Below are 121,896 nucleotides of genomic sequence, written 5' to 3'. Positions count from 1 at the left end.
AGCAAGGTAAGCCAACATACAAAGACTTTCATTCTTATAGACTGAGCTTGTGAATCTTATCCGCAGTTAAAATGAAGGTTTGCCTGTCTGGATGGGTAACCCGGCACTGCGGACGGAATTCCGCATTGAAAAACACTAGATAAGTGACGATAACCTTGGCTTTGTTCACTTTTAAAACATTTTTAACATTTCTGCTCCCCTCTTGGGCATACTATGCGATTTATCCTGGCAGACTGTTCAGTAAAGTTCAGTATGAAAGCATTTACATTTTGTTTCTTCATTATAAAAAGATATTTACAATCCAGTGTCCCTTTCAGCTATAGTATATGAAGTCCCTCCAGTTTCAGTTGTAAAAACACACAGTCAGAGCAAGAAGAGAAAAGATAATGATCGATGTGTCATGCGTGGCTGCATGATGTCACTGGCACTGCATTAAAATGGTAAGTGCTAAGGAAAAGAACGGAAAATACATTTAATAATAAGCAAAGGAAAGAATCTTTATAAAAGAAAAGTGACCGGGGACCAGACCTGTGCCTCTGCCAGATTTCTTAAGGCAGGACTCACTGCGTAGTTTTTGTTGGGTAGTTGTGAGTGATTCCTTCAGTTCTGTATTTACTGATTTTTGGCGTATTGGTGAGCCCCTGTTGGCTGTGAGCATCATTGGTACTGGTCCCCATTAGGAATGTGATGTTATGGCACTTGGTGCAGATCGACAGGCAGCGTGACAGGACAGGAGTGTGTGTCCGTGCTGTGTTCAGTAGTATGGCACTGAGCGCGCTAGCGCACCCTCATCTAAACACCCACATGGCTCTTTATATACATCATTAATAGCTGCACACCAGCTGATTGGCTGACCTCTTGCCAGCTGAAAGTTTACTGGGGCAAGCAAGGTGCGACTCGAATTCAGAATGGCCTTCACAGAATGGAACGAAAAAGCAGAGATGACGATGATAGCGGTAATCTTAGAGTATGCTGAGTGTGCATATAGCGAGTTAGCTGCAAGTTTTATTCCTTCTGGTTTTCCCTCCAACTGCCCATATTTTCATTCCACTTTTTCTTCATTGCAGCAGCCCCTTCTCATGTGGTAACCTGAGGGAATGAAAAAGAGAAAGAGGTGTCAGTCTCTGGCTGTTCGTAGTTGTTGAATAAAATTTGGAGCAATAACATCCTAGTCTCTGGGTTCCCTACAGGATGTTTCATTTTAATTATTATAACTCAGTACCCAATGAGCCATCTGTCTGGTGCTGCTGGTGAGGTAAGCTACCCCCCCCCCCCCCCCACCCCCCCCCCCCACCCCCCCCCCACCCCCCCCCCACCCCCCCCCCACACACACACACACCCACACACTACAACCAGAGCTTCTTCTCAGCTCTGTAAGCTTCCCACAGCTACCCCACTGACACCCCAATATGTGTCTGTCACAATCCTGACAATTATTTTATTTAGTCTCAATTTATTGTGGTAGCATGAGGAAATGCAGAGAACAACAGAACTCTAAGATGATATTTGGCTGATGCAACGTAACAGCATTAAAAATTGTTAAATACTAGGGTATTATGCTTAGATAATCACATCACTGACGTTTACAGAGCATCCAGGGTCCTGCTCGGGATTTGTCTATCATTATGCCACAAATAATCTGGCCTAGAAGCTCCTCTACTATTAAACAAATCATTGTTTTCTTTATTGTGTGATAACGCGCTCTAATACACAGTGAAAATTCAGTAATTGTAGACTATAATTGCAGACGATTAAAGGGTAACTAAACCCTAAACCAACTTTTTTTAGTTAATGATCTGTAAGAATGGGGCTTTATTAGAGCTGTTCATTGATTCGAGTAACTTTTTTGACATTTAGGTATAAAGTGTTTTAATTCTACAATATATGGTGTAAAAACGTCTGAGTGCTGCCCTCTTAAGGTTGAACGGTGGCTACTGCAGTTGAATTTTCCTATTGGATGTTGCGGTACTGCGTGACGTAAGCGGTACTGCGTGACGTAGGCAGGTTCCAGCTCACCACGCCCTCCCTTGGTACGAGCTCACCACGCCCTTGGATGAGCTAGCGTAGATTTATCTGTATTTAGTACAGTGGTAGGTGTAGTGTTGCTGGGTGCAACAGCACTGCTGGACTGCACAGCTTTCCAGCAGACTTGGAAATTAGGCGCCAGTGTTTGCATGCACTTGGTCTGGAAGACCGTGAGTGTGAAACCTGCATTTTACGCGGAATTGCTTTTCCAACGCAATAGAGGTGGAAATTGGCTTTTCCACACAGCTCGCGCTGAACAGCGACGCAGTGCCAAACGCTGCTCCTCGATCCTGCATGGACTCCACCACCGCAGCGGCGTCTTGATGTGAGTGATCATATTTTAATCACATTTTATGGTTAGGCTAAAGTTAATCCTCTGGGGTCGACAAACGCGTCGGCGCATTTTGCTGGATTTTTTCACATAGCGGCAAAATATGAATATGCCTATAGAGAGCGCGCGCTATTGACATCAACTCGATAAAACTCATCAGATGCATATTTACGTCGTCTTGCGACCCTGTGAGCAAACTCTCCATTTTAGACAGTCTGACAGCAGGACTCTCAGGTGCACGCCCCCCCGCTCACGGTTCGTCCCCTCTATCTCCGCTGGGGTCTGCCCACTTTTCTAGCATTTTTCAAATATTGCCAGTGGGTGGAGTCAGGCTCTTACCAGGGGTTTAGTTACCCTGCTCTTTTAAACCAGGGGTTTTCAAGACCAAGACTATTTTAAAATACATTTAAATAATATCTCACAATATTACAGTTTTTACTGTATTATTCTTTAAAAAAATCAGACTAGGTGAGCATAAAAACAAAACAAAAAAACTTTTAAACAGTAATTGCACATAACTCTCAGTTCATTTTGAATAGATTATGTATTAAGGAAATCCAACCATGTTAAACTCTGCCTACAGGATGAATGGTTGAAAGACATATCTGGTAGTGTTATCATTGATTAGCAGATGTTCTCTAAAAGGAAAGACAAGCTTTTTATTGAAAAGTCACGCTAGTATCTGTCCACTAGATTTAAGCACTCACTATGCAAGATCTCTTAAGTGTTTAGCACATCCTCCATCTGCTATATAATCCAAGGGCAATGGTCCATTTCTTTCTCTTTTATCTCTCATTTGCTCTATACTATATTCTCTTTACATTGGTTGCAGGCCCTTCCTGTCTGAAATCTTCTGCCTTCATCAAGGCTAATGTCACAATAGTGATTTTTCCCGTACTCCCACTCCCGCTGTCACATCACCGTGCCTCCTCGTAATTCCTTTTCTAATAACGCGTATGTGGGTGTCCGTCTGTTATGTAACTCTACGGTTTCCTCTCTACTTTGTGCTTTGACCCCTATAGAGAACTTTTCCCATTTATATAAGTGACTGAAGCAATATGTCTTGTCATCACATGATCAATTATGCTAATGTGTGTGCCTCTGACAGGCTAACCCTCAAGGCCATGGTTTGCGCTTCGTCCAACCAGAGATATCTTATGGATTTCCTGTTAAACTTCAGCCTGTTTAAGCTGTTAACCTAATAAGGAGCAGTAGTTTTGCTAATTAGAATGTGGAGGGTGTAGTAGAAGAGTAGGACAGCTAACTTGGGACAGCCTGTCTGCATTACAAAAATACATTACCACATTTAACGGTCACAATCCGCCCTCTCAATCGAATATTTGGGGGACTAGTTATTTTTAGTGTACTGCTCCCACACACATTGTCCTCCACCTAAAAAACTGGCAACCAGAAAAACCTTTTTCCTGATGTTGTTTTCTTTCTCTTTCTTTTGATGCTTTGCCGTTCTTTTAGGGCATAAAACGTCATGGTAATTATACAAACAGGCTCATAACAGTGTGTGAGAGGCTGATAAGAGAAAGAGGGGAAGGGGGCAGGAACAGAGGTTTGAAGAGGAGCCAAATCTGAGATTATTAACTGATTAAAATAAACTGGTCACCCATTCTATTCTATTCTATTCTATTCTATTCTATTCTATTCTATTCTATTCTATTCTATTCTATTCTATTCTATTCTATTCTATTCACTGATATTATGATACTCAATTACTTTAATGTGTAAAACAAAGTTGGTATATCTCCTCTTACAGTACTGAATACCTTCTGATAAATAAGCTTGAACCATTGTATTCTGCATTTAAAATATCAACAGGATAACAGTTGTGTAACCTGGAGGCCTTTGTTGGAGGCTTGCAGGAATTTGAGGTCTTACCTTAACTGTGGACAGCGGTCGGGAAAGCTGGTTTACTCTGCTGGTTTGAAAAAAGAAACAGAATAATGAGGGAAAGATTGTGTAGATATTTGTGCAATGTTTTTGATAATTGTACACTCAAATGAGCAGGATCTCACATGAGCAAAATATCTTAATTTGTGTTCTGAAGATGAACAAAAGTCTTATGGGTTTGGAATGATATGAGTGTGAGTAATTTCATTTTTGGGTGAAATAACCACTTAATGTACTTTGTAGGGTTATCAAAGTTAGCATGGTAATTATGATTTGATATATTGATTTATTGGAAATACTTTTTTTTCAGTCCTATTAAAAGATATCCTAATCCTGCTTACTTGTAATTTCATTCACTCTATTGGAAATCTCAATGGGGACACTTCATGGAAGTGTGATTGTCTTCCCTACAGGCTGCATGTGCTTTAACACACAGTTCAGGGATGCTTATATCTTCAGTACATCCCCATGGACACTTTGCCAACTGATGCCAGGCAGCAAAAGATATGAGACAAATGCGTGTGTGAGTATTTTGCATGACTGCCTATGTGCACGGTGTTTTCTCCTGCGCTATAAATGTCTCCCCCTCAGCTCAAAACAGCTAACAACCTAGAAATAAAGTACTCTTCAAGCTCAATATATATATTCCTCCGCTCCAGTGAACGTCTTTCATTTTGTATGTTGCATCTATAAATAGAGGAAGACAAATGAGAATGCTACATTGAAGTAACAAGATATTTGTGAATAAAGAACTACTGAGCCTGAAACAGCACAGTTAAAATGCTATTTTTAGGCTCGATTGAACCTCGTGATGATACAATGCTTATGAAAAACTGTGAGAAGGGTGTTATGCAAGAGTATTGGTTGGAAATGTTTAATGAATAAATGCACAGGCTCATGATGGCTGGATATAAGCTTATAGTTTATGCTGCATCCACAAACATAACTGCTTTAATCTGTAGCTGCTGTTTTTAGCATGCACAATATTGCAGTTCATTACATGACATATATAGCTGCAAATGCAATTCAGTGGCTATTTCAAACCATGATGGCTACATAAGGTGTGGTAAAACTCCTGTATAATCTACAATCCACTGAGGGAGTCAACTGCTTTGAATGTCTTTAAGGATACACCTTCACTTGATATATTTAGTCTAGAATAAATATGATGTAAAAAAAAATTAAACTTAAAAGTTAAGTGTTTTTGTCATTTATTTTACATCTGAAGTGACGTTTTTAGTTTTTTGAATGTTAAAATACTTTCCTTTGTCCTATTTTAATATGCAGAGTATAAGTCATTCATAGGTTTATTTCCCTGAATAAATTCCCTTTCCATTGCTCTGTTTATTTGAGTGTCTGACCAGTGAAATTGGCTCAACCAATTGTGTGAGTTTTGGGCAGAGATATCTGTTTGACAGATATGTAGGAAGTAGGAAGTGTTCAGGGAAAGAACCTACTTAGAAAATGGTCAGTTATATATTATTCTGTTTGACACTACACTTTTGAACATGGTCACTGTATTTTTAGTTGATATTTATTCATTGTTAAGATTGATTTATTCAAGACCTGTATCTCTGGTTTCAAGTACACTATTTGTATTCCACTACTTATGGTATATACTGTAGCAGGAAAAAGAACATTAAATAATCTTGTTGAGTAGCTCCTTGTGAAAGATGACTATAATGATTAATCTGCCTGTTGTAATAGATGGCGAGACAAGAAGAAAAGTCAACCTCCTTAGCCGTCTCTAAGACCTATCGTGGGAAGATCTTCCGCAGAAAGCCCAACATACCACCCTGCCTAAAAATGTCCTCAAGCAGACAGGAAGGAAGTCATTTTTGAGTGGCAACACACACAGGAAATCCACTTGATAAAAGACGGCCACAGAAAGGAAAGTGAGTCGCAAAGTTTGAGTGTCATGTTTGTCTTTACCTTTTAAGGGAATGGGACTCGTCCATAACCAAACCAGCTAATGTTTATAATAAAGGTCTGTTTTAAAATGTCTATGTGTAAATATACATAGGGCATATATACTATAAACATATATAGTATCTCATAATGGCTTATGTATGACATGTTAAAATGAAATTACATGTCTGGGTAGCTTGAATGGCAGAAGACAACTTTGAGGTTTATTTGATGTTCAGTTCATGTCGCCATGACTGTTTTTACTGGACAAAGACTTGCAAACACTTTCTCTAAATCCTATATTCATAAACTTGCTTAACTTGTCTTGGCCCAGCGCTGGTGTACTGAAATAACATTTATTTTGAAATCTCTCTTATAACGGGTTAATGATTTGAGTAAGGGAAGCAATTGATCTACTAAAGGTCATCTGTAGTCCATGTGATGTGTCATTTCCCCCTTGGCAGATCACTTATGCAGAGTGTCTTCTAGATCTCTGTCCATCTATCCAGCTCGTTCATCCTCACGAATTAACTATCCACCTGAGGCTATTCAACCAGGCACACAAAAATGGCCAACGCTACCAAAATCACCATGGCAACCGCTATTCTCCGGATTGTCATTGTCAGTGGAGGAAATGAGAAATGATAGTCCCATTTAGGAATGTAAAGTGAGGACCCTTGAAACGGAAGCACCTCGATGTCATTAGAACAATGACTTAAAAGATTAGACTGAATTACTGTTAGCTATCAAGGTTATGAGGCTTAGACACTCACTGTTTCTCCGCTTTGTCACGATCGTCGAGGAAGAAAAGGGCGGTGGCGAGGAAGAAAATCCCCCCCAGAACGATGACAAAGGGACAGAGCATGAGGGCATATCCCAAGCTCAGGAACTGCCATAAAGCTGACGTGGCGTAGCTCTCCTGCAGGGAGTCTGATATCTGTAGGAACACATAGAGACACAAACAAAAGAGAACTCATTAGCAAACAAAGACAAAATCTGCTGTGAGCCATCAGCGACATTAATGCAATAATTAACTTCCTAATATTGTCTTCAAGTGCTGTCAATCAGTTACTGGGTGAACACTTAATCCTTGTGTTAACTTGTCTTAAGCTATTGGAATCTGTTCAATAGTAAGTCAATAAATCTATAAAAAGACAATTATAATTAATTAAACTATTGATTCAGTCAAGGAGGCATTTAGTTTATGTTTCAATTTATCATAATCTGATTACATTTTATGCTGTATGTTCCCTCAAGATTCACTCAGTCAGTAGTCAGCAACTGATTCTTAATGTTAAAGACCACATGACATATTTCCTATGTAAGATTAGAGAGGGATATTGTCATTGCATTTGATTGTACAAAAGTAGTACAAATAGTGTAGTGCAGGATGAATGAGTCAGCAATATTTTTGTTCCATTTTCCTGGAAGACCATTTTAAGGGGAGACACCCCAGGTGAATAGGATTTTTTTTTTTTTTTTACTAATAGATATCAGCATGAAACTTCCCCAGTTGATTACTGACATTAAGATAAATATCTTTTGTATTACAAGTTTTTAGAATATTTATGTTTAAATATGCAAATGAGGTATTATCTCATTAAAAATTCGCTAATTTACATATATTTCCAGAAGAGAAATCTGACCATTGGATAAAGCCAGATTCAAAATTCTTGTTTCATTTTGTTGACATATTAGAGTCAAAGGTTTTTACAGAGGAGATTTTGGATATCTCTTTTTATCACATTAATCAGAAAAGACTGTCAACAGCCAAAAAATCCAGTTTCGCCCCGTTTTTAGGTATAAAATGTTGTATAAATCAGAATCTGAACGATACATGAACAAACCCCTCTGTAAAAACCTTAAGAATATAGATAGGAATACAACTGGAAAGTTTGGTTTATGTAAGTGCTGCTGAAGTGGAGATTTCTGGCTCAGAGTATGAGAAAAAACCCACTATTTTATAACAGACCTGTGAACAACAACTAAAAAAGGGATGTTTCTAGTGTTAATGCTTTGTTCTAGCCATTCTAGTGTACTATATTATTACAAAATAAAGCAAAAGATGTACATTTTGACATAAAGACACTGACAACAGCATTAAAATGATGTTTAGCAGGGCTCCTCATCTGACTCACTTTAGCATGGCTAATCTGTTATCATCAGCACTAGCGTGCGAGTCTCATGGGTCGGGTAGGAATGCTGACACTAAAAGGTGTATGAGAGGGTGCTGACAGTGAGGTCTGTGCGTCTGTGTGTGTGTGAGACCACACTCCTGTATATGTGTATATCTCAGCTTTTATGATGCCAAACATTAATGTTGAACTATTTCTACTGCTAAAAATAGGGCTGAAATTGAACATTTGTGGTGCGTATCTAATGAGGTTTTTACACCACCCACTATGCCTAAGGGTATAGATTCACTCACAGGTACTATTAATGTTTTTACATCAGTTAGAGTGAAATGGAGCATTCCTAGGTATTTAGGAAATGTTATTCATTCACAGGTCTAGTGCACATATTGTTCACTTTTTAGAGGAAAGTGTTGTCTGCCTGCCACATGTATAATGTCTGGAAAAACTATAGTGTCACTGCCCAGTGTCAAAGTCCCTGTGGTTTTTCTCTAAAAACTGTTCTTATTTTTATTATTCAGAGCTGGCAGTTTTTTTTCAAAGTTTTTTTTTTATGACAGAAGTACGTCACAGCCACCATCACACTAGCTTGCCAGACCTCCGGAGTGAAATTATCAAGTAACTGTTGATGCATGACTCGGCCCTACATTGCTGGATTTGACAGGCCAGAATGCCCACACACTTCCTCTGAAGATGTACCCACTATCTTAGAGGTAACTGAGAAGATCATTGTATTCACAGAGAGCAACTGAGTCATGTGAACTAACCATACATGAAACGTTACAAAACATGTGGCAGCATTATAACCACACTGCCCAGCTGTCTGTCCACAGGTAGGGCATTTTGAGCAGATGGAATGTGGTGGGTTGCTAACACTGTGACTTGAGTGAACTTTTAGCATTCTTGTAGCTCAAACAGTACAGCACAGTGCTAGCAACAGCAATATCATGAAGTTAATTCCCCTTGAATTTACATTTATTCATGTAGCATAAACTTTTATCCAGTACAAAAGGGAACTTGTAGAATATACTTATTTAATAATACTTATATAATAAAATATACATGGCTATTCAATAGTTTTGGGTCAGTAAGAAGAATTTATATTTTTATTAAGCAAGGATGCATTAAATTAATCAAAAGTGACATGTAATGTTATAAAATATTTCTATTTCAAACAAATGCTGTTCTTTGAACTTTCTATGTCAAGCCATTAAATCAATAATGTGCAAGACGTGGCTCAAATACCAAATGATGGAGAGATACAAAAAAAAAACATATCTTATAAACAATATACAGGCAGATTAGACACACTTCTTACCTCCTGCTGTGTGCTTATGACACACTCTTGCAGAATATTGATGTGTATGTGGGAGATAGATAAAGAGCAAACACATTGCAAATGCACTTTTGTTGTAAGAGGTTGAAAGTGATAATGGAATAAGTGAACAATGGGTCTGAACCCTGAGCCCTACATGACATGGGGCTCTGAACCTGTCAAAAGCACGCACATGAGTTACTGTTTAGCTTGGATCAACTCCAGTGACTCCTGTTCAGAATGCCAGGAATGTCTACAGGAGTCGGAAGTCTAGGAACCACAGCGTGCTTTTTCCGGAGTTAAGAAGAATGATGAATTTATGCCGCACTGTGATCGGTTTGCCTTTGTTTTGTTAACATGAACAAGAGTGGAAATAGGAAAAGGAAGATGGAGCCAGGGTCAGGGTCAGCGTACAAAATCATAGAGCAAAATGTCACAAGGCGGCGTAGCTTATTGTTGCACACAAGTGTTTAAGAGACCGAAGGGAACACTTGTAGATGAACGTAGCCTTGAATGAGCTGATGACTGGCATATATACCAACATAATGTCTCCTGAGGAAAGGTATTACTGGAAAGAAACGCAGATCAGGAAGAATGGGAAACCTTCAGAGGGCTTTTGTGTAATTCTGCCATTGTGAACTCAAAAAAAGAGCCATGAAAAAAAGAAAAAGCAGTCCCTACACACCAAATAGTCAATACTGAACAGTATATACTTGTAGCAGAAAGCAGTATATACTTGTGAGACATTCTTACCAGGCCAATGAGGTACGGACTCCCAGCATCCCCTAGTAAATGTGACGTGAAGCCCTGGAAGGCAACAGCAGTGGCTCTTCTGGTCGGTATGACAACATACTGGAGAAAGAAAAGTGGTGATAGGAAAACAGCAGTGAAAATCACATGAAAACAAAACAGGAAAACAAAAGTACCATGAGTGCTCACTTAAACAGACACTGTCAGAGCGCTTTACACTGACCCAGGCTGACTGGAGTTTAAGTATGCAGTAAGACCTTAGCTGACTCAACTTCATGACAGCTTTTCTTGCTAAATCTTTAAATCAACCTTACATGTACTCTGTTTACAGCTTCTCTCTTCTCTAACTCACTTACTTCCTTCACACAAAAACATCCAAACTGAAAATGTTATTCCGTTTTATTTTCCATGAGTGGCATTTCCATTAAGTGCAATCAAAAGTAGCAATTTTGTCTTGGGTCCCACCCAGGCTATACCAAACCTCGTAGTCATGCATCCCACCATTCAAAATAAGAAACTAGCCTGAGAAGATGACCATTTTGTAACAGTTAAAGGCTTTAAAGTTTCCACTCGACCCAGCAGATAAATACAGGCTTTCAGTACAAACCATTAAAATGTCCGCTGTAATGGCCCAGTTCAAAAAGAGCAGCGTCTCTCCGATGAAAATGCAGATCTGAGGAGAAAAAGAGAGCGAGGGGGGGGGGGGGGGAAATAGAAGAGGAAAGATAAATTATATTTCATTCTTTCAAATTAAAAGTTACTCTACCATGTATGTATATGTATGTATATATATATATATATATAGAGAGAGAGAGAGAGATAGCGGGATATATATATATATATATATATAGATAGATACACACACACACACACACACACACCAGCGTTTGCATTTGGTCAAAGACTAAATTAACCCGGCTCATCTACTAAATAAAAACAAAAAAAAAACCACAATAAATGTTGTGGAATATGAAAACATGTCATTATACTGTGGTTATGTTATATGTAATTTTTTATTTGAGGGCAACAGGACCATGTTGTGCTCCAAACCGTAAAAAAGAGACAAGCGGTTAGCATTAAACTAGAGTGGAACTCAAAATGTCTGGCGGCTGAAACCGTGTCACATTTAACAAGTTATTACAACAGATTGGTGCAATCCCATGAGAACAGACGAACTGATTTAAGCATTCCCACATAAATTAACTGATATCCCACAGTGTCTAGTCTGGATTTTCAAGGTGCTTATGGCAGACTGAGACACAAGCATTGAATATCTCCACTAATCTTGACAGAACGTAGATGGTCTCTCCACAACTCTGAGGCCAGAATACGACTGACGGCAGCTGCTGGGGTCAAACCAGACAGGATTGTGAGGAGAACTGTAGGTTGCAAGGGAATTTGATCATTCAAGTGGCTGTTCTGACTTTGACAGGGTCTTGTGTTGGTCTCAGAGATTTGTTGAGCAGGGCTGACAGAGAGATGACCTCAGGGTGTCATTTTTTTTTTTTTTTGGGGTCTAGAACCTTCCATTTAGATGTCAGTGTGAGAGAATATCAGAATAGAAGGTGAGGAAATGAAAGCATGAAAGTGTGCGCGTGTTTGGACATGTATGAAACTCTGTCCCGAAGTGACTTGAGGCTCAGACAGCGTGACGGACAAACAGGCTAAAACTGTAATGCCCTGCAGGACTCTGGTTCAGGACTGAATTGTGATCAGCCAACGTGCTGACGAGACAGCAGCTGTCCCTGCTGGAACAGACCCTGACAGAGCTCCAGCGTGCTGTCACATTCTCAGACTGCACATCTGTCACTATCAAATTTTCTCACTCCAGATATTTCCCTCCTTAAAGTTTTGGATTCCTTGTTTTTCGTATGCTACATTTGGATGTAATTACAGAAGCCTTGTGGCAGGTGATTGAAGGGGTGCTCATGTCTTTAGTTGGGGGCTAGCTGCCACTGTCATGTTATCTTTTTGACAAGATGGCATGAGGGCCTGTGGTCTAAATGATGTGTCATTCACTTCTATAAATACCCTAAATTTGAAATTTACTGTAAAATCTGGACTGATTGTTGCTCTCAGTAAGACTGACAGAAATACACTTTTCCATTTTCACATTTTCCAATTACAGTGATATTCCATTTGAATTTTAAATAACAAAATGTTTCTGTTTTCTAAGAGTTTAGTGAGACAACTTATATATTTTTAAATTACAATATACACTACTGTTCAAAAGTTTGGGGTCGGTAAGTAAAAAAAAAGTTGCTCAACAAGTCTGTATTCATTTGATAAAAAAATACAGTAAAAACAGTAATATTGTGAAATATCACATTTAAAAAAAAAACTAGTTTCTGATTGAATATATTTAAAAATTTAATTGATAAATGTGATAACAAAGCTGATTTTTTCAGCATCATTACTCCAGTCTTCAGTGTCACATGATCCTTCAGATATCATTCTAATATGATGATTTGCTGCTCAATAAGCATTTCTTATTATTATCAATGTTGAAAACAGTTGTGCTGCACTAAATTAAAAACATTTTTTGAGGATTCTTTGATTAATAGAAAGTACAGGGATTATTTGAAATATAAATCTTTTTAAACATTATAAATGCCTTTACTGTCACTTTTGATCAATTTAATACATCATTGCTGAATAAAAGTATTCATTTCTTATGTACTGAACCAAAACTTTTGAATGTTGTTCTTGTCTTGTGCCATTTATAGATCAAGATCCAACTCAAGATTGGTATGAGTCCACGAGACCCTTTATAGTCCTTAAAGTCATCACAACTTTTAACAAAGGAACAAGAGGTTGCAAAACCAGGTTGGTTGAGGGTACAGTTAGTGAGTCTTTCATAGTTAAGATAAGGAGGCAAACGTTGAGCAAGCTTAGAGTTTCTCAAACATAACACCAGAGAGATGGCATGATCACGGTGTATAGGTTCTTTTGTCCATGGGAAAGACAAACAGTCCCTAAAAATACTTTCTCATTAGACTTCTCATAAACACTTCCAGTCTGGTTTGGCCCTTCAGGGAGCATCCAGCATTTTGTTCTGACCTGATTGTTTTTTGTTAGAAGAACGAGTATGACCTGGTAGAAATTTTGTCTTTGTTTTCTTATGCAGCATGACTTTTACTCCATTAGTGACTCACAAATGCCACAGTCTATTGTTTCTTAGCCGTAACTGTGAAAACTGCTCCCTCTTCCTGCTTTACATGCCAATTAAATAAGTACGCAGTGCCTGTTGCTCTTATTCTTTTAGTATCGGGTTTGGACCTAACAACCCTGCCAAGCAACTATGGCTGTTAAACCAACTAAATGCAACAGACTTTATATCGTTTAAAGCCTTATATTGAACTCTCAATAGATGTGACCTTATTTGACTTTGGAAGTACAAGGATAATCAGAAGGGAGCTGTCCTAGAGATATTCAGGCCACAGTGTTAAGAAGCAATTCAGGAGACAATCTCAGTCTTTACACTACAATTCTATGGCAACCAATATAATATGAGCTATTTACGTGAAGCGTCATAATATTGCAACAATATATCAAGTGTAATTCATCATGTAGGGGTGAATTCAGGTTGATTGAGACACTTTTTCCACGTCATCTCAATTGCAAAACGTGTCCCAATCACCCTGAATTCAACCTAGTTAATGTAATGAGTATTAATATTATTTTTAGTCTTCGTCTTAGTCTTAATCTTAATATCTTAGAATAATTGTATTATTTATTGACTGATTGATTGATTATGAGTGGAGAAGCCAAATATTTCTATTTCTAGTTTCTATTCTATTCTATTCTATTCTATTCTATTCTATTCTATTCTATTCTATTCTATTCTATTCTATTCTATTCTATTCTAGTCTAGTCTAGTCTATTCTAGTCTATTCTAGTCTAGTCTAGTCTAGTCTTGTCTGTTGTTTTTCAAGTACACACACACACACACACACACACACACACACACACACACACACACGTTTTACTGGAAAACAAATCCAAAAGACTAATTTATAACTAATTAAAAAGTACATTTTTACAGTGTAGACTTGTGAAGTAAGCTGAAACTGAACAAAGTAGAGTTACTTACATATGCTCCCACAATGCTTTTCTTGGCCACAACAAAGATGAGGCAGATGAAGATAGCAGAGCCCAACATGCTGACCGCACACACCAGCGGGTCGGCACGCTCCGTCTTCTGACGGCAGAGCCGTGTGGTCACAGCGCCGATGACCACTCCCAACAGCCCAGTCACGCAGGTGATGGCTCCAAATATCAAACTGGAGATGAGAAAGAAACATAGTAGTTGTCAAAACTGTAACGCTTGTGATTGACCGTTGGGTTTCAAGCGGAGTGTGTGTGTGTGTTCTGACCTGTCTTTACTGCTGCAGGGTTGATAGGTGCAGCTCACTGCTGTCTTCTGCACCACCTGAGCTCTGACTAGGTACTGCGGGATCCAGATCCCAAACGCCCCCGTGGCAAATGACACTGCGGCCGATGCCAGAGATGAAAATACATAACTACGGCTAGGGAACAGAAAGAAAAGGAATTAACATGCATAATTCTTGAGTTTTCATTCAGTGTTTTTTTTTTTTTTTTTTGCATTTCCTGTTTTTCTGTTATTTTTGCTCTTTATGTCTTTCTGACATAATGTATGTGATTGCTGTGATCTTGCCAAGTAAGACATGTTCCTGGATCAGCATCTATTGTTGATCCTGGAACAACATTGCTGTCCAAAAACATAGTCCTAACAATATCACAACTCCTAAACCTAACCCTACCCATAAGTTATTCCTAAAATCAGTAGAAAAATATAGGTGAATAAGAATAGTGTAGAAGCCCCTAACCCTTGTTATAAACTTGACATTAACTAAAAAACTATCCCTCAAATCCGATTGGTTGATTGAAATGTTGTTCCAGGATCAACAACGATGTTGATCGATGTAGATATTGTGTAAATATTTTATAAATGGAAAATCTCAGTGTTTAAAAATATAATCAATTCATATTATAGAATGTAATTAAAATGTAGTTGAATTAGTTGTCACACCACAGGAAAAGTAGAGACTACTTGAACTACTTGGCCCTTGAAATTCTATGCCAGCTACTCCAATAAACTGTCACCATGTTCAAGTGAAGGCAGGACTGTAAAAATAGACATTGAGGGTCCAATATTCACTCAATGGTTGATTAAGTGATTGCATCTGGTACGTCCCAATCCTAAACATTAAGTTCATTTCATTCTTGAGTGATGGATAGAAAAAAAAGTGGCATACTTTTTGGCAAGAGCTTTCATGTCACAGAGCCAGGAAGTGCGCGTCTTTATCCGTCCAGTGAGTTGGTCAGCACTCCCTCTCTTCGGCTCAGGGATAAAGATGAGGATGAGGAACCCAGCAGTCAAACCTAACATTGGAGAAACCTTGAGACAGAAGAAAAAAAAAAGATGATATTGCAGAGTTTAACACTGCCTTGTTGCCTTGTTTTCCAGAACAATATCTAAACATGCTTAAAATAATAGATATGTAATTGAGAAGCAAATTACTTGAGATTTTATGACATTTTCAGTTAATAACATACCTCAAATTATGTTTTTTTTTTAAATTTCTAATCCATTTGTAAAAAAAAATTAAAGAATAAATCTAACAAAATCAAGTCTTATTATCTTATATAGGTTTTCTTACACAATTTGCAGATGTTTTTACTCGGAAAAAGCAAATATGCTGCTTAATTTTTTTTCAGTGCAGTGCTCTTAACTAGACTAAACATTTGTTGCTTGTATTACTGTGAGTCTGTGCTGTCTGTTAAACAAAATATTGTGGGCTGAACAATAAAAAATGTCTCACATCCTGTTTGGTCTAGCAAGTTATTCGTTGAGTCGATAATGGTGGTGTTATGTATTTTGTGATAGTTTTATTTATATTCACATTAGGGTGTGTAGTGCCGGCAGGGTACTAGACTGCAGTGTGAAGTGGACTCTATTAGGTGATGTTTCTTTACTCCATCCTCTCGTTTTCTTTCTCAGTTTTCTCCCTTGTGTGGGAGCAGCTGCGGTCCACCAGGCCATGAGCTATTATCTCTTTTATCATCCTTCCTGATGGCTACAGCACAGCAGTGTGTATGTGTGTGTGTGTGTGTGTGTGTGTGTGTGCGTCCATGTGTTTGTTGGTTCGGTCGCCCACATGGAAGCAGCATAAGCGCCTCCGTCGCTTGTGAAAGCCAAAGCAATTCTGTCTGTCAGACGCAATCCTCCTGGAGATCATTTATAGCACATTAAAGCAAAGCTCTACTCAAAATTGTGTGTCTTATGGGTATGCATATGGGTTCTTGTAAAGATTTAGTCATCTGCACTGCAAAAAAGTTCCTGATCTGTATTTTTGTCTTATTTTCAGAAAAAAATGAGAAATTAAATTAAAACTATCTTAAGAATTATATACTACTGTTCAAAAGTTTGTAGTCTATAAGATTTTTTCAGAGCTTCAAATAAATGTTGTACTTTTCAACTTTCAGTTCATTAAAGAATCCTGAAAAAAAAGGATCATGGTTTCCACAAATATTTTAAGCAGCACAGTTGTTTTCAACATTATATGCAATATAACTTAATTCAAGAGACATTCTACAAATACAAGTTTGAGAATATATTGGAGAATAATTATTAGAATTATTTATTATTATCTATAAGCATTTATACAAATTTGTGAATGTTTTATTTTTATAGTGTTCAGCATTATAAATAGAATGATAGTGAAACAGATCACTGCATCCCATTGACATGCTGCTGTTTCCTGCACTATACTGTGATTCTGTGGACTGAATGTGTGTCTGTGTGCACTGCAGTTCTTTTGATACAGAGCTGCAGCGTCTCGCTAAAGCCTGGATTTGGTCTTGTTATCCCTCTGTAACTAGAAAACCCAGCAGCCGTAAAAAAGGTCTTTGCAGTGGACCTATTTTCTAACAGTCACACTGTGGAGATCCCTCCCTGCCTCTCTGGTTTAGTTTCATATCAAAGCCTGCGTTGATCAGTCATCTTGAACTCTGACTCTGTCTCGCACTTTGTCAGACGCTGCCCTTTCCTGCTAATCTCAAGCTAGTGCTGTAGCTTCTTTCGTGTTTGTTAAGGTTAGAGTTGGGACGAGTGTAATCAAAGAAAGAGAGATCAAGGTGCTATTTTTCCTGGCATTTCCCCTATTCGACCCGCAGTTGATTGATATGGCTCTCAATAATTATGATATAATCCTCCACTCCAAAAAAACACACTCCTTCTTCGAGAACGAAAGGCGATTGAGTTCTTTAGGGGCCTGCAAAACAAGCGGAAAGTGGCACGGAGTGTTTTTTCCCCTCTTAGAGCAGGATATGGCCGATATGAAGTCCCTTTTCATCTGTCTGTTGTTTTTAGTCATTTAAAGTGCTAGTGATGATTAATAGTCCCCCAAACCATGAGCTTTGTCCCGTCAAGGAATGTGTTACTGCATCCAAGAGCTCAAACAACGGAGCTCTGCTACTGTTTGCAAAAGCGTTCCGATAAACTAGCTACCAAATAAAGCCATTTATGTTCCTGAGGGTCATATAACTGTCATGTTCAGAGGTGTTTTTGTAAGAATGAGAGGGTTTAATGCTCCTCTTAAAGTCTCCTTTCAGGCCTAAGAGCTCGACAACAGAACCTTGCTGGAGTTTTAAGAGGCAGCCATACAACAAGCTTAATTCAAGTTCACGATAAAACCCTCGTTAGATTCTTTATGACCCCGAGAAAGGAACAAGTAATGAAGCCCACCTGCTAACTCGAGCATCCACCTGTTAAAGTTTGAATTGAATGAGAGAAGCAGTTGGTTATAAAACTGCGCTGAGCTAATGAAGGAAGAAAGACAGGAATCTAAAGCACTTCAGAGGCCTCTCACTTTCTCAGAAAAGTTGTTTTTGCTCTCTCTCTCTTTCGCTGCCCAAAAATTGCAGACCACTACCCTTCCTCTTACTCAATCATTTCATAAATTAGTCATTTGAGCTGCATTAAAATGTGCTCGATTTTGGGCTTTTGGTTAGCACTGCAATACATCAAGGCTACTGAGGAATATCCTACAACAAAAGGGTCTGTGTAAGTGAGCCCCCTCTTCTCCTGGGCCTATGCAGTACAAAGACCGCAGCGAGAACTGTGAAGACTGCATTACTCACGGATAGCGTGTATGAGCGGACCCGAGAGAGCTGGAGGTAATGCTATATTAATGCACTTGAGCTAGCTGGGTTGTCAGTGCCCATTGCACTGGCTTCAAGGGGGCAAGAATGTTATGTTGCTTTTTCAAGAGACGGGCTGAAGGTATTTCGGGATTCACCTGTCTGCAATGGGTTTTAGGGATATTTTTGACCAGGCCGAGAGGAAATGGTGTATATTTGTTGAGGTTGGGCGTGCTTCCTCTAAAATATTGATACAACACAAGGAAACATTTAAACTGCTCTTACCCTCAGTGCCCAGTACCAATCCCCTCCAGCATCTTTAGCAATGGATCCCAGGATGTATCCAAGACCGCTGCGGAGAGAGAGCAAAACATGTCATTATACACAAGCAAATGTATCATATTCTAGGCATAAACTTCCGCTCTCCAGCTGGTTTGCTGGTCTAAGCTGATTTAAGCTGGACTGAGCCAGGGTTACTTTAGTTTTGAATTTGAATATAGTTTGTATTGTAATAATTGTTAGTTATTTTTTATTTAGTTTGTTTAGTATATTAGGGCATCCAAAATGAATGTGCTAACTGGTGAAATTAAAAATGTTTATGTAGAAATGTATATTTCTCAGCCTAATCTTTTTCCCAGTTTAATAACACTGGTCTAAGGTACTCTAAGCTGGTCTTCCATTCTGCCCAAGCTAGTCTTAAACTGGACTAGCTGATCTAGCAGCAAGCCTAAACTGGTTTTCAATTAGTGTAGATGGTCAATGTCCAAAACCCCTCAAAAACCAGCAAACCAGACCAGCCTGACCAGCTTAGGGTGGTTTAAGAAGTTTTTCTATAAGCTATTTTGCCATGTGCCTGTCTCAATCACTTGGTCCCTCTCTCTTTCTTTGCAGTCTTTCTCTTCTCTCCCCGGCTGTTTTTCCCACCCAAAGCTGTGTCATGCACCCTAAAACTTTCATGCGCTGGGTAGGCTGCCTGAACTCAGAATGCATACTAATGCCGCTGATAATGGCTTTACACTGAACATCACCTCTGGCTAAGTAAGAGAGTCAACCACTTAGCATTACTCAGAGGCTTATGATGACAGATCAGCTCCGAGGGAAAGAGAAAGAGAGATGACTTCGGAGAAACACCAGCTTCCCACACTGTGTCGCTTTGGGTTTTGGATGGATTTGGGGACTGTGGTGAAATACTAACATCAAAGGTTCAGATGACCTAATTCTGAGAATCCCTGTCTGATGCTGTAGGATATGGCATGTGTCTCATGAACTTTGCTTTAAGTTCTTCTAAGGCAAGACTGCCTGACATGAGTGATATAAGGAAAGGAGGAAGACGAGCACTCAAGGTGGGATCATTTCAACCCTGTCGGTATCTGAGGAATCTGTGAGTCATATCTCTTCAGACGCAGACCAAACTCTCTTAGCTCTACATCCTGTTTACAGTCTGATAAAGTTCATAATTGCCCTGTTATGATCTCGGTGTGGCTGAAGCACATGTGAACTATTCTTGAGACTGTGCTGCCTGTCATCGGCCATTGTATGAATTTTCTCCTCTTGGTCATAGTCTGTAGATTAAAAAAAAAAAAATTTGATTGGGTGTCTCGCATTTTTTCTTTCCATCAGTTCTCAATTTCACGTCGAAAATATTCCTCCATATTTTCAGCATCAGATTCATTATTATTCTCATTCTCAGTCACTCTCTCTGTCTGTCTCCTTCCCAAGTTTTTACACCTGTTACCAACCCTCACTGGTTTGTAAGAGGCAACAGGGAGTGAAAAGAAAAGTTTTTACTTTTTTAAGGTACTATTACACCAATTTAAACACCAATTTTTAAGGTATTTATGGTATACTTACAATGTTGACAGTAGTGCACTAGTAAATGCATGTGGAAGCCACAGAAACAAGAAGTAAACTGAATTTATATTTCGTCTAAGTTTAGCATGAATAAAACATATAATTGATTTCACAACATTCTTTGATATCAGAACATTCACTTTTTTTTCTTTTTTTTTTTTACATTTTTCTAATTCAATACAAATTATTTTCAAAATATTACTATATTTTGATCAAATAAATGCAGCCTTGGTGACCATCAGCGACTTAAAAAAAAAACATTATTGAAAAAGATCTTGCCGACCCAATTTGGGGATTGTTCTTTTAAAAAAAAAAAAAGTGTACATCTGGCCCTGGCATAACTGCACCATTTTAATCCTTCAGTTTAAATTGGGAGCGTCCCTCCCACAATCTAAAGCCTCACGCACACTTCCTGTGTTCCCAGACACTAGCGCCAGGCTGTCGCACAGCAGGTAAACTACATTGTTTACCTTTAACTGCCCCTGGCATATCCGACTGATGGACCAACCTGACCTGACCCATCAAACAATAGGACCTTATCATCGAGAACATATGGCTCTCAACATGAGCCCACAGTGTCCTCTGGACCTCGTTCAATGTCAAGAACCCCTTAATTAAGCCTACGCATACCTGTGTATTCATGGAATATGGCCATTTGCTACCTTATTGATGTTCTTGATTGGATGAGAGTTTTTGGATATTAATTTCAAGCATTTGTGACGTGGTGCTGTACGTGATGTCTGTACGTATTTTGAACACAAGTTGTCGTTATTACTCTGTTTCTCTATGTTTATTAGCAACTGATATTTTCCATGCCCATAAGAAGACTAAAATTTCCAAACCTTTCTCTCATGGCTGAAGTCACTTCCTGGAAACAGTAACAACCTGACTGTAGATAAACAGGGCGCTAGACAGGAAGTGAGGCGGCACACTGCAGCGTTCCAGTCTTTCACCTCTTATTGTTCGTACTGTCGATCGCTTTGTTAGGGCCGAACCCAGTTAGCCCGCAAATACCCAAACTCTCCTGGGTCTGCGATTTTTCCATCCCGTCCTTTCCTCTAACTGCACTCAATCTCTCATCGATACTATTACTAGCCCTCAGAACAGGTCTGATGGCGACAGCTGCTGTTTTCAGATATTTATTTTCCTCAGTTCAATAGGGGTGTATACCACTCAGTGTTATACAACTGCATGGTCAAAACTCAGATTAGTTTGGCCACTAACATTTGATGTTGTTGTTTTTCTCCCCATCAGATTAACAATTGAATTCCAAGATGCTGTATGTGAACACAATGCAGCTAAAAATGCTATGCACATACATGCATGCATTTATCATCTTTCCTGTTGTTTTCCCCCTTTTCTCTCCAGTCTTTTTCCACCTCAGTGAACAAAAGAAAATGCCACAGCCTGGGTTAAGTGACCGAATGGTTGAGCTTAAAGTCTTTCACAGCAGCAAACAGATTTAGAAAATCATTGTCTATTTGGCCCATCTGAGGCGGTGACCACACAAAACGCTGAGCTCAATTCTCCACAACTGACCTTTACTGAGTTGAGATGGTATCTGAGATTACCTGGCTGTCAGAAGCTGTTCCCTTCAGCCACAGTTCACCTAACCTGACTTCAAATGTCTAAATATACTACATTACAATTATTTTTATGGCAATAATATCATCTGGTTGTACAGTATTATCTTAGTGCTAAAGTGCTATTGTAAAACCATCTCTAATGAACATCTGAACATCTGCAAATAAATTAAACAAAGTAAAAATGATATTTCTAGGACTTTACCCATTTTATAGACGTAATTGTACCTGATAATGGATTGAAAAGAAAATAGAGTGGTATTGCTCAAATTTGGGACTCACCTTCCCAGTGGGATGGCCAGGTAGAAGACAGAGAGCATCATGGTCCTTCTGTTGTTTGTGAACAGGTCTCCAATGATGGTTGGAGAGATGGATGAGTAGCTTGATTCACCAATTCCCACCAAACATCTGGACAGCACTAACAACCAATAATACTGCAAAAGAAAAGGTCATGTGATCAGAAAAGTTGAAGGAATCTCTTATATATACTATTCAGTTGGCGCATATCTAAAAACCAATATGGCTCTCATTTTCATTCCTTGACACTTAAATACTATAGATCATGATTTTCAGGGTCATTATGAAGCAATGCTTTTTTTTCTTTTAGCTATTTAAGTCACGTTAACTATCGGGAAGAAATGAATGGTATATCCTGCATCTAAGGATTGACAGATCATTGAGACCTGAAACGTTTTCATAAATCTGTTGATTGATATTGAGACTGTGTTCAGGTTTGTGTGGCTTTTTAGACGTTCAACATTCATTATCAAAAAGGAGCAAGTGTCCTACATTTCTGAAACAGTGGGAACATGTGGCCGTTGTCCTCTGACCTCTATCGGCTAGGAAGGAAGCCAGACTAAGAAACCACCCTTCCCTGAAATGGCCTAGACTCATTGTATATATAGTCGTTTATGTGAAGACATTAACTGTGGGTGTGTAATGGACAGCTATACTGCTGTGGAGAATTTGGGTCACCCTGGCAGTCGACCAACTGAGGAAGCTAGTTATAGATTTCTCTGTTGCTTGTGCTCACAGTCAATACCTCTTTATGGTTTGACCTCTTTTTCTGTGTGAGTCTCACTCTCCTTAATAATATTTCATTTTTATTGTGTCACCGGTGGTCTCAGTCTGGCAGCAGTGGGGAGTCTAGCCACACCCAACACTGATGGAGTGAAAGAAAATGAAAGCAGCAAATATGGACACTCTCTAGAGACAGCAGGTCATCCCATTATGTTATGATGTGCATATAAAGCACACACACATTTACAGATCTGTCATAGCAGACTTCCATCTCCTGAGGGGGCTCACAAAGCCACCTGACTGGCCAGATGCTGTTGTGGCAGACTTTTGTGTACTAACAAGCTTCCTGTAAATGTTAATGTGTGTGTGTGTCTGTGCGTGTGTGTGCGCTTGAACACATATTGCTGTAGTTATATATGTATCTATAGTCCTTTACACATTAAAAATATATAAAATACACATTCAAATTTATATATTTATACTAACATTCAATAATATTTTAAATATAATAGAACATTTAATTTGTAACTGCAGTCTTCAGTGTCACAAGATCCTTCAGAAATCATTCTAATATGCTGATTTGGTGCTCAAGAAACATTTCTAATTATCAATGTTGTAAATAGTTGTGCAGCTAAATATTTGTGTGGAAACTTTTTTTTTTAGGATTCCTCGATAAATAGAAGGTTCAAGGAACAGTCTAAATATATATATGTATGTATGTGTGTGTATATATATTTTATATATTTATATACACACACACACACACACTATATATATATATATATATATATATATATTGATTTATTTATATATTATTGAATGTTAGTATGAATATATAAATTGGAATGTGTATTTTACATATATATATATATATATATATATATATATATATATATATATATATATATATATATATATATAGTATACATACATATATATATGAAGTTAATATAAATTGCATTAGAACAAAAACATGTTTTAAATTTTTTTTATTGTTCTCCATTAGCAATTTATCTTTAGCTTGTTTTTATTCTCATTGGTAATTCATTTTGGATAAACATGTCTGATAATTCAAGACTGTAAGTATAATTCATCCCTTGCTCTCAAAACAGAGGCAGAAAACCTCATGTCCTTCGGTCATCCGATGGTCACTTTTCATTACTGGGAATCCCTCACTCCCTTTCCTGCTTTTCATCCTTTATTCTTTTCCACCTGACTGTCTTTGGTGTGACAGCAGCCCCACGACAAACAGCCAAAAGAAAAACAACTTTACTTGTTGTTGAATGTTACATAATTCTCAGCGGGGGAATTTCTTTAGTGTACGTGACAGGAATCCACAATGAGAGACTGCAGCAAGTTGGGTTATCCTCTGGCACTGAGAGGATTTCTCTATCCCTCCCTCCCCCTTTCTCTCTCAGCTCCTTTCCTGCTTTTCATGACTCTGCTCTAAAATGACAAAAGCTGTGTGCTAGTTGTTTATTGACAGAAGTGCTGTGAGGGAAAAAGAGAATAGAGGGATGGTGGAGAGGGAGATTGGACGACTTCTTGTTTGTTTGTTACACAACCTTTCCTCCTTTCACTCCAACACACTCTCACACACATACACACACACTTGAAAAATTAATGCTTGAGCTGTCATTTGCTGAACATACATACGTCTGGAGAGTGGTTATTTGAGGTGACGCGCACACTTATGTCATCCAGTGTGAGAAGATTTATAGTAAGGTTGAGGGGGGGACTTAAAGCTGGTGGTCTCTGAACCCCCCATTGCCCTGTCAATCACACACGCCTACATTGTCAGAGCAGCAGATGTGTGTGTGTGTGTGTGTGTGTGTGTGTGTGTGTACAGTTCGGTACAGCAGGAGGGAGAAAACTAAACATAAAATTGCTTTTTTGTCTTTTTTATTAAACAGTGGTTTACTGAACAAATTGTGTCTCTGTCTTAAATTCAGTTATAATTAAAAATTTCTTAAGGATTAAAAAAATCTATACCTGCAAATGCTGTTCTTACTTACACATTACTATGATATTATAGGTTCATGTTCATTCTGTAACTAGCATTAAAGAGGAAGAGATGATTGCGTTCTCTCGCTCTCCGTGCTGCCTCTTGAACTGACTACGTGGCCCGTTACACCCCTAATATATATATGTGTGTGTGTGTGTGTACATTAAGATACATTTATACCTATAATGTGATATTCTAAAGTATTATAAGTATTACAAATGCTGTTAAAACAAATAACTGTTGTCAAAGTACAGAAGCAAAAACACATTATTCACATTTCTAAATGTCTGGAAAATATTATTAATAATTCAAAATACTTTAAATTAAAATATAGAATGAGTAAATCTATAATAATGAGCATAATTTGCATAGAAGGCGGTGTCTGTCTGGTTCAACTTGATTGCTTGTCAAAGTTTAGTGAATTTGATCCTGAAACCTTTTTTAATCTTGACGTTTTTGCTTTTTGTGTTGACAGACTGGATGCAAATGTAATTGTACATGTTTAGGTAAGGACTTTCTTTGTAAGGATTTTTTTTTCCACACTCATACTTCCGTTTTTATTTGAGCTTTATGGTTGAGTGGTTAAAACCCCAAGGTTGAAAAGCAAAGTTGATGCATCTGCCTTGTTATTTTTGTTCCAGTCCACAACCAATTCATGAGTTTGCTGTACTGTAGGACTGACTGTCTGACTCCCCTCAATCCCTCAAAACCATATACATAAACATGAGCATTCAAATACATTATGTATGAATATGTGCATATCTAACTAAAAACCACCACCGCTGACACCCCCTGATGTTTTGTTTTCTTGTCATCAGACAAAACCGACACAATGATGTTAAATATGTTAAATATGGGAATTTGCATGGGAATCAGACATCTTAAAGTCTCTCTTTTAATTGCAACTTAAATTCCCTAATTCTGTTTTTTTACATCACGATTTTTATGTGCAACAAAAAACTGTCTTTCAGTCTTGTTGCAGCAACACAGTGTAGTGAATTGACCGTCTCTTCCCAAAGCCCCGAGAAATCTCGTTAAATGAAGCTGAACATCGAGTTACGAGGGATTTTGGATGTGGAACAGATCAGCAAGAGGTCTTGAGGTCAGTTTAAGCCATATACAGATTTAGTAGATATTTTCTTCCCAGTATCAGTGCTGGGTGTCTTTAAGACAAACTAATACATGAGAACGTGTTTACATTCTGATAAGATGATTTCTTGGTGTAATAGCATTTTTTCTAATTTCAGTCTATTCTTATAAAACACACCACTCAGCTCGTTATGAATAATGTAATGCAGACCTTGCGGCAATGTTGCGGTAACATTAACGTGATGGTGATGATGAGCCTGTGTGTAAATACGAGATGATCTGCTTACTTCTCTTGGTGGAGAGCATTATATAACAGCCCATCACTGTGGGTTGGATGATTTACTGATAAAGGGATATCTGCAGTCCTCACGCTCATGTATGCATATGATCATGTGACATTGATGCAGACTGGCTCGTCCTGTCCGTATCAACTCAGCATTGCAGATCGAGGGGATTAGCGCATTTATACCCCCCGTGGCATACACAAACACACACACACACACACACACACACACACACACACACACACACACACACACACACACACACACACACACACACACACACATACACACATCTTCTATATGTACACGCAGTCTCACTCCTCACACTGTCTGACTGGCTAAAGGGAACCAAACCTCACACGAACCATCACTAAGTCACTAGATATCACTAAAATCAGTTATTGTAGCCACAGGGAACATTCCTCTGTTGTCATTTCAGAGTCTTCCTCTTATTAACATGGCCTTTTAATTAGCAGCCACTATCTGTCTCTGTTGCAATTACCTCCCTGGAGACTGGCCACACACAAACATAATTTGATGGTCTATGAGAGATTATAAGACAATAAGCATCAATTAAATTGTCACGTTTTTTTGACTGCTGTTGTCAGTTTTGCTTTACTGTTGTCTCAGTTCCTCTCAACATGTTTATTGTGTACGAAGACTTTTATGTTTAACACAAGCACCAATACATGACTATATTTACAGTGAGAATTAGGTTACAGCCATAGAGTCAGGGTTTGACGACTGTACTTACTAACAGATGCAAAGCTTAAAGAAGCCGCTCAAATACTGTCTGTATAAATGAATGACCAAAGTCAAATCCCTTTTCTGGTCTTGTAATAAGTGACGGTCGGTGGCTAAAATAAAAGATAAACGAAGACAAATATGAAGACTTCAGTAACATTAGAGTCTTTTAGCAATTGACACTGTGTTATTTAATAAACAACTGTCATCATCTAATCTTAGCCATCAATGCAAAAGTTTTTTTTTTTTTTTTTTTTACACTTAGATCAGTGGTTCTCAGGTAGGGCCCAGGCCCACAAGGGGGCCTCAAGATGACTTAAAATTATATATATATATATATAAAAAAAAAACCTTTAAAGGGTTACTTCACCCAAAAATGAAAATTCTGTCAGTAATTACTCACCCTCATGTTGTTCCAACCATGTAAGTCTTTCGTTCATCTTCGGATCACAAATTAAGATATTTTTGATGAAATCTGACAGCTGTCTCACTCTTCCATAGGCTTTCAGAGTGACCGAAACTCGCCGGCCCAGAATAGTTATTAAAAACATCGTTAAAATAGTCCAAGTGACTACAGTGGCTATACATTAAGTTTATCATGCGACGACAATACTTTTTGTGCGGAAAACAACAAAAATAACGACTTTATCCAACTATTAGTGTTCTTCAATGTGGGCCTCTGACGAGAGTTCACGGGAGCGCCAGGACGCATGCGCGAGAACTGAGATTACGGCGTTCTTCTTCTACTACTAATTTACTTGTTACTGGCTGCTCACTCCTTGGGAGTATTACCGCCATCTACTGTACAAGATGACGTCCCGACATCATCGAGAACTAAATCACAATAAGTGTCGAATTCAATAGCTTACATACAGAGCGCGTCTTCCTCTGCTTATAAACAGACCGATTTGCGCTTCCGGCAATGTCGGGACCTCATCTTGTACAGTAGATGCCACTGTAGTCACTTGGACTATTTTAACGATGTTTTTAATAACTATTCTGGGCAGGCGAGTTTCGGTCCCTCTGAAAGCCTATGAAGGAGTGAGACAGCTGTCAGATTTAATCAAAAATATCTTAATTTGTGATCCGAAGATGAACGAAAGACTTACATGGTTGGAACAACATGAGGGTGAGTAATTACTGACAGAATTTTCATTTTTGGGTGAACTAACCCTTTAACAGAAGCTGAGATATTAGATATTTCTCATTTAAATTCACCCAAACAGCATGTTTTTCGTGTTTTCTATCTTTTGTCTAGTTATGCCAAGCTCTAAAATATGTTACTGAATATAAATTGTCTGTAAAAATATATATTTCTAAATCCTTATCCTTGATTCTTATCCTGTAAGAATTCTCATCACGATTGGATCTTAATGAGGATATTCAGATGGAGGACTGGATGAAACATGTAAAGAAGCTCAATCACAAACAATGAGCACATGTCTGAAGCTGCTACAATATAAGTGGTTGATGCGGATTCATATGACTCTAATTATATTGCATGAATATAATGAAAATGTCCCTGGCACTTGCTTTAGATGCAGTGAGTTTAAATGTGCACTATATCATTGCATTAGGGAGTGTGAAGAAGTCAAGAATTTTTGGAAAGCTGTGAAAGAAATGATAGAGAAGATCCTTGATGTTAACATTCCACGGTCACCTTTACTTTTTATTATTTTATTAGGCTGAATATCCTAAGGAGATCAAATTAAAAAAGAAAGAGTATATATTTATAAATATATGTATTATTCAAGCAAAACAGCTCTTTTTTTCTAAAATTGAAAAAGTATTTGTGCACCAAATATTAAGAAAATGGCTAAAAGAAATTGTAACAAATATGACAATGGACAAGATATTTTAAGGGATAAATATGTATACATGTATATAGTTAAAATATATATTAATAATTCTCACAAACAAATAGAAAAGAAGCTTCTGATTATTGTTGGACAATGAGTTTAGTGGTTTTTGTGACTCTCTAACATGATTGGCTAACAGCAGTGATCTCTTAATGACATGAGCGAGTGAGTGAGGGCTGGATGAAACATGGAGTAAGATACAGAAGACAAAGAGGATGACAAACAGTAGTAGAGTTATAACAAGAGGTCTTCTGAGACCGGCTTAGTGTTATGCTAAGTGAGCATGTCATCTAATCATTTAATCTTAGCAAAATGGAAAAGAAAAACAAAGAAAAAGGAGAGAAGGAGAGAGAGAGAGAGAGAGAGAGAGAGAGAGAGAGAGAGAGAGAGAGAGAGAGACGAGAAAGAGAGCGGAAGCAAAAGCGAGAGACATCTAAATAATAAAGTACATTGAGATGTTTTTTTCTATGTAAAATGAGTCCTGCTATGTTGAATGACTCGAGTGTCATTTCAAAGCGCTCTCAAATGAGCCAGAAACTGAATGAGCTTTAGAGATGCTACTGCTGGGCTGGGTTGCTAAAAATACCCAACTAGCTCTGCAAGAACCAAAACTTTCAAAACAAAAACACGCTACATTTATATTTGAAAGATTCTCCTAGAATGATAATCATGACAATATGATTCCCTTAAGAGGTTCTGGGCAGACATGGGTTTGAAGGTTTAGGCTGCTGTTTGTAGAGGAGGAAGAGAGTATGGCACTTACATCTTTGGGAATAAAGGAGCTTAGCAGTGTCACAAAGGACCAGAAGAAAATTCCACTGCTCAGAATGATCTTTCTGTTGAAACGGTCCCCCAGGTAACCGAAAATGGGTGCAGCCACCATGAAACTGCAGATGAAGACTGGAAAGAAAAACAGAAGCAGAGCAGTCATTTTTTAACATTCATTGTCACATTTATCTCATACACTCTCAGAAAATAAAGTACATAATTGTACCTTTAGGGGTACAATGGCTTGTCACTGGGGCTGTACCCTCAAGGGTACAATATTGTACCTTAAAGGTTGTATCAGTGATGTCAGGCCCAAACATAAATGATCACATTCATCTAATCTTTCCTAACGATCCGCTAGCTGCCCGCCCCATAAGCATGCCGTCAAAAAAACGCGTCTCTGTAGGCAGCCTCTGAGATCTGCACACAAAAACAATTGGTTTCAAACCACTCAAAACAAATAGTGTTCCAACCAATCACCGACAGGGGGAGGGTGTTGTGAGGTTTTGTGCTCGTGTACGGCTGCACGCGAAGTCGGAGCTGAAGAAGAAGCTGGCTCAAAACCTCACAACACCCTCCCCCTGTCGGTGATTGGTTGGAACACTATTTGTTTTGGTTTTGAGTGGTTGGTGAAACCAATTGTTTTTGTGTGCAGATCTCAGAGCCTAGGTTGCCTACAGAGACGCGTTTTTTTGACGGCATGCTTATGGGGCGGGCAGCTAGCGGATCGTTAGGAAAGATTAGATGAATGTGATCTTTGTACTTTGTAGGATTTCTGTGCCATCATGATGACAATAACGCTGTCAGTTCTAAAAAATACTTTCCACTTAAATGCAGAAAACTGAAAATCCACATCCTCATTCTTTAAAATGACGAGGAAGCTTTAAGATTCCCTTTCTATTTCCCTAATTCACTTCCTACCCACAATCCCCTTATGTGCTACTGCCCATTAAATCAATGGCAAGACAAAACCTACTCACAAGAGCATTCCTAACTCAAGATTGCTTTAACCAAGCAGTTTAACATGACTGTAGATTTGCTTAATGCTGGATTAGTATGCTACACACACCTTTTTTTTGTGACAGTTTCTATATTTTTTTCTATATTTTAATTTATAAAAAAAATTTGAACATTTATATTTTATATTTTCCATTTCATTTGTTTCATATTTAGATTATTTCAATTTTGAGTTTCTATATTTTTCATATTTTAATTTCACTTATTCCATTTTTTTATGATTTACGTTGTTTCATATTTTGATCATTTCTAGATTTTTCCATTTAATTTCTTCTTTTTCTTAGTTTCTATATTTTCTAGTTTCATTTCAGTTATTACATTTTTTCACTGTTTCTATGTTTTTTTCTCCATAATTTCTGTTACAAGTCAGATATGTGCAGCTGATAGACCCTTTACTTTCTCATGCCATGCAGATTGTACTCCTTTATATACTACACACCTGCATACTTCTAGAACGTACTTTATTAACAGTCTTCAACTGCAGTAAATAAAGTACACTTGAAAGTATCTAATGCAAATAATTCCTGTAAAAGTTCAAGATCCCATAATCGTTGTGTAAGATTTCTTAATCCTGCAGTTGCTGACGTGACTCCAGTTGGGTGCGCTGAAAAAGGCATCCAAAATGCTTTCGTAAGGAGTCTGCATAGATGGCATGAGGTAATAATGCTCATCTGGAAACTTCAGAGTTGCAGATTTTGAGGATTTTTGCCATCTCCATAAACATTGCAGTGGTTGTGTGTGCGTTATGCAAAGTAAGGATGTGTTTGCAAGCTTACAGAGAAAGAGAAATACAGTGCAGTCTAAAACCCGCACAAATACACTATATATAGTACAGTGTCATGATATTTAATAATAAATCTACATCCTCTTTTGTGCTGTGCTGAGGTTGAGAGACCTTGGTAACACCAAGTCTGAAGCTATAAAGTCTGGGCTGAATTTCTAGCCGTCTCCCACCCTTGATCAATGGCCATGTTTGGATTTTTAATAACTCCCCATTTTTGAGGAAGGCTGAATTTGCTGAAGCCACCGGAAACATTGCCCTGTGTTATCCTTGGCTGCTTGTTCAAGCCAAACTCGACCCGACTTGAGTATATCAACTCTAGGAACAGGCACGGAGCCTACACCGAGCCTGCTGGGAAATCAGCGCTCTCTCCACACACTCTAGCACTATATGCTAAATGATCTGCTATTTCATCCCTGACTTCACTCGCTTAGTGATCGTAATTAGGCTGCCTTTGAAATCCGTCCCAAAACTGAAAAAGACTTAAATAAATAAATACAAAACAACAGTGAGTAAACTATGTTTGTGAGGTTTAAATAAGTCAGAGCTGGATTTGTTTACAAAATCATACAGTAGGCTAGGTCTGATTTGATAAAGATGCTGTAAACGTGACAGGGAGGAGATGAGAGTGAAACTGGCGCTCTGTTGTGTAACTTGCAAAACTGAAGACACAGGATTCAAACATCACTTTTTTGTTTCACGACAAGCAAAAAGTCTCATAATGAAACTGTTTGCGTGTCATTGTTCTGTCAGTAAGTATCACACGTCACTTCCTATCAACTATTTTGCTGTTACCGCACACTGTGTATAAGAGCAGTGGTTTTCCAACTTTCCCCCCTACATATACTATAGTTAAGTTTGGGGTCAGTAAGATTTTTTTGTGTTTTAAAAAAAAATTCTCTTACACTCATCAAGGCTGCATTTATTTGATCAAAACACAATAAAAACAAAAATACAGCTTTCTATTTGAATATATTGTAAAATGTAATTTATTCCTGTGATCAAAGCTGAATTTTCAGCATCATTACTCCAGTCTTCAGTGTCACATGATCCTTCAGAAATCATTCCAATATGCTGATTTACTGCTCAAAAACATTTAAACATTTATTATTATTATCAATGCTGAAAACAGTTGTGCTGCTTAATATTTTTGAGTACAAGTTCAAAATAACAGCAGAATTATTTGACAGAAATCTTTTGTAACACTATACATTTTGATAAATTGAATGCCCTCGCTACATAAAACTATTACATATAATATAAATAATATAAATATTAACAATACTTACATTACATTATAACTTTATTTCATAAATTAACTGACATATTGTGAAATCTTTTTTATTGTATTCAAATATTTAGTGGACCTAAGCAGAATATCGCAGAGATGTTATATACAGTATGAACAGAAATCCCACAGGCTATGCGAGCACAGCTCAACTAAAGCAATTAACACCTCTCTCTCTTTCTGAGATGTTGATCTCCTCCCTTTTCCCTGAGCCATCTAAGCCATGTCCTTTGCTAATTCCTCAGTTAATGACCTCACTCCTTGTCCGTGTTTATCACATCATATAACTTTGCACATCAATTACACCTGTGTGTGTGTGTGTGTGTGTGTGTCTGTCTGACTGTGAGACAGAGAGAGACACAGTATCCAGAGAGAGACAGACCATATGGACCAACACCATACACACAACATGTGTGCAGTGAACGGCTCCTGAAATATTCATGCCTCATCTTTCCCTGATGAACAGTTCACTCTGAATTAGCATGTTAAACAGATCAAGATGTTCACTCTCACTTTCACATTAAGGACAGATTCTTGACAGAGGGACAAAGACTAGACATTTACATTTACATTTAGTCATGTATAGCAGATGACAATTCAAAGCGATTTACAAATGAGAAACAAAGTACATGCTTTTTTTCCCTATACACGCTTTAGCTTAGAAAAAAGGCAACATCCTGGTGACTAAGTCTGCACTATAATTCCATCCACAAATAAAGCAAACATTATCTCCATGCTCAAATAAATGACATTCAAAGATTGGAAACAGCTCTCTAGAATTCGGTCAACTCGGCCATTTTGCAAATATTTTTCTATAATGACCAATGAACTGTACTGTATATTGAACATTATTCCAGTCAACGGCTTTCTTTCATATAAAACCGCTTTCGTTCACACTTTAGATTAGGGTCCAATTCTCACTACTAACTAACTAATAACTATGACTTTTGCCTCAATAAACTCCTAATTACTGCTTATTGATAGTTAGTAAGGTAGTTGTTACGTTTAGGTATTGGGTAAGATTAGGAATGTATGGTCATGCAGAACAAGGCATTTATATGTGCTGTATAAGGACTAATAAACAGCCAATATCCAAGTAATATCCTATCAAGCTACTAATAGTGAGAATTGGACCATCAACTAACGTGTTACCCAGATTAATTATTATTATTATCAATTTGTATTACTTTGCTAATTTACCTACTATTAACTTTTTGTGTGTTAAACATTTTTAATAAGTAAAAAAAAAACATGGTGCGCTGAAGAGGTTTGCTGTGTTTATCCTCTGCAAGTTGTTATGACCTGAAGTTATTCCCCTGAAGCTCTTCAGCAGAAACATTCTTCCTCATAATGGTATTTCTGACATGGCTTAAGGCATGTCACATACCTCACCTGTCCTTCCAGGTGACTACTGTGGGAATTTTCTGCGTTATGTGACCTCCAATGGTGTTTTTCGGAGGGGATTTATTAAGAAAACACGTGTTATGTGTTTCAAGTGGCTGATTCATTGCCTGTAAATGTCATTCTGGATTCCCTCTCTTTTAGAGCGCAATGTTCCTCTGTCACTCATCGCTACTTGCTATTTAGAATTCATGCCGCCTTGAGACTGTCAGAAAAGCTCCCAGATAGATGAGTGTACACACTCACACTCCTCTGTCATCCTCCTCTTTTTTCCCTTAAGGGATGAAAGATGATATGAAGAAGGATTACATCCCGTCACCATTCTGACAGAGAATGACAAACACTGCACCTTCACCTCTTCCTTACTTGCTTTCTTTAACCCGTCTGTCAGAGCGTGGTGACCCTCCATATTCGGTCTTTGTCACGCAGGACCCCACTAGCTCTTCAATTTTAAATTCCATAACTATGATTAGCCTCACAACGTATTGCTGTTTGGCGTGCTGTGCTTTAGCAACAGGAACCAAAGAAAATAATGTGTTTTATTTTTTGTATATCCTACCCACAAATATTGAAAACCATCTTGGAGACCATGGAAAAGTCCTTTCCTGGAATATTTCTTTGGGTTTTACACAAACTTTGCATTATGTTTGCAGTGGTAGAAATGGTTTTAATGACAGTGGTGCAATGATTCATTGTAGAGAGTCAATGTAGCTATTTGTCTATGGCAAACAGACTTATAATATGAGACTCACACTATACTAATAATAGACACATGGAGGATATAGGTGAATGTTGCATGCAAATGGTAAACAAATGCTTCTTAAATAAGGGATTATTTAAGGATCGACTAAAAAGTCATTTGGATAGTTATTTTATTATTTTAAATAAATCTTACTGGTACCCTATATGATGAGATCAAACCATTCATGGATGTTCTATTGTACACCAGTGAATTGCTTTCCAATACATGAATTAATGACTCTAGTGAACCGGTTCCATGAAAAACATGCAGCATGAAAAGTGTAGTCCAATTCACAAATAAATTACTGGGTTACTGGGTTGAATCAGTCTGTAACTGAGTAACTGAAATTACAAGAGTGTTAATGTTGCAAATGCACTGTAAGTTATCATTGTTTTTTTTGTGTGTTTTTTTGGGAGAAACTGGAGTAATAGTTGCTGAAAATTCAAAATTCGTTGTCATCACAGGAATAAATTACAATTTAAAATAAAAGTTCTTCATGTGATACACTAACTTTAAGGTTGCATATCTGAAGAAACTGTCTGTACTTCCTCCCTGTATCTGTATGACACTGCATTCTAACCGTCTGCAACATACCAAAGCTCTGACCCAAATGCAAATTCTCTTTAAAAGTTTACCGACAAGGAACAACCAGATTTTTACCTCAGTATCTGACATGTCACATACCTGAAGCATCTCAGTTTTGAATTTGCGGCTGATGCTTAACAATAGAACTCCTTAATGAAATAGCAGAGATGCCAGCTCACATTCTGCTACCAGTAAATCGCTATGAACAGAGGAAACCCAACCTGTTTCTGTTGATGCAAATTACATAATGTAATCATCCGCTTTAAATCACATCGCATAAAAACATTAGGTGTGGTAGAGGGCCAGAGAGTCACTGTTGCATTTGAAACATTATGCTGGTGACGTGCTCTAATGTCAAGCTCTTCAAAAGGTTTGCGTCAGGCCACTTAATAGGCTCATTTGGCTATTTTGCACTTCTAAACAACACATATTTGGGCTGTGTCAAAATAAATGAAGCATCCAAAGCTCCTACACGGCCTTCCCCATACAGCCAATGGCGATTTGAGCCAGTGTGGGTGAATGTGATTTAACAGGCAGAAGTGGGTCATGTGTGGTGGGCTAGCTGTGGATGACTAAACTAATGACATCACGCCGCATTTAATTGCTTGGATATCTTTTATTTGCAGTGTTCAAATAACGCCTCAACTTCGTGACTCAGTCTTCAATCGTAGTTGAAGTAGGAGTGAGTGATGTAATAAGCGTAGGAGTAGCCTCAGAAAATAAGACACCTAGAACCATAATATACACCTCTGAAATCAATATCAATCAATGGTCAATTTCAAACCATTTGAATTTAACAGATCAATTAATTGTGTGTTTGAGTGGCTTCTAATGCTTCCTTTGATCAAAGACCAAAGCTTAACTTGAGACATGTTACTATGACAACAGGACTATACCTGTACTGCACTATGCAGTTCGTGACTCAGTCTACAGGAATCAACATCCCTTTAACCAGCATTGTTTCGCTGTCAAGGAGAAACACGCTCGGCCATGAAGCCTTCACCTGTGTGACAATAATGACTTCTGTTCTCCTCTAATCATTTCTTTTGGACGGCAGTCGGGCAGTGTGTGAGTGGGTGTTTGGGCACAGAAAAATCGTGACTAGCTAGTCTAAGCAGAAACGGTCAAGAGGACACGCATAGAAACGCACTACCTCAGGGTGGAAGTCAACACAACTTCCACTCCACGGCTGAATGCACGGCTGAATGCGCAGAAAAAGTTTGTGCTTTCTGAAGGCAAAACCGTCACGGCTCCAAGTTCATTTAGAAAGGGTTATGAAACCTTTCGCATACAAATTGCTGGCATTGAGATGGAAAGCATTATACAACAAGTTAATAAGGGGAAAGCTAAGCTCAGTGAGCATCGTAATTAGCCGGAAAGTGTCAGGTACAACCCTGATTTAAAAAGCTCTGTTCAGTGACAAAAAATATTGTCTTTGCATCATGAATGCAACATCACTTGAAGAGTGAATAATGTCAAACTGTCTCTGTAGAGACAAAGCTCTTGATCTTGATTATTTGCTGAAAAACTGAACTAACTTGTAAAAGTTAGTTTGTAGGAGAGCTGAACAGATTGTGACATGAACAAGATAGAAACATCTTATGCTCTGAGCCCTTTTTTTCTTTGTGTTATTTAATCTGTAAAATAATAAAGATAAAATGTTTTCTTTTTCTTGCTGGATTAAAACATATATATATATATATATATTTTCTTAGTCACTATCTTTGAATCAATAATATAATCAAACACATTATTTTCAATATATATTTTTGTTTCCCTGTAAAAAAACAACAACAAAAAAACAAAAAAAAACCAAACGTAAAACGCCTTAACAGTGTTAGAGACGGTGTTATTCCCTAAAAAAGTAACCAATTGCGTAACTTACTTTATATAGAAAAAATGTGTTACGTTATTTTTGCGTTACTTTTTCTCATCTGCGCTGGGCTTGGTTGTTTGCATTTTAATAACAAATATATATATATATTTGGCAAATGTAAAGTCCCTTTCACACCAAAAGTGAAATGAATAAGCCTCAGACTGAATGAAATGCAAAATCATGCCTGTACAGTAGAGGGCGCCGCTCAAACAAACCTTTCAGCTGTGCTGCCATTCTTGATCGCAGAAGAAGAAAGTACAACACTCTTACTTCAGCAATAAAAACAAAAAGATTAAACACAACTGTGATGTTTATCAAGTCATTGTTGATTATTAGTATGGTTGAATTGGATCATCGAAGGTCAGCAGCAAAGACATTGGTTAAAAAAGTTTGATTAAATACATTGTGTTATTTAACATATTTAATTATTGCAGGTTTGCGAAATATTCAGAGTTTGCATTTCACTGTTTTATTGAGGAATATTGAGGAATACTGAATCTGAGGAATCTGTTTTTGTGCAAGTGAGATGAGTAAATGCATGTTCACATTTAGTCTAGAACTACGATAACCATCATGTTCACACAGCGCACACAACGCTTCTAAACTTACTCACGATTTCTCACGACATAGGGACAGGAGAGCTGTCAGCCACTAAATGGGGAAACAAAGCAACTTTCATTACTTGTTTGAAAAAGTAACTCAGATATTTTGATGTATATTTAAAAATAATGCATTACTTTACTAGTTACTTGAGAAAAGTAATCTGATTACATAACTCGCGTAAGGCTTGTAATGCGTTACCCCCAACACTGCTCCTTAAAACAAGATACATTTTCAGTGGGTATCTTAAAGATCATTTTTCTTATATTTTTTCTTTTTAAAACATACACTTTTACTCAATGGTTTGTGCTAAAAAAAAAAAGTAAAGTAGTAAATGTATATTGTATTAAGTATGTTTAGATGTTTAGTGAAAAATATAGATTAAAATGATGTTTTTTGCAGTGTAGTTAAGTTTATGAATCCACTAAAAAATGTCATACTCGGAAGATTTTAAATACATCCATCAGTGTCAGTAAAATGCATGTCAAATGCGCATAGCTGTTCATGCGTGCCAGTCAAGTCCATGATCTGACCCTGATGGAGGACACCTGTTCTTCTGCTATAGGAATCTCTCCTCTGAGCATGAATCATCATGAGTCTCTTATCGGCTCGCTCCAGCCTTGCAAATGTTTTCATAACTTCTTAATCTTATAATTTTATAGCCAAGCGTTTAGGGTAATCTAATATACAGACCTTGTCCTTCACTTGTGATTTTCAAACAATATAAATAGACAGTGAGACCAGTGCCCAGCTGTTATGTTATACAAGTACTGAAGTGTTATGGGTCTTTATATGATATTTCAGCTGAGATGTTTATAATCTGTAGAACATTCAGGGTTTTTTTATATAAAACGGCACAATAAAGCATTAGGAGATATGTCACATCATCTTTACCTACTATTCAGTTTTCTAAATGAATGGCATATTTCTGCCATGATGATGTGCAGTATGTTGTGCTTTGATCTTCTACCTGCTAAAAAAACATTTAGTGGAATGCTTTCTCTTTCTCTTTCTTGATTCAACTGAAATGCTGATGTATTAACTGGTGCCAGGTAATGTTCATGGGAATATCAATGTAAAATATTTGAGCTGAAAAACAAGTCCTTAGATGGTTAAGAAGCTGTATGCTGGTAAAGAACAATTGCCTAAGAAAGCGTAGACAAGGAGTGTGTGTTCTCTCAATCATTGAACTAGAGTTTTGTTTTTGTTTCAGCAGAAACCACTGGACAATGACTGAGTCAGGTGCATGAAGCAGATACTGCATTTCTAAAGAAAAGGAGCCTGCATTACACATTTAAATTCCATAGTTTGAGTGACCCAATTCCAATCTTTTCCTCCCATGTGGCACAGATCGGATATGACTCAAGAACGTGTAAGCAGGATAAAAGCATGGATTCAAATATTCTCAGATCTTTTTCAGGCCTCATTCATATAGAAATAAATCGGATATGAATCGGATATGAAGTGCATTTGCGTCTACCACGTAAACGGACAGATCGGATATTCCCGTCAATGCAAGTCATATATCATTGAAAAAGCCACGGTGGCCAATGATGGCAACTCAGGTGAACACCAATCGCGATCACATGACTCTTTTCTATGGCGCAAAGGAGGACGAAGGCTCAAAAAAAAAGTTTTGCTGTCCATTGCAAACCGCACCATTTTTACTTCCTTTTCGGCCTAAGCTGTTCCGGTTTGTTTTGCCAAGTGAATAGTGTAAATACAGATGTCGGATATGGGTCACTTTTATAAGAAGATGTAAGCTGGTTCTCAAAAATATATAGTGGATATGGTCAACAAATCGGAATTGGGCATCAAGACCTGCAGTGTAAATGCGGCCTATATAAGCCACGTCACACTTATTCAGGAAGTTGCAGTTTGGTAGAATATTTATTGTTCCTCACCTTTGAATGACTGTTGAAGTTTATTAAGCCTGTCATGAAATGCTAAATTCATATTAATACCTGGAGATAAAATACCATGCATAAGTCATTACGAGTTTTTGAATGTATCTGATAGAAGTCTCTTTTGGTCACCAAGGCTGCATTTATTTGATCAAAAATACAGTAAGACTGTATATTGTGAAATATTATTACAATTTAAAATAACTACTTTCTATTTTAATATATTCTAAAAAGTCATTTATTCCTGTGATGGCAAAGATTGTTTTGGGAACCGTTATAACAGTTATACATAACCGTTATATATTTTTCAGATTCCTTTGATGAATAGAGAATTCAAAAGAATAGCATTTATTTGAAACAGAACATATTTGTAACTTTATAAATGTAATTACTGTTCATTTAAAAAAAAGTATTATTAATTATTTAAAATTATTATTAATAAAAAAAAAATCATACCGGATACCAATCTTATGAATGGTAGTGTACATAAATATTGTATGAAGCATTCTGGTTGTAATTTTACAACAAGTTTCATAGAAAATATTAGTGCTGTACTATTTACTGTAAAGCAGAGGTTTCCAAACAATTTTAGATGCAACCCTTTTTTTTATTATTTTTTTATTGACGTGACCCATTTATACAACCATTTACATGCAATCAGTCAAGCAGCGTGAAAGGCAAGAGGGGACCAGGCCTAAAACTGAACATTGTGGTTTTGTTTACGTTTATGCGGCAATTGGCCGTGAGTTTTGTTGTTTATGCTTATTTTGTCATTAAAGTTACGTTTGCCGTCGTAGTCTTGAACTTTGTAACATTTATAAATTTTCCTTAAATCATTCTGGCGACTAATTTTTTCAGTTTGAAACCCTGTGCTGTAAAGTATTTGCTGTACTAACACGTCTGAAACCACAGAATAAATGGATATACAGTGAATTATGAATGTCAGATCCATTCATTTCTCAGCGTGCTGAGACAAATGACAGTCTATGGAATTTGCAGGTGCAGAGCGACAGATGCTGAGGAAGTCACATTAAACAGGAAACTCTCTGACGCCTGTGTATATTTGTGAATGTGGATAGTTGAATACCTGCCTGTGTCTGTTCTCATTGTGAGTTTACAATCTATAGAGGCCTCAACAGAATAAGAGAGGATGTTGAGTTGTTTGAGAGTAAAAAGACCGCAATGAATCAAGCCAAAATAAACAGATGAAAGTATAGTAGAAGATGGGAATAAAGAGATTCAAAGCTCAGCTCTTCTTGAAGGATACTGTAAAACACAGTATACAGAGGTCACCTCATGTACACTGTGTGTTAATACAGTGAGATTAATGGTCCTAAAACTTACTGTATTGTTAAAACACTGAAATGCAATACATCAATTCAGGGAGAAAAGGATGGGTAGTTTATATTAGGTGCACTGCTCTAACAGTACTGAACAAACAGTCTGTAACTAACTAATATCTGACAAAACTAAGTAATTCCAATTTACAATCAATCTTTTAAAAGGAAACTAAACTGTGACGATGTCATTACTAGTAGATGATACTCCTAATCCTGCAATGGAATGGACACTAATTTACATAACAGTATAGCCGCTGGAAACATGCATGCAAAAATACACCATCCACTATCACTTCTCATCCACTTCTGTCAGTGTTTTGCGCTAGCAGCAAGGAAAATGGATGTGTCACAGCTGTGATGATGGAAAGCTTTTAAGTGACTATATCTGTTCAAAACTGTTCAAAAATCGGATAAAAAAATGCTTAGCCATAAACTCAGGGGCTTGAGCCCATGAATAATCCACCCATAATCCGTCCCTCCTCTTCCTCATATACAGAGAAAAAAAGGTTCCATAAAGATTTTTTTCACCCCTCATTATAAATGTGCTTGAGCGAAGTGGGTTTAATAGATATATCCTTAAACCATGGATAAATGTACTTATGTCAAACAGCTGAGGCAGTTATATCACGATAAAACCAAAGTTGTGACAATTTTTGATTTCAGTAATATCAGATTTTTTACTTTTACTTTGTGATGTTCGGAAAACTACACTTTTTAAACATAAACATACACTGTTTTTATAAGACAGAGGTTTGTAGAAAGAAAAAATAGGAATAATGTATTGAATACTGAATGAAAAGCACTTTCATGGGGTTTACGGCATAGAGTATCAGTTTGAGTTGGAGTATACGTTTTTCTGTATGCCCATGCTAACTGCCATTCTTTTCTTTTCTTTTTTTTTAAAGTGGTTAGAAACAAAAATGTGTGCGTTTGTTGGTTTGTAAGAGGGAGAGTGGGAACAGTTTGTGGATTAGTGCTTGTTAATGAGGCTGTCCCAGTCATTTTTAGACACAAAAATGGCAAATTAGTAATTAGCACAAACGCTACAATGTGAAATAAAAGCCCTCTGGGATCTAAAACTGGATACACTACACCCATTAGAGATATGATTGACTGTGCTCATGCTTTGTATAGGTCCTATATACAGTAGGACACAAATTACTAAGTTGATGTTAATGGTAGGTTCAAAATAGGTTTTCCGGTCTCCATAATAACACAGAGAATGCAGACAAAATGTATTTGTAAAGCAAAACCTAACTACTCAAACAATCTCAGAGGCCAAATGCCTAATGAATGATGTATCATAAAACTATGTAAGGCACTAATCTCTCTAAATATGCTTCAGAACAATTTATATTGTGAAAAGTGTTACTGCAACTGACAATTCCATTTTAAATAACACAATGACTAAGCTTAAATACACCCATAAACACATACACCTGCTGCATACCACTGCTGACGAGAACAGTCAAAAGTGTGAAAAATATTCCTGTTTTATGCCTGGATTCTCCTCTATGTAAATCTGTCAGGGAGGTTTAAGACGCTCTGTTCTCGGTGTAGAAATACCACAACAAATCCCCTTAAAATTATGTAACATTTTAAAGTAAAACCTGATGTTTCCTCTTTAAAGAGGATTTCAAGGAAATGTCCTGAAATAAGTGAAGTTTCCATCTAAGGAAGTTTTTGCGCAAATGTTTACAGATATATGCTAAATATCGATTTTCACAATTTTCAGTTTAAGTTCTATGAAATTCTGTGTTGACACTTCAAATGTCTTGAAAACTAGTTTGGAAACACTTATTGTGAACTGCTTAACATTTTTACAGGCCATTTCTGTAGTGCTTCTGTCAGATTTTGCAGTGGCGTTTGGCCTCCAGACAGAAGCCGCTGTAATAGCTATGAAGGATGTATCTGCGCATCCACCTTTGGCTTTTTCTCACCTGACCTTCACGCTCATGCATACCTCTGTCAGAATTCCCCCTCAATGAAGGGCTTAGCTGACGCTTTCACCACAACACAAAAACACAGTCCAGCCTACCCGCTGAACATCACCAGCATTCCTCTTTTTCTTCATTGCAGACCATTTCAGGCTTCAGTAGTCTTGGCTTACCGGTGTGGGTGTGTTTGATTTATGTGTGTGAGCGCACATATGTTTCTTGGCATATTATATCCTAGTTGTTGGGTAAAGCTTCCCTGAAATAGGCCACACTCTTTGTAGCTTACCAGAATGTTGCAATGACATTTTTTTTTTCATTTTTTTTTTCAAACACCACTATTAGCTCTGCCAAGGTTCTGGGGTGAACCCTTACGATTGTATGGCCCGCATGTGGAAGTGGTGGTAAATGGTGTTAGGTTGTTACTCTTTTCACCACTCACTATTAGCTCGCAGCTGCACTTGTGCCTTTCAACAGATCTGAGAGGCAGAAGAGGAGCGCCACTGATAAAAGGAAGATCAACTCAACACTTAACAGATGAATAGTGTTAGCAGAGAGAATGTGTTGGACATTTGCATGATGTGTAGGCACACGTCAGGCACAGAAACACACTTTTCTTTGAAGAAACACAGTTTGACTTTTTACAACCTTCTACACATAGAATAACAACACCACAGCCTAGTTTAAAATGTTCACCGGAGGTTTTAAATTGAATCCAGATGAAGATTTATATTCAAAATTCTCATCGGTTTAGTGCACAGGAACTGATCTGGAGAAGCTATTTTGAAGCTAGCTTCCCAAGCTACCAGATAATCATAATTTGAGGTACTGTAGTTCATTTTGAACAGATTTATTTTCTATTTCTGTTCAACCATCTTTTGATTCCTTATATTAAAACAAGTTTTCATTAAATGCAACAAATAAAACTAGAAACACTCCAATTTGTATAATGAAAACATAGTGGCGTACAGCAACATTTAAGTATTTCACCACAAAAAGACAAAATCTCACGCAAGGACTTGTAATGAAGCAGTCCGAATGGAATTCGTGTGAAGCAATGCATCGTTTCTTCTGAAAGGTTTTTTATTAACTCTCTGAACAAACTGTTTTACTAAAATGAATCGTGAAGCAGCGAAACACTTATTTGCACAAGCCATACTGTCGAAACAAAATGAATCAGAATTCTCAAAACTATTCGAGAGACAGGTCATTTCAGGACATCCTGTCTGACTTCACTCAGCTCTAAAGCTTCATGCAAAACATAATGTGACAAAAATATATTATAGAGCATCATACTTGTCACACTACACTGTTACTCTGGAAAAATTACTGGAAAAGCTACATTATTGTGAAAAGAGCTGAGCCATTGTCACCCTTTTGGAAAATGTACTGTAGCTAAATTGGTTGCATCATTACTCTTAATTAGTCAATTACCTCCCAATAGTCCAGAGGAAATTTGTCCTGACACTGAAATTCCTTCGATATGGACATTAAGGATAAAAAAGTAAACCACATGGGAAATGGAGCTTTAACTGTATTTTATAATGCCTTGGTTAGAAAGCAGAATTAAGACAAGAAAAGATAATATCCTGTAATTTCCTTGCTTACGGCTGGTTAGACTCCGTGTTATAGCTGGGAGCTGGTGTGTGAGAAGCGTGGGATATGGGCTTTTTCAGTGGGTGTGGAGTTTTCCTCTCCAGCCCAGAGCTGTACATCTAATGATAGGCCAGCATTCAAATGACAGAGTGTGTAAATGTGTGTGTGTGTGTCTATGCTGAGGTCCTTGCCAAAGCTGTTTAAACCAATGTGACAAATTTACTCACAATTGGTAAATCCAAATGTGCACAAACCCTCACGTACACACATATAATCTATCATAGGATCACACCCATGTTCTCTCTCTCTGAATGTACTGTAATAAATGATTTGACCTTGAGTGATGAAGCTATATTGTGTGTGGATGGGTGGTTCTGTCCACAGGGGACAGAGAATAGACCCTCGCCTTGTATTGATTTCTCCATGTCTTTGTAAGAAAATACACAAAGTTTGTGCAATGCCTAATCTAATTCTAATGTCTGTGGGATTTTGGGTCATTGTAAAAAATGCTTTGTTGTGTGTTGAACACTGAGAGAGCTTCAGAAGAGCTTTTGTCCTTTTATACGCTCTCTCCATTCCTGTCCTCCATTTTTAGAGGGAAACTGTTCAAGCAGACTCTTTACATGTAAGAGAGGATGCCTTTGTGAATCTAATATGAACGAGGTGGGCCACTCACTGGCTTTGTGGTTAATGCTTGCTGTGATTGGCAGCAGGTTTTTGATTGGCATGAAGCTCTGCGAGAGTGAGCTGAGGAACAGGGTGGGGTTTAAGGGGGATCAATGAAGCCCCGTCCCCTTTGAGACATGGCCTAAAAATTCCCAGCTTTTATCTTATTCACACACACATTTCATTACATACAAATAAGTATATATATATATATATATATATTGGGCTGAAATATGGCCCTGACATTTGTGAGATTCACCCATCCGGCTGATCTAAAGCAGATTCAAGCTGTAAGACCTACATATCTATTCATAGCATGTGCAGAGATGTGGATTTGATGCATTGATTGCTCATTACCCAGTGTCAGAGCCAAACTGATGGAGAGAGAAATTGGTTTTTATTTTTTCCCTCCGTTTTCACATTGACACGTCTGTAATCCATTACATTTCTGTGCCATTGACATTGGGAGTGATGAGCAGGTGCTGGGATCTTTCCTCTTTCATTTCCATTCCTCTCACTTACTCTCCAACCCTCTCCTTTAAGCACATCTCCTTCAAGCACATCTCCTACTGTCTCTTTCCTGCTGTGGAATCCATTTATTCATTTTTTAAATATTAGACGCCTGTTAGATTGACAGTGCAGCAAAAACAGCTCCAGAGCAATGTGTTTTGTGAGAAACCTAATGATACAGAGAGACGAAGAAAGGAGGGATATCATAGTACAGCTGTGGTCTGAGTGTGAACAGCTGATGATACACAGATACAGTAGCTCCTCACTGTCTAGGCCAAAGAAATCAGAAACTGTAAGATCCACCATTAAAATGAAAGCTGAGAAGGGGGCAATTGTGGCTGTGTAAACATACAGTGGAAGTGCTGTACTACAGGAGGCCTGTAGTAACATCTCACTTCTTAAATAATGTCTTTTAATGGCTCATGGCTATGTAAGCCAATATCCTGACAGTCACAATCCAGTCCACACAGAAATTTCTTCTCGATATAGCGCATTCTTTGTCTGGGTGGATGTAGTCGTGCACCTGGGCCGCAGTCATTCACTTACAGACTGACTGGCCACAGACTGCAGCTATATACAACACATGCCCCAGACGGAGCGGCTAGACGGAGACATGGACGCAGTGGAGTCATGTCAGGATTCAAAAGCAGTGTTCGCTCCTGCAGTGACAGATGGGATAGGAGACAACGGCAGACGTACACCTAGCATGCAGACAAGAGCTGCCATCTTTGACCAGAGGGCACTGACCTCTTGACCTTTAGAGCAATACAGTCTAATTAGAGTCTCTACGGTATAGTCAGAGATATGAAATATATCATATCATATATTTCTCCTGAAAATGATTATTAGTTACTATTGCTCATACTCATACTCAAAACCCATAACCTTGAATAATAAAGTTTGGACAAGATACCTCAATTCATGCATCTGGTTGAGATGTTTGCTATGACAGTCCTAAGAGACTGGACTTAAAAAAATAAAAAAACAGAATGAAAAAATATATATATGGATACATATCACTGATACTTGGGCTCTTTTGACCTGGGCCTGTAGCCAAACACTAACAATCACTCTGAACTAGGGCTGCACGATTAATTAAAATAAAGCAGAAATCGAAATATGACTTGTGCACAGCATGCGTCAACCATCTTTCCAAACTTGTTATGAGAAGCGCTCATAAACCTGCTACTGTCAACAAAAGAGAAGCTTTAATTACTCCCTGCTTTTTTTTCACCAACATTAAGCTTGATGGTAATTAAGTAATTATGACAGCCGTAAATATTGGAATTGTAGTTTTACAATTGTACTGTAAAAAGAGTATTATAATTTTTAGTTGTTTTTAGTATGTTTTTTATTTACTACTGCTATTACTACTACTACTACTACTACTACTAATTATTATTATTTTATAGTCATATTGATATATAATCACAAAATATTTGGCCAAAGCATGCAATTAAACCTACAAACAAGCAAAGCAAACCTGAAACTTTTGTTATCGCATTTTAAATCGCAATCTTTACAAACAGACAATTCACAATTACATTTCCCCCCCAAACTGTGCAATCATATTCTCTAAACCCCTTTAGTAACTGCATAGCAACCAGCCAGGGATGCAATTCCCGTACATAACGACGTAACTCTTAACTGCTTAACCACCATAGTACGAATCATCATTGTAGAAACTAACAACTCAAGACTGTTTTGGTCACACCTCTGTTGTCTGAACCACGATAGTTCAACAATATAGTCAACAACAGTATATATTGTTAATGATGACATGTGCATGTAAAGTAAGATCTTCAGCTAATTAATCTTTTTGATATTGCAATTAATGTATTTAATATTTTTATAGTTAATTTAAATAAACAACAGAAGGCATTTTTTTAAATCATGTTAGCATGCAGTATTTGCCGTATACTTTACTCCCGTATACATACGGTTAATTCAGTCAGTCAGTTCCAACTATGTAATAATGCGAGGTTGTTTGTGAATGTTCGAAGGAACTATGGTCTTGGGAAATGCTAAATCATTCAACTATGTTAATAATGAGGGAACTTGCGACAATAGATGGATAAAGATGCTTTTGGGAAATGCACCCCTAATCAAGTGATTAATGTGGTGGCACGTTTTCCACTGTCAAACAAGACTCAAAACATTTGTTTTATTATTATTTTGTTTCTTATTATTTCCCTCAAAACAAGTGCAAACCTTTCAAGCATTAAACATCAGTGCTGGTTTTAGACTGAAGACCACCCACCTCTGCGTCACTAACCCACAGGAAATTTTAACATTCACCTGTGTAAAGCTCATCTCCATTCATCCATCTTCAGCAAATATTTCTCTTTTGGACGCAGAGAGGCCATCCAGATTCCCCGCACCCACCCTTAAAATGCCAATGTCACCTACCAAACAAAAGAGCAGGAGGAGGCCCTCGGGACAGTAATAACATCCAAGTTAACCCTCTCTTCTTTCCTCATTCCATCTTCATTATTTCCTCTATCTTGCAGACATCCAGGACTGCCAGCAGGTATGTTGGCTAGCAAACAATCCATTATTTTTTGTGTCCACAATAATTGCTCTTTCCCACTAATCTGAAATTAATATCTCTTAGTCTGATAAAGGTTTTGGTTAAAATTCAGCAAGGCAAAATACATGAAGAGAGAGCACTGTGAGTGGGATCAGATCTAGAAGGTTTTTCTTTGCTGATATGGAGGTGATTGACAGGTATGAGAGCCATAGGTAAAAGCACATCGTGTAAAGCCCGGTAAGTCAATATTGCCCTGATAAGGTTACATGTCAGGGGCCTATGTGTCAATATGAAGTATAGACACACATTTGTCTGGAAATATGAAACAGGGCATCACTTGAAGGACACAAACCAGACATGTATCATATAACCAATATTTTACATCTGTGAAATATTTTTGCATGGAGTTTTCAGGAACTGAATCTTTCATCTACTCGATTTGTTAATAAGTGATTTGGTACTCACCACAATAGATCAATTGATACATGAGGCCTGAATCACCCTGTGTTGAGCTAAGGCTTGTGGTATATGACCTCATTTGGTACTGGATACTCCAGTCTTCCCACAGGCCATCATTCACTGATTTACTGTATATTTACTTCCTTTTGTTATGACAATGGCACAATGTCATGAAAGATCGACTCTCGTAGAATTGGCTTTTGAGTTTAATTATATTATGAAAAGTTTCCTCCTCCCAAACTGTCACTGTATTTCACCTCCTGTTTTATGGTAGACTGCCTTAGTCAGCTATTCTCAAGACATTCCTTAATACATTAATCTCTACATCTCTTCATGCTATGTGCACTTAGCTACATAGCACATGCTATGTAAGACATACTGCCATAGTCTAGATTTTGGGAAGGCTAGCTCCTCTGTCAAACTAATAGATGTGAGTATGTCTCTAAGAGAAGTGTACAAAAAAAAAAAAAAAATACCAACAGGCTTATTATCTTGTTTCACAGTAAATATATCTAAAAATCATATATCTAAAAAAGAAAAGCTTTCACTTTTTCATCAAGGTGAGATAAACACACACTGGTCACACCTATCACAATAGGTCACACTCCAGCTGATCTCACGCCATCCCTTCAACCAACTTTTCACACTGAGGTTCTCAGCCAGTGACCAGAGCATCTGAAATTTCGTTGCGTTGTGTGAAGAATGAGGTCAGACTGGGATCAGAGGCCAAACTAAACCTACCACAGACACTTTCTCTACAATCTAAACATTGGCCACATGCACTGCTTAACAAAGGGACTTTTCCCTGCTCATATTTTTCTGGGTGGCATAGGATATGGTTCAGGATGTGGTTTGCTTTGATATTTTGTTATATAATACAAAGCCAATCATATATTTGTATGTGCTTAACAAAAAAACCTGCTAAAGCAGTATAAGAAAACTCGACCAGTAATGGCTAGATGGCAACCCTTGTGCTGTGAAAAAATAACACATTTGCAGAAAAAAATAGTTCATCACTCCATTTTCTCAATGCTCCAGTCCTGATTTTGTTTGAGTTTTTTGGCCTCCCCACCCTTAAATGTACAAATTTAACCCCTAGTTAGAGAGAATCTTGAGACAGTGTCACAGCATGAGAGGTGCCATCCCTCTTGCAGCATATAGAACAATAATTGGCTGCCATGCTGTCAAAGCATGAAAAGAAGCACCAATTCCCTGTTGAGAATCAACCTATAGAAAGTTTCCAACCAGTCGTTTACTTCATGGTTAGCCTGAGCCAAGCAGAATTGTAATGTTTATTTGCAACCAATTACAGACTAATCAAAAACACATTTTCTTCAGTGAGTGACAGTACAGTCTAAATTGGTCAGCTAACCAAAAACAGAATTCTTTCTTACTACCTTTTAAATGAGGGTTTTCCATTGTACATCTCACTAATCTCTGCAGGCCGTTATATAATATAATTGAGCTGAATAGAGAAAAGAAATGAGGCCTAGTGACCATTATTTCAAAAACATGATAAATCTTAACAGCTCCAAACTTTTGAAAGGTAGTGTATATAAATAGTAATATAAATCAAAATATGTGACATTTATTATTCATTTGTTCTGTTAAAAAAAGCAAAACAAAAACCAGTAATCGTTCTTCTCAAGTAAATTTATCTTGTTTTAAGAGGTGTAGATTTTTAGAATGATTTTACCCAGAATCAAAACATCCCACTCTTAAATACAGAAAGATTTATGTTCTGAGGTCTGTATGCGCCAGTTATTCTAATATTTTTAAACCAAATGAATGGAGGCAATAGATAAACATTGAGCTGGATCTGGATCCCAGACATCCCGGACTATGCTACTGCTCAATGAGCCTCTGTAAATGTGTGTGCGTGTGTGTGTGTGTGAGCATTTGTGCTTGTTGTATATTCTTGCCACTGCATATGACGTGTCTGACAGTGTCTCTGTGTGCACACTCTGGTATGTGCGTGAATATGCACACGAGTATAGTTTGTGTGTTCTAGCGTTCAGACAGCCGCTAAGCACTCCAATAGGACCTCCACACAGTGACTCTCCTTCACAAAAGCCATTTGACGTGGACCCAGCCCAGTTCAGGAAGCCCAACCTAACAGCCTCCAAACCCCCCCCCCACCACCTGACCAAGCGCAAGCCTGCCGTTTGAACACTGAAACCTCTCATTCACCTCCCTCCGTATAAATCCACTGATTCCTCACCAACCACAAATAACCTTTAATGATGTCATAATTTGCTACACATCACTGTCTTCTGCATATAATGAGTGGACGATTATTAGTCATTTTTTAATTTTAGCTGTTATAAACGTTAGCAAAAACCGCATGCATCGCTGAGCTAACAACAGCTATGTGTGTTTTCCAGAACAAACTAGTATTTTCCTCCCATTAAAAGGAACCATAGAGTGGACTTGCACTGTTGGGCATCCACTGCAGTCCTATTACAGTTTCCTGTAACAACCAGGCTAAAAAAACACACACACATTTACAGCTTCCCCTGAACAGTTTGACTGAACCATATACTTGGTCTTTAACCTAAATAGAAATATTGGAAAATCTATGTAATGTCCTTGCACTGTTGAATAACGGGTGGGTCTCCATCTAATCCAAACAACTGTGGCACTCCTCTGCTTTGTTAAACCCAAACAAGTGCTTCAAGCTCAGTCAATTACACTGGCTTTGGTGAGGAAGGAGGTGTAGCTGGACCACCGCATCCATAGTGTTTTTTTTTTTTTTTTTACTCCTTTGTTATCCCTGTCACTCCGGCTGCAAGGAGCTTAATAGATTTTAGTCTTCTCTTACACCTCGTGTCAGTGATATAAGTCAGTGAGTCTTCATGTTCACGCTGCATGATTGCAAAACCACGTAATTATGGGATTATGAGAGACTAACCTGTTTGCAACAAGCCTGCTCCGCTGTCACCAACACCGAAGTGTTTCTGTATGTCAAGGAGGACACCTAAAAAACAGAGACAGAGAGAGATTAGAATTTGTGCTCTGATGTAAATTTGAGTTGAGTAGAGCATTTGAGTCTCTTTTCGGAGAAATAATCACTGAATGAACTTGCGGACATCTTTTGTGCTAAGCAATTAAAAAAATTAAAAATATTGACAGGTGTTTCTCAATACATTTCCTTGTGATCCTCAAAAACAGAACAATCATAGGCTTATGGATGAACACACGCACCTCTACTCTGGGCTGTTTGAGGTGTAATATTTCATCAAAATTAGGGATGCTCTGATATTACAGGCCATAACGATAAGCTGATAATTCTTTTCAAGTTAATAGTGGCAATAAATAGCCAAAATGAAACTTCTATGCTATTTTAAATAAATGAAAAATAAACCACTGAAAAAAAAAAAACACAGCTGAGATGCATCTAAACATTAATGTACAGTATGCAAAAATGGATATTAATTTTGACATTTGATAAAGATTATATTAAATATAAATCAAATAAATAATTGAATCTAATTTAATAAATCGAATAAAATAGAAATATATAAACGAACATATATTCTAATATCGACTAAAAAATAAATAAAATATGCTCTTATATAAAATAAAAATGAAATGTCCTGTTGAAGTGCAACAAAGGCATGTCCTCAGAATAAAAAATGTCAAAAGAACGAAAGAGTGTGAATGTTCCTTGAGTTGCAGACAGTAAGGCAAGAGACACTGGCTGCACTGGAATGCGAGCAGGTGCCGTGACTCGTGTGACAGGAATGTTACATATGTCACTATGTGCGGACAAGCCTGCACCTGCCAAAGTGTTCCTTCTCAGTACATCTTTGCCACAGCGTGCCAGTGACAAGTCAAAACGGGTGGCGACGGGAAACTGCGAAGTGATCGAGACGAAACTCGAGGATGACTAAAGCCACCGCAACAACAGAAACAAATAGCTATTTTTATTTCTCACAGCCACTCCTATGTTATGTGTCTGTGTTTGTAAGACCTTAAAAAGCATGACGTAATTAGCCAGGCAGCACTGAGAAGTTAATTAAGAGATGTTTCTACAGCATTAGGTGTTTGATCTGGGTGCGTGTGAATTGCGGATGTCTTTCTCTTTGCCTCTGTTTGTACAAGACTGTTCAGTGACTTAGAAAGATGTAACTTCAGAGATAACGTCAAGGATGTTGGATCTCTATCGCTCTTGTCTAATGTCATTGGCTGTCAGTCACAGACCCTGTTTACAGCCTACCCTGCATTTACAAGTGTCTGAATGCTGTGAGCTTTTCACAAATGGAAGATCAAAGCATATGTCTGAGTTAGACACTTAAAGAGCTCTTTTTTACTTTAAAGCGATCAGAAAGAAGGAATGTGGAGATGAGAGACTGATGATTTGAAGGCAGCAACACGAGAGCTGCAATTACACTAAAAAGGGATCTATGCCCTGATCAAGAGTCCTTTAGATTCCTGGCCAACACACACATAACTACAGCAACAAACCATAGAGCAACGTGATTAAACAAAAGACAATGAATCTTCTAAAACATTTTACTACTGAATTGATTGAAATTATTAGTTGTTGAGATTTAGATCACCTTTGTCATCATGTAACGCTCAGTCAAAGTTAATGTTTTAAAAAAATCTCATTTTAATTTTAATTTTAATAACAGGGGTTAATGGGTTTATGGACAGCTAATAATGAATGAAATCATAAAAATATAATATTAAAATGAAGAAATCATAAAAAAAATAAAAAAACACTGAATTAAATTAATAGACATAAGATAACCACGAACATGCAAATGTGTTGTTAAATGATTGAGATTCCTAAATCCATGACTTGCAGCATTTCTTTTTTTTATATCTATTATGAACAATAAATTCCTGTCTTGCTATATAAAAAGCTGCTAATGAACTTGGCACACTTTGAAACATGATGGATCTTTCTTTTCATTTCCTAGCAAAACATCTTGATTTAGCAGATATGGGAAGCCTGGGCTCATTGGAAAAATGTCCCCTTTGGCAACATTTCTGCAAAAGTATATTGCGTTGCTTCTTGCATATTTTGCGACACTTTCCAGTGTCCAAAACGTCCAGTGACTGGCACTAAAAGCGTGTTTGTTTTTTTGGTCATATTAGGTCATTTTTATAATTTTATGCTATAAAAACAGGGATCTGACGTCATGATTGCCAGCTCAGATTGACAACTTCTCTGAGCAAAGTAGTCACTGAATTACCAACTGACTTTTTTCTGGATTTTCGGGAGGAAATTGGAGTTTTAACTTTAATTTCTAAGTTTCCATAGCTGTTTATTTCACACCAACATAATGAGTTGTTCTGCAGTAAACTGTACAAACCGATTCTGTGCGAGTGTGGGCGGGGCCTGGATACCGCGGCCCCACTTCAGGCTCACTACTGCGCAGACTTGGGTCCCGAATCGGCACAATATGTCAGCGCCATATTGGGACATTGGCGGCTTCACTTTTCTACAATGGAAGAGAGTGAAGGTGCGTCGTCCATCTTTTTTACAGTCTATGGTTTGCTACGTCAGTTTGCTAAAGTCATAGATTTGGATCAGGTTATGTGATTAAAATGTATTAGTCTACAAATCATGCACTATGGTAAAATTATTTTGAGTCCATAACATATTGTGCAAGGAACTGTGTGAAAATAAGTTTTATTAATCATATTTTGTGTGAAGAGTAATAAAAGTTGTTGTGGTTCTAGTGTTAATTTCGAGTGGGAATTGTATGTATAGGCACTTTTTTGGTATTTCGCACAAATATAGGTAGATGCGCGCTTTTCCAGTGATCCTAGGTTGGATTCGGAGGCGTTGGCTTCCACTGTCCTTTTCCATGCTCAGGAGCGGGTGGTCCCGCCCTCTTTCCATTAGTCTAATCTGAGGCGGTGTACTAATTACCTTGGTCAAACTCCTCCTCCGCCCCCCATCCCTCAATCCCTCCGTCTCTCCCTCTCCTCCCACTGGGAGGGGGATCCCTGTGCCAGATGGTGCTGCGTTTCTCCTCTTTCAACCGAGACTGCACCTGCCCACCCTCACGCCTGCCAAAGACACAACCTCAACCACCACGCTCTTCCCACCAAAACTCCCACAGGCACAACTGATACAAACTGATGACTTGTTTGGAAATATGATTGATTCAGTTCGTGAAGTATGTCCTTATTTAACATTATAGCCTAAAGGAAAGAATTGTAACTGGAAGAGACTGGTACTAGTAGGTCAGTGTGTGCACAACGTAACACTGAACTATTAGAGCAACTGTCATATTAGTGAATTATGTTCTGTGTTTGGCAGGCGATACCGTCCATGTGAGATTTGCCCTAAATTCTTCTCTCTCTATCTTCTCTTCTGGCTCTCAGATAAAGATACACTGCTCAGGAAAAACATGGCAACACCTTGAAACTTTTCAGAGAGAGCTGTCTTTAAGCATCTGAGGTGCAGCAGCTCTGACTTCATCTTGCATCATACTGTAAAACGGTAGGCAATGCCACACAAGGTGATGCAAATGCCCCAAATGGCACCAGTAGAATCATCGACCTTCTAGTGTCCGCCTTGATGCCGCCAGCCCTGAGATGTTGCCATAGTAACACGGCACGGGCGCACACACTGAGGAGGGAAAGGTCGGCTGGCAATTGGTCAGATCAGACTGACTAAAGCCCTATTTGGACGGGACTAGTTTAACAAGGAGAGGTGGGGTAAAGTAATTATTACCAGAGCTTCTCAGTGATTTTAGTCCTGTCCGAATGTGCCATCTCAGTAATCATTACGGACAATGTCAGTAAAGATTCCGGCGACTTTTACCTTCTGTAAAAAGGTCCGGAAAAATGACCTCAGGTAATACTAATCCTGTGAGAATAGACCAGCTGTAAAAATTTACGTAAATATTACGTCATTTCCTGTTTAAAAGTAGTTTTCCGCAGTTTTTCAAGTATGGAGGCGCTTGAAAAAGCATTCAGTTGGTTTCTAGACGCTGGGACAAGTCTGTGGCAAATCTCAAGTGTTTTCCACAAACCATTTAGATCAAAAAGAAGATCAAAAGCTCTTGTTAGAGGCACGAAACATCTTTTAGTTGGGTAAGTGCCTATTGCCAACATAATCCAATCTGAAGTTAATAAATACATCGTTCGACCAGACATAACTGTTTTATATATATAAATATAGGTTACATGTGTTTGCGCGCGTGATATCAGGAAGCAACGTAATACACACGACGACAGGAGGAGGGTGACAGCGGTGCGTAAATCGAGTTACCCCTCCCACTTCTGCTAGTTTTACTGAGATATCTTATCCCGTGCGAATTGGCCATTGTTATTACAGACGTCCTGTGGTAAAATTGCATTACTCCATCTACCCTTGCAAAGTTAATCCCATCCGAATAGGGTTTAAGATGGAAAAAGGAACACACATTTACGGTAATCTTGCTTAGCAAAACTTTATCATTCTGAATCTTCTTACATGGAAAGGATCTGTCAGGTTTGGCTGATACGGTCACTTGCAATGCACTTTGATTTACTAAAATGTAGAAACCGCAGTAGAAACTAAGAGGCAAAAGAATGTTGTCCTGCCTGTTGTGACTGATCTGTTGCATGCAAAACACATCTCTGAAGAGCAACAGCCATTGAACAGAGTGTAAAATTCTGTTACAGCATAAAGCCACATAAGATTGGCTCCTGAGATATAATCAGTTTTCTAAATAAAGAAATCTGATCATCTAAAATAAATAAACTTGTTTAACCTGATAACAGCTAAATGCACTTATGGAGGCAGTTTTTTGTTTAGGGACAAATTTGTCCTGACCAAACCTTCATTCGTGTGGGGACATCTGAGTGGAAAAAAAGGAAACGTTTTGAATTTATATAAGGTATGCCCCCATTTAAAGTATGTTTTACACTCCACCTATTCAAATGCACAAAGCATTAAATAGACAAGTTCCACAGAAAAATATTCTAACAGAATAACTAGTTCACTGTGTGTGTGTGTGTGTGTGTGTGTGTGTGTTTGAAATATAATGTGTTGATGATAGATAGAATGATACCGCAGGGTAGATACTCTGTATGATGTAAGTTATTGTTATTTAACACTAGTTTAAAAAATAATCAATGCAAAAGCCTCTAATGCTCATTTTGCAAATTCCATTTAATATCAATGAAGTCATGGACTCATGGATTAGAAATTAAATAAATTAAACCCACTAATTCAAATTCAAATTCAAATGAACATCTGCTCACAAATCACACAGTAAAACTGCAATGCAAACAGATTGTGGTGTGAGAAAGAGCGTCTTTTGTTTTCTAGCACACTAGTTTCATTATCCCAAATGCTAATTAAACATTGACCCGTTCATGTAGGTCTCCATCTTATCAGCTGATTGGTGCAGTGAAATGGCGATATGCTAATGTTGATGCTATTGCGTAAGATGCAGTGCATATGAATGCTCCTTTTTGCTATAACGCTATCATAGTGACATCCCCAGGAGACCCATTGGACATTGACCAGTGGACTGACCAATAGCATGTTTGAAGAAAGCTCTGTGGATGAGGATGAGCAAATCAGTTCTGTTAATGTGTCTAGTGCTATTTCAAATCTCAGGGGAGTTCGTTCAAGTGAAGCTGTTTAATGGATCCTGGAAGCTGAAGCTCCTGCATTTGATTTACACAAATCGTGTGATGCTATCTTTGACATACTTTGTTTGGACCCATATTTATCTGATCTGATAAGTGGAAGCCAGCCTGTGAGTTTAAGTGCTTGTTTGGGTAGAGAGTAAGACCAAGAGGTCTGAGTTTTGATATAAAACCTTCTCTGAGATGAACTGGCGATATGCCAACACATTTTTGAGTGTGTGAGACACAGTCTATATGTATAAACCATCCATTCATTTGAACAGGAAGTGGTTCACCGGTTGAAATTCCAATACGGTCAAATCCTGAAACTCAAACATCACCTATTCATCTGTCAGAGGCTTTGACAATGGCAAACATTTTTCTTAGAATCCAGACACTAAAACTCATTAAGGCGGGGATACTGCATTAATGCACACAACACCCTGTTCTTATTTTTGCACACAGACGCGTCACCGTATATAGACCCAGAGGACTGTCTGGCCGTCTAGGGAGAGAGAACGAAAAGAGGATCACTGAGTGGTAGGACAGACCTCATTTTACAATCCCCAAAAGAGAGACGATAGACCTGAGCAACCCCCGGTGCTATTTCAGGGCTAGGAGAAGTAGGTTAGGATAAAGGCATAGCAACAGAGGCTGGCCGTCCTATATACTGTAACTGAGAAGATGACGATAGGTGAGAAGAAAGGCAACTGGAAGGAAAGCAAAGCTTGGTATATTCAGAACTCTGTGGGGAGATTTGACTGATAATGAACCATGTCTGCTGTGGCGTTGTTTACTTGCACACTCCACCACTGCAATCCACATACCTGAGACAGGTTTTTAAAATGCAGAAAATGTGCTGAGATTCACAGCACATTTGTATTATGCCAAGTTATAACGCTCTTTTCCATTATTTGATCATCATTTTATAAACAACTGGTGCCATGATCAACATAAATGTACACAATCTTTTAAAGTAAATGTAGTTTAGCAAAAAGCTAAGTACACCAGACACATAGTGATTTTTAGTAACTAATGGTCAATCTATAGTAAGACATAAATATGCATTCCTGTGGCTCAAACAGAAACGCATTGCGCTAGCAATGGCAAGGTCACGGGTTTGAGGGAATGCATGAACTGATAAAATGACTTGAATGCAATGCAAGTCATTTTGGTTAAAAGCATCTGCCAAATGCATAATGCATGTAAATTTACATAAAAAAAAAAAGATTGCAGATGGTTAGTAAATAAGTCACAGGGTTTTGCGCTGCAGTACTGCATTTAAAAGTGGCAATCATATTGAATTAATTGACCGTCTGATGGCACCGTTTGCATGTGCGAGTTGTTTTAGCACCCGGTTAACTAAAGAAATTATGAAAATGATCAAATCCAAAGGACAATGCATATTATCCTCCATCATTGGATCACTATTTGATGATTTACTGCTGCCATGGTCAAAAGATACAATAGATACACAAAGCATCTCCTTTAAATTAAATGCAGTTTAATACAATGCAAGAAAATGTACTTAAAATTTTATAATTGAGTGCCTGCTTAAACTACATTGCAGATGGTTAGTAAATGCAGGTTTTTGTGCTGTAGTAATGCATGTAAAAGTGGCACAACTGTTTCGAATTTGCCTCTGTGTGTGTGTGTGTGTGTGTGTGTGTGTGTGTGTGTGTGTGTGTGTGTGTGTGTGTGTGTGTGTGTGGTAGGTGAAACTGCAAGTACAAATGTACATTTCCATATCCTGTGTAATGCTACTCTTTGCGGTAAGAGAATGTTTCCTCTCCGCTCTGTTCTCTCCCTCATTCTTTTCATTCTACCAAACCACTGGTACACTGTTCGGCTGCTGACACATCCTGAAGCTTTCTTCCTCCTATTTTCTTTTCCTCCTTTCCCATCCCCTTCTCTGCTTCTCTCATCAGCAAGGGGTGATCCTTCTTAAAGTGTCACAGGAATCGATGTAACAACACCTCAGCTCGCAGAAGTTACACATGTGCGAAAGCGAGAAAAAGACTGTTCCCATGTTAACCCTTCCCAGCTTCTCTGCAAAATGTCTGCCCTCTTACACTGAGCCAAACCTTTGAGAGTGCAGTGGCAGGGTAAGAGCTGACCACAAATATGCTCGTCTTTTCTTGGCGAGCTCCTGACCGCCGGGTCCATCGATATCCCGCAAAGCAATGGATGCTTTTTCCACTCAGCCTTTTAACCACCACACAGTCCGTATAAACACAATGCAGATGTCAGAGGAGCGGGGGGGGTGTTTTAGCGGGCGTTTGCGGGTGTGGGTGTTTTGGAATTCCCTCACTATTTTATGCCAGTATTTCCTCAATACTGCCTCACCCTCAGGCAGGCTGCCAGCACTGCCTGTCAGAGTATCATGGTGTACACTGCACTGCTGATCTGAGACTGGTTTTAAGGTGTGTGTGTGTGTGCATAAAAAATGGAATGATGTATGAATATGCAATCGCAAATCCACAGAAAATGTATCTAATAACCCCAGACAAATTCCCTGTGTACCCAAATACTTGCCTGGAGAGTGTAAATAAACTGTGCACTGCCAGGGTTCTTCACCAAAACACAGATATTCTAGACTGCATCACTTGCTTTTAAATATTGCATAAAAATATTGCTCGTCCGGAGATGCTATGCAGCCTAGTATTTGGCCATTAATAATTCATAAGAGAATTATCCTCTGGAGTGTGAGCCTATGTGTCAGACATATACTGTAGCTGTGCAGTGGTCAGAATGCAATGGAGTGCAGAAAAATCCCCTGGCTGCCCGATTCTCCCTTAGATACTCAACATCACTGTCGGAGTGCATATGGTCTGTGAATGTATGGTAGAAGATGAATATCAGTACACTTACTCCTTACACACTGGTACAGAACTAGAGTGGTTTTCCAGTTTAAACATCAAATACAGACACTGAGACACATGAGTAAAGATTTTTAGCAACAGTAAACATTGGCAGTAATGCTCACTATACATTTATATAGAGGATATTTCACACAGAGGTTTTAAATGAGCTGCTTGTTTCATTAAATGAGCAAATTTGTGGATCACATTTAGCAGGACAGAACGCTGTTGGCGGACGCTGGAGTGCAATTACGGCCACCCTTATTAAACAGCCTCTGATACCATCCTGTTGGATGCTAGTGTTAACTGCCAACCAGAAACTTCAATTACCTTCCCTTCTCTCAGATTCTAATAAAAAAACACTTTACGAGCAGTTTTCTTTCCTGTGTTGACGTATTTCCAAGTGAATCTAGATTTGGGATAGTGATTTTTGTTAACAGCCATGAATATTATTTGCTATTTGCTAGTAATTTGCACGTGGTATTAAGTAAAAATACTTTACTCTTTAAATGTGTTAGCAGTACACCAGCATATACACTACTAATTAACAGTTTGGGGTCAGTTAGATTTTCTTATCTTTTTTTTTTTTTTTTTTTTTTTTAATTAATACTTATTCAGCAAGGATGCATAAAATTGTTCAAAAGTGAGTGACAGTAAAAAAAAAATTATAATGCTACAATAATGTCTATTTTTGAACTTTTATTCATCAAATGCTTTCATGGATTCCACAAAAATATTGAGAAGCACTCAACTGTTTTCAACATTGAAGAGCAAGAAATATTTCTTGAGGGATCACGTGAATGAAGACTGGAGTAATGGCTGCTGAAAATTAAGCTTTACCATCGCGGAAATAAATTACATTTTAAACGTATTAAAATAGAAAACAGCTATTTTAAATTCAAATAATATTTTACAATATTACAATTTTACTGTGTTTTTAATAAATAAATGAAGCCTTAAATAAATGACCAAGAGACTTCTTTCAAAAACATTAAAAAAATCATACTGAGCCCAAACTTTTGAACAGTACATTCACTAAGACCAACATCATCTGATGACGTAAAGCCATTAACTGACTTAATAATTTGTGACTGACGTTAGACAAGCTTCATTTGTAGCCTAATCCCGATGCTTTGTTTTATTTTTTATTTATTTACATAACACAGAAAGGGATTACTGTAATTATGAGGGCTTTTTGTTTTTTGCCTGTAACGAGATTTAATTTGGCTTTTCTCACTCGCTATGCCTCTTTGCTTATTCTCCTTTTCTTTTCTTTGTTCTCTAAGAGCTGTGTAGGAGTGGGGTGGGTCTCACCCAGGGGGGTGTCAACAGTGCCCGATTCTGCGAATAATAATTAGTCCTGAATAAAAGTGCTGAAGTGCTTGATTATCTTTCTTAATTACTGCTGATCCCATTCAAAGTGTAAACCTATAGTGAAACATCATTAATTAGCCCATATCACTCTGACAAACATGTTGAGATGGTAAACTGAATCTATTAACCAATTAAAAATTTTTTTGATTTAAAGCAGCATGCTAATCCAAAACATAGTTCTTATTGATTTTTAAAGTTTGTGTCCATTAATTGTGCATAGGCACAAAAAAAAAAAAAAACTCACCGTCTTTGGGCGAAACATCTTTGAAGCTCTTTGATTCAGAAAATGTCTAAGGAGAAGAGCTCAATCAATAAAGCTTCAAACGGCACAGCGAGCCAAGCTATTCTCAATGTACTAATAGACACTGTTGAGCAACCTAGAGTGAAAGCTACCAGAGAGAAGAAAGTCAAGAGGTGTCACGAGACTGAGTAAATGAAAACTGGAGAGATAAGAGGACGAGGGAGAAAAAGAGAGAGCTAAATTGGATGGGGCATTTCAGCACGCTTTGGTCTGAAAAAGCCTATGTTGAGAGCTGGTCTTTCAAGCTCAATTTAGCATTAGGCTGTAGCCATACTGCTCTGTGTGAGTGGCCATGGGCTTCAGACAACTGACAGCTGAGGGTGATGAGTAGGAGAAATGTGTGTGTGGGAAAAAAAATACATTTTCAGCCAGTTATAATGACCAATTGAGTGAAAACTACACACATAAATGTTTCACGGTTTTCTCTTTTGATTTATGCTGTACAGACCAGTTATAGCTATACTTTAAAGAAACTATGACTCTTTGCTACTTGCTAAGATTCTTCATCCAACTTAATACCAAAGGGTCAAAAGTGGATTCAGAAGAGATAGAGCATTCATAACCTTAGAGAGCCCTACAGAGGACAATAATAACTATAAAGTGATATATGGTAGGAAAGCTATCTATCTTTCTATCTATCTCTTTATCTATCTATCTAGTAACTGAACTAGAATATAAAAGGCATTCTCAATTCAATTCTGAATGTCGCATAACCCTGTGATGAATCCCACATCAGAACTGGGTTTCTTGAAATCAATACCTACAACAGATCCACATGTGGCATGTATTCAAAGTCTATAGTCTGTAATTGACTGTAGCCCCAGAAACCTCTATTCTATGCAATCAATACACAGACACACACCCATGCAATCACACACAGACCTCCTGGTCATTTTTATCTGTCCCAGTGTCTTTTATTACATCCATTTTCTTGCAATGCAAAGCACTATTTTCATCCACTCTCATTGAGAACAGCTGAGAGTCTCCAGCACAGTAATCCATCTCACTTTCTCCTTCATGAATTAGAGATAAATCTAATTTCTTCCTGGTATGGTTTAATGCAGAGCAGTGCAGGACACTTTCAAGATACAGTGTCTTTAAAATACAGATTTGTATTTTATCCTGCAGGCAAATAAAAAATGGACCACCAAAAATGTTTCACCACAGAAACCCAAGAGAAAAAGGTATGAGAGCCATAAAGAAGTGTTTTAAGCAGTTTAAATCTAGATGCTTTGTATTGATTTTGTTTTGACAAGCACCTTTCTGTGTCGTGGGCTGGTGACTGGTAACTATAGATCGGAGGTAACTGTGGGAAAACAAAACAACGCCATCACTGGAATTCCAGCTCTACCTCCACATTCCACAGCAGTGAGGTGGAGACACACACCTCACACACACACATACACAGGTATTTTAGGCGTTAGTTGTAGGTAATTATTATGTTCTGGTGTGGCTAAATAACTCAAACTATTGTGCTAACCTGGTAAGAATGCCAAATTAATCCTTAAAGGAAACTAAGGTCTTCAAGTATGTATCATACAGCAAGTGGCAGCAAGCCCCGGGGTTTCCTATCGCCAGTCTATCCCTGCTTACTGTACAGCATACATAAAGGCATTCTTGTCTCCATAGTATACAAGGGGTTAGTTTTAGCACTGGTGAATGGCTATGAGAAATGAATGAGTCTATTTAAAGAATCACTGGAATTTAAACAGGAACAGGGTAGGACACTGACGTGTGACAATCACCCTAATGATTTGAGAAAACACAGCCTGTTTCTCTGTGCTTTCCTGAGCCTATATACTCTGGGCATCTACACATCACACACACTGAAACACCAGGGCAAGATTTCATGCAGAGGTGAAAGTGTTTCTGCCATGTAATGTGTCGGGGTGACAATCCAAGCCATATGTTCTCAAGTATAAATAGATGGCATACAATTACACAGGTATACACAAACAACATAAGATATGCTTAATTGCAAGCTTTGGAAAAATGCTGCAAATGCTTGATGAGATGATATTTCAGTAGGCCTGTACTTTCATCCCTGCATTAATAGAGATATCACAAACCAGACAGACAGACAGAGGTCTAAACCCTGATTTACCTCCAGACACTGACACTGTGGCACACTGTGTAGTCACACACATACACACTTAGGCTGTAATCTTGGAAATATATGTTACATAACACCAGTGGCTGACTATTTGCTCTTTATCACTATTGAATAGATGGAAAGATGACATATTTTCCTCCTTAATAAGTAATAAGCAAATATTTGCAGGAAAGTGCAGTTTAAATATTTGTCCTGGCAATATAAAGTGCTTCCGAAGGCTTACTTTATGGACAAAGCTAAGCTTCAGTGGAGTAGTTTACCCTACTGACCCTTCTTTTTGATTTGGTCAATATTTACTCAGAAGTCTTATCTAAAAAAAGATTATCAGCCTAATCCATGAATATTATCCACCCTCATATAACTAGAACAACTACTTAAATCATACACATGATTTTAGGAAAAGTCATTCATCATCTGATATCTCAGTTATGCTGTAGCACCTATGGGGATTTGCGATGCTTTCAGAATGATTTAGTCACTGTTATGTTGCATCCAGAAACATTAATGTCAGTGTCACTGGGTTTGCCCCTCTCTGTGTGTAGATATATGGAGGACAGGGTTTTGTGTTCGCTATAAAAAAAACGAATAAAAAAAAAAACTCATCACTTAATGGAAAATGAATGGAAAATGCTACAGTATGTAAAAACATAAAAAAAAGGTCAATTTATATTTATATTAGATTTGGTGGTACAGTTTACTACTGTTAAAAATATAAGGGAAAAAAAAACCTTCTCATCAAGAGTCACATGATCCTTTAGAAATCATTGTAATATGCTGATTTGGTGCTCAAGAAGCATTTCTTATTATCATTGTTGAAAACAGTTGCGCTCCTTAATCATTTTGTGGCAACCATGATACATTTTTTATAATTAATTTAATAATCATAAAATAATTGCATGCACTTTTACTGTAAAATAATGGTAAATTATGCAGGCTCTTATAACAAAAAATGATAATAGCATTATATAAAAGCTTCTGCTATATGTTCATGTTGTTTACTTTCTGTCCCTGTTGGCCATTTGTAGTCATTGTGGGTCAGAGGTCCAGACAAAGGATATCTCCCACACTCATATTAATACATTCTGAATGATCTTGGTCTAATACACAGTGACATACCTGAGACTTCTAATCTCACAGGTGCGCTCCCCCCCCCAGGCACCCCTCCCCCCGCTTCCTCCACCCTCCTCTACAGCTGTCTGTCAAACTCTCCGCCCTTAATCCCTTGGACACACTCGATCAAAAAGACACATGTTGAGGCTGAGAATCACAGTGAATCCCCTTTTTTAAACAGACAAACACCCACATATAGTGCGCATCTGTTTGGACATGCAATGAGCTAAATATGGGCCACCAATTATATTAACAGGGTCAATGCCATTTAAACAAGCACGTCAGCCGTCTCTCTGGTGGAAAAACATAACAAGCGCTGTGCCTTGTTTGGATCGTCCACGCTACATTAAATGAACATCACATGGGCCAAATGAAAGACAAGCCCGTTAAAAAATAAACCGAACAAATCGCATCTCGATTCTCAGAGGCTGTTAGCGGACATGATTGTGTCAGTGTTTATTTTGAGAGTCACCAGGCTGCTTCGCCCAATACAGCCTCTCCGGAACAAGATGAGAATTTGTCCCGCTGAACACCACTCGTGTCTATATATATTATAAACTGACCTTATTGTTGGGGTCAGATAGGCGATCATGGTTGTGTGTTCTTTATAAGGAAACGGCTGAGGCAGATGAATGAAAATAAACAACACATGAATGCTGGAAGTTCTTTTCACTCACTTTCTTGCCTGACTTTTAGGTCCAGATCAGGCTTAAGGAGCCAAGCTGTCTTTAGGGAAGTAGAGGCTGACACAGAAATGGCTTTTAGTGCTTGTGTAATAAATGCCGTGACCACATGAAAAGCACTGTTGAAAGGAGGAAGAAAGGCTGCTGTCTAATTCTGGCCACTGCTATCACAGGCAGCACATACTGTACATCAGCAAAATACAACCCCACAAATACACACACACATGCCAAGAAGGGATCTGAATATGAGAGAACTTTGATATGAGGTCAAAATTTGTTCAATTAAAGCAAACACCCTGAGTACATTAAAGTATGCCAATCGTATCTCAAACACTAATGTATATTGCACTGCACGGTTATGGAGCATATTAAATACTCTGTGCCTTCAACAATACACTTCAGCATTAAGAGCTAAACTTGTAGGCTAATCATCTTTTAACGAGTTTACTTTAATGGATTTATATTTCAGGTTTGAGACAGACATCAGAAGTAAACACAACAGCTCTATAACTGCTTCTACGGTGAACAATTACAGTGCATATGGAAATCAACTTTGGGAGAAATGGAAGCCATTTGTTCTTCATGAGGGTTTCAGAAGAGCGAGACAAGCTTATAAACTCAATTACTGAGAGTTTTTCATTACTTTCATGTTTTTGTTGTTGAAAGTCCTTTAATACGAACACAGTAAAACAAGTGAGAGAAAGGGAGAGAGACGACTGCCAAGCCTAAAGTGATTGAGCCAACCTCAAAGTTTTATTTTGAACACAGACATCCAATTTGCTGCAAGTATATTTAAAATGCACGGCTGTGATACTTACCCACATACTGTATATATATATATATATATATATATATATACACAAGCTCCTTCACAAATAAACACTTTTTCCTGTCACATTTGCCTTCTTTTGTTTGGCTAACATTCTACTGTGACTTACAGCTTATCAAAAGATACAAATTTATTAGCACATACGCTGCACACAAAGTGTCATTACTGTATGTGCAGTGCATGTGATACGTGCTACTTCTGCTGTCCTCCTTCAGTACAGCCCACTGTTTTGTCGCTGATAGGCCTTATCACACCTTCAACTCACACCATAAGGGGCACAAGTGGAAATGACAGTGTGTGGGGTGTGTGTGTGTGTGTGTGTGTGTGTGTGTGTGTGTGTGTGTATGTATGTCTCACAAAAGGCACTGCCAAGGAGTGTGTCCAGGCAAAACTAGAGCTGAGCCAGCTAGACTGGACCATCCAGTGCAGAAGAGCAATGCAGCAAAACGTACAGTACTGTAGTCTCCACTTCCCCTCATAAACTGTGAGCCTGTGTATATCTGAATGTGCAGACATACCCATTTTCCCTCAAGGAGCTCCTCGGGCTGCTGGATTACCCGACACATTTAATTAAGCACTTGTCTTGAGATTAAACATTCTCATACCTCAGATGCCTTTAGGAAAAAACTGCACCTTGCAAGTATCCGCTGCACCTCATAATCCAGATTACCAGTCAAACTGCCTTCATTAGAGCAGGCGTCAGGCCGGTGGCTCAACGGAGGATCTTAGATCAAATAATGTTAAGTGGCCTCCGTCTGTACGTCCCTGTGGTATTCCCCGCGCCTCCTAATCCCTGTCTTAACCGTAATCTGTTGTTGAGCTCAGCCTGTCTGCTGGAGGGACTCTTGCAGCCAGCCTCACTGGGTCTGAGCCATCACAGCCAAACCACAAATTTAATCAAACCAAATGGTTCACAACCTCAGTCCCATCAATCTGATCTCTCAGTCCCACTGGAGGCTGTGTTGGAGACAGAAAGAGATGGATATAGATAGTGGACAACTATAATGGGCCAATGGGGAGGGAAAGACGAGGGCAAATCAGCCCCAACGTTGCAGAAATGCACCTCGGGCTAAACATAAAGAAGGATAAAGTCTCCTACGACTTTGACTAGCCAGATATGAGTTATAGCAGATAGCCCAACCACCAAAAATATGCAACACGAGCCTAGTGATCATATTACACTCACACCTAACCACAATCCAAACTCGACACAAGCGATAAGCAAGTTTTTCTCAAAGATTCAGGACACATGCACATACTGGTTTTCTTCGTATTGTGCTCTGTGGTTCCTCATGAGGGATTGGTTGTCTCTCCTTTGCTGTAAAAACTGCACACCCACTAGTTTTGTTTAGGTGGAGAAAACAGCTAAATTAGAGCTTTGCTGCTCTCTTTCACACACAAGAATATCATCAATCAGTTAAACATAAGACCGACAAGGCCAAAATGACACACGCTGCTTTTTTAGAGAATTAACATTTGGTTCTGGCTAACAGTGATGAGAGACTTTGGTTGATGACAAAAGATTCCAAGACAACCACAGCCTGGAAGAAGGGCTTGTAAAAAGTGAAACTGGCAGTAATTGGATATGACTTAAATAGCAAAAAACTCAAATTAAGTGTTTTCACAGTGATGGTATTTATTAGACCCGAATATAGTCATTCGGACTGCATTCATTTGTATGTAAGACACTGACTGAGAATGTAATGTTAAGTTGTTAAGTTTTTCAAGCAATTGCTGCATACACATGGACCCTGCTGTGTTTCATTGTATGAACAGTAAAACAGACTTTTTTTCGAATATATTATGTGTTCTACATTGAAAGTAAGACATACGGGTTTGGAACAACATGAGGGTGAGTAAATGATGACAGAATTTTGTTTTGGGTGTACTATCTCTAATTTTCCCTCAGACACACAAACCCACAAGCACTCACACACTGCTGAACATCATTAATATGATCCCTGTGTCAGTCTGACTGCAGTACAAATGATTGAACAGCAGTGGTGAGGAGGTCTCTCAACCATGTGGATCATTCTCTCTCTCTCTCTCTCTCTCTCTCTCGCTCTCTCAGACACACATACTAAAGAGTGACCGCCGCCACTGCAGGATAGCTGCGTCAGATACCCTCTCTTCTTTACCCATGAAGGGGGCTTCACCCTCACATACGCTTCCCATAATGCCTACTGAGGTGTAAAAGAGATCCGTGCCCAACTCAACAACATCCAGTCTGCTGCTGCAACACTCACAAACCAAACACATTTACAAAACTCCACTCCTGAGATTTGACCATTTTTGCTGCAATCTCACTGCAATCATCATCTCACACATTTCTCTATGTATATTCTCAATTTCCTTCTATTCATTCATCTATACTGTTCAGAGGTTAAGAGGTTGATCAACTGTGAATGTTTCACATGAGCAGTTGTAGCCTCTAACATGATAAAGAATCTATTTCACAGACAAAAGTGTGTATTTGTTAACTCACTTGAGAAAAACTTGGAATTTAGCTTACATTGATATTGTATCTATGAAAGAGGATGATACATTTGTTTATGCAGGATAACCTTTGAGTGAAACTAGAATGATTTTAGAGATGGCGAGATTAGATGAGATACCCTATACCCACGTAAACCCCTATTTTTCATAATGTTATCACAGCTCGACTGTCGACGTTGCTGAACCTTGTAGTATACAATCGAGCGCTACAAAGCCGCCATGAGCCGATAATGTTGCCTTGTCTAATTTTCTTCTTTTATGTCTTTTCACATTTCACCCTAATACTGACTGACATCTTAAAATTGTTCGCCTACGTGATGTAACACGCGACCATCTGGCAAAATAACGCACCTTTTACGTTTAGTCCTATATGAAAGGATGAGAGAATACTTTGCCAAAGCAGATCCTGCAACTGGAGGCATCCCGGGCTTTGCTAAATAACTACAGCCCCCCATTACAATAAAGTACATGCAGCAGACGCGCGCCATTCGATCTCGCCCAGTCAAAAGTATCTGTGAAGCGCGCGCTGGAGGGAACGTGATGTTCAGCGCAGAAAGAACACTGCAACATTCACATTTCAATTATGGAAGCGTCATAGTGTCAAAATACCGTTTTTCTTCTCCTTCTTACAATTAATAATTGTCTGTGAGTAGGCTATTTCCTGGTAGGGCTACAATATCCATGTTAGGCGTATATATAAAAATATATTTCACAAACTTCACCTGATAATGAAGGAAGTGCATGAACATTTGGCAACTTACATCATATCAATCAAAATCACAATGCGACAAGTCAAGAAACAGAAGGAAAAAACGTCATGTAGTCTTCACAGTAAAGCAATGAGGGGAAATGGATTAAAGTCGTATCCACTATACTGACGGCTATACTAAATCCCGCATTTCAGAAATCCCTAGCTAATAGCGCACTCTTGCCTTGTTCCAAATCTCTAATCGCTTATCATTAGTTATTCATGAAAATTACCCCTCTCAGAGTGCGCTGGAGCAAATGTCAGCTGACATGTCGCCTCAGATCACATACAAAAAAAAAAAAAAAAACCTTATTAATCCGCACTTTTTGAGGGATGAAAAATCTGACAACAGAAAAACTAGTAGATTAAATCTGCTCTAGTTTCTATGGAAACGTGTCAGACCACGGCGGCGCTCTGCCTTTATTCCTGAATAACTTGATTCAAGGGCATCTTGTGTGTGGCGCTACTGAGGTTAGGCTACTATTTATAAAACCATGGATATAAGATGTGTCCCTCGAGAAGTTTGCTCTAAATTACTTTGGACTGTAATATCCTCGAGTAGCCTATAGCGCTACTGCTTTAAATGAGGTCTGTGAATGTTTGTAGCGTATTAGACGCAGTGTCCATGAGCTGTAGGCTACATTCATCAATTGGTAAATATACGTTACGTGATTTGAATCACATTTTAAATTTACAGACAGTGCTAAATTAATTAACCTCATACACAGGATAATTATTGTGTGGAGCTTATAGCCTATGCACATTGTTATTAGTAGTCTATAGAGAGCGTAGGCTAATAGCCTACTGATATGAAAAAAAAAAAAAAAAAAAACTCATAATGACATAAAATTTACATTGTCATGAGACTTTGGATTATGTCTCTTTTGCGAGACATAAAGTCAGATTAGATTGATCTAAGATCATTCACAATAGTAGGCTAATCAATATCATGTTAGAACGACGGGTAGGCTATACCTTTTACAATTCGGGTGGTTTGATTAAATCACACAGTATAAGAGCTGAAACCCGTTCAATAAAACTCAGCACGTGTGCAGCAAGATAGAGCCTGATCACTTGACTTATAATGTTAATGTTTACAATGTGATTTTATTGGCCAGTGTGTTGAACTGAAACATTGTAAGTGAAACATTAAACAATACAAATGGTGACCATCGCTGCTGTTGCTCTCCTAAGCTAGTTAATACAACGAACATCTATAGCTGCCAAGAAAATGCTGGTCTTACCTGCTACGGTGTATCTGTCCATGTAATTGAGCACATTTCCAAAACTCAGAATCCCGGCGGCAACGAGCGGAGTCCGGCATCGGAGTAATGCGGCACGGAATTTTTGCCCAGGTTTGCAGGGATGCAGGTCTGTACTGGATTTAAGAGTGGGACTCATGCTTCCAGACAGCGTGTGCACCACATCCGAACTGCTGCACCCCTCGATTTCACATCCATCGCTCTCCACGCACATCTTCTGGCACGACAGATCCAGCGCAACCGATTGAACGATTTCTGAACAGAGACAGGACGGTTATGACGGAATAGTGTTGCACCTTTGAGCGGAAAAATAAAATAAAAAAAATAAAAAAACTGTGTTAATCGCTAAGAATAAAAATCATTGATTTGATTATTGCTCGCTGAGCTCGGTTCATGTCTGTACAGTGACAGGATTGAGCGCTCGGGAAGCGCTTTTCTCTCACTCTGTAGTGAGTGTGTGTGTGTGTGAGGGAGGCGTGGTTGCGCGTTAAGCCCCTCCCACTCCGAGCGAATGAAGGAGCAGTAGTGTGCGCGGAATGCTCATGTGAGAGAGGAGATTTTAGCAGTGACAGAACAGCGCACCTAGGGCGCTCGTGCAAAGTTGCTTTGTCTCTGTAAAATAATTCATCGAATTAACTCAACTGACGTGAAACGTCCTCTAAAGGTGTAAATGAAAAGAAAGTACGGAGCCATAAGGAAACATTACACTTAGACGCAGGTCGTCATGTATCAGGTTGACTCAAGACAGAGTGCGAATTATGGGGGGCTTTGGGGGGTCTGACCCTCCCTACTAATCTCTAAGCCCTCCAAAGGATGTCAAAACAAATTGTTAGGCATCTTAAGTACATTAAACAGGTTTAATTCTATAATTGTTCACAAAAGGGTAAAAAAAAAACACACAAAGAAAAACACACATTTTAAGCACATTCTCACTTGTAGAGAATTTCACAAATAGAGAAATGTCGTTCGACTGAGGAAGGTAACCATAGCAACAGAACGCCGCTCGAGGACTTTGGATCATTAGGATGCGTTTAGGAGGATCAAGTATCCTGTCAAACGGACACACCGGCAAGCACATACATCTCGGAGACGTCTATTTGATGTGCGTGTTTTCATCTGGAAGACGGTGTTGTTGTTGTTGTTTTGGGGTTTTTTTTTGGGGGGGGGGTTGCTTATATCTGCGATATGACATTTCCTGTCAGATGATAAATAGACATTTAGAAAACGTCTTTAAGATATTTATGATTTAGAATGTATGCAAAACTGACTTTTTAAAGATGTTTGTACACAGATTCTTTCCAGATGAACCGCTCTTTAACAGACATCTTGGAGACATACGTGTGCTTACTGTCTTTATTTTATCACTTTATTGCAGATTGACATTCACACGTTTATCACTTGCGATATAATTCCTTGTGTATAATTCGCAACTGGCTATATAAAATAATTGTAGTAGCCTAGCTTCGACGTCTTATGTATGAAAATGATAGTAATGATGCTGACATAAATTATATGAAACTGATCATTCATATTAAATAACTAAACACTGAAAAAGTATAATAAAAATGAAATGGCCTCTTTAAACTTTTGCAATACAAAACATCTGTAATGGAGGCTACCCGTTACTTGAGTGCATTGCGGTTAACTGTCAAAGTAGGATATAATGTTTTATTGTACAAAGTATTTAGGGCATAATATTTACTTCATTCTTATGAAAGGGGTTGCATGGGTTAAAACAGCTGAACTCAAGTAGTAACACAAGTCACCTCATCTGAAAGCGATCGTGGTCTTCAGCACTCTGGACAGCTCATTACGATCTAAAACCTATGCAGCCACACTGATCGAATTATATCATGAACACTGTTTCACCTCATAGTATATTACACTTACTGCATTTACTAATTAATATTCTGCAAAATATGTACTGAGAAACATGCTATTATGCTGACATTGCAAAATGATGGTAGGCTATTTGAGTAAGGTAATAGAGAGTTTACTTCCCATACATGTGTGGTATTAATTAATTAAGGGTATTATTGAGCACTCTTCGATTTTATTGCACGCTTTTCACCGAAACCCATCAATTAGCGAAGATTAGATCAAATCACGTCATTGAGTAGCCTACATCTTAGTTTTCCCCTCCCTTTGTTAATGCGCTAATCACTTACAGCGCGAAATTCGTAAAATATTATGAAACTCTAGAGGACAGCAACGCGTCAAGCCCCTGTTAAAATGCCCATCCTTAAAATAAACAGTTTTCCCAAGGGTTCGAAATATCAAAAGGGGGGATTTTACTGGAGTTAAGATTTATCTCGATCACAGAAGAGTCTTTTATGAAGGGTCAATCTGATGAGAGAAGGTTGAAAGATACTAGACAAATTATTGTCGGCAAAGAAGGAAGTTATTCGTTTGTTATTTTTCTTTTCATCTTAATTCCCAGAGGGTATATGCTACTTGTCAGAAGAAATCAAACTAAAGGGGGTCATATGCTGCACTGCCACTTCAGACAGTAAAGACTTGCTAACTCAGTCATTCATTTTACACATCATTATTTTTAAGTAAATTAATCCAAGTGGCAGTGATTTAAATTTACCATCATTGTATCAATTGCCTATATAAGATTCCTCAAATTTTGAAGTTCTATTCAAATTTAAAACACCACAAAACGAGTTACTAAATGTATAAAACTAAAGAAAAATAAATACAACTACCAAATGGTTGAATGATGTGTGCCCCAGTGCATGCTGGGAAGAGGGCTAATGAGACTTTTTTCAGTGATACTTTAATACATGTTTGTGATGCTTTCTTGGTGCAGTGTAACGCTGGATCAGTATTCAGAATATACTTGCCAGTTTAAATAACCTTGTGATCTTCAGTCACAACCTTCATGAGTGATCTGCATGCCAGCAAATCTCACATCCTATGTACTGGTCACAGGCTGTGCAATAAGTAACCAAGCAGCCTTTATCTGCCTCCTGCTGTATATCAGCTGCTCTCTTGCGAAGGCTGGATCACAGATAAGTCAAACAATCCAAATGCCTAAAGTTACCTCTGTCATCCACTATTCCTGAGTTCCTGTTGGTTCTGCACTGCATGGGTAATCAGTATCAGTATGCATATGTCTAGACTGATAAATCAAAGAAACACACACACTTAGGTTAGTTGTGTAAGTATGTAGGTATTTTTGTATTTTGTTGTTGTGGTTCATATCATTTATTATCACTAAAGGAAGCCTCCGTAACTCCTGTCCCCTAAATAATGACATGATAAGCACTATAGACGGAAGGGAAAGGGGCTAGTCTCGTTTCACTTCCACAGTATCATTTATCTTCCTTCACATTCCTTGCTGCATGCAGCTGAACTTCTGACTTATGGTTCAGAGTGCAGGGAAACGTGTGTGTGTGTGTGTGTGTGTGTGTGTGTGTGTGTGTTTAAAACATGTTTAAGATATTTCTTTGATATAATGCACTAAATAATTCACAGAATCACTGTTAAAATAAAGATGAAAGAAGCAAGCTGTTGTATACTGATTTCATCAAAACCAGAGACAAACAAAGTCTCATGGGCAGACTTTGAAATCAATGAAACAGAGAGAGAGAGAGAGAGAGAGAGAGAGAGAGAGAGAGAGGGAGGAAAAACTGATTATGGAACAGAATAGAATAGAACTGAATTAAGAGCAAGAGCTATTTATACATTAAAAAACTGTGCTTTGGCAAGAAGTCAAGTCAAGAAAAAAAGTGAAAACAGAGAGAACATGGAGGCATGTGGACATGGAGAAAGAGGTCAACACTGAGAGTACATGGGACTAAGAGAGACAGATGGAGAAGTGTTATGACCTGCTGGTCTATGCTATAGGGAGGCTGTCAGAAGTAGGAAGGACAGATAGAGAAGATGTGGAAGAGAGAGAGAGGTTAAAACAATAGTTTTAATTAATGTAAAAGAATGAACTCTGGTGACAGTGTAAACTTAACTCTCCTAAACAAACAATGTTGAAGCAAAGCTTACTTGTGTATATAAACAAAGCTTTTTGACTGTTTGAATGTTAAAACTGGATTATAAAAAGCCCAGTAAAATACCTTGATGCAATAATCGCAAATGAAAATATTCTTAATAGTATTTTACTTCAAAACAATAGCATAATCATTACCATTTGTCCCTTTTTGAATTACATGAGGACACCATACATTGAGGGTTGTATAAGTCAATGACCATTTAAATTATAGGTAAGCAAATCATACATTTATATACTAGTAACTTTTGTTACAATTGTTATGCATTATTAAAATAACTGAATAAAGATTACAGTTGCATAGCCAACTTCCACCACAAACACTGAATGAGTATTGTTCAAATGAACACATATGGTGTCCACTACAGTTTATTTTAGTTATGGAATGTAAACACCAAATACATAAAAAATTCTTGAAATAAAAGAGCTTTTTACCTGTCTGGGTGTCCTAAAAAAAAAGAGAGGAAATGCTTCACCACTTTTGTCAGCATGTTGATTTTATGTGGTCATAAATAAAAAGAACACAATGACAGATAAATACAGTCATACAAAATTATAAGAAAGATTCAGATGTAATCACCCATGATAGTTTGGATGTATCATTAAACCCTGAAAAGTCAAAATGGCATTTAAAGTGCTGTCCATGGCATCCTGAATATCATTCATTTGTATTGGTCTATTCCCCATGGAATTACGGCCATGGCATACATTGTATTTTGTCACAGACTTGGCTTAAAGGCATAGTTCACCCAAAAATGAAAATTCTGTCATCATTTACCCTCTTGTTGTTCCAAACCTGTATGAATTTCTTTCTTCTGCTGAACACATAAGATGTTTTGAAGAATATGGGTAACCAAGCAGTTGATGGACCCCATTGACTTCCATAGTATGGAGGGGGGAATGGGGCCCATCAACTGTTACAGGTTCAGATTCAAGGTACAGGTTCAACTGTTACAGGATTAGAAACTCATACAGATTTGGAACAACTTGAGGATGAGTAAATGATGATAGAATTTTCATTTTCGGGTGAACTGTCCCTTTAAGTGTCAGAGGGTTCATTTGAGGGCCAGAATATTACGATTGTCACAGTGAATCAAATTATTATTGTATGCTTGTATCAATACGTTAAATATGATATGCTCCTCACAACAATTATTAAAAAAACAACAACAAAGAAGCCAAATGGCACAAAGCCAGTTTGAGGTTTTGATGGTGTCTATCTACATCTGCCAGAACCACAATGGTGAGATTGTACAGGAAGTGTATATACAATCAAAGCTCCCATAATTTAGGGAGCCTTTCACCGTCTGCACAACAGCATTTCAATTTCAAGATATTAATATTATTAGCAGTAAAACAGCTGTAGTTGAGAACTGTCATGATCAAAATCATAAAAGATCCATTATTGTCAAAAATAGCCTCTGGTCATTTATAATGACAAAATGAAAAAAGGAAAAAGTTTAACTTGTGAAGTATTAATATAAGTATTAGTATAAATTTAAATGTGCCTCAAAGGATATGAGCCTAATGTTCTCCCCATTAAGTTAAATTGCACAATTACTGCTGTGAGAAGATAAATGGGCCCCTGATAGCAATTCCTACCACTCAACTTCATGTTTAATTTTTTTTCCAACACAGGGATTTGGCCTTCAGTAGATCAATCATTTAAAGGATAATGTCGGAACAGATTCCTTAATCCACTTTATTTAAAAGCACTATATTTTTAACATGGAATGGATCAAAGTTAATAGTTAGTGGGTCGAGGTCGAGTTGTGCACAGCTCTGGCTGATGATGCTTCTGGTAACTGTAGCCATGGTGAGAGCGGGAGAGGGACGGGCTCAGACCAGTGCAGTGAATAAGAGGATTCTGGCAGCCGGGAGACTACAGGCTTTTTAGCTGTCACAGGGCGTTATGGCCCCAAGTGGTGAATGGCCTCTGACTCAGCTAAAAAAAGCTGTGCATAAAACCTAGGGGAGGGGGGAGACTGATTAGCAGAAAGGGGAATAAAAGGAATAGGTCACAGCAATGAAGACACAATGTGTTTTCTTAAACCCAAGACTTTGCAAAGACTACAAAGTTTTAGTTTACATGGTCGTATGATCCAGCCTCCTCATAGGCAACAATTCTATTTTGTTTTCATACTTATTACTATTACTTATTCATCATGTCATGCTTATTTTGTTTGATCCTCTCTCTCTGTTTTTTTTTCCTCTCATTGGCCGTGTTTACTCTGCTCTAGCTGGTGCTGTTTATTCTTTTCATTCTGATTCTGTGTTTGCAGATCAAACTCGAGATCACAGAAAAGTATCTAGTTTTCCTAGTCTGTTTGATCTCTTTGGTCGTTTCTCTTGCGTTCCCTCTTTCTCAATCATTATACTTTTATTTATTCCCCTACTTACTTTATTGTTAGCTGTTTTAAATTATGAAACGAGCCAAGACACAGCAGTAGATAACTCTGCTGACTTTTCCACACAGAAAATATTTACATGTTCCTTTTAGTTCACATGTTGATTTAAGTATCAGAAGCATACCAAGTGTTCCAGCTTCACTTAATATTGGATTCTAAATAAATAAATATGCTGCTGGTCATGAAATATTATTTTATAATCTTAGCTGTATAATATCTTAAAGCTTCCACTGGAAAAAGAATAAAACAATCAAACGAACAACAAGATGAATGCTGCAACAATATTACAGTATTAATTACAGTAATAATAGGTCATTTTCACTGCGATCGATAACTGATACAGAAGTTGCACCAGTTGAGTATAAAACAAGATCTCTGCACGATCCTAGAGACATGATAGTAGCTCCAGTTACAATTACTCGGATGAGTGGACTGATGTACAGCATTGCCATGAATGACGGTGAATAAACGTCACAATTAACCAATCAGAATCAAGTATTCCACAGAGCTGTGTTTACTAGGTTGTGTATGTCACGTTATGACGTTCTTCTTATTGTCTTTAGGGAATATGTTTTTAGGAACCCATTCTGATGCTTTTTAAAAAAAAGAAAGAAAAAAATGTTTACCACCTATTGAATTAATAAACAGAGACATTAAAGAATGTCTTTCTGGCTCCATACTGTCTCCATGGACATCCTTTGCCTATCTAGACGTCCTATTGATGCCTTCCTTCCTGTGTGGGGGAGCCACAGAGCTGTATGGCATGATAATACATTATCATTTCTTCAGCTACAGTGTGTTTTGAATGATAAATTGGGGCTTCTTTTAAACACATCCATGTATGAACCTGATAATGAGACGCATGGTGTGTTCCATTTATCACTTTTTACTTAGAAAAACTCAATAGTTGGCAAATAACATTACATTACAATAAATAGTGTTTTAGCAGTTCTGATAACACTCTTACAATGGATATCTGTTTATACACACACATTTTGTTAATATACTTCTCTCTTTATATACAGACTTGCTTTTACTGTCCCACAGATGATCTTCAATTAGAAGCACATGAATTGGCTGAGGTTTCGGGGAGCACCTGCTCTGGGGAAAGGCATTCCATGAATTCCAGTTTGAAGATATATGTGTCAGAGATTGAGAACATCCCCTTCCACCATGATGGATATGCACTCTCATTAGCCAATTTATTTAGTACTTGCCACGACACCCTACTGTAATTCTGTTCAAAGCTGAAGCCAAGTTTCATCATGGCTGTTCTGGTTCTGTGGATAACATTCCCTCCAGATGTTCACACTGCTTTTTGAGGAGCAGAAAAACGTGCGCCAACTCCTTGAGTTAGGGAAGAGAGTTTGAGTACAATCATTATGGTGGGGGACAAATTGACCCTAATTTATTTCAATACAATTCATCAAAAATCACTCTATAAAAAACAAAAAAGAATCAGGTAAAATCAGTAAACCTGAAATTAATAGTTCTCACACCTTAAGTTTTTTAATATTTAAAACAGAGAAAGTGTAGAAAAGCACTCAAGAAAACTTCTAACAGTGGAGAATGACGTTAGTAATGCCAATATCATAGGTTTGATTCCCAGTGAACTGAAAAATACATGAACTGATAAAAAAAAAATTATGCCTTCAACGCAGAGTAAGTTTTATTTGGACGAAACCACCTGCCAAATGCATACATGCAAATAATCTCAGAGGGTATAATACATCAAAACATTTAATGTTTCTATCAGCCATAGGCCTCGAGATCCTTTCCCTGTCTAATTCCCTTCTCTCTTCTCCCATGATTACCTGTCTGTCCTCATGCTGTCTTATCTAAATAAAGGCAAAAATATATATATATTATATATATATAATATACCTGCTGTGCAGCTGCCTTAAACCGTGAAAGTTAAAACACATCCGTGTGTCGACACTCTGCAGGCATGTTCATGACCCTAAATCAGTGGTTCTCAACCTTTTTTAGGCCAGCGCCCCCTATCCATTACGGTGGAATTAATACATTAAATGTGATTACAGAATATATTTAAATGATCCATCAATTTGTCATTTTCTCCTTACAGTCTTGCGAGTTAACAATGATGCCTGACCAGCAAATTACTTGGTGAGCAAAGAAAACATTTTGGCATTAGGCCATAGAGTGAATGGGAACATGATTTATTGAAAATATTTGAAAATATATAAGTGGTTCTTAAAGGAACCGTATGTAAGATTGTGGCCAAAACTGGTACTGCAATCACTTTCAAATTACTGTAGAGCGGTGTATCCCCTCCCCCTCCCCCCTGACTCGAGGTTGCCAGCTAGGCTGCAGGATCCAGCAGGAACGTAGGCTGCTACAAGGAGCTTCCAATGGCAAGTGACGAGTCCTACACAGTACGTTTTTTTTCTGTTAATTATATTTATGCTTCATGAGAGATGTTTTGCGAAGTAATTATGTATCGCAAAAATTCAGTTTTCAGCCGTCTCCATCTTTCAAAGGCATCTCCTATACAAATCCTTGTTTTATTTCGGACTTTGTCACGACGTATTTCGGATTCATAACGAGGTCTTTTAGGTTTCGTAACGTTAGACATTTTTTATCTGACACGTTTGTAGCTGCAGCTGTGGTAACTAGAGCAGAGCTGGCAACCCGGATGCCGAAACACTACTGACTTCGTGATTAGTAGGTGGAGGGTGGCGCATCAGGCCAAAACACAACATGACAACATCAACATCAGTTGAGGGCTGCAACTTCACTTTTAAATGACAATATCCTGGCCGGACTACTGTTGTCAGTGATATAAGTATTTGAAATGAACATGATTTCTTAATGTCTAGTGACATATCAGGGCCATTTTATGATTAATTGAAATACATTTCTTACATACGGTTCCTTTAAGTCAATACTTTTTTAATGGCTTGTCAACTTTCCATTCCTCCGCTGCGTGATTCTAGTCAGCGCTGGATTCTAGCCACCATCGGATTGTTGTCAGCGCGAAACACATTTTTGAGCATGTGAATACTGATTCTAGTCAGTGCTTGAGTGCTGGTCTATGATTGGACCAAGTTGTTGCAAAGGAAACGATACATAGCTTACATGTCGCACAACTAACATAAACTAACATAAAACCTAACAAGAGGGATATAGACACATATTAAGTCTCTGTTATCACAGTCTAAGGTAATGAATTAAATAGGCACTGGCTTCTCTGTGGATCGCTATGTCTGGGTGGTTCTAAGACTGTATTCTGTTTAAAAAAAATCTCATGAGTTTCTTAAAGTTGTTTGGTTTGAATATATGGAGACTAAAGCATTCTAATATGACTCAAACTGCTCAAACAGACAGAACCTGTCCTGTTCATGGCCTAATAGAGGTCAGAATCAGTTTTAAGAGAGCTGATCTTCAGAGTTGACTCCTTGTTGCTGTACCTCCCTCCACAACCACTTCCTGTTTGTCATTCTGAGTGACTCCAGGACACGTAAACACAAGAACCCCAAGCTGTTTTTCATTTCCACTAAATCGTCATGTTGTGGAGAGTTATTCTAGGTATTGACCATACAAATGAATGCGGTCACACAGATAAGTGACTGAATACAATATTCCAGGCCAGGTCACTCATTTCCAAACCACAGGGACGCAAAGTGGCAAATGAAAATAGAACTTTTGGCTGTGGGATTTACAATGTCAGTATGATGTGGATTGAATATGCTAGGTCTCTTTGTCTCTTTTGCTTTCTTTGCCTTGATCTCTTTTCAAGGGATAGTTCACACAAAAATTAAAATTCTGTCATCATTTACTAATCCTTGTGTAGTTCCAAACCTGTATGAGGTTCTTTTTCTGTGGAACACATATTTTTAATAATTTTTCAATTGTTTTGTTCTTACATTGGAAGTCAAAACAAGTCAACAATGCTAGTTTCTGTCTTTAAAAATAAGCATGAGCATGTTTGAAGCTGAAATATACAGAGCATATACATATACGGTCATGTCTTTTGCAAGCTTCAGATAAAAAACGGCATGGACACGCAAATATGCACACAGACACACATTTTTGTTATTGTTTTTGGAGCCAAGGAGACGTCTGGAGTGTGCCGTGCAGGAAGGTAAAGACCAAGCCACAGCTGACCTCAATGACTTTTGACCCCCTCATCCCTGCTGTTTTAGGATGTAAGTGTGATCACATCAAGGGGGCACAATAGGCAAGAACGTCAAACCACCAACATGCATCACAAAACAGCAGAACACTCACATAAAAAACATTCATGGTCAAAGGACACACTCAAACACAAATGCATATACAGTCATGTTTCACACACACACACACACACACACACACACACACACACACACACACACACACACACACACACACACACACACACACACACACACACACACACACACACACACACACACACACACACACACACACACACACTCACTACCATTCAAAAGTTTGGGGTCAGTGCGATTTTAAGATAGACTTTTATTCAGCAAGGATGCATTGCTCAAAAGTGACAGTAAAGACATTTATAATGTGACAAAAGATTTCTGTTTCAAGAAATTAATCAAAGAGATGTATCAAAGTATCATAGTTTCCACAAAAATATTACTGTAAGAAGGAAGAAGCACAATTGTTTTCAACATCGATAATAATAGGAAATGTTTCTTGAGCACCAAATCATCATATTAGAATGATTTCTGAAGGATGTGACACTGAAGACTGGAGAAATTATGCTGAAAATTCAGCATTGTCATCACATTAATAAATTACACTTTAAAATATATTTAATAGAAAACAGTTATTTTACAGGTTTTTTTTTTTCAACTGCTTACACACATTTTCAAAACTGTGCCTCTTTTTTCCCCCAAAACTTTACAAACAAATCCAAGAATTACACACACAAAATGCAAAATGCCTCACATCTCTTGCTAAATGAAGCACTGCATTCAAAATATCACAAACACATCTCAAAAGCAAACATTTGTCTTACGTTGCAAACCTTTGCCATAATATTATATTTTTGGATATATCATATATACACACAGTTATTCAAAACTTAAAGCTCTTCTTTCATGAGCTCCTAAGTACATTTCTGTACAAAATTGAAAGTAATTGCCAGAGAGATATTGAAAAATTCACTGTAAACACGAAAGCAAGATTGAAACTAAACTATTTATTTTTTACTGTAAGCATTTGTGTGGTTGTGAATACAGTATTACACAGTCCGAAAAACCTATAATTTGATCTTAGGCCTATTTATAGGCCTATTCTAAAGCCATGATCGATTGGTGTCAAAAGTAAAGCAATGAGTGTTTGCACATGTGAGGAGTCAGTGTGAGGCACTGATGAATTAGTGAGGCATTTTGATAGGTTTGTGTTTGAAAAAGAAAATCAAGATACTTCCTGTTTGATTTTTGTGTGTTGCATAGATAATTGTGTGTGTTTTATGAGATTGAAAACTGAGTCGAAGGCCGAGAATTAGTGTAGGTGTGTGGTTCTGGTGTTTGTGTGTGAGGTTTCAGAAATTGTTTGACAAGTAAGGATTTTGTGTGTAAGCAGTTGAAAAAAGCTGTAAATTGTAGTTATAGTTATAAATTGTAAAAATATTTCACAATATTACTGTTTTTGTTTTTCTGTATTTTTGATGCAGTAAAATCAGCCTTGGTGAGCATAAGGGACTCTTTCAAAAACATTTTAACAGTAGTGTATATATATGCCCTTGCATGTTGAACTGAAAGTATACCTACTTACAGTACATATCTTAAAATTTTATGATGACAAACACATCCCGTACTACGGAAGCCCTGAACCGCAAGGTGAGAAAAAAAAAAAAGAAAACTTATCTCGTTATTTCGACTTAATAAGTCGTTATTTCGACATAATATCTCGTTATTTCGACTTAATAAGTCGTTATTTCGACATAATAAGTCGTTATTTCGACTTAATAAGTCGTTATTTCGACATAATATCTCGTTATTTCGACATAATAAGTCGTTATTTCGACATAATAAGTCGTTATTTCGACATAATAAGTCGTTATTTCGACATAATATCTCGTTATTTCGACATAATATCTCGTTATTACGACATAATAAGTCGTTATTTCGACATAATATCTCGTTATTTCGACATAATATCTCGTTATTTCGACATAAATATCTCGTTATTTCGACATAATATGTCGTTATTTCGACATAAATATCTCGTTATTTCGACATAATAAGGGGACATTCTAATATGCATTAAGCTACATTTAGCGTTCTTATAATGAGTTTCTATGGGAGGAAAATGCTTAACGTCAAATTAAACGCTTTGCGTTCATATTCTGGACTTATCTGATTTTTGTAGTAGCCTATACTTTATTATGATTTTAGTAGCCTATCATATTGATTAATAAATGCACGCACAATTATCCGTGAACTTGATAAATGTTGTAGATATGTTTTAGGCTACTATCCACAAACAAATTGCTTTCAATTATGTGTGCAAAATTCAGAATTCAACGAATGCAGTGCAACAACAACAATAATAGTTAAATTAATATTAGTATTAATAATAATAATAATAATAGTCGCAGTAGTGCTAGGCTAAGGCAGTGCAAGCCAAGTCAAGTAAAACAGAGTTTTTTTGCGTTCATAGTCTGGACTTATATGATTTTTTTGTAGTATACTTTATTATGATTTTAGTATCATATTGATTAAGAAATGCACGCACAATTATCCTTGAACTTGATAAATGTTGCAGATATTTTAGGCTACCCATAAACAAATTGCTTTCAAATGTGCAAAATTCAGAATTCAACGAATGTGCCAAAATTCAGAATTCAACGAATGTGCAGCAATTTGTACAAATAGAGACATTTTTGTGTATAAAAGACATTTTTGTTTTATTTTGTATTAGTGATTATAATTTGCGCGTCCATTTATTGACGTCTGAGTCGATCTCATTTGAGTGTATTCGGCAATTTGCTTAACGTGGAATTAAACGCGTATATTCTGAGCTCATCAGATTTTGTTGTACATATACTTTATTAGTATGATTATTTACTGTGTTTGGTCTGTTAGTAAATATGTTAAGGTTTGTATTCATTTCGATATGCCACTAGAGGGCAGAATAAGACCGGGAATTATAGAATGCATTGTAGTTATGTTGACCTACTGTTTTCATAACACTGGATATTCTACTAATTTATACTTTTCTAAAACGTTGCATATTAATGGCAATTAACTTTGGCAATTACACTAATAATAATAAAAATGATAACAGCCGCAGTAGTGGTATAAGGCAGTGTAAGCCAAGTCAAGTAAAACATAGTTTCTGATCTGGCCAATAATGACCAAGCATGAAGCAAAATATAGGCTATCTGCGATTGAGTTGTGTAAAGTTAACAAATAAACCAAATCTAGATAAACTATAAAGCTGGCTGAAAGAGCAATACTGACAACAAAACTAGCACAAAACTATGTGTAATTGCCAAATGTTAAACAGTTTGAGAATTCATGAGTAGGCCTACGGTTTATAAACTGAGCGGACGGGATGGGTACTTTTCAATCAACATCTCTACTACATTCATAATCTGGACATCTGTTGGGTACGCACTGCGCAGTGTAACGAAATATTGTCTCTGCTAGTGTCTCAAGGACACTTCTCTTCACTTCAAAATCTTTTGTTTATTTGTGATAATCTTAGCACTTTATTATTATTGTCTAACCTGTATTATGACTGATATTTGACGAATTGCCTTGTTCCTTTTTTTGTAAGTTTTGGACAAAAGCGTCATCTAAATATGTAGCCTAAAATTTTATTATTAATATTTGAGTTTATAACTATAAATGAGTTAACTTAAGACAGTAATATGTTTATCATAAAATAGTTTATGAATGCTATATTTGTAAGCAAAAATTATGCAAAAAATGTAGGCCTATTTTATCCAAAAATGTAAAAGCGTTTATAAAAATAAAGCATTGATAAATCATATTATTAAATTATATTAAGACAAACATATTACTCTATTACTAAGTGAACTCATTTATAGTTATAAACTCTAATAATAATAATAATAATAATTATTATTATTATTACATTTTAGTCTACATAGAAGACGCTTTTGTCCAAAACGTACAAAAAAGGAACAAAGCAATTCGTCAAATATCATAATACAGGTTAGACAATAATAATAAAGTCCTAAGATTATAACAAATAACCACAAGATTTTGACGCACATCATTCATATTAAATCGTCTATTCCAACATATTCCACCATTATTGTGGAGCGCACACTGCATGATAAGTCCAGAATTCCACGTTGATAGGAAGATGCAAGTGATCTCGCGGCATGGAGGCGCCGGCGAGATCACTTGCATCTTCCTATCAACAGTGGAATTCTGGACTTATCTGATTTTTATAGTAGGCCTAGGCCTATTCTATATTACGATTTTAGTATCATATTGATTAATAAATGCACGCACAATTATCCGTGAACTTGATAAGTCCAGAATATGAACGCAAAGCGTTTAATTTGACGTTAAGCATTTTCCTCCCATAGAAACTCATTATAAGAACGCTAAATGTAGCTTAATGCATATTAGAATGTCCCCTTATTATGTCGAAATAACGAGATATTTATGTCGAAATAACGACATATTATGTCGAAATAACGAGATATTTATGTCGAAATAACGAGATATTATGTCGAAATAACGAGATATTATGTCGAAATAACGACTTATTATGTCGTAATAACGAGATATTATGTCGAAATAACGAGATATTATGTCGAAATAACGAGATATTATGTCGAAATAACGACTTATTATGTCGAAATAACGACTTATTATGTCGAAATAACGACTTATTAAGTCGAAATAACGAGATATTATGTCGAAATAACGACTTATTAAGTCGAAATAACGACTTATTATGTCGAAATAACGACTTATTAAGTCGAAATAACGACTTATTAAGTCGAAATAACGAGATATTATGTCGAAATAACGACTTATTAAGTCGAAATAACGAGATAAGTTTTCTTTCTTTTTTTTCTCACCTTGCGGTTCAGGGCTTCCGTACTGGACAGTGTAGTGCACCTCAAAATTTGTTTATGCCGAGTAGGCTACTGGCTGTTTTTTTATTATTATTTTTTTTTTTTGCATTTGATTATCTCTTACTTGCTACAGACACACTCTGCCATAAACACAGACACGCATGAAAAATATGCAAACATTGACAAACACTGTTTTCTTTGCTGCAAAGCATCTTAGTTCCGATATATTAGATCTGACATCTCTCTCCCCAGACTCCCATCTGGAGTATTCACATTTTGTACTGGAACAAAGACACTAAATTTAGCCTGCAGAAGAAGGGAGAGAGATACAGATGACAGGAATAGAGATAGTCTTTTATCAGTGAGTTTAATAATGTATTAAGCATCTCCATCCTAGACGAGTCTCATTGCAGTGAGATTGCTCAGTCATGGTAATGTGTTCAACATTGCTTCCAGACTGCTTCAGCCTGCGTTTGCAGACAGAGACACCTTGACTGTCCTCCTCTAACCCCGCTCCAGTCTCAGAGTCTGCCACAATCACACGCACAGTCACTGTGCTGAATTCTGATGTCTCCATATTGCAATCAACCATGGATGGATGAATGGATGGACGGACGGACGGAGGGACGGACGGACAGACAGACAGACGGACGGACGGACGGACGGACGGACGGAGGGACGGACGGACAGACAGACAGACAGACAGACAGACAGACAGACAGACAGACAGACAGATAGATAGATAGATAGATAAACAGAGACTTATTAAATGTTCGATAGACTGACTGACAGATACTGCGACAAGCATTCCTTTATAATGCCTCTCTATATCTTCCTCTTGCAGTTTTTTTTTCATGGTCTCTAGTAGAGGCACTGAAGGGAGCTATTTGAAGTCATAATCCCTTAGACGAACAAGATGGGGGATGATCGATAAGGCTGTAATGAAAGTGTGTGTGTGCTCAGGGAGTGTTTTGTGTGTTTGGGAGAGGATGTTTCTAGATGCACACATGCCAGCAGTGTGTGTGAGTGCATGTATTCTCTCTGTCACAATGGCTGCAAATACTGATTTAAAAATTGAAACAGTCAGTTCAGCATAAAAAAAATTCCAGGGTGACATATCAACTCTTAGTAAACTTTCAGCCTCTGTAGTGCACACTTCAGCAAACATCTAGAGCCCTGCAGTTAGTTATGGAAAGAGGGCCCAGTGTAACCAGATCTCAATGCATCTCTTAGTGCAGTTGTGGTCAATATTTTTAGTCGCTGAGTCCTTTGTAATTACCCTCCTGCGTTTGTGTGTTTGCTTTCTGGATGGTGGCAGAAACAGAGGGAAAGAGAAGGGAAACACAGAAAAGAGAAATACGACTTGCATGCAGGAATGCTAAATACATGGGAGAAGACACACCACAGATATACTGTGTGATTAAGAGCCTGACCTCAGTTTTAGTCTCATTCTTTTGGGTTTTCAGCTTTTTTTATTTTGTTAAAGACTGGCATATGAAAAACTGAATACTGACAGTTTAAAGGACTTTTTGGGACTTTAGCTTATTCACCGTATCCCCCAGAGTTAGAAGTCCATACATACCCTTTTCATCTCTGTGCGTGCCGTAACTCTGTCTGACGCACCCACTGCTAGCCTAGCTTAGCAAAAAGACTGGAGGTAAACGGCTCAGTAAATTGAACAGTATGCTAGCTGGAGCCGTTTACCTACAGTCTTTTTGCTAAGCTAGGCTAGCGGTGGGTGCGTCAGACCCAAAAGGGTATGTATGGACTTATCTAACTCTGGGGGATACGGTGAATAAGCTAAAGTCCCAAAAGGTCGGCGTGTTCCTTTAAAAAAAAAAAAAGTAACAATTTGCCATGTTCACACAACGTAAATATAGGCTAAATAAATTTGTCTTACTCACAAAGCAGTTGTTAGCAAATCATAAAGTGTATCGGAGGCAGCACCTCGTGCGGTGCAGTATAAGAGGGGGCTCAGCTTATGTTAAGAGAGTCAGAGTCCTGGTTTCGAGGTAGACAATCATTTTTTCCCAGTGTTTCTTGTACTGCTTTTTGGCAGTGCTGAACTATTATTGAAAAAAATAAATAAATACAAATTTGTTTTTATCAAATGTTGATTGTTGGTGCGAATTCGCAGCCTGTACTGAATGTGATGCAATATAAAAACATGCACTAATGGGAAGTTCGGATCATTTTACTGACTCTGCAGAGCCATTGACCGCAAACAAAATGACATCAAAATGAACGATTCTTCGAACAAATGACTCTTATGAGCAGTTTCTTTAATGAATAGCCCAGTTATCATTATCATTAGGTTATCATTATTTTCAATAATGTCCATATCAAAATTAAATGTTTCGTGTCTGTAAACTTACTGATTGTCAATTTGACATTCATTATTTTTAATAATAAATGAAGATATATTCCTTCCTCGCATACAGTATGTCAGAGTGCAACACAGTATTGTAGCCTATAATTTTCCAATAATTTTTATAACCCATTTTTCTACAGTATCTGTAAAATCTTAATTAAAACAAAACATAATTAAACAGTATAGGCTACCCCAAAATGTTGCGATTTCCTTTGCATATTTTGTCAAAGCAAATCTGTGAAGTAAACAAGAAAAACTCGATGTTCTGAGAACAGTTTCTTAAGCTGCCTTATTGCAGTGTTAATAGGAATTCATGTGCTGAGGGCTGATCTGAGACAAGCACGCTTATGTGATTCCAGGCAGGAGTATTAGTGTTCTGCAGTTCATTAGCAAAATGTAAGCAACCCAATCAACACATTCACTACAGGTCCTAGAGTAGCAGAAGAGAAACACATACATGCGGGAGAGGTAAAAAATAGCTCACTACTAAATAGCTTTGCACCATAGCTCCAATGAGTCAAATGTGTATTTAAAAAAGAAATAAAGTCCGTTTTCATTTCATGTTGACCATTTCAGTTTATACTCCTTTTTATTGCATTTGTTAGGGGAATACAAACTTTTCATGTGTGTCAGCCCATGTGTTTGGCCTGTACGATTTACGCAAGTTATAAAAATAGATTCTGAAATTGGCATTGGCATAACTCCATTCATGCTCTGTGGTCTGAACTGACGGACAGTGTGATGAGTCAGTATTATGAAGACACATTAGTAATCAAGTGCATGTAGGAGCCCTCAGTGATGTCATGGACCCCTCCGGACGAGGGTGATAAGACAGGGAGTGGCTCTTCCTCCCTGACACGAAAGACACTGATAAGAAGTCTTTCATCTTGTGCCATCTGGCTGAATAGTAGCTGGTATGAGACAAATAGTGAAGGTAGGCCTATGTTCCAGCGCTGGGGAAGGTACTTTAAAATAATATACAGTAATTATGTATATACAGTACATATACACGCACACGCACACACACACACACACACACACACACACACACACACACACACACACACATACAAAACATGGGCCCTGCAGTGCAGGGAGTTGAATCGGTGTATTAAACTTTCCAGGTGTGCATATAAGAAAGAGAGGAACCATCCAATTCACTCGTATGACTTTACAGTGTTACAAATGAGAGAGAGGACTATTTAGTTCGATTCACTATAATAAATCGCTGTTGATGAGTCATGGAGAAAGCGAGCAAGAGAGATGAGATGAGCGTGTTTTATTCCCTCAGCTCAGACAAAACAGCGATGTATTGGTCGTGTTGCACCGCTACTTGTTGGAAAAAGTAGCACATTAATGGAAAAGCGGAAAAGACTATGGGCAAGCTTATTGAAAAACATCATGATCTTTTATTTAGTTATTCAACGTTATACTTAGCACAGGTATGACTGAGCATGAAGATGCATAGCTTAGAGCAGCACAGCAACATGCAATTCAACAATAATTACAGCACTGTAAAGCAGAACTTGAGTTATAAAGACAAATAGCATCATCATAATTCTACATATTATGCAAAGCTAAGGGCTTTTTTTTTTAAAGCATAGCAAATTACAAAGGGAAATATAGCATATCCCTTGTTAACCCAGAGAGTTACTGTAAGGCGGTTTGTTCTTTTATATTGTTCCAGATCAGCACAACAATAATTTACTGTTTATGAAATTCTAAGCCTGTTTGTGCATAGGGTATTGTGTGTGCTCACTCTGTGTGCCTCTTATTTATGGTTATGAAATGCACACCAGGCCCAAATTAACCTCTCTCTCTCTCTCTCTCTCTCTCTCTCTCTCTCACACACACACACACACACATACACACACCACCATAATGCTTCTCATTGATCGCCCTGTAAATTTATTAGCCATTGTGACAGCTTCCTGCCAGGTTCAGCAGGCGATCAGGGGAAACACACAACTGCTCAGATAAAGGGAGGCCGCACAATACCTATTGTGTCCTGATTGCGGGTCAAAGTATTACCCCGAATGGAATGTTTTTCAGGTATGTATGCGTTTGTGTCTATGAATGTGTGGCCATGTTTTCTCAGTGTGGTTATGCACCTCCTATTCCACAGAAGCTGAAGAATGAAGATTGTCACTAGAAAGGTTTAAAAATTCCAAACACAAGGTCAGAAAAACAAGAGTGCGGATGAGAAGAACAAAACAGGGTGAAGGAAATGGATTCTAGCCAAAGGCAAACAAATGAGCGGCAATGGCTCTAAATGAATTACCTTGACCTTTTGCGGTCAATAGCACTCCGAGTTTAAGTTCAGTGTTTTGAGGAAAGTATTTGAAAGGGTGTGCACTGACTACTGGCTAAATGGAAAACAGTATGACCGCGTAACTGTAGCAAGTGTCTCAGTTTATCTTTGGGGGTCTGTGTTTGTGTTTGTGCTTATATATATATATATATATATATATATATATATATATATATATATATATATTATGGTTTCTGTGTCAGAGAGGTTGGGCTTGTTTGCATGTGTGTTCATGTGTAACATGCCATTAGAAGTGACGCTGAGGGAATGACACTGGTTTAGCTGGATGATTGACAGCTCCCTTTTTCAAAATAGGCAGTGTCTTACAGGCATCAAATAGACAGATGCACACACTGAGACATAAATAGGATTGGTCTTATGGTTTGTTTCCTAACCCATAAGGGACATAAGTGCTGAGGTTCATGTAGACTTGACGCTTCTTATTACACATCTGCACCAGGTTTTCAGTACCACTAAAGAAATAATCAATAAATGAACATTCCTGACTGTATCAAATTACACGATAAGCCTTGTACAGGTAGCTCATGAAACTGCTTAACACACAATTAAGGACTTTGCTAATAGGACTGGAATAGATTTTTAATCATACCTTTATGTCCTAATAAGCCTATCTCTTATGACCACCAAGGCAATTACCGCAGGTTCAACAGTAATGCCACATAGTGCACTTTGGTGTCTCTTGGCATAAATACCATGTTTTTTTTTGGTATGTCATCTATTAGATGTTTGATAAACTGTTATCTAACATTACATTCACCTAGCATGAAATGTAGCTAGTTTTAAACATATCAAATCGCTGATTCCCCCTTTAAAAACAAGATTTTTGTTTTTTATCCTGCCCCACCTCAGAGGTATTGAACTTCCACTGAAATCCAATTCATTATAGTAAACTCACTGTAAAATAATTAAATTAAGTACAATCAACTTGGATGTATAAGTCATTTCAACTTAAATTATATTAAACTGACTGTAAAAAATTTGTTGAATCTTGTATAACTGAATATTGCTTAACTTATTTTGACGCGTTAAAGCAATGTAAAAGCATATGTTGCCATAACTTATTGATCATAAAATTGTTCACAGTGCAAGTTAATTATAAGCACAAAAAACATTTAGCTGTGACCTACATTATTTTGTGTGCAACCCCGTTCACAAAATTACAAAAGATTTTCACACAAGATGTGTTTAAAAAAGAGAAAAAGTTGGCAACCCATTCTTTTAACATATTTTGCTCTTAAATTCTGATGTTTACTTAATATTTATTGGGTGTAAGTGGCTAAATTGAACAATTCAGGGTTTTAATTGGTACTTCGATATATCATAAATTTTGATAATGGTTGAATAAAGGATTCATGGCTTGGCTTAATAATACTCCATCTGTTCAGGTCATGAATGTTTTGCAGTCAACAAGCGCTGGTGATTTAAACATGAGTATATTCTGCCACCTACTGTTGCTTAAAGGTACGACAGAATTTATGGAAATTAAATTGCAGCCAAAACATAAAAATAAAAGCATATACATTTATTTAAAAGTTTTTTTTTGTACAAAAAAAAAATAAAAATAAAAATAATAATAATAAAAAGTACAATAAAATGATGACATTTAAATAGCCTATTATTTTACTAAAAATGTTCCAGTCTCAGGACTAATTTGGCAAATACAGTATTTCAAGCTTTAAGTTTTAGTCAAGGAGGGGATGTTCTCTCCCCTTGTTCCCCTGAGGCTCTCATTAGTAGCACACAGCTGCCGAGAGAAGAAAGCAGGCCGAAAGCTTCTAATGACAAGTACATGGTATGCTGAGCTTTGTCTGTCAACATTATTTTGTTTAGCATAAATGGGTGAAAACAGCAAAAATCAGCAGGCAGTTTAATTTCCCTTATGGAAAATATGTAAGCAAGACAATAAGTTACTCACACGTAGGTGTGAGTCATGACTAAAAAAAAAAAAAAAAAAAAAAACACCATCCTAATGTGTTTGTTTGGTTTTCTCAGTAAGATGCCAGTCCAGTGGTTTAGTGATGTAAACTTGTACATTACTCGTATCCTGTCACAATGAATGCTCATTGTCATTTGAAAGTTTCTAAAATATGTCTTGCTTGATGTAGCAAAGCTCATCCAAGGTCTTGGTCGGTGTGTAAAAGGTCACAGTGACTCTGTGGATGTCTCTGGTGGTGCAGGAGCCTGTCCTGAATTGAAGACAGAAAGGAAAGAAAATTATTCAAATACATGCATTTATGTACCTCTATGGAGTAACATCCAAAACCAGCTTCAAGATTGCATAAAATATGACAGCTTTTCTCATTTTAAAACGGGTTCTTTGGACTGTGATATTATTAGAGTTCGGCCCTCAGTAAAACAGAAATATTGACAAGTACAGAAAGAGCTGCAGTAAACAGTATCTTCTGTTCTAAACAAGGATTGTGCCGATATGAACAGAGTGTTTAACATCTCTGGTAAATCTCACTTACATCTGTTTACTGCTAGTAGTTTTACTTTCTTTATAGATATAAGAGAATACATGGTAATACTCAATCTTAAAATAAACAGAACATTTGATGATTTGTAAGCTTAAAACAAAGAATCAGTGCCATAAAATAATTAAGGAAAAGTTCAGATTATGCAAATGTGTACCTTTTATACTACTGTTCAAAAGTTTGGGGTCCTTAAGATTCTTAAATGTTTTTGAAAGAAGTTTGTGCTCACCAAGACTGCATTTATTTGAACAAAAATACAGTGAAAACAGTAATATTGTGAAACAGTATCACACTTTAAAATAACCATTTTCCATTTTGATATATTTTAAAAATGTAATTTATTCGTCATAAATTATTCTAATCATACTGTTTTGTTGCTCAATAAGCATTGTGTTTGTCAGGATACTTTAAAAAAAAAAAAAAAAAAAAAAAAAGGCCTTTGTTCTATACTCAACTTTGAGCCTAGTGTAAAAATCCAACACGTTTCGGCACAGATTTGGTCACGGTGTAATCTTTTATACTTTGTCTCTAGCTAGGATATATTATCTGTGCCAAGTGTTAGCGAATAGAGGCCATTAGGTGTGTTTAGAATAAACGTGCAATGGCAACAGCAAAGCTTGTGAACAAAAATTACAATGAATTTTTCACATTTACATAAACTTTTTATACATTTAGTCATTTAATAGCTTGACATACCAGCTTTTGTTTCCAATTAATCAGTCATTTTAATTGGCTATTTTAATGTCCCTTTTTTACTTAAAAAAAAACAAAAAATTGATCTGCTAACTACTGGATGTGTCTTGCATTCATTAAACGCTTTATATTTATTCATTTTTAAAATCGAATTGGCTGATCATGTCCACGAACATACAGTCATTATCTGAAGGCACCAAGAAGACAGACAGTTTGGACAGTCTGTAATTACAATAGCCTGTTATTACCTGAGGTGAGCAGTTCTGCTGCTTTCCTGTCCTCTTTGATATACAGAGAGGTCATCAGGAAAAACAGGCCTCCCAAGACCCCAATGAAGGGGCACAGAAGAAAGCTATATTCCAGTCTATGGAATTTCCAGCTGAGAGAGTCAGGCTTATACTTAAGCAGAGCATCTGAGATCTGAACAGAACACACAAAAAGATAAGTAATTTTGTCTTTTTCACTCACTCACTCACACTCACTCACTCACACAGCTATGCAATTAATCGTGATTAATCGTTTCGATAGCACTACTACACTGTAAAAAAGCCATTGTAATTATGCCAAATTAATTATGGTTTCACAAGGTGCAATTTTGTATCCAGTAGTGCAATGTGTTCTATAGCACTTCTGGATAGTGACAGCATAGCCTTTGACCCTACTGCTATTTAATGTGAAAGTATTGTGGATTAAAATATGCTTACCGCACCAATAAGGTATGGACTTCCCGCATCTCCAAAAAGATGACAGACCATAATCTGTAAGGCCTCAGCTGTAGCTCTTCTAGTAGGCACGACAACATACTAAAAATAATATGAATAACATTTAAAAGATGCCTTTTACACACAACATTTCAGCAATTGAATCTAATCACACACTGGAAACAATAATACAAATAGTTAAACAATACATCCCTGTTCTCAACGTTTCTAAATTTAAGCGTAATGGCATTTTACTTTTATGCTATTAGCTTTATTGAATCACTTGGTTTTCACATGCTTGTCACCCTGTGCTAATTTAAAAGGTTTTTTTTTTTTTTTTGCACTTTTTTTTTTTTTTTATGTTGTATTGAGAAGTGTAAACCTCTCACCAGCAGAATGTCCGCCAGAAGAGCCCAGTTGAGGGAAAGCAACAACTCTCCAATTGCAATGAATGTCTGTAAAAATGGCACAAACATAAGAAACATACAGTATATTTAGAGAGCATATCGCAACCTGGTGGCCACACTGTGGCATAACAGCAAATAATCTGTGTTGTTCTGTATGTACTCAATCTATGTCAAGGTTAGATCATTTAAAAGATGCCCTTTTACACAATTTTTTCAGCAATTTAATCTAATAATCACACACTGGAAAAACCCACATGTTTGAAACCTGTATGACTTTCTTCTGTGGAACGAAGACATTTTAAGGATAAAACAGTTTAAACAATCTTTAAATGCTCTTCTGTTGTTTTCCACACACAAAAAGAAAGTCATACAGGTTTGAGAACTATTCCTTTAATATTAACACAAATACTGAATCACACAATAATCCAGCCAAACGCAGAAACGTGGCTGAGCTTTGCTTACGTAAGAGGCCGGGATGCTGGTGCCTGCCAGGATGATGGCAATGAAAAAGCAGGGGGAGGAGCTGAGCATGCCAAAAGCACAGATGAGAGGGTCTGCATTCGGAAATCTGTCTCTCAGCTTCTTTGATATGTAGGTGCCCAGAAACACTCCCACGACCCCTGTCACCACTGTGATTGCTCCAAAAATGTAACTTTCACAGGAGAAGGGAGAAACAGTGTGATATTATTCAATTTTGGCCTCAGTTTCAGAACATTCTCTGTGTTTTATTCCTCATAGGACCTACCAGACCAGTCTGACTAGTCAAACTGATAAATACTCTCAACTCAGTTTGAAGGTACAAATGGCTGAGTCAGATATATTGACAGGATTGCGAGAGCAAAAACAGCTGCAGTAAACATGTGCCATCTAAGCAAGGAACAAGCAGATATGAACACTATCACAGAGGAAGTCTCTGCCGTTTAATCAATCTTTGGCTAATCTCACTTTTACTAGTCTACTGCTAACCTCAGTGTTTTCCTTTAAGATCTGTTCAATTATATCAAGTCAAAAAGCATCAAGAAACTTACTGTACCTGTCTAATGGGTTACAGGGCTCTTCACTGCAAGGTGGTCTGAGACCCTGTGTAACCTGTGCACGAGACAGAAAGGTGGGGGTCCAGAAGGCCAGAGCCCCTGTGACAAAAGCCATGGCAGTCACGCCAAGAGAAGACCAGACAAAACTCCGACTGCAAGGAAGGCACAGAACCAAACACAATAAAAAATAAAAAAAAAGTAATATTTGCAACAACCTTTAATAAGTGAAAACCCTTAGAGCAGTGGTTCTCAACCTTTTTGACCTGAAAGGCCTCCATTGTCCAATACAATATTTGAAGGCGCTCCCCTTTTTTAAACTAAAGTTAATTACTTTTGAATTTTTTATACAATTAAGAAAAAAGCTTTGAAGATTGTTATGAGCACATGCCGATTTGAACAGCATGAACATTTAATGTAACGTGGGTCTTTACAATGTGACTTACTTCTTCCAGAGGTACTTGACGTCCTCAACGTAAGAGGTACTTTCCAAAGTTGCTCCTCCCTGGGTGTCCGAGGCTCCACGAGGAGGATTGGGAATCAGAAACACAAGGAGCAGCAGACCCAGTCCTCCCAGAGCAGGACTGAACTATATCAGAAGAAACACTCAAACAATATGCTCAACTTTCTTTTATAAATGTGGAAGGTAAATGTCTTGATTATATTATAATCATATAATACATAGCAAAAGCCACTAAAATAATCATTACTGATGAACATAATCTTGTAAAAATTATATTTTTACTTAATGCATTTCAATGATGGAAAGACAACAAAACATCTTCAACTTTGGTTTAAGTTTACTTAATATTGCAATTTTGTTTAATACATTTAATTGTGTCCAGTTTGAGACCAAATAATTGCCAGACTCTCTTCAATACTGCTTTACCCTGTTTAAGACCCTTGTTTTACTGAGAATAGAGCATATAAACTGGTTAAAACTGTTCCACTTTAAAGTGGAAAGTGTTAACTTTTTTAGCTTGAATATAGAACAGATATGCAATTTAGGAGTCCAAGGAAGGAAATCCAATTAGACCCTTAAAAATTAATGCAATACAGAGCCTATTTATAGCTGGCTACATTTCAGTTGACTGCATAACAAGATTAACAGATTATTAAATCTAACAAGGTAAAGTTAACATAGCTTCTGCGCAATATTTCTCTCCATATACATTTACAAAATATATATATATTCTCTTACCCTCAGGGCCCAACGCCAATCCCCTGTTGCATTAGCTATAGTTGCTCCCATTATATATCCTAGACCACTAAATGACAATTTAAAAGAACACATTCCGTCAGAAAGAGTAAAAGGATTCAACAAAAGTCTAGTCAACATGTAGGAAACATTGTATTGTATATATAAGAATCCCACACAAGTGTTGGGGGTAAAGAATTATAAATATTTGAGTTACGTAATCAGAGTACTTTTCCAAGTAACGCGCAACACGTTGTTTTGTTGTTGTTGTTATTAATAAAAAAAAACACCAAGCAAGCCCGGCCCAGGTGACAAAAAGTAACTCAAAAGTTATTTAACATTACTTAAAAGTAATTAAGTATTGCAATCAGTTAGTTTTTAAGTAACAATATTGTAACAATATTGTAACATTACTTTTAAAAGTAACTTTCCACAATGCTGGCCATCTCTGCCGTAGTAGTGATTTTATACAACAGTTTAAGAAACAAGAGGCTTGTTCTAAACAAATCACAACAGAATTATCTCTGTGCCTCATGGCTGCGCCCTTCAGAGTTCACATTTGTCTGCAACATACGTCAATGAGGATTATCTTATTTCAGAAAAGTAACCATTATAAAATTGACTTTTTCCTTGTGAGGCGTAAATTACTGTAATTTCTTTCTTTCTTTGCAGTGTAATGGTTATTTTTTCTTAAATGAGCCTCGACAGTTTCTGAATTAATCAGCACTTCAAACAAATTAGTTGACTGAATGACTCAATGAGACAGTTGTTTCGCTCCTGAATGAATCCGTTTTTGAATTAATCATTTTTGATTAAATAAGTCGATGACACACTCATAAAGACAGTCACTTGTTATTCCTACTGGCATAAAGATGTAACCTGCAGAAAGAATCACTGCATCTCCACTACTAAAGGACAGACTGACAGTAAGTCTGGAACATGCAAACACAGACAAGCAAAGCATGATTATTTTTCCCAAAATAAATCCCACCCTGCACCCAATTTCTTTGGTGACAGTTAGGGTGTAGGGTAGGGTTAGGGGTTAGTATTTGTTTTAACTAGTGTAGGCAAAAAGCACTGTGATTTACATGACCAATGAAATCTTTAGAATCGGCTGAAGAGCAGAGTTTGCTCTGACCTGGGCTGTATCTTAAGCCTAGTTGATCATAGGACCATTGCCATCAATGGTCTCTACGATCAACTTAGGCTGGCAATGCTTTTGGGAAACGCAGCCCTGGTCATACAAATGGTTAAAAGTCTGTATAGGCTCTATGCACTTTTAGACTGCCTCTCAGCCAATGAAATTCTAGGACCAAAACAACACCATTGTATAAATTGTGATAGGCTATACATGATTATTATATAACTTCTCCAGATCAGAGTATATTTATCTTTCTTAAATATAGTTTAGTAAGACCTTCACCTTCCGACCGGTATGAAGATATAGAAGAAGGAGATCATGAGAGTTCTTTGGTTGCCAGTGAACAAGTCACCAATGATAGTAGGAGCTATGGTGGAGTAACTGGCCTCTCCTGTCCCAACCAAGGCCCTCGTCAGGACCAGAATCCAGAAGTGCTGTGGTGAGAATCAAGACAGATCTGTAACTTAAAGTAAGATAAAATTCTGTTCTCTTCTATTTTAACTGTTAAAGCTGCAGTCCGTAGTTTTTCCTCTTTGTCGCCATCTCTGTTAAAAATCTGCAATTGCAGTTATTCATGGAATTATCAACTTTACGTGGGTTGTGCCTCGGCACGGCACGGTGTGGATGAATCCAATGTTTTGAGGAGAATGTGCGGCTGTTCTGACCAACTAAGGGAAAAAAAGCATTGCAGTAAATCGCTCTGATTAAATCTAATGATCGATTATCATATCACGTCAAACCGTGCAAATTATACTTTGTTCTCAAATTGTTAATGTTAACAACATCAGCATTGCATGACAACATTTAATGACTTTCCGATATTTATCCTTGTTTTCACATGGGCCCGGTTGCAGTCTTTTTTTTCTGTAGCCACTCTGAAGCCTTTGCATTTTACAACGGGTGAACCTCTTGTTGTCACTGGTGATTGTCGTTTGAACCTTTCTGGATCCACCTTATCAAATTGATAAGTTTAATTATATCAAGTGCTGTGAAAAAAAGGCTATAAATCTCCACCTCCAGCATCCTCACACACAATATAGCCTACTAGCCAAGACACCTTTATGTGTACAGATGTGACGTAATGACGCAAAGACATGCTCGAATTTCCTGCAGAAATCCACCAGTACCACTGGAATTAAAAACATTATTACAAGCTTACCATTTTGAATCGAGCTAAGGCAAGCAGATAGTTTTGAACACTGGCTAGTTATGTATTTGCTCAATTTATTTAGGATAATTTTTAACCCCAAAAAGTTACGGACTGCAGCTTTAAATATAGTAAAATAAAGACATTGTTCAAAAGTACACGTACAAAATGAAACAATTACACATTATTAGGGTTGTATGACTTCACAAAGATTACACACAAAGATTACACTAAAAACCTCGGAATTCCCCAAAAAGACTTTGTACTCTACCGTTTCTTTGACGAAAGAGCTGCCCAGTGTTGTGACAATCCACACAATCAACCCAGCAATCATGAGAAGCTTCCTATCGTAGCGATCTCCAAGGTAACCAAAAACTGGCGCCAACAACATAAAGCTACAGATAAAAACTGTACATATGTTAACATAGGGTTGATGGCAAAGATACACTATACCATTGAAAGTTTGGGATTTTCACAGTATGGCTGTAACAAGTAAGCACAAGACGCAGGAGAATAGGGTACAATGGGGCTAAAAGCAAGACAAATTTGCTTTTAACTAGTCAAGTCACCTTAATTTATGTAGGCCTAGTGCTTTTTTCAGTACAGATTGTTTCAAAGCAGCTTTACAGTGATATAAAAAAAATTGTAACAATGATTGTTTTGGCTGTACAGCAGCTAGAAGAAAGTCATTGTCCAGCTTAAGTAAGTTTGTAATTGATTAATTTCCATTGTAGAAATCATTAGTTATTAACTTAGGGGCCGCTTACACGTCATCGTTTTCAACTGAAAAAAGAAAACTTAATGCGTTATGCCATTCATTTACACGACAACAGCGTTTGGTGATCGGAGAACGCAAACTTTAAAATAGGTTTCTATACCATAAAAAGTAATATAAAGTGCTAGTTTTTGAAAACTTTACCATTTTAACTATATTTGTGAATCTGTGAAAACAGTGACGCATGCACATGCGTATTATGTGTTTAGTCTATAAGCAGCCGCCTTTGAATGCGTATTTACATGGGCGTGTAGTCTTTCTTTACAAAGTGACATCGGCAATTACTTGTCTGGCACGCATACAGCGTTTTTAGTCGTTTCTGCGGGAATCATTTTGATAACGTTTTCATCTGTACAGAGGAAAAAAACTTTTGTAGAGAAAAAAAAATTGTCCTGTCGATGAAGCCGTCGCAGGAGGTAGTCTGGTTTGGTCTCTGATGACACTTCAGGGCTGTGTTGTGGTCGTGTCTAGGTGCAGGTCCTTCATCTGATCTTGATATGGCCCAGATCTGGCTGGATAATATTAGCGTAGATGCCATTCTTCTTATGATATAACACCTGATGTGCTCGTTACGGTAAGAGTTACCGGTTCCAGCTGTCATAATTTATGCAGCCTAACTATCATTTTACATGATTTGAATGATAGAAACTATCCCTTTGAGGTCATTACAGACTACCAGAATCTGGAATAAAGGCTAAAAGTCTGAACCCTCACCAGGCCCATTGGGCATTATTCTTCAACCGATTTCAGTTTGTTACCTACTGTCCTGGCACAAAGAATTTGAAAGCAGACACCCTTTCTCGTATTCATGCACCTGATCAACCCAACAGTAATCCAGAGCTAATACTCCCTCCAGCCGCCATCGTCTGTCCTATTCAATGGGCCCTGGACGACCAGATCGCCAAAGCAAACCTGCACTGAACCTGCTTTGCCAGAATGTCCTGAGGGATGGATTTAGATTTCATCTGCTTTATGACTGTCCCTCATGGACTCTGTGCACTCTTCCCAAGGGTCCGGTCATCCAGGAAATCAACAAACACTCTTGCTCATCTGCAGCCATTATTAGTGGCCAGGCATGTCTCAGGAAGTCAACCTCTTTGTCCAAGGCTGTATCACGCCATCTCCAAGTTACCACACCATCTTCATGAAGGAAAGCTCCAACTACTGCCCATTCCTCTCAAACCCTGGTCACACATAGGAGTGGATTTCATCACTTCCTCTGAATCATTTACCTGTATCCTGGTGGTCGTGGATCGAATCTCCAAAGCCTGCCGCCTCATCCCCCTTACAGGATTACCATCGGCTATAGTAACTGTTGAGGCCCTGTTCACTTACGTGTTTCGCAATTACAGCTTACCTGTGGACATTGTCTTGATTTGGACCTCAGTTCATCTCCAGAGTAAGTAGGGCATTCTTCCATCTCCTAGGTGTGTCAGTGAGTTTAACATCCGGCTACCATCCACAATTGAATAGACAGATGGAGCGGAAAGAAACAGGAGATAGGATGCTCCCTGAGATCTTACTGCCATAGCCACCAACACAGCCAGAGCCACCCAAAAATCTCTACAGCGATTGGACAACAGGTAAACGGAATAATTCATTAAGGTAATAAACTGGCACATACTAGGAAAACTAGGTCACACAGACAAACAGGAACAGAACTAAAACACAAATAAGCCAAAACAGAACATAACAGAATAACATTTTTGAAAGTCGTCTTTTATGCATAAAGATCAACAGTAATATTGTGAAATATTATTACAATTTCAAATAACCGATTTTATTTTAATATATTTTAAAATGTAATTTATTATTATGTAATGGCAAAGAAACATTTTGTATTATCAATGTTGAAAAACAGTTTTACTTCCTAATATTTGCCGAAATCGTGATACTTTTATACTTACTCAGGATTATTTGATGAACAAAGTAAAAAAAAAAATTAAACAAAATATAATAATAATAATAATAATAATAATAAATATATATATATATATATATATATATATATATATATAAAACTATTTATTTGAAACAGAAATCTTTTTTAACATAAATTTCTTTACTGACACTTTTGATTAATTTAATGCATTTTTGCTGAATAAAAGTATTAATTTCTTTCTGAAAAAATAAAATAAAAATAAATAAATAAATAAATAAATAAATAAATAAATAAATAAAATAAATAAATAAAGTCCAAACTTTTAAATAAAGTCCTTTTTTCACTACATGTCATTTTCACTACATGACAACTTTGTCAAGGCTACAACAGCTATAAAACATGATGCTGTGTAACATTGTTGTGTATGGATTATGCAAATCCATGAAGTAAATTGTGTATTATTTTAATGAATGTGCAGAATAATCAACCAACTAACAGTTTGGATATTAGAGCAGACAGAGACTGAGTAAGCATGAAACTGCAAACCAGATCGGTGTCAGATTAGATCATTTAGAATTATTGGTGCTTTCAAGTAATGCAAACTCCATTGGTCTAGATTGAATGTATCTACTTGTGTTTTGCTTAATACCAGACTTGTTACTAGTCTGTTACTAACTTACAAAATGACAGTAAAAGACCTATTAGTTCATCTCCAACTAGGATGTACTCTTGTAAAATCAAGTTCTGCAATGTTCTCTTCCTTTTTACAGTTTTGTCAGTGTAATGTGCTACAAATTCAAACTGATACCTGTCTGTAGGAGACCTGAAGTGCTGTCAGAGATTCCGAAGTAATTCTGGATGCTAAGCAGCACACCTGGATCAGAATCAGAACAACATCTGTCGCTATTTCTAGAGACATTCTGTGAACCATCACACTTGCTGTGACTTTGGTATAGTGTGCTCACCTGCTATAGTATAACGGTCCATATAGTTGAGGAGATTGATGTAGCAGAGCACTGCAACTGTGATGTAGGAGCATCTCCGAGAAATGGAGGTTGTTTGAAAGGAGGATGCAGAAAGTTCCATGGTGACGGAAGGAGGGGAAAAAAAAAAGAAAGAAAAAAAAACGCCGCAAAAAAACTACTTTTTCGGTTCTGTCACTTTGTGGCTGTAACAAGGAAGTGCACGACGCAGGAGAAAATAATACAAACTAATTAAATAATCCACAGAAACACTCAGGAGACAGATTTGACAACCACGTAACTTAGACGACACAGAACAAAGAACTGAATGAAGACAGCACTTAAATACAAAGAGGAACTAATGAGTTAATTAACTGGACAACAGGTGAATTGAATGGAATAATTAATTAAGGGAACAAACTGGCACACACTAGGAAACTAGGTCACACAGACAAACAGGAACATAACTAAAACACAAAGCCAAAACAGAACATAACAGATATAGTACCACCAATGGAGAAACAGGAGACTCAGGGCTGGGCGGAACCAGTGGTGAAGGGAGATTTAGAGGAATACAATCTATCAAATCCAATCCAATTTAAGTCAGAGGCCAGTGGAAGCTTACAATCAGTGGTGGAAGTGTGGGCGGGACTCAATTCCATGCCCTCGAATTCCACAAGAACTCCCTTGGGGACTGGTGTTGTTGGCAGCTCATGCACGTGACGTCAGACGTGTCGTTGGGCTAAGGCTCAGGGGTGGGGTATGGCTAAAACTGGTCTGGCTTGTTGTCTGTGGCAGGATCTGACTCTGTGACTGTGGTGGGCACAGGCATCCATCCTGTCCAGCGGGGTGCAGGCTGACTGGGCTCTGGGTCTTGAGTGGGGCTGATATCATCCTCCGCAGGGCAGATGGTGAGCGGTGAAAAGTTGTTCCCTAGCACCCACTCCACAAGTGTGGCGAAGTTGTCATAAGGACCGCTCCCTGGGAGGTGTGCCCTGGACCTGGCACACCAATTCCAAAAAAATCCCTGGTGCGAGACTACAAGGAGCAGTCCCTCTGCTCCAGGCATAACATGTGAACTGCTGCAGGAAGAACCATGGTGATGGAGGGAGGTAAAAAAGAAAAAGGTTGCAAAAAACCCCCAAAAAACACATGGTGGGGCTATAACAAGGAAGCTCCTGATGCAGGAGAATATAATACAAATAGCTTAGCCTTTAATTCAAAAATCCACGGGAACACTCAGGAAACTGATTTGACAACCACGTAACTTAGGTGACGTGGAACAAAGAACCAAATGAAGACAGGACTTAAATACACAGAGGAACTAATGAGTTAGTTAATTGGACAACAGGTGAATGGGATAATTAGTCAAGGGAACAAACTGGCACACGCTAGGAAACTAGGGGGCTGTTTACATGACATGGTTTTCAATTAAAAAAACGTACTGGTAAAAAAAACGTGGCTGTTAATTTACACGAAAACAGCGGTGCCTGAAAACGCAAACTTTTGAAAATGGATTTCAAAGTGGACGTTTTTGAAAACGGTCTCCGTGTAAACAACAAAAACGCAAATCTCTGAAAAAGATGACGTCATGCACATGCGTATTATGTGTTCAGTCTATAGTGTTTCAGTGCCATCTAATGACCTGGCAGCAGATGTTTTTATTTGTTTTCACGGATCCGTGTAAATGGGGATCGTTTTGACAATGGTGTCGTCTGTACGCGCCTACGCTGAAAACTCAAACAAAAAAGTTGTCGTGTAAACGTACCCTGAGTCACACAGAACTAGGCATTTTCACACTGAGCACGGTTTGCTGCAGTCTGATTCCGAGCGCGATTGGTCGCGGCGCATGCGCAGGTTACTTTGCTATGAAGGTAAAAGAGTAGCAAAACTCGAGAGCATGTAGATGTGAATTTGAGAACTTGTACAATAAATATTCTTACTTGTACTCGAACATTTACACTCACAGCTCCAATGTGAAAACCTGTAAAATAAAAATCTGAAGTTGAATGTTGAAATTTGCACTCACAGACAATAGAGGGTTTTCACGACGCGTCATCAATCCGGAAGTCGGCCATTTTGGAGGTACTGAACGTAAACAGTGCCATTGAACTGAACGGACTCGCAAATTTGGCTGATTATTGCTTCTGAAAAATGGTCAAGTTTTGGTCTGTACTCATCGGTCGCACCGAGAAAAAACATTTCTAGTTCTATAGACTGCCGAAAGTTAAAGAGAAGAGTGCAAAAAACTGATGAAAGATGGCGTTTGTGGTTGAGAGAGGCACAGCATCAGCCATATGTGTAAATGAAGCGTTAACTATGGCTAAAATTTTGACGTATAATAGTTAACTATGGGTACATACACACTGTCAATCCGATTATCTTTGTATCCGATTGGAATATGATCTAAAATGATGTCCACACTGTATTGCAACTGTTCAGAACCGATTTGTGTGTCCACGCAGCTCTTTGACAATACGGCAATGATGTTGCGTTGATGGAGAGGTTTGCATTTGCAATATAAATGTTTTCTTATTTAAATTTTACAATATGGAAATGTATAGCCGCCGCGCTGGACTACTGCGTCTCGAGCTGCAGAACTGTAGGAGGCTGGTAGGTTACTGTATGCACAACTCTTTTTCATCCGCGCCGGTTTCAAAATACTTTTCAAAAATAATAATTTTCTGCTCGTCCGGCACTTTGCATCAACACAACCTTGTTTCGGCAGCGACTTTCAGCATGTTCCCTATAACAACGTCTGATGTTTATATTTTACGTGGCGTGAGAAAGTCACATAAACCACGAGAAAGAGCGTTCAGACTGGTGGATTTCCTGATATGTGATTTGAATAGGATATTAAACCACATATGGATGTAGCTTGAAACTGATTTCATGTGCTTTTTTTTGGACTGACAATCTGAACGTAGCCAATGTCGGGATACGAAAAAGAAGTAAGTTAAGGACTAGAGAAGCTAGCTCGTTCAGATCTTTACCACATATTACCTTAAGTTTGTCAAAATTTTGAGCTCTTTCCTGCTTACCAAGTCCTTCTCTATATGATTTCGCAGCTTCCATGTGTTTTTCCCATGGTTTAGACATCAGAAATGAGTGTAACAATGTGTTCAATAGTACATAAACAGTGCAATCCATGCCGTTGTTTACATCCGAGTACCTCCAATATGGCCGCGCATCCGGGTAACTGACCAAATCGTGACGTAGGTGAAAACCCTCTATAGTCACAAACCTGTATTCTGAATCTGAAGCTGCAGACAAGTAGTCACAAATGTTTAAAATGCCATTCACAGAAATACAATGACAGACACAAACTTGTAATATATATTTGCATTTAATCTTACATTCACATTTGCAGTACAACCTCAATTAGGCACTTGCAACTTCTCAAATCTGTCACTGCAATTTCGCGCCTTGACTTGTGCTACTCTTTTCGCGATATATTAGATGCAAAACTAACTTGTGCACTTGCAACTCAGTGGTGCTCATCTGCTTTTCTGTAGTAGGCTATGCATTATTAGCATGGTGTTTACTGAGTTTGATAATATCGTTTATATTTCTTCTTCTTCCTCTTCTCTTGATTAGTGGCAAATTGCAACCAACTTTTAGGTGCATACCGCCACCTACTGTACAGGAGTGTGTAACATCATGCTATTTAAGTATTCTCATATTCTGCTCATCAACCCTGTATCTTTAAGAAATTTAAAAAGAGTCGTTCTGGAGCTTATTATCCCTTCTCCCTCTCCTTCTGTTCCCAGTATCCCCATCAGATTCCACTCCCGCCCTGCTTCCTGAACCCGGTCTTGAAACACCTGTCTTTCCACCTCATATAATATACAGTGTAATATGACATGTTCAGCATTTTCTTTAACCCCACAGTTTTCACAGTATTCACTATTCCTTTTCCCCATTAGAAACAATGTGCCATTCAATCCTGTGTGATCCACTCTCAGTCTTGTCATTATAATTTCCTCCCGCCTAGTCCTTTCTTTATAATTTTGAATAATGACAGATTTTTGTATTTTATGATATCCCCTTCCTTTCATGTCTTCTTCCCACCATTTCTGCCATACTTCCATACCTTTCATTCTAATCACTGCTTTTCCTTCTCCTTTTCCAAGTGGAATTGGCACTGTTATTTCCTTCTGTAATGCATCTTTTGCTAGTTTGTCTGCACTCTCGCTCTGTTTATATTTCTTTTAAAGGGGTCATATAATGGTACATGCACTTTTACAAGTTGATTGTACTGAAATGTGTGTTGGCAGTGCCTGTACACAACCATCATAAAATGATACAAATCCATCCAGTGTTTTTTTTTAAATCTCCTTATATGTTTGACCCTCTCTGAAATCAAGCCCTTCCCACAATGGTGATTGACAGACCCGTTTCAACACAGACCCGCCCTCACTGGTGAGCAAGCTGTCTGTCATCATAGACAGTGCATTTGCTGGAGCAGAATGGCATCTAAGCGATTGTGCTGTTCTGTTCTCGTGCAATAAGGAACACAGCAGTCATTTTGATGTTCCTAAATCCAAACCGCTGAAGATGCAGAGTTTTGTTTTCGAAGGGAATATTCCCAAAGTATTGACATGGGGATTCCCTCGCGGGGATTCCCCACCACCCAATGTCCATGCTTTCATGTGAATCATTTCACACCAGACAGCTTTCAGCTCCTGAAAAAAGGATCGGTACCAACTATTCGTGTTCCTGCTGAACCTCCAGAAGAAGTGAGTGTAACGTTTTATTAACCTTTAATATATATTAATCTTTGCAAATCGCTTGCTGCACGCTTCACGATGAATGCGGCTATTTTTACACTCAGGGTACATTATGCCATGTTTTCTATGTACGATGTTCTCAATATAATTCATAATCCCACGTTTATAATGAACAACGCGTTATGGTTATTGTGTTGTTATTTCAAACGGTGTACAGAACAGAGGGGCGGGGTGAGCAAAGCTCATTATCATTTAAAGACACATACACTTAAACGGCGTGCTGAAAACAGAGCTGTTTTTGACCAGGTAAAATGAGTGTTTTCTTACAATACTAATGAGAATTTTTAATTAAAGTATATTACAAACTTTTATTTTAGACCTTAAAGAATCATATTAGCTTGTACAAAAATGGCATTATATGACCCCTTTAATATCAGTCTAATGCATTAAGCCAAGCCAGGTTTCGTGACATCATCGCGTACAATAGAAGTCCCATTTCATTGGCTAGGCGCCAACCAATAAAACGGCTCCTTTGAACACCCCCGCTCCCGCCCCCGCTCCCCTTTCTCTCTCGGCGCCACTGAGTTTCAAGTGCTCAAGTTAGTTTTGCACATGATATATCGCGAAAAGAGTAGCAAAAGTCAAGGCGCGAAATTTGAAATTGCAGTGACAGATTTGAGAAGTTGCAAGTGCCTAATTGAGGTTGTACTGCGAATGTGAATGTAAGATTAAATGCAAATATATATTACAAGTTTGTGTCTGTCATTGTATTTCTGTGAATGGCATTTTACACATTGGTGACTACTTGTCTGCAGCTTCAGATTCAGAATACAGGGTTGTGACTATTGTCTGCGAGTGCAAATGTCAACATTTAACTTCAGGTTTTTATTTAACAGGTTTTCACATTGGATTTGAACGTGTTTCATGTTATTTTAATGACTGTCAGTACTCAGAATAATCAACCAACTAACAGTTTAGATATTATAGCAGACAGAGATTGAGTAAGCATGAAACTGCAAACCAGATCAGCGTCAGATTAGATCATTTAAAATGATTGGTGCTTTCAAGTAATGCAAACTCCAAAACAAATTTGAACATAGTTTCAAAGTTTTGCTTAATACCAGGCTTGTTACTAACTTACAAAATGACAGTAAAAGACCTAGTAGTTCATCTCCAACAAGGACATACTCTTGTAAAATCATGTTCTGCAATGTTGTCTTCATTCTTACTGTTTTGTCAGTGCAATGTGCTACAAATTCAAACTGATACCTGTCTGTAGGAGACCTGAAGTGCTGTCAGAGATTCTGAAGTAATTCTGGATGCTAAGCAGCACACCTGGAACAGAATCAGAACAACATCTGTCGCTATTTCTAGTGACATTCTGTGAACCATCACACTTGCTGTGGCTTTGGTATAGTGTGCTCACCTGCTATTGTATAACGGTCCATATAGTTGAGGAGATTGATGTAGCAGAGCACTGCAACTGCGATGTAGGAGCGTCTCTGAGAAATGGAGGTTATTTGAACGGAGGGTGCGTCACTATCTGGTTGTTCAGAGCTCATGGAGCCATAACGTACAGTCGTGTTTGAGCGGAGGCTCAAGCGGGCTTTTGGTCTGTGTTGGTTGGAGGCCATAGTGCTCTCTGACTCTATCGCTACCGAAAGACTTTTTTGCCTCTGTAAGAAGAAAAAATTACTTTTAAGCACTTCACAGATGGTAAAAGTGCCAAAACTATTGTGGTTTTCAAGCTCTCTTATACTGATTAATGATTTGTGAACTGTGGCATAAAACTCACATGGCTTCCATGTGATTCCAGGGCATTGGACAATGTTTTAAGATTGAAGTAACCATGGCAGCAAGGAAAAGCATGTAGTCGCAATCAATGAACAAGGCTGGTGACAAATGCCTCATATGAAAATAAACACCCAACAGTGTTTTATCAAATAATTTGGTTTAGATTTTGCTGGATTAGGAAATCTTAACTTATTTTGTGCAAAAAAGCTAATTAAATGCCAAAAGCTTTGTAGAATCAAGTGTTTGGAGGATGTTTATGCCCAATGATGCTATTTATACTCATTAAAAAAAAAAAAAAAAAGTGTTGCTAACCTATTACATCACTTTAAGCAGAACTTCGATAATACATGGGCCAGGAACTCTCAGACCAAGCCCTTGATAAATTAATTAATTAATTAAGAGTTATAATGGGTAATGGTAAAAATGTGCTTTTAGGTCATGATTTGACATGTAAAACCAAATGGGAAAATTTCAGTTGACAATTTATTATTTACCTGTTTTTTCTAGTGTATTTTCTTATAATATGCTGTGAAAATACGATACATGCCACATTTCTGTTGACATAGAATTACCTACTTGTCGTTTCATTAATCTCACAAACAAATTTGTCCTTTTAATAATATACTGTTGTAATACATCTGACTTGGTTTTCTGTATTACAGAAGAGACCTACATTTTGTGAGAATGGAATATGTAGACCGGAACTTATCTCAAAGTTGGTTGTGATCTTAGTTGCACACGGCAAGCTGTCTTGTCACCAACTCAACCCACAAGCTGATGTTATTTTAGATGCAGCAGTCCTAATTATGGCCTCACATTTACCACAGGAAGTGCATCTTCTACCTAATAATCGTAATATATGGCCAATATTATCTTTTTACCTAAAGTAATTAAGTTTTATTGTGCTTGAAGGAAGATTTAGCAGATTAAACCTCCCTTTTCGTGATAGTCTGAACAGATGATACTTCCAAATGGGTATCATGAGTTCAGGTCAGAACTCAGTTCCTTAGCGGACTGGCAACAATGCCACTGTTGTGGTGATTAGATGTGTATGACCACCACAGGACAATGCCATATGATTGTTCAGCCTACAACCAGTCATTTGGACATTGAGGCTATGCTAATTTCAGGTAAAAAGGTTCACATATTTTATTTATTATTTTGTTCATACAATGCATATCTAACATTTTATGAGAAGATCATTTGACAATTTCAATAATTTAAGCAACTTAAGCAAATTCAATAATTTAAGTTACTTACACTTCAGTCTATGTGCTCCAATGTCCAGTGCTGCTCTAATCCATCTTTCTTTTTTGCTGGCCTTTTTTCTTTTCTCTTTCGTTGTTTGCTGTGTTCGTTGAGATGTCACTTGTAGAAACAGAAAGGCATTCTGCATATACAGCATACTACAGGGTTATCAAGTTAGAATCAAGCCCTGCCCCCTTTTTTTAGGTCACAGGCAGCAGAACAGTTCCTCCTTGTGTTGCAATATAGACCACAAACCAGTAGATTTTCATCTCCATGCTCCCTTCATGCTTTCCGCTTTACACTGATCTCCCAGATCTGCAGGGCTTTTGGTATTATGTTTCACATGAATGCTCTTGCTCTGAAGTCTGAACACCAGGACAAAGGTCTGATAAAAGAGCTGCCAGAAAATAAACACCATGGGAATTCTTTAAAGAAGTTTTCTGACCCTTGTTTTTATACAGTTAACATTTCATACTGTTGCATGGATAGATCATTGTAGATAAGCCATAATCATGTTTACTGGTGATAGCTTGTCAGTGAGAGTCTCTATTCAGTTACAGTGGGCCATAAACTAATCTCCACCCCCCCCCCCCACCCGCAAGGTTTCTTCAAAGCAGAATTGTGAAACTTCAGTATTTCAGTATTTTGCTGTCAAATGATGCACAAGTTTTTCGTTCTTGTGAAATCATCTGCCTATATAAACAACTTCTCCAAAATACAAAGCCCCTGTAATATACCTTGTACCAGATTATGTAGCATGATATACTCTACATTTTCTGTAAGACCACATCATCACATGTACATGTGTACAGTGGCAGAGTGACCTCTCGCCACATCTTTTCTGTATTGCTGATTTCAGTGAATGATAAACTGATGTCTTGAAAAAGTAGGTTGTGGTAGCCTGCATTATAATTAGGCCTATGATTAATATGCATTATAATAACATGGGTTACCATTATAAAAAGCAGGATGGGTTTCATTAAATTATATGCCAATCAATATGGCTTACACAAACTAAGAAAACACAGCCTAATTAATCCTTAAACATAAACTAACAAATATTTTAGGGCTGTGAAACAATTAATCGCGAATAATCGCATCTAAAATAAAAGTTTGTGTTTACATAATATGTGTGTGTGTGTGTGTGTGTAATACACTGTAGCCTAATAGTGTGGGAAATTTATAATTCAACAAACTTTGTTAAATAGATGAGTTGCTTCTCAATCGGGTGCAGAGAGAGATTGAGCATGATATTGAGAGATGACCCATATTTCATTAAGGTGGGGAAGGTCGGAATATTAATTTGACACAGTATGGAAATTGTAATTGTTTTACCCTGCATTTAGTCTTTGTGCTTATCGAATGTTATAATTGCACTACTGCCCTGTACTGCATGAGTTTGTTTAGAAAGATGTTTTGTGTTCTTTTGTGTAACCCATTTGGTTAACCCACCCTTCTTCAATCAATGGTATATTCCTCGCGTGTTGCTCTCATCATCAGTTTGCGGGAAGCACTCTGAAGAGAGGTGTGTGTCTCAGTTAATGGACGACTCAAACAGGGTTTAAGAGCATATTAAATAGAAGTTATGATGAAATCAGAACAAAATATGGTGGTAATACTGTTGGTGACCCTGTTGTGTGTTAAATAGATGTTTTTTTTTTCATGTTTAATATAGTACATAAACTGTATCGCTTTAAACGTGCGATTGTGTCATATTTCTTTAAACGGTACAACATCTGAAGTATCAGTTAATGTCCTATGTTAATTTTCATAAGTATGAGGACGCTTGTTAATGTTAATCTGAGTTTCACTTAAATCTGTTTTGATGACACAGATGTTAATGTTTATCTGTGCTGCACAAATGAAATGCGTGCCAGTAATCGGCGGTGCATTTTGGGTAATGTAGTTCATGACTTAAAGTATGTTATGTGTTAAGGAAAAGAAACTGAAACTGTGAATTGTTACTACGATACTGATTTTGTAAGCTGTCTGCATATTAGACATATGGGACAATGTACTAACTGTATGATGTATTTGCAGATTGTCATTCCAAAACAGATGATTGTAACACTGTCCCATTTTATGCTTGCAGGTATGAGTTGTTGTATTCATTTTGTTTCATTATTGTTTTATTAATTTTCAGAATTCATAAATCTTATTAGTTCTACATAAAAAAAAAAAAAAAACATGCCTTTGGTGTTATGCATTTTATTAAATGGAATAATTTAAGATACTGTAAATAAAATGCATCTTGTAACATGAGAGTTTGCGGGAAGCACTCTGAAGAGAGATTGTCAATCCAAAACAGATGATTGTAACACTGTTCCATTTTATGCTTGCAGTAAACACACAAAAGCGAAAAGGCATTGCTGGTGTTTCTCTTTATTTGGGCTGATCCTGTGGTGCGTCCAGCGCTCTGCTACATGTGTACTGTGCATAATTATTTTGTATATATAAATATACACACATGCATATATTTAAGAAATAGTTGCTTTACTGTGTATATGTATATATATATATATATATATGTGTGTGTGTGTGTATGTATGTATGTATATGTATGTATGATGTGTGTATATATATTGTGTGTATGTATGTATACATACACACACACACACACACACACACACACACACACACACACACACACACACACACATACATATACACACACATATATATACACACATATATATATATATATACACACACACACATATATATATATATACACACACACACATATATATACACATATACATACATACATATACACATACATACATAGCATACATACACACACATACATACATACACACACACATATATACATACACACATACATACACACATACATACATATACATATATATACATACATAAATACATATACATACATACATACTGTACATACAAATATATACATATATATATATATATATATATATATATATATACATACACATATATATATATAATTTGTATTATAAATAAATATAGTTTGTATATAAATAACGAATTTTTCTTAAAAATATATATAGTACACACATATGGCAAATGAGGCTTCCTGAACCACTGAGACCTCCCAGCCCACTGCTTCATCCAAAGGTTCATTACTCAAAGCTTCATTCAGCATTGCTCACTAGTGACACCTAGCTAATGTGCAAAGAAATAGCAGACAAATTAATTTTGAACCAATGACCTGAGCAGACATTTGTCCATTGCCTGGGTATAAAATAAAATATGTATCTTTCTCTGTCTGAATTTACTTGTGCAGAGACAACTGTCACACACACAAAATTAATTAATTATTCATAAATTGTTTGGATGGTGACAGTATGAACAGCAAAAGTGACACTGTGTTGAGTGCAGTGCTTATGGTGGAGGGAGTGTAATAAAGTAAACTGCAACAGAATAGTCTGGGGTGGGAAAAGTTAAGAATTGTTTCTGGGGGGTTTTGTGCAGTGAACTTTTACTAGTTTTAGTGCAGTGTTGTGCTTATGGGACTGGGGAATTTTTCAAGTATGTTGTGGTTTAGACGATTCCTCTTTCTTGGACAAAACCTCTCCAGCCACAGAGGATGCAGGGGAACATAAAAATGCCAGTGCCAGCTGGTATAAATGAGGACACTGATGCTTCTGTTGAGCCCAGACAGGGGAGGATTTCCTCTTTCTTGCTGGTTCCATTACCAGGAAAAAGGAAGAGGTCACAAAAAGCAAACAATCCAAAGCAATCCAAATAATCCTATCTAATAATATAACAAGACTATAATATAGCTGGGCTTACTATAATTAATAATAACAATATACTATAACTATTCTAACCTGATATAATGAAATAATATACAGCCCTAACTAACACATGACACAATAACGACAATGACAATGGGAGTTCTCTAACTCTCTGACACTAGGCTACTACCACTGCTTCTACTACTCCTGACAACACCCACATGGTGGCGCGAGTTTCGAACCCCCTTTATCCGGAAGCGACACTCAAACCGAACCGATGGCGTATCCACCTATGGTATCCACACCATAGAGATCCACACAAACCGAGGCCTTGTTTGTCATTAGTCACGCGATTTTCACGTTAACAACACAAGCAAGCCTCGAATCGCGACTTCATCTGGCACGCCCATTTTTTCTCGCCTCGGTTCAAATGTCACATAACTACATTCACTTATCTGTCGGTCGAAAAGAACAGGTAAAAGACATTCCTACTTTTGTCTTGTAAGTATCTGTGTTTCTTTTCGTTTTGACATGTGCTCATTTTTAAAAATCTAAATTATTTGTTGTTGTTGGAATCGTGACATTTTAGCGGGTAACAGTGTCCAAGGGCAAACATGAAACATGTGCAACCTATTATAATGTGTTATGAAAGCCACAGATATCTTTTACTCTTTTCTTTAGATCATTATGCTATGAAAATAGGACTTTTTAACTTGGCAAGTTTATTTGTATAGCACATTTCAACAGCAAGGCAATATAAAAATACAATATAAGAAAACAATTAAAAACACTTTAAAATACTTTAACAAAAACAAATAAAACCGAACTGTAAAAGTTACTGTGCACTGTAAGAAATTAATACTTTTTCCAATTAATAAAAGGTTGTGGCAAACAAAACTAAGCTAAAGGTTAGCCTTAACTTTAAATAAGTTTTCTTGGAGTCGGGGACAGAAAGCAGACAAGCAGAAGATCAGAAAAGTACTTTAAACCATTCAGTGCTTAAACCAACATGAGTATTTTGAAATCAATTATTTTACAGACAAGAAGCCGGCGTAAAGACCTCAGAACTGGAGAGATGTGATCCTCTTTCTTGTTTTTAAAGAAACTGTTTCTTGCAAATTATCCAGCATACAGTCAACTAAGCACAACAATAAATATACAGAACATAACACTTAAATTTACAGGCAGCACATTACTCACATAAAGGAATAAAAGCAGCTTTCCCAATTGACTATCTCGTTGTTCTAATGCAACACAATAGCTAAATCATGTGACGTGTTTAAGTATACTTACATGTACATTAGACATAAATGGGTTAGTGATAAATGGCTTAAAATTTAGGGAAAAAACTAAAATGAAATAAAAATAAAAGTTGTTTTTACCATCATGTTAATTAGAAATCTACGATATATTTTCATTTCAAATCATATGATGTTAGTAGTCAAACATGTCTTATGCGGTAACAGTGATGCACATTAAATTATGATGTAATTTTTTAATTATCATATTCAACAGTTATGGATCTCAACTACTTAAGAGAATGGCATCCTCTGAGAGGCCGAGTTTTTTGGGCAGATGCCGTGATGACCAACTTCCCGGCGGCAAAAGAGTTCGACTTGAGAAATGCAATTGGGGAGCATTTCAAACAAGCACCAGGGAGAGCAGGGGGTGGGGTGTATAGAAATAAAACCAATTAATCATTTATTCACTGTTGAGAGTTAAGAGAATAAATAACCCAAACTTTACAGTTATGTAAGTTATACCTAGCTATACTTGTTGTTTAAAATATTATATTTTGTCATTCTTTATATTTTCATTATCTTAAGTTAATTTCCTATATTTTTTTATTATAATCTTTATATATTTTTATATATTTTATAATATTTTATTTTCATAATTGTAATTGTATAATTAATAAGTGTCATAATTGTATATTTTTTCATTTGTTGTTATCGTAAGTTGGTAATTTTTATATTGTTCTTAAAGTTTTATATTTATTTATTTTTTGGATGGATTGTCATGTTATGTGTGTTATAGAGATCGCTAAGACATGTGACCAACTGGGCAGCAACGTCATCAGAACGCAAAGAATTATGGGTATGTTTGGCCCGTTTACATGGGCTGGTATAGCAGGCTAGTGTTCTGACTTGAAAATAATGAAAAATTTGTGTGAAAAACAGAATATAATCCTACAAAATGCAGCGGGCTAAAGAAAACATTGTCGGACCATACCGCCTAAAACTAAATCCTAATGCAAAGATAAGACGAGAAAATAAAGGGAATCAAAGGACTGGATCCTTACGAGCATAGCGACTGGTCAGGGGACGTCAACCTGTTGCCCAACTTCCAGCACCCATATATATATACAACTACATGATATTAAGTGTTAGTACATACACACACAAAGTTTTCAGTAACTTCAAGTCGCTGCAGCAGGCCCAGGTCTTTTTTACAGATGGATGGGTCCAGGACCTGGAGATTGTAAAAGTGGGGCACAAAACTGTCGTCTGTTCAAAGGTATGCTAATGTTTTAAGCACCACACTCCTCGCTCTCTCTCATCTATCTGCATATGGCAAGCCGTTTTAACATTTAATCCTTAAAACCTACTAGTATCTATTTTCATGCTACTAGTACTTATTTTTTAGATACTAGTATCTTTTCCATTAAGTACTAGTACTTATTCATTAGCTACTAGTGCTTATTCTTTAGATACTATTGCCTATTCTTTAGATACTAGTGCTTATTCTTTGGTACTAGTACCTTTTTAAAGATACTAGTACTTATTCATTAGATACTAGTTCCTTTTTATTAGATACTAGTACCTATTAAAAAGACACTAGTACTAAGTCATTAAATACTTGGACCTATTAAATAGATACTAGTACTTATTCATTAGCTACTAGTACTTATTCAATAGATACTAGTACCTATTAATTATATGCTAGTACTTATTCATAAGCTACTAGTACTTATTCAATAGATACTAGTACTTATTTATTAGACACTAGTATCTTTTGTAATTGTTAATAGTGACTATTTTTTTTTACTAGTCATAGCTGCTTTTTTACTCGTCTTATGTTATGACTAGTCAGAACGGCCACTGGAGAGTTCAATGAAAAATCTTACTAGTAAAAAAAAAATCATACTAGTAACATTTGGAATAAACACTAGTATCTAATAAATAGGTACTAGTATCTATTGAATAAGTACTAGTACTAGCAGGAAGGGTCGGGGGTGGCTAAGGGCTGCATTAAGATAGAGGGGTGATGTAAAGGTGATGAATGGTTTACATGTGGGGGCTGGGGGCAGTGTGTTGTATGTATGAAGGGAGTGAGTTTACTGGTGTTGTGGACAAATCAGTGTAGTATGCAGGAAAGCCCATCCATCCCCAGCCCACTTCCAACCACATTGTACCCCTGATTGACTGCATGCATCAAATAGCTCAATGTGTCTTGCTAGTACTGTTTTGTATTTCTCTACAAGCTATTAATAATGCTTTTATTGTCTTAGGTGAATCACTCCATGCGACTCAGCCAGAAGCCCCTACAGCCATGGGTCATACTTACAGCATGTGGGGAATTGGAGAGCGCTCACTGCAGTTGTATGGCTGGCATGGCAGAGAAGTGCGCACATGTGGCAGCCCTCCTGTACAAGATTGATACAGCTGTGCGTCTGCGGGGAAATGTGACTCCAACAGATGTTGAAGCGTACTGGGTGATGCCCTCCAATATAACCAAAGTGCAGGGAGTGCCTGGCCATACTATTGACTTTACAACAAGCTCATCCCGAAAAAAGGCACTTGATCGGTCAGTCAGTGGAGACAGCACAGCACCCAAGATCCGGACCCGCTCAGGTGGCACATGTTTACCGCAAAAGACACTTGCCGATTTAAAACCCCTCACAGAACTCATGCATGCACACAGGTCCGGACTGTGCTCTGTAATGGAGGAATTCTGCCACCTCTATGCTGACCCCATTCAGCCATGTGTCCTGCCCAAGTCACTGTTGCGTCTTCGCGACCCACGAATGGATGGCTGTGACTTGTCGGTCCTGCTTCAACACTGTGAGGGCCTGACACACCTTGTGGCAGTGACAGCCACAGAGGCAGCTGCACATGAAAAGAACACAAGACAGCAGCACAAGTCTGACATATGGCACAGCACACGGGCTGGAAGGATAACCGCCTCCATCATACACGCTGTTGTCTCCACCTCCATAACCAGACCAGCAAAGTCAACTGTGGAGAAGGTGTGCTATCCACAGAAACCTTCACTGAGACAGACTGACAATCGGCCCAGAGGCCATTAAATGGGGGAGAGAAAAAGAGGATACGGCAAGGGTCTCCTACATGACACAGACGGAGCTGCGGCACAGGGACATGAAAGTGGAACACTGTGGATTCATAATCAACCCTTCTTTCCCTGAAATAGGCGCGACTCCTGATGCACTTGTGCATTGTGCATATTGCGGGAAAGGATGTGTGGAGATTAAATGCCCTTTTAAGCACCAGGACCATAACATTCTGCAGGCATGTACTGACAAGGAGTTTTGTCTGCAGTTCACAGAAGGAAGGATGGAGTTGAAGCAGACCCACAAGTACTACAAACAGGTACAAACTCAGATCTTTGTCACTGAGTCACAGTTCTGTGACTTTGTTGTTTGGACGACCAAAAGCCTTGCAACTGTGCGTGTCATGCCTGACGTAGAACTTTGGGAGACACTTTTGCCAACCGCACAAATTTTTTTTTAACAAGGTTGTCCTACCTGAGCTTGTAGCCCGTCACTACACTCAACCCCCACCCCCAGTGCCTTCAGCTGAGCTACCTGTGTCATCAGCCGATTCCCAGCCCACAGACAAACCCAAAAAACGAGCACAGAACACAGTCAGAAAAACATTGGCCACATTACAGCCAGGTAAAACACCCAAGCACAAGGTTGTCCCACCAGCCCCTACCAGAACCCCCCCTTCAGCTGACCTACCTGTGCCTCCAGCTGAGCTACCTGTGCCATTATTTGATTCACAGTCCACAGACAAAAACAAAAAACGAGCACAAAAAACACACAATCAAAACACCATTGGCCACACTGCAGCCAGGTAACACCCCCCAGCCCAAAAGAAGGGCATATGAAAAGGCTGTGTTGTGGTGCTTTTGCAGACAGCCTGAAGAGCTTGATGACATGATTGCTTGCGATAATCAGAACTGTCCTATACAGTGGTTCCATTTAGGTTGCGTGGGACTCAGCTGCGCACCAGCCAGAGAAGAGTCATGGCAATGCGATGCTTGCACATGTCTGTGACTCATCACCCACAACCTACCTCATACATTTCGTTTTCTTTACATTGGACTCTATATAATTTAAATGTCTTAATCTAAATGTATTTACATGTTAAATATGTAAAGAAACTGAAATTAAGTTGGTTGTTACTACTGTTTAAGTTATGTAATTGTGTTTGCAACCAAAGAACACCGATTTTGCAGAATTCTTCCTTAATACAGATAAAGGAGGCAGCATTTCATTCAGTCTTTGTGTATTTTATTTACAAAGATGGCTAAAAATCATTACATGTGAGAAGTGACATTACAAAATCTTTTGGAAAACAAAAAACATTTACATATTAGATGTGAGCATGGTGTATAATTCTAACACGACGGAGTCACAACAGTACTTGGACACATATTGGTCAAAGCACAGCACACAACCACAATTTTATCCAGCAAAGTCTTATCCTCCCCCTCACAAGGCACCACAAATCCCAGGCGTATTGTGTCATTTAGTGTGTTAAACTTAGAGCGCATACACCCTATCACTCGCTCCACGTGGATCCTGACATGAGCTAACTTCCTGGTCTCTTCCACATCTTTTGCATTAAGTTGGCTGAGGCCCCTGGTGAAGGCAGGTATTTTCAGTGTAGGTAGCACCTACAAGGGCAACACTTTCTTTAATATCAAATCCACGGTCCGCTAACACTAGGTCTCCAGGCGAGAGCTTCTGAAGAAAGCCACCGTTCTGAAGAGTTCAAAAGAACAGCATTTATTTAAAATAGAATATTTTCAACATTATAAATGTCTTTACTGTAACTTTTGATCAGTTTAACTCAACCTTGATGAATAAAAGTATTGATTTATTTTATTTCTTTCCCCAAAAAATAAAATACAAATTATTACTGACCCCAAACTTTTGAACGGTAGTGTTTAATGTTACAAAAGCTTTAGATTTCAGATAAATGCTGTTCTTTTGAACTTTCTATTCATCATAGCATCATGAAACAAAAATGTAAATAACTGTTTTCAACATTGATAATAATCATAAATGTTTCTTGAGCATCAAATCATATTAGAATGATTTCTGAAGGATCATGAGACACTGAAGACTGGAGTAATGATGCTGAAAATTCAGCTTTGATCACAGGAATAAATTAAACTTTACTGTATATTCTCATAGAAAACAGCTGTTTTAAATTGGGAATAATATTTCACAATATTACT

The 121,896-nt window shown here is 37.7% G+C and overlaps 2 protein-coding genes across 7 annotated transcripts; both read right to left on the bottom strand.

Annotated features, from left to right (window-relative positions):
* Positions 1 to 579: 579 nt before the first annotated feature.
* On the bottom strand, positions 580 to 71,785 carry spns2 (SPNS lysolipid transporter 2, sphingosine-1-phosphate). Of its 2 annotated transcripts, none has more exons than XM_084414746.1 (13): positions 71,307 to 71,785; positions 51,873 to 51,938; positions 29,728 to 29,864; positions 22,246 to 22,397; positions 18,815 to 18,881; positions 15,643 to 15,785; positions 14,740 to 14,892; positions 14,457 to 14,646; positions 10,971 to 11,036; positions 10,367 to 10,465; positions 6,940 to 7,103; positions 4,247 to 4,286; positions 580 to 1,089 (listed from the first exon to the last, which is right to left on the bottom strand). In XM_084414746.1, the coding sequence occupies exons 1-13, from the start codon at positions 71,536 to 71,538 to the stop codon at positions 1,078 to 1,080; spliced, it is 1,521 nt and encodes a 506-aa protein (XP_084270872.1). In that variant the 5' UTR covers positions 71,539 to 71,785; the 3' UTR covers positions 580 to 1,077. The 2 variants fall into 2 exon arrangements, with proteins under 2 accessions (XP_084270872.1, XP_084270873.1); XM_084414747.1 differs by having other exon boundaries at positions 4,247 to 4,283.
* A 21,215-nt stretch (positions 71,786 to 93,000) lies between these two features.
* spns3 (SPNS lysolipid transporter 3, sphingosine-1-phosphate (putative)) lies at positions 93,001 to 111,983 on the bottom strand. 5 transcript variants are annotated; one of them, XM_084413387.1, is made up of 13 exons: positions 111,689 to 111,983; positions 110,061 to 110,310; positions 109,904 to 109,969; positions 100,557 to 100,693; positions 99,421 to 99,572; positions 98,001 to 98,067; positions 97,246 to 97,388; positions 96,802 to 96,954; positions 96,231 to 96,420; positions 95,751 to 95,816; positions 95,365 to 95,463; positions 94,909 to 95,080; positions 93,001 to 93,679 (listed from the first exon to the last, which is right to left on the bottom strand). In XM_084413387.1, the coding sequence occupies exons 2-13, from the start codon at positions 110,266 to 110,268 to the stop codon at positions 93,636 to 93,638; spliced, it is 1,497 nt and encodes a 498-aa protein (XP_084269513.1). In that variant the 5' UTR covers positions 110,269 to 110,310; positions 111,689 to 111,983; the 3' UTR covers positions 93,001 to 93,635. The 5 variants fall into 5 exon arrangements, with proteins under 5 accessions (XP_084269513.1, XP_084269514.1, XP_084269515.1 ...); XM_084413388.1 differs by lacking the exon at positions 109,904 to 109,969 and adding an exon at positions 103,751 to 103,816 and having other exon boundaries at positions 111,689 to 111,842; XM_084413389.1 differs by lacking the exons at positions 109,904 to 109,969; positions 110,061 to 110,310; positions 111,689 to 111,983 and adding exons at positions 103,751 to 103,816; positions 103,908 to 105,879.
* Positions 111,984 to 121,896: the final 9,913 nt, after the last annotated feature.

The sequence above is a fragment of the Rutilus rutilus genome (assembly GCF_951802725.1).
Source record: "Rutilus rutilus genome assembly, chromosome: 7".
In the NCBI taxonomy this organism is placed as follows: Eukaryota; Metazoa; Chordata; class Actinopteri; order Cypriniformes; family Leuciscidae; genus Rutilus; species Rutilus rutilus.
The sequence above is the reverse complement of the archived record's forward strand: the minus strand, read 5'-3'. Positions and strand labels throughout refer to the sequence as shown.

Bases quoted from the DNA above. Each gene is read 5' to 3' on its own strand.
- spns2 (XM_084414746.1), bottom strand. From the start codon at position 71,538: ATGTGCGTGGAGAGCGATGGATGTGAAATCGAGGGGTGCAGCAGTTCG. The intron at 7,104-10,366 runs GTAAGAATGTCT...GTGTTCCTACAG, and splicing joins GTCCGTACCTCATTGGCCTG to ATATCAGACTCCCTGCAGGA. The intron at 4,287-6,939 runs GTGAGTGTCTAA...TTTTCAAACCAG, and splicing joins CGTGACAAAGCGGAGAAACA to CAGAGTAAACCAGCTTTCCC.
- spns3 (XM_084413387.1), bottom strand. From the start codon at position 110,268: ATGGCCTCCAACCAACACAGACCAAAAGCCCGCTTGAGCCTCCGCTCA. The intron at 99,573-100,556 runs GTAGAGTACAAA...TTCTCACCACAG, and splicing joins GCTCTTTCGTCAAAGAAACG to CACTTCTGGATTCTGGTCCT. The intron at 97,389-98,000 runs GTAAGAGAATAT...CTTCTGATATAG, and splicing joins ATTGGCGTTGGGCCCTGAGG to TTCAGTCCTGCTCTGGGAGG.